At 41.0% G+C, this 144,179-nt stretch overlaps 7 protein-coding genes across 12 annotated transcripts; 4 read left to right on the plus strand and 3 right to left on the minus strand.

The window, feature by feature from the left end:
* Positions 1-2,838: 2,838 nt before the first annotated feature.
* On the plus strand, positions 2,839-24,723 carry rgs17 (regulator of G protein signaling 17). 3 transcript variants are annotated; one of them, XM_058651728.1, is made up of 6 exons: positions 2,839-2,998; positions 6,623-7,005; positions 11,236-11,366; positions 15,685-15,759; positions 15,851-16,082; positions 16,439-24,723. In XM_058651728.1, exons 2-6 carry the CDS (start codon positions 7,003-7,005, stop codon positions 16,625-16,627), a joined length of 630 nt encoding a protein of 209 aa, XP_058507711.1. In that variant the 5' UTR covers positions 2,839-2,998; positions 6,623-7,002; the 3' UTR covers positions 16,628-24,723. The 3 variants fall into 3 exon arrangements, with proteins under 3 accessions (XP_058507711.1, XP_058507712.1, XP_058507713.1); XM_058651729.1 differs by having other exon boundaries at positions 6,623-6,809; XM_058651730.1 differs by having other exon boundaries at positions 6,623-6,732.
* Positions 24,724-25,441: 718 nt separating this feature from the next.
* Positions 25,442-55,555, minus strand: pcnx2 (pecanex 2). The gene is made up of 40 exons (XM_058652081.1): positions 55,182-55,555; positions 53,127-53,329; positions 52,388-52,505; positions 52,250-52,286; positions 50,306-50,784; positions 49,984-50,178; positions 48,409-48,885; positions 47,490-47,664; positions 46,614-46,761; positions 46,392-46,534; positions 46,015-46,093; positions 45,768-45,900; positions 44,012-44,154; positions 42,520-42,673; positions 42,087-42,119; positions 41,654-41,825; positions 41,452-41,562; positions 41,249-41,340; positions 40,080-40,189; positions 39,312-39,423; positions 39,125-39,217; positions 38,859-39,009; positions 37,939-38,080; positions 37,665-37,842; positions 37,288-37,396; positions 36,558-36,687; positions 35,159-35,217; positions 34,856-35,071; positions 34,531-34,784; positions 33,268-33,501; positions 32,967-33,070; positions 32,213-32,357; positions 31,714-31,944; positions 31,300-31,457; positions 31,085-31,201; positions 28,604-28,782; positions 28,043-28,209; positions 27,832-27,906; positions 27,125-27,301; positions 25,442-25,639 (listed from the first exon to the last, which is right to left on the minus strand). The coding sequence occupies exons 1-40, from the start codon at positions 55,332-55,334 to the stop codon at positions 25,466-25,468; spliced, it is 6,360 nt and encodes a 2,119-aa protein (XP_058508064.1). The 5' UTR covers positions 55,335-55,555; the 3' UTR covers positions 25,442-25,465.
* Positions 55,556-57,109: 1,554 nt separating this feature from the next.
* On the plus strand, positions 57,110-78,794 carry map3k21 (mitogen-activated protein kinase kinase kinase 21). 2 transcript variants are annotated; one of them, XM_058650736.1, is made up of 11 exons: positions 57,110-58,828; positions 68,712-68,892; positions 69,025-69,173; positions 69,525-69,700; positions 71,208-71,448; positions 71,971-72,093; positions 72,920-73,015; positions 74,715-74,865; positions 75,063-75,157; positions 76,059-76,886; positions 77,128-78,794. In XM_058650736.1, exons 1-11 carry the CDS (start codon positions 58,036-58,038, stop codon positions 77,496-77,498), a joined length of 3,204 nt encoding a protein of 1,067 aa, XP_058506719.1. In that variant the 5' UTR covers positions 57,110-58,035; the 3' UTR covers positions 77,499-78,794. The 2 variants fall into 2 exon arrangements, with proteins under 2 accessions (XP_058506719.1, XP_058506720.1); XM_058650737.1 differs by lacking the exon at positions 72,920-73,015 and having other exon boundaries at positions 57,112-58,828.
* A 1,590-nt stretch (positions 78,795-80,384) lies between these two features.
* il22ra2 (interleukin 22 receptor, alpha 2) lies at positions 80,385-91,546 on the minus strand. Its single transcript, XM_058650740.1, has 6 exons — positions 91,421-91,546; positions 90,507-90,621; positions 83,728-83,909; positions 83,026-83,168; positions 82,114-82,274; positions 80,385-80,988 (listed from the first exon to the last, which is right to left on the minus strand). Exons 1-5 carry the CDS (start codon positions 91,494-91,496, stop codon positions 82,125-82,127), a joined length of 666 nt encoding a protein of 221 aa, XP_058506723.1. The 5' UTR covers positions 91,497-91,546; the 3' UTR covers positions 80,385-80,988; positions 82,114-82,124.
* Positions 91,547-96,177: 4,631 nt separating this feature from the next.
* ifngr1l (interferon gamma receptor 1-like) lies at positions 96,178-110,290 on the minus strand. Of its 2 annotated transcripts, none has more exons than XM_058650739.1 (7): positions 110,032-110,290; positions 103,005-103,122; positions 101,402-101,583; positions 100,887-101,080; positions 100,530-100,710; positions 99,412-99,524; positions 96,178-99,143 (listed from the first exon to the last, which is right to left on the minus strand). In XM_058650739.1, the coding sequence occupies exons 1-7, from the start codon at positions 110,096-110,098 to the stop codon at positions 98,778-98,780; spliced, it is 1,221 nt and encodes a 406-aa protein (XP_058506722.1). In that variant the 5' UTR covers positions 110,099-110,290; the 3' UTR covers positions 96,178-98,777. The 2 variants fall into 2 exon arrangements, with proteins under 2 accessions (XP_058506722.1, XP_058506721.1); XM_058650738.1 differs by having other exon boundaries at positions 100,530-100,713; positions 110,032-110,289.
* Positions 110,291-112,809: 2,519 nt separating this feature from the next.
* Positions 112,810-120,051, plus strand: si:ch73-52p7.1 (uncharacterized protein LOC100321084 homolog). Of its 2 annotated transcripts, XM_058650751.1 has the most exons (3): positions 112,828-112,862; positions 115,095-115,143; positions 116,671-120,051. In XM_058650751.1, the coding sequence occupies exon 3, from the start codon at positions 116,740-116,742 to the stop codon at positions 117,550-117,552; it is 813 nt and encodes a 270-aa protein (XP_058506734.1). In that variant the 5' UTR covers positions 112,828-112,862; positions 115,095-115,143; positions 116,671-116,739; the 3' UTR covers positions 117,553-120,051. The 2 variants fall into 2 exon arrangements, with proteins under 2 accessions (XP_058506733.1, XP_058506734.1); XM_058650750.1 differs by lacking the exon at positions 115,095-115,143 and having other exon boundaries at positions 112,810-112,862.
* A 14,490-nt stretch (positions 120,052-134,541) lies between these two features.
* On the plus strand, positions 134,542-136,502 carry olig3 (oligodendrocyte transcription factor 3). Its single transcript, XM_058651897.1, has one exon. The coding sequence runs from the start codon at positions 134,859-134,861 to the stop codon at positions 135,741-135,743; it is 885 nt and encodes a 294-aa protein (XP_058507880.1). The 5' UTR covers positions 134,542-134,858; the 3' UTR covers positions 135,744-136,502.
* The last annotated feature ends 7,677 nt before the right edge of the window (positions 136,503-144,179 follow it).

Here is a 144,179-nt window from a genome sequence, read left to right on the forward strand (position 1 = left end):
AGAAAGAGATAAATATAAACATGTTGGCTTAGTTGGCTTTTCAGTGTTAACGCCACAACGATGACTAAAAAAGAGCTGAGGAAGAAGATACACGGCCACCCCCAGCGTCGACCCAGCCCAGTTTGGACACATTAGCTCACAAGAAGACGGCCGGCAGCCCCGGCCACTTGCTCCACGCTGTCGGTGTCCTCTCCCAGTCAGGCTGACGCAGATTTATCTGCAATTGATGAGCAACCATCAAAGTGGATATCCAATGGTACTGAAGCTGCTCTAATGAACGCACAAGCCACAAGGGAGGGATATCCGTCATCCCTCATGCATTTATTACAGCCATTGCAGCTTCAGTACCATCGGACAGCTCATCAATAATGGCTCCTTGCGTGTTTTGTTATTTGTGAGTTGTCCATGCCACTGAAGCTGCAAAGACGCAGGATCGTTGTCTGACGTATCTCATGCAGCATGTTAGTTAAAACATTATCTGCTGTTAGGGTTTAGGTTTATTTGCCGCGTTGTGCAATAAAATATGGCTGTTTTTTCTACTTCTACTTCTACTTTTCTGCAACAAGATGGTCCGCACACTTTTGTACTGGCCCACCCCCACAAGAAAAGTACAAGAAAATACAAATTTGGGTAAACAGGAACAGACCATGAGTGGAATGCAACACTGATGCGGCCCCTTTTTTTAGTGGGAGTGGAGCCACAGATATAAGTGGAAATGTGTGGCGACTCTGCAAACACAGCAAACACAGTGCAAACACAGAATCAGACAGTGTCATTGGGTACTCACACACACAGAACATACACACACTTGTTGTTCTGCTACGTGCTTGAGAGCCATGATGAACCAGAGTCCTGCTTTTGTAGCTCTTGACATTTCCTCATGCAAATCAGTACAGTCCTCGGGAGAAAGGAAACCAGAGCTGATCCGGGCCACTTCAAAGCCCTTTTAATTGGCCACATGTGAAGAAAACGTACTCGTACTCGAACACACACCCCAATGTTCGATCTCCACTTTTCTCTTGTGACCTTTTCATTATCTTTGCAATGGAGAAATGAAAGATCCTCATATTTAAGTATTGAGTGTATCAGATGCACTAAGATGGAGTGTGACCAGAGAGTAAATCAGTAGATAAAATTCATCCACTTCAGTGCCATTTTGCAAGCACTGACACTTCAGGCATTTTAATTCATACCAGAATGATGTGTGAGGCACCGAAAACAAGCTTCTTTGGATGCGCTGACATGCATTGTTCGGAATAAAAAGTGGCATTTGATGAATAAAAGTAATTGTCACTGCAATTGTTTAAATTTGAATCCTTTCACATACTGAGATGTCCCTCTCCCTCTCTCTCTCTCTCTCTCTCTCTCTCTCTCTCTCTGTGTGAAAGAGAGAGAGCAGAGTTTTAGTGCCCTCTTGTGTTAACATTAGGAACATACTGTATAATTGGATGGTTTGAGCAGACATCATTCATGCTGCTGCAGCAGGTGCCTGGTGATTGAACGAGAACAGCCACTACAAAAACTAAGAGACATTAATTCACACAATGCTGTTTGTCACTTTAAAATAGACCTAACAGAACAGCAGCAGACATTACATGATGACACAATAAATAAGACTGAACTCAAACAAACGTGACACCAAACACCTTTAATATGCTGGAACAAAAACGTTCAGAGTGATAAGACAATAGAGCAGGTTATGTGTAAAAAAAACCCTGTGTCTTTAAGACATATATTCATCATTTATCCTCTACGTGATGGTCGTGGGGAGCTGGAGCCAAGGCAGGGGGACACCTGGACAGGTCACCAGTCCATCACAGGGCAAACACACAGTGATGAAGAGCCATTCACTCTCACACTTGCGCCTAGTGTCGAGTTAGAGAATGTTTTTGGACTGTGACTGGAGAACCAAATCCCACGAACATGCAAACTGCACACAGAAAGGCCCTCGGTAAGACAAGCATTTTTATTAGTGGAAGGTCAATTAATAGACAAAACATTAAGAAAATACAGCATCATTTTCCCCACACACACACACTCTTACCCCCATCCTTCACTGACACTTTACCAAGTAAACATAGAAAATAAAAAATGAGATGTTTTGGTAAAAGCAAAGCAGAATTCCCCACAAGGACTGTAATCAAACAAAATAAATTAACAATGACAGAAATAGTAGTAGAAATAATTAACACTATGTAAATAATATTAAAGAAAATACAGATAAGTCAGATATTAATAGAAAATAAGTAATTAAATATAAAAAAAACACAAGAAAATCATTCACAAAATAAAACATTTGCTAATGAAATGATGTTGTGTGTTTATGTTATGGGACATTTCTGGCATAAAATCAGACCTCATGCAGACCAAAACCTGGTCCTAATGTTTCATTTCATCCTATTGCTGAGGAACTGGTTAAGGTTAGTATGAAGATGGGAATACTCGGGACAGGGTTGGGGATTATGGTCATGGTTAACATAAATTAGCTTGAGTAAAGATGTCCAAATTAATTGAAAGTCAATGCAGTGTCTCTCTCCCTCTCTGTGTGTCTTTTTTATCAGTTGTGAGGACATTTTATTAGGTCCTCAAAACTTCACCTCACAACAGGGCTTATTGAGGGTTAAAACTTGGCCGGAGAGTAAAATGAGGCATTTAGTTGACAGAGTAAAGGTTATGGTAATGGAATGGAACAATGAGTGTCCTCACAACTCTAGAGGGACAAGTGAATGTACTGTGTGTGTCTGTGTGTGTGCGTGACTGTACAGTGCATCTTGTCAGTCACCGACTGCAGCCACAGAGCAGCGGTGGTGGTAGCGCGCATGCGCAGTGCATCCAGGGGCTCGGCGGCGTTCGGTGCTGAAGTGGGGCGGATGGCAGAAAAACAGCGGCGATGGACATTACACCGCGGAATTCCCATTTAACATGTCGTCGAATAAACGTCTGAACATCGCGTCTTCTCACCCATCATCCTAGGACACTGACAGCGCGACACAAAGCGGTAAGATGCTGGTTATTCCGCGCTAATGCTCCACACGGAATTGCTAACTGACGTTAGCACAAGGCGCTAGCCGCCGCTGCCACTGCCGTTGCTGCTGCTGCTGCGGCCACCAACCTCCACTCGCTGAGAGAGATAGTGGATCTCAGGTTGTCAGCTAAAGCTAACGCGAAGAAAGTGGGTTGTATTTGATTTCTGCGGGTGGGGAAATGGGTGCAACAGTCAGCACCGTGCAGCGCTCCCCCCCCCCCCCTGTCATGGTGTTATCACTCTGGGGTGTCACCTGGGAGGGGATCTCCCCCCGGCTGCTGCTGAGCTGCTGCTGCTCCGACATGCAGCAGCTGTAGGGCTCTCTGGTGTTCTGACGGCATGCATTTAAACATGCATGCACTACACCAGCAGCCTCATCACCCTGCAGGGCCAGCACACACACACACACACACACACACAGAGGAAGGTCCGATGAGCCAGACCACTCCTGATCTGCAGATATGCACGGGGCCTTCAGGCAGATGCAGCAGATCTACTACTCCTCGAACCTTCCTGTCAACTTCCCCACTTTGCAGTTGACGTTGCCACTGTTTACCCCCCCCCCCCCCCTCCTTTCCACCCATGTCTCACACACCCACACACATACACATACACAAACCCACACCTGCTGCCTCACCTGGGGGAGCCCAGGTTGTGATGCCACTTGTACCCCCGGCTCTGACTCTTCATTCACTCAGTGAGCTCTACTATACTCAAAGACCACTTCATGAGATACAACTGAGGACATTTAATGTAAGACACTGAAGTATAAGGAGTGGCAGCTGGTGTGTGATCTGCTGCTGCTGTAGCCCATCTGCCTCAAGGTTGGACATGTTGTGCATTCAGAGTTGGTCTTCTGCATTCCTTGATTGTCACAAGTGGTTATTTGAGTACCTTACTATCGTCTTGAAGAGAACTGATGCTCACTGGGTATTTTCTCTTTTACTGACCATTCTCTGTAAACCCTAGAGATGGTTGTCCATTAAAATCCCAGTAGATCAGCACTGTCTACAATACCAACAAGCTTACTGTGTTCAAAGTCACTTAAGTCACCTTTCTTCCAAATTATGATGCTGTTTAAGTGTAGCAGGTTGACTTCACCATATCTTAATGCATTGAGTTGCTGCCTTGTGTTTGGCTGATTAGATATTTTGCAGTTGAGCTGGTGTACCGAATCAAGTTGCCGGTGAGAAGAGCCCACTGTCCTATATGCACATTTAGCATCCAGGTCTGTGTTTGTAAGATAGAGATATTTGTACACCACAGGTTAAAACATTTTTCCAAAAATGAATGCCATGAACGGTGTTCACTCACCCACCAATTATCTCCACGAAAGAGTAAGTGAACAGATACTTAGAGCACAACTTAAAGAACCTGCTACAGTTCCTCTGTGGGTGTCATCTGTCTCTGCATGCAAGCCCAGACTGATCCAGGATGTGCGAGTGCCAAGTTTGGTTCAAGTTAGTTTTTCGGTAAAATAAAAAAAAAGCTTTGATCTCAGCATACTCAATGTGAATTTCTTTGTACTTGCTTTGGTCCTGTATGACAATAAACTAAATATGTTTTGTTTGTGGACCAAACGAAGCACTTAAGGTTTAGGACATTGTCGTTTTGGAAACACCCAGCAACATTTTTACATTTCACTGTGCCAATGCAAACGTGCTCAGGCTACTCATCCTGTTGTAAGTCGATGTAGCATTATAATAATCTTGGAGACGTCATTTAAAGGTTGACATCCTACATTGTGTGGCTTTAACAAATTTATGCTAACTAGAGTTGGTTGGTTGGTTTAGTGATAGTGAATTTGCATCTCTTTGCAAATACCCATCCTTTTCACACACACACACACACACACACACACGCACGCAAGTCAGGCATAGGATAATGGGCAGCACTTATCTGTGCCCGGGGGGCATTGGTTCCCTTGCTCAGGGGCACGCCAACCGGTTACAAGCCCAATTCCTTTCCTCTTGGTCATGAGCTGGGCATTGGCCCAACAACAAAACTATTGCATTTATAGAAAACATTTTGGACAGATTAATCAGTAATGAAATTAATAATAACATTGGTGTCTTATCGTCTTGATTCACTGATTTTATTGATTGGGGTTGTCATCGAGCGTGTCATCCTTTGATGAAGATTTTAATATCAGATTGATATGATATATAAAAACAGCTTTTTGTTTTGCATATTTTTTTTCTACTGCTTTGTTTGCTTGCAAAATAGTTCCTGGTGCTCTCACACGTTTACTATGCTATTTCCTATGAAGCTTGTTAATAAACCTACTTTTTCCCCGACTACAGGCAGGTGTAAATGTACCTTAACACACAACTACACAACATTATTCTTTACAGACTTTTAATGTACAATAATAAAGTACAAACTGGCACAAGCAGAGGAGATTAGCTTGTATGATGTGTCATATGGAAACGGTGGTGGCTCCATGTAAAAGCCACCTGGTTGTGATTTAGGCTGTGGAACAAATGAAAGCCTGAATAATGTTTTGTCTTAGACATCATCTATCATGATTTGCAATCATTTACTGCATTTCCTGATCCACTTCCTGATTTTTTTTGTGTGTGACCACATCCTTCAGCTAGTAATGGATGCTTTGCGTCAGTTTACACGTCGACTGATATTCTGCAGAGACGTCTCAGGGGTCGATATGAAAAGTTATGCTTGTGTGCAGTCAGGCTCATTGTCTATGCAAGTTTTTGTGTTTCTTTTTTCTTTTCTTTTATAAAGAATGAATTTGTATGTTCAAGATAAGAAATATACCTTTAAAAAATGATCATTAATCTGTTTGTTTTCAGTGATAAAAAAGAACTTGGAATACAAGTTCACTGTTTCACTGTTTTACATGCAATTTCCCCTATATTTTGCTGCATCTCAGATTATCAAAGATTTAAGTTTTGCTTCTGAGTGAAGCAACTGGTTAATTGCAGTTTTAAGTTTAGGGATGCACAATATTATCAGCACGATAATGGTATTGGCCGATACTGCTATGCTAGCATCCTCACCTGCTGATGTTGCACAATAAAGAAAATGTATAACTGAATCTGCTGTGACATGAGTATGAACAATATCTTAATTTCACTGCAGAAGAAACTAAATTACCTCTGCAGTTAACTTCGATGCAGTGAAATATATATATATATATGTATGTGTATATATATATATATATACTGTATATACATATATATGTATATAGGTATATGTATAGGTATATGTATGTATGTGTATATATATATATATATATATATATGTATATACATATATATATATATATATATATATGTATGTATGTGTATATATATGTATATATACGTATATATATGTATATACATATATACATATAGGTATATGAAGTACAATTCATCCAGAACAGTCAGAGCCAGAGTTTCTTCTGTGTAGTGTGTAGTGTGTAGTGTGTAGTGAGTCTGTGTTGTATTGATATGCAGGCTGTGCTTTCACTGTGTGCACATGTGCCGTTATGTAAGCAGCAGATCTGGTTCTACACTAAAGAAGAATTCTCTTCTGTTCTTATATTTGCTGTAAAATAAAAACCTGTTGTTTTCTGCTTTGTGTCTTTTCCAGATGCTGTACTATAACTGCGCCCTGTACATTCCAGTCCATAAATGACCCTGTCACTTAGATCCAGGGAGGCCTAGAAGGCGACGGCAAGAGAGTCAAAAGGAGCGAGTGAAGTAAGGAGACAAGGGGAGGAACTATTCCACTTCACCTCAGCTTTTGTATTCCTTTCTGTGCCAGTGGGTCAGGGATGGTGAGACCAGTAACTTCTCTTGTCTGTGGTGAAAAGAACCTCCTTGCCTTGCCTTGTGTCTCCAACAAGTCAGTGTTTGAGTCAGACAACTGCTCAGAGAGCCCACCAGTCATTCACCCTGCTATCATCCAGCAACACATTACCTCACGCCATGACTGCTCTGTCTGACCTGTTTTTAGAAACTCACTAATTCATGGTAAGCTTGACTTCTGTCTGATATGATTGTGGTTTCTGTTTGTTAGTCTCCAAGTTGAAGTTAATTGAGAGAGTAAGCCACATCCCCCAGTTTAAAGGGATTCTCAGACCAAGATCCCAATGATCCAGAGCTGGTTGGGGTGGATCACTACCATCACTACCAACACTACTATAAGCATGTTTATTTAACAATGCTTGAAAAGCACCCTGGGACATTATAGTGGTCAGATATATTCAGTTTGGCATGTTCTGTGATACTTTGATGGCTTAAAACCAGCACTGGTGCCGTTCATTGTAGTCATGTGATACATATACAGTAGCTCTGTCACTTTTTCCCCAGCATTCCGCTCAAGTTAATATTACATTTATTTTACTATTACCATGCCATAAAAGATAAACCTACAGCTTTTGCTGGTCGTCTGTGGCCACAGAAAACGGGACTTTTAAAATACATCTATGCATGTTTGTTTCAGTGAAACTGTACAAAAGCACATTTCTCAAAGTCAAACAGTGCAGTTGGTTCATGACCGGCGTGATGGAGTCATTGCTAAGTATGTATCATTGCCTCATACAGTCACACTTTAAAACAAGCATTTGTCTTTTTCCAGTCTTTTAACAGACTCTCAGGGCTCCTATGATTGCTTATTACGTTGGCAATGATTAGTGAAGGCCACAACAAAGAGAATGTGAAGGAGTGAGTGCACTGGATGGTTTTTTGCACACGTCTTGTATTTTAATAGTTTAAAACTGTAGTGCACACATTTTAATCGCAAACACATTCACACCATTGTCTACGGATCACTTCCTGTGTGCAGTGCAGGACTGTCACATGGCGACACAAGATCTAAGAAACATCATGGAGAGTCACGTGGAGCGGATAGGCTTAATTATCATTGTGTGAACTCATTTGACAGTTGTGGAGTGTTAGGGCCAGATGTAAAAAAATGTTTTGAAAGAATTAAAAAAAAAAAAATAAATAGAGCAGCATGAATTCTGAGATTAAAGTCAGAATTCTGAGCAAAAAGCCTATCTGCTCCACATGACTCTCCATGATGTTTCCTAGTACAGCCGTGTTTAGGTCTTGTGTCGCCATGTGACAGTCCCGCACTGCACACAGGAAGTGATCCGTTGAATGTCCAGAAAGACAGAGGCAACAGCAACATTGTGGTTGTCCACAATGGTCCACAATGGTAGCCCGTGAAAAGTGCTAGGGTTAAGATCTTTTTGAACTGTGGAGGACAGTATCACACTTCTCAGTGTACAGTGTGCCAGAAATCATTAGAAAAACAAAAACACGCTGCACTGCTGCTGTATTACACACAAATGCTCCCTCAGTCACATCTGATAGTGTTTCTTAACAGAGCCTGTTTTTTTTTTCTGACAAAGGACACAGCATACAAATAATGTTAGATTATCACTGATAACACCAAAGCAACAATGGCAAAATGATAACAACAAAAAGAACAAATTCATACACTGCTGCTTTGAATTTCTGCCTCCTCAAGCGAACGTAAATAAGATGTAGAAAAAGTGAGGGGGAATTAGAATATCTAAAAAAAACCAATGCATATATGACAGATCTAGCAGCTTTCTTTTTCATCATCTCTTTCCCTGTGCCTTCCCTCTCATCTCGCTCCATTTGTGTTTCCAATCCATATTTGCATGTTGGGCCTCCTTCTCCAGGTTCAGAACAAAGCCGTTCATTCACTGTGGTTTGCATTTAGCAGCCTGTTTTTCCACGAACGTTGCCTGGTCGCTGAATAACTGATGGCCACTCCGCTGGTCAGGCAGCAACATTTGCATATCAGGCAGGTCGCGTCAGCCTTACCTGCCATGTCATCATTGTTGGAGACTGCATGTCTGTCTGCAGAGTAGAACGAGCGAGAAAGAGGAGCAAAGGCTCCCGCAGTGAAGTGCAGTCAGTTTTTATTTGGATTTTTAAGTGTTTAATGAGGCTTTTAATCACAACCATGATGCTACAGGTAAGCATTCACCGACCATACTTTTGTTTCCGGAGACTACGAAACAGAAATGTACGCGTGCGTCGTTCACACAGAATGATTTGGTGAAATGAGTGCTGGGCAGTATGAGGGAAAATTGAAATCACATTATATTTTCGTGATAAACAACACTATTTTTTTTATGCATGAGCATGAGTGAGCGCTCCAGTTAAATGTGTGCGTGTGTGTGCTTACATTGAGCGAGTGGTCGATCAAGAGAGGGAGCGGTGCAGCTGAGTGTGTACGTCTGTTAACGTAACTGTATACAATCTTGGTTCTCTCACATGTGTTGACTGCTAAGGCGGTGGTGTAAATTGATCATTCCTGCAATTACTGCCACATTTTCTACTTCACCTAAGCCAGGGTTGTCCAAGTGTGTGTTTTTTTGTTTGTTTTTTTATAAAGAGGGCCACATTTGATAATGTGAGTAAAAGTGACATACAAATGCACTGTTTTTTTTATTTACAATATCATTTTTAAATGCCATTGTAATCAAATCCATGCCACACAGGAGTGAACGGATGAAAAAACAAATCTTTCTTTCACTTCTGGAGTCAGATAACTTAGTAACATAAGGTCATATTTACGGGTGTATAATATATACAGTTACGTAACACCAACAGGCAAACCTTATTCAAAAGTTTAATACAATAAGGTGTTGGTGGAGGTTCTCAGTCGTCTTCAGTAGTTAGCTGTAGGCGACTGCTTGAGTTAAAGACTTCTCCACCAGCTAGTCAGAACTGAAGAAGTGTCTTGGATGAGAGCGGTGAAATGTCCAGTCTCCTTTTCAACTACTGAAGAATACAATAAGGTGTGTAGTTGGTAAATGTGCGTGCAATTCCTTACCAGCTGATAAATAAATACATTTTAAAACATTTCCAATCTGACTTTGTTTATGCCTAAGCTATGCCCTTTAGCATGTATGGTGTAACAGTAAAAAGGGTCCCCCATAGGGCCTATAGGGTAAATGTTGGCTTCAGGATCGTCTGGCAAAACAAAGCTGTTAGTGTGGGGTAGTGGAGTGTGAATTGCACAGCTGTAGTATGAACTTCAGTCCGTACCTGAGGCCCCCGTACACTTCCCTCTGCAGTGACCCGCGTTTGCGTTTTTAACGAGTCTGATTGTACAGTTGTGTCTGCTATCATCCCTTTTTTCTTTTGTAGGTGTGTGTGGGGGGGTGCATGAGTGAAAGACAAATGGAGTTTGAATCAATGCTCTCCATGTGCTTTAAACCACTAGAAAAAAAGAAATCATATGGCAATCAGAACAATTATTGCGGTGCTGGCTGCAACTAAATTAACTTATGACTGTTAATTAGAGTGAAAAAAGCTGTGAAACTAGTGCTGGTCATAAGACGTTAGCTGAGGAGGCAGCCACTCAATTGTCCTGAGGAGGGACAGTGTTAATTCCGCTCCTCAGTGTGGACAAACCTCTGAATGTGGTTTCTGTCGTCAGATGTGAGAATCCATTCAGCACACTTTGTGCTGTCCACATTAGGTCCGAATGGCGATGCTGTGTTTCCACAGAGTGGAACGGTTCGGTTCAGTTCAGTACGGTACATGTGTGTTTTTGTTTTTGCTGTTCCCATTAGGAGTAATGTTTACCTGTGTCATCGTGCAAACATCAGAAACAAAAACATTAAAGCATCAGCAGAAACCACAACACCGAGTATCTGCGATGGAATGACACACCTTGAGCCAACAGCAGCACATTCATGTGACCACAGTGTCAATAATAGTATAGAAGCACCGCATTATGTCGCTCCCAAGTTTTTGTGGCGTGTTACTGTTTCAGTCCTTCTGTCTTATCTTTGCAGAGGAAGTTTTCACATCCTGAGGCCACATAAAGGATGAATTTAGAGAGAGAGAGAGAGAGAGAGAGAGATGGCTGGGTTATTAATATGAGCATGCATGTGTGTGCACACGTGTGTGTCTTCCCGTGAACGTGATGTGACTGTGTCTGTGCCCATTGAAATGAATGAGTGAAAGACTTGGCGTTAAGCCAGAAACCCTCGTACCGTACAAGGGAGGGAATCCTCTCTCTTCTGCTTAAGTGCTCTCTCTCTCTCTCTCTCTCCCTCTCTCTCACACACACACACACAGATTAAATTTCTCCTCTTTTTACCCTCTAAGAAGATATATTGTGTGGCTCATTGGAGATTGTCGTTTGATCAATATGTGTTGTGAAGTATATTTTACCGTGTTTATTTACCTCTTCCATCTATTGTGAAGCCCCAGAGTGTGAGTGGAGTGGAGATGAGAAAAAGGCAGGCGGCACATATTGAGGCCCCACCCCAGGCCCCCGGACAGCCCCGACCTAACACCTGCTGCCTCTGCTGGTGCGGCTGCTGCAAGTGTCTCTGGTAAGAAAGTAACGATACACACCAAGTTTTTTTCCTGTTCATTTAGCTGTTTATGACAAGAAGAAGACCGGCTTTGTTCAAGAGAAGGCTGCATGGAAAAACACTGCTGTTTTCCCCCCCCTGTTGCCCCTCAGTGATGATTTGCTGTTTACTACAATTTCTTTTAAAAGTCCAATATTCATTCTAAAGTTCTTATATCGGTCCTTTAGTATATGCCATTTCCCATATCCTCTGCATGGGATCCCGAAATCACATGACTACAGATGTGTTCATTACTTACCGTACAGTATATGTTGAAATACTTGGACATGGTGGTTTTTCAGATGCGATGATGCTCAAGGTGGGCGATATATGTCTTTTGCGATAGTATCTTCATTTGTGTTGCAAATTGACAATATGGAGTACGTAAATGCACAATGAAACACGCACATAAAACTCCCACACACTCACTGAATGCATGCAGCAGACGTCCTCGCCGCTGCAGCAGTAAGCACTGAGCAGCAGGACTCGGTGTCACATGACCACTAGTAGACTCGCGAGCGGTTTCCCTGCCGCTCAGGGCAGCTGTGCGGAGAGAACATGGAGACGCCGCGCCAGCCCCCACATCTGAAGAAAAGCCCGGTAAACCTGCAAGACGCACAATTCAACAAACCCTCGCTGTATCGTTCCGAAGAAAAGTGCAAATAGTGTAAATGAAAGAGAGACACAAGTTGACACAACATTAAGCTGTTTGCATAAACAAACGGTGACTGGATGTAACATTATTACATTTGAGCAGCGTGCGCTCGCGGGGGTTCCAATCCAATCCAACTTTATTTGTTAAGCACTTTGAACAAACCACAAGTGCTGTACAGAATAAATAAAAGACATAATAAGTAAAAGGCTCAAAATGAGCTTAAAACAAACAGCTTAACAGCTTAAAATAAATAAAGAATCATAAAAAACACAATAAGAAATAGCCATACAATAAAAAACCAAGTCAAATCAAGTCAAAATAAAATAAAATAAATAAAAATCAATGTCTTATGAAGTATCAAAGGCCAAAGAGAAAAGGTGGGTTAAGGAGGGACGAGGCCTGTCTTATGTGCAGAGGCAGATCATTCCAAAGTTTTGGAGCTGCGACAGCAAAGACACGATCCCCTCTGAGCTTCCGCTTGGTTTTAGGCACACTCAGGAGCAGCTGATCAGCTGACCTGATCAGCCGAGAGAGAGAGGGGGTTTGAATTAATTGAACAAATTACAGGTCATTATAAATGACTACGAACTTAATTTGGGGAAAAACTGACAGTCCTAATAGGTCTATAGAGTATATAGTTATGGTAATGATAATAATCTGGAGAACACTGGGCTTGATTGTTGCTCATTCCTGGACAGAACTTGAAGTTAATCATTTAATATGTTTAATAATAAGATAGATTAAGTCTGTGTGCAATGTTGTGCAGAACATGCATAGAGTACTTTTACTCTATGCATGTTTATTTACTACAATCCTTAAGTTTAAAGACAATAAATGAGAGTTGTTTCCTTCAGTGTTGCATCCATTGATATAATCTGTAAGCATCAACTCATGAGTTATAACTTTTGAGTTAAAAATCACATTTTTTAAAAGAAAATAAAAAAATATACCAAGCTATTAGGAGGACGGTTGATTTTGTTTGTGTCCTCCATTGACAACAAACCCTTGCTGTATGGTCGAGCAATATAGTCATTTATAACAACACGACAACAGGCTTGGTGGAGCCTGCAAGAAGAAGCAGCTTTACCAGGTTTATTTGACCTGGTCAAATCTGTTTGTGCTAATGTTAAAAATGATCTGCTGTGAATAATGATAGATTTTAATTAGATTACAATTATAACTGCATCGTTTATAGTATAACATAGAATAGTTTGCCTTGCATATATGTTTTTGTATTTTATTTTTGTACAAATTCCATTTGTTGTTCTGGATCAGAAATCTGTGCTGAGATACGATTTGCTTGTAAGTCATATTCCAGGTTGGTAACGTTTGCTGAATGAATAGATTTAAAGGGAATTATTTTTAAAAACCTAGTGCTCCACGTTGTCCCCGAGCAAAGCACCAAAACCAGTAGCTGTTGTGAAGCTCTCACAGCTGCCTCACTGTGGTCGCGCTCTTGCCCGGAGAGAGGAGTGAATGAAACATTGTTTTCAGTCAGTGAATGGTGAATGTGCTGCTTCTTTCATACCACTTCATCTGAAGTGGTGGCAGCTTGTGGACTGGGCCTGTAGTGAGTGCTCCGTGACTCCACGATGTGTTTTTCAATCAAACGTCGGTGTCAGCGCCTCTAAAGTGAGCCTGGAAAACGGTCAGTCCCTTATGTTATTAGTGTGAAGGCTGGGAAGGATAATGTGCCTTTTCAGTTCAGCAATGTTTTTGCTACACGTATGAGATGCTTTGGAAGAGAGTTGCATATAAATCCTTGCTTCTTTTCCTTTTCTTTTTTTTCCTCAGCGTTATGATCAGTCAAGTGGTAAAGACATGTGAGTGTATGAATCACAGGAGAGTTGTAGATACTTGTGTATGCAAGTGTTACACACTTCGACCCCTTCTCACCCACCCTCACACAGGGCCCTTATCTGGTTGGGGTGCCATCTATTTCCATCCACAGATCACATGCAAAACAGCTGTGAAGAACAGCCTATATATTTAGCTGTATTGTGAGGGCGCCCGGGGGCTGTGGCTAGCTTAGCCCATTACTGCCGCACAATGGGGACTTTGACAAGAGACAACAAGAGGAAGGAAAGATCTTCCATGGTGGGACAAAAATAGACAGATCAGTGTGTGCATTGTGGACTCAGCAAGTATGACTGAGCTGCGATAGACAGAGAGGCTACCGTGTTCGTTTTCAAAGTTTATATAAAGACTTTCACTGAAGCGTTATTGTTTCACAGACTTTGAATATGCGGCAAAGCTCACTTGGGATTATATTCGTTAGCTGAAAATCATACTGGTGTGATTACCAGTGGAAACCAATGAGCGCTGCAGTAAAATCGGAACTAACCGTCCCTTTCATCATTGATTTATCTGCTTATTGTTGTCTCTATAAATGGATCAACGGATTCAGGCTCAGTTTTAGCAAGAATCTGGAAGTATGATGCGTATCTCAACAGAGGGTTGAGAATATTATACACTGCTAAAAAAAAAAACAATGTTTTATACACAAACAACGGACAGTTTTCTTTGTCTTATGAGAGAAGTGGAAAGACATTTGACATTCTCTCCCAAAGAGTCAAATAGCTGAAGGTCTGCTGCTAACTAGTGGTCAGAGGCTTGAACGCAACACAAAACCACTGTCAAGAAAATGTTCCATTGCTTTCAGGGGCACTTCCAACTATTTACTTAGGGGTGGCTCAATACCACTTTCTTTGTGTATTTCCTGCTCCAACACACCTGATTCAAAGGATCAGCTCGTCAGCAATCACTGCCGAAGCCTGGTAACGACCCATTTATTTGAATCAGGTGTGTTTGGATTGTTTCCCAATCCTGGTCCTAAAGTACCCACTGCATGTTTTAGATGTTTCCGTGCTCCAACACACCTATTTCAAATGGTCAGCTCCTCATCAAGCTCTGCAAAAAGCCTGATAATTAGGGTTAGGGCTAAATTATTCAATTAAATAAAGTATTAAATTCAGGTGTTTCAATCAGGCTTTTGGCTACGCCCCTTATCTCCAGTGAAGGAGATGAAGACATTTTGGACTGGCCCGCACTGAGCCCTGACCTCAACCCCATCCAACACCTTTGGGATGAACTGGAACCGAAATTGCGAGCCAGGTCTTCTCATCCAACATCACTTAGAATAAATGCTCTACAGAACGAATGGGCACAAATCCCCATAGAAACATGAAATCAAAATCTTGAGAAATGATTATAGCTGCACAAGGGGAACCTACTCCATATTAAAGTACCTTATCTATATTTGAATACATCATTACAGTCCCTATTGGTGTAATCATCAGGCGTCCCAATACCTTTGTCCATATAGTGTTTCACTACTGAGAATATCCACCATTACTGATACTGATCATTGTTTTATTTATTTGTCCTGATGCATTTAGTACCTAGCTATAAAAGAATGATCTTACTTCATGGCAGACATTTACAGCCCTCACTCACCTTCTTGTCACATGACATTGGTAGCAGTCATCTCTTTTTGTGATGCTAATACGGGGGATCACATCGGACCATATAAATTTACTTGGGAGACTTCCAAATAACCACTAAAATCAAGTTAATTTAATCATGACTGCTTAGCCATGTCAAGTGTTTTATTTCATCGAGCAAAAATTGTCTGCATTCCAGGAACGAAGACAGGATGGAGAGGAGTGAACGACAGACCTGCACCAAGATGGACAGTATTGAAGCGGCAGAAGAACAGTAAGTCTTGTCAAACTTGTGTGTTTGTGTCAGCGTGGTTGTGTGTTTGTCTACAGTCAGTCTCACACACGCGTTCATGTCCTGACCGTAGACACCCCAGTCTAGAGGAGATGCTGTCATGGGCACGGAGCTTTGAGATGATGCTGCGCTCTTTGGAGGGCCGAGAGGTCTTCAGGGAGTTCCTGCGCTCAGAGTACAGCGAGGACAACCTGCTTTTCTGGATGGCCTGTGAAGAGCTGAAAAAAGAGACAAATCCATCGGTGGTGGACGAGAGGTCCAGGATCATATACGAAGACTACGTGTCCATATTGTCACCCAAAGAGGTATCGACTGAATGTGTGCCCATTTGTCGGAAGTAAGCTACCACAGCAAAACTGTCTGTTTTTCTCAGAAAAGGCTTGTGAAGCTGGTTTCCTCCCACAGTTAAAAGATGCTTTAAAGTCATTTCAAATAAGAATCAACCGCCAACCTTCATTTTATCTCAACGGTATCAGCCTGTTGTTCGGAAATATCTCAACATCTATCATTTGAATCTATCCTAAACACTTGTATGTAGTGCCATTATCAGGGCAAAGTTTGTCTGTGTAATGTCTTAATAACATATGATGCCAAGTACAGCAACCGTGGTTGACTGAATGTTATCAGAATGACTAAATTAATGTTGTTTTTCTCACCCCAGGTGAGTCTGGATTCGCGGGTCAGAGAAGGAATAAACCAGAGCCTCGCTGAGCCCAGCAACCTTATGTACGAGGAGGCCCAGCTCCAGATTTACACCCTGATGCACCGCGACTCCTTTCCGCGTTTCCTTAACTCCTCCACTTACAGAGACCTCCTGGCCAGCAAGAGGCGCACCTGCCTCGACACCTAGACCCCTCCACCCTCCCTCATAGCCATTGTACGCCAACGAGACTACTACTTAAACTTCAAATACTACTATGGTGCCAGAAGTTGGGTTTGGAAAAATCTTTCCCTCTCTTTTGATTGAAAAGACTGAATGACATCCAAGATAGCTGGTTGTTTTTTTTTTTTTTTTATTTATATTTTTTAAGCAATTTATATCCAGTTCTCCACTGGAGCCAGGTCAGCCTTTGCTGGTTAGTTATTGGTCAGTTTAGGACCATTAATGCTGGCCAGTGATTGTTTTGCTAGCGATTTGTGCTGTTAGTTTTGGTTGACTGGCCAACCCATGTGTCAGCTGTTGATGGAAGTGGCCTACCTGTTGGCCGGCTGTTGGTTCCCTGTGGACAAGGACTCCTCAGGTGGTGGTGGTGACAGAAAGAGAGAGACAAAAAGGACAAGCCAACTGTTCCTGTACTGTAATATTTAGACCTCATATTTTCTACCCTCACTTTGATGTTCTCTCTTTCTCTAACTCATTCTCTCCATGTTATTTTTTTTTATTTTTTTTAATTCTGTCCCATTCCTCACATAATATGTTCTCTTCACTGTCCAAACTTGGTGGCGGTTTCTGCCTATTTAACCAGTAGAAGCACTGGCTCTGCTTGTGATTCTCTCGAAACAGAAGGAGCCTGTTCCTCCGTGTGGCTGTTTTTGTACAGTGAAGGGAAAAGGTGCACTTCTGTCAATCTGAAGCCTACTGCAGTTTTTTTTTTTAATGAGGGGGGTTCGATGGCTCCTGCAGCACGTGCAGAAGCAGCATACATTCATCACTCCATCCATCCATCCATCCGTCCGTCCAAGCACTTTCCCTCTTTACGATTCTTTAACTGGGAGATGTAAGGGCTAGAATTGTGGTTGGGCAGCTACATGTACTATTATTACTCATGACAAAAAAAATAATTACAATGCCTTTACACGGAAGAAAAGGCAGCACAAGTGCTGCTGGAGTTTTGCTGGAAAAGCAACCACAGTTTGTCCAACGATCCCTACCTCCCATCTCCCCACCTCTCCCTCCGACTCAGACCATCACAGCCTGACAAGCACAGGTGCCCAAATATGGGGGGAAAAATAACCAGAGGAGAAAAGAAAACCAAACCCTCACTGACTCCAAATGGTCATCTGCATTTAGAAACTCGTGAGCAGGAAAGAGGATGTTTTCTTTCTGAAGTTTCACCATGAATTGAGCATTATGCAGCAGGCACTGATTCAGTTCTAAAGTGGTTATTAAACCCTGACTGTTGTCTAGCTTTAGACACCGTAGGAAACATTACAGTCCTTTAGAGTTGGACGTACAATATCGCGTTGCAGATGCATGAACCAGGTGCCAAACATGTCAGTGACGCTGTGACAAGATTTTCAGTGTGACGTCGCCAGGCTGGAGCGTGCCAGTCGCTGTCGTTGTCCGATTGTCCGGCAGACGTAGTTGACCAACTGTATGGTAGTGTGTTAGTGAACTGCTGCCCTACTGATGTTTGATTTTTTTTTTTTTTTTTACCAGAGCTAATGAAAAGGATTGATATAATAATTAGCCTTTTTTTTTAGAAGAAGAAAAAGGCTAACAATGTTTCAGCATGCGGTAGGTAAGCAGTTAGCATGCTAGTGCTAGCCTTGCTAATCCTCCACCCCCTCTGCCAGCCCTCACACGTTCACACACCGGTTTGTTTTTCTAATCTGATTTTGATAGCATGCGTTGATAACGGCTGTGTGTGTGTGTGTGTGTGGTAAAGTTACACACTGAACCGGTAAATAAAAAAACGGAAAAATATAAACTCTTTGGGGGAGGGGGGTGTGGTCTTGCCAAATGTCCCATCAACATTTTTAGTATATAAAAGGACTTTTTTTATGATGTGAACATTTGAACTTTGTTCCACGTGCAGTAGAAAGTGCATGAGTGCAGTATATGCTATTTTTTTAATTAACCGGCGTGTTCATCACATGGTGAATAGCTGAAGTCCTGGTTCAGCCTTTTTTTTTTAAAGTGCCACACCTCACAAATAAGTGTAGACATCCAAGTTGCCACCTCCTTTAACTACCTGAAGTTCACGTGCCAAATTTGATAGCAACTAAATTGAACTATATGAGAAGATACAGGATGTAGCGATGGCGATAGAGGTGCAATTGGATATATTGGGGTTTATTTAAATCTTATGTTAGGGGTTCCCACCGGCCCTTGAAATCCTTGAAAGTTGAATTTGATAACCCAAACCCATGGGTCGTTGAAAGTATGTGCAAGAAAGAAGTTAAGTTGATATTTAGGTAAATGTCTCCCTTGTTTGAGATTCCATGCAGAACGATGAGTGGGTGACGCTAAGCAAGAGAAAGCAAATTCTAAGACTTCTGACTCACCCAAGAAAGATCCAACAGACAATCACTTACTGTAAATCAATAAAAGTGGACGCCATGGGCGAAGCGGCTCTAACAAGTCGCCCTCCCATCTTAAGCTGCACTTTCGGGTTGTTGAATTTGAAGGAATCGGTTCTGGAAAGTCCTTGAAAAGTACCTTAAATTTGAGGGTGTGGGAACCCTGTATCTTGTACTATGTTAGACTGGTTTTGAATTGTGAGAACACATTTTAATTTGAAGAGTCCATGGGATGATGTGATTTAGAGTTTTTCCCACTCTAGCCAAGCTAACAGAACAGAAGCGTCGTCTTATAAAGTATGGACTACATAAATCCGTCAGATTGACAGTGTAAAGTCAAGAAAGCAAGACTAAACCAATAATAATCCAACCGTTGTACAATGTTACTTGCAGAAAATCTATTATATTTCAACTTTGGCAATACGGTACTCGCATCCGGACGACATTGACATCCTAAGGGCTTGATTGAGGTTGCTTTGCTGCTTTCCTGAATTGCTGTGAATGCATGTGCCCAGTTGTTCAGAAGCAGAGGAATGAAGAGTCGGTCATTTCACTCGTAGGCTACATCCACACCACCCTGTTTTCATTTAAAAAACATGGTTACAGCTGCCATCCACATTACCCTCAGCAGCGTTTTAGAGCCCCGGACAGTTTGACAACTCAAGGGCTGTGTTTTTTTCTTGTGGATGGTCAGAAAAGGAAAAAAAAAAGCTCCATTAACTCTTCCTTTTTAGTTGAACTTTCACCTCATTGAACTGAAATCCATTCTTTTACTTTTCACCATTCCCGTTTATAAGTACTTGAACCTCTGAAACAAAGCAAGCAACTGCAGAGGAGAGGGTCCGCCTGCTGTGCATGCTAGTGTGGAGTGCATCTTATACGGAGCGGATTGCTTTTATCTGGAAATGAAAACCGTAGTATGGATGTAGCCTCAGTCGTGGGAGCAGGTGTTTTTTTATTTCCAGCAAACATCTTTAGACATTTGTGTTTGAGTGTGTAGAGGAAACATGAAGCTCTCCTGCAAACACATCATGTACACCTATGTCGTGTCCTTGTCGCATAACGGGGGAGAATGTCTCACCGAGAACCAGATGATGAACTCGTGGTGCAATTAAACCAAGTTTACATTTATATTGTGAGACGTGTGTACCTTAACAATATACTCGTAACAGTGGGGAGCCGGCAGATTTGAGGCTGGCTCCGGTGGTTCCTGCTCAGTGCTGACATGATGACTGCAGTCATGAGTTTAAAAACTGGAGGAGTTGTTTTACAGGGAGGACAGACACAGTGTGGGAACTCCCGCTTCCCCGCTTATACGTCCTTTCCTCTTAACTTATTGTGACTCGTACACGGCGGGGAGTATCCGGCTGTTTATTTTTTAATAACTGAAGTTCCAATGTGGATTTTACAAGCAATGATGATGATGTGAACTGATGTAGTGTCATCACTGAGGTTTTTTTTTTTTATTATTAGTTTATGTCTTTAAATGTCCATAAGTTTCAAGTGAGCGGGGGTTTTGAAATGTGGTTTTGTTGACTCAAAAAAACAACAACAACAACAACACACAAACAAACAAGTGAGAGCTGAAGTGTCCTGATGGGGATGTAGGAGGTTTGCGAAGCTTTGGCCTTACTGATACGTTTTATTTTTTTTGTTCCTATATGTATAAAAAAAAAAAACAACAACAACAAACGTCTCTGTAGGCTTTTCACTACCTCTCATGTTGGTTAATTTATTTCACATCTAGTTGTCAATGTACAAGTTGTTTTTACATCTACTTGAAGCCTAACACTGTAAACAAAATGTGCACAGAAACGTGACTATGTGTGTGTGACTGTGACCAGAGGGGTTAAAGAGAGCGTGGCCTAGTCAACATTATTCTTATGATGATTATTATTATTATTATTATTATTGTTGCTGTCGTTTGTTTGTACGTATGTCTGTTTTCAATTGTGTTAAAGATGAACTAGATTTTGCATCTCTCTCTAAAGAATTCAGGAATCCACTGTCAAAGGGCTAATCCCATTTTTGCCTATGCAAATCTGTTACTGTGGGTGAGTTGGTTGGGAAAGGGGCGAGCTTAACGCGCCTTTCACCTCTTTTAGATGGATCATGGTTTACATTGCCCTTTGCTGATGTTCTTCAATCCTATTCAGCAAAAATGTACACTTATATACACATAGTATGAATACATACATATATATATGTATATACATATATATATAAATATATGACAAGTAATATACAGAGAAAATAGTATATGCCTTCGTGATGAGAAAAAAAAAACGTGAAAACAAATAAATGTGGTGTTGTCTGACATTACGTGGCTGTGTGCTGGAGTCTTGGTGAGATGATGTAGACGGCTGTGTTTTAAATGAAAAGAAAATCCTATTACTCAGGCTACAACACGAGTAGCTTATCCTGTGCAGTATTTCCTAACTGGGGGGGGGGGAGGTGGGGGGACACTTTTATTTATTTATTCAAGGAGCGACCACATCATGACTTTCTGTGACGGAATATTCCTCTTGGGTCCCAGCCTGTGATCTGAATATTGTATTCGGGTCACCCAGGACTTGTCACTTTCCCACTGAATGAGTCATTTACCAGTTAAATGCAACACCAAAACCCATGTGTGTGTGTTTTATGTATTGCACTGAGCAGAGGTCCACACTGCATTGTGTCGCATGTGAATGCAGCTCCTCAGTTGTTTAGGGTCAGACTTTTGTTGTTGCTCCAAGGGCTGAGTTCAAACAAACTGGGAAAAGAGCGGAGATATAAAATGGAAAAAAAAAAAAAAACTCCACTTGCTATTTAGATAGTTAATTTTTTCTTTTAACACAGCACACAGCTGCACGGCATCCGCCAAGACAAGCAGCAACTTCTTCTTATCCCATTCTTCACCTATAGCCGTTCCTTCTGTAGCCACATCCACTCAGACGATCACTGTGTGAACATACAGTAGCATTGATGTGTGCAACACATCAGTACAAATGGGTTTACCTTTTTTTTTTTAAATTCAATATTACAAAAGTGAATAAGTTGAGACCATTTGGCCACTTCTCGCACTTTTGCAGTTCGTTTGAATGGACTATATTTTATTCTTTCTTTGCACAGAACACGTCGCTCCTGAGGTGGAAAAAAAAAAAAGCAAAAAAATATGACAAAAGATAGTTTCCCACAGTTTGTCACGGTACGGCAAGGTTTGTTCAATCTGGGTTTGTGTGTTGCCTCAGTTGGATCTGGTGCCTCTTTATACTTCACATCAGACCTCAAGATCTTTCTCTGTCTTGCTGTCTGTCTCACTCTCTCTCTCCTGGGCTCTCACCTCCTCTCTGGAACATCACACATGCAGCACTGATAATTTAAGTCGGCGCAGAGTTTCCTCCTACACAAACACTGACACCCTCTCGTCGTCACTCTCGTGCCTCTTGCAGAGGTGTTTGTGCTACTTTGGGAAAAGAGACGACGTTTGTGCAGGTACTGGCTGAAGTCGGCTTTCAACAGTTTTTAGGCAATCACTTTTCTCTTTATTGATTTCGATGCCTAAACCTCTGGGGTTCTTGTCATATACCTGTGTAGATAGATCACAGTTGTTGAGAGATGACTCGCGGGTGAAAATAAAAATACCTTTTTTTTTTTTTTTCACTGTCACTTTGGGCAACTGAAAAAAAAAAAAAAAAATTTTTTCTATTCAGCATGCTTTTTGCTAAGTAAATGAAATAATTCAGTTATTTGCTATAAACGATACTGTATGAGTATGTATTCAAGTACTGCAGTATGCAGACTATTAAAAATATCAGAAACTCTTTTGAGAGGTTCATATTTTTCTTCTAGATTGTTTCACTAATATTGAAGGTGATGGGTACTTCATTATTGTTCTGAGTGTCTCATGAATTATCCGAATGACTTAAAGGACCAACTTTGTATTAAAAATGTAGACCACAGTTGGCTATTTCCACGCGCATGACTTGCAGAGCAACATTTATCAGGACTGTGCCAGTGCAGTGGGCTTTTTAAATCCAGTATTTTGGTCAGTCAAGCTCCAACTGTCATCCTGACTGTTGTCATCGGGGCAGGAGAAATGTTATCCTTGTGGCCGCTCGTGGTCAAAAATGCAGCCTGGAGTGTCCGCTACTTCTCTTGCTGAGCCTTTTAAGGGGCAGATGTGACTTCTAGTGTTCAGGTTAAAAAAAAAAAAAGCTGATTTATTATTTAAAACGAAAGCTGAGCTTCAAACAGCATGTGAGCTCCCGTGCAGCTTCCTCGAACACCTCAGAACACTTTGTCCCGACAGGGTCGTGCTGCTCAAGGATCTGGTTGCTATTCACCATGACCTTTGACCTTGGAAGATGATCAGCAGTCCTCGCATCTGAAGCTCCGTCAGATGCGCGAATCCCTTAATTGTAGCATTGAAAGGACCTTTCATAACTCAACAGTCCAACCTTGATGGAACACCATTGTCTGTTAGCGTAGCACAGGAGGGACTCCTCTTGTCTAACCTCGTCTTCGCAGGCCTGAAAATCTTTAAAGAGCTAATTCAAAGATCAACAGCACTGAGCATCGCATTAGGGATTTTTGTACATTTGTGAGAAGCATTTCATTATGTCAGTATTGTCAATTCTCTGCATGACACGGATACCGTTTTCACTGAAGACTGTAATTCATCCAGATTAAAATCTTATTTACACCCAAGTCTAGTGTAGAAGGAAACGTATGGTTAATAAATTTAAAAAAAACCTAGTTGTGAGATACTGTTGAAAAACTGTGAAAGTGTGGAATAGTTCAATAGTAATTCACGTTTGTTTTGATGCCACTCTGACCAATCCACTGTCAACTGGGACTAGGATTAACTAGGATACTTTTACGTCAGCACAGTCTAACTTTGAGGCTCACATATTTTATCGTATTTAACGCATCCAAAAATATGAACTTGTTATATTATGCTTTCCTTTGTCAGTAGGTGAGTTGGCTGAAGCTAAAACGTCTGCTGCCAGCTTCAATGATTTTCTTAAATCTCTCAGCAAGTGAAGTGAATAAATCTTCTTTCCAAATGTTGCATCTTGACAAAAAATAATTGAGCTTCCTCAAATTTGCGCGACGGTAACTGTCCAAGTGAGCTTTTTTTTTTTGGTGGACACATTGTGCCAAAATTATATAATAAACTCCTTTAGTTTCGTTGTGAAGAGGTCAAAGGAGTTGTTGTAAAACAAAATCACATGTTCTTTGTCACTCGCAATGCAAAATGTTCTGTACGAAACACACTTTGTTTTGTTTATGTTGCTGTTGGATTAGTATCATCCCTGAATCCTCCACATCTTGTATAATCTAATCCACAGAGTTTTGAAACTGACGTTTTTTGAAGCTTGACTGATGTGGACTAGCGACCATATCGGACGATCCATCTGAAGCTGTCACATTTTTTCCATTTTGTACTGGATGTTCATTTTGGTCACTTGTGTATGGTTTTATTTGATCTCAAAAGACACGAAATTGTATTGTTCATCGGCCTCGAAACTTCACGTTAACTGTGTTCACTTGTGCTACATTTTGATCTATGGTTCAGTCTCTGTTTACACAATGACATCTTGCATTAAGAGCAAACTGATCTATAGTAACTGCCCTTGGATATCTGTAATTTAAATAGTGCTGCTAGAGAAAGAAATCTAAATGTAACAACTTACAATAAATAAGTAATAGATTTTTGCCAAATGTTGACGGTGTTGTTCTTTGAGTGAAGGTGTCGGGTGATGAGCAGATAAACCTAGATTCTTCGTTTTGAGTAACATTTTATTGAGAATGTGCTTTTAAAAAAAAAAAGAAAGAAAGAAAAAACAAATCAACAATCAAACCGTTTATCTCAGTATTTTATGAACCAAAAGTGTTATTATGGCAAACACTGTAGATCAGGAGATGGCAATAGTGATTTATTGTCAGGGACAGGGAGGTCTCCTACTTTGGTCCAATCCCAGCTGACATGGGGGTGAAAGGAGGGGGACACCCTTAATTTCGAGTGTCCAATTTCCCTAATTCCCCCCAATCTGCATGTTTTTGGACTGTGGGAGGAAACCGGAGAACCCAGAGAAAAACCCCGAACCCGGGTCTTCTTGCTGCTAACCGCAACACCAACCCTGTGGGTTCTCATGGATTATTGGGTGACTCTGTAGAAAGAGGCAGCATCATTTAAAAATGTCTTTAATTCATCATCTGGAGCCAAGATCACGTTTTCAGACTAGTTTACATTCAGACAACAGGGTGAGACCACATGCTGAGGACAGGAGAGGAGGCAGCTCTGTGTGCATGGATGCTCTCATACAGTCCTCTGTACTCTTCTGTGTATGTGTAACTTTTCATACAGTCCTCTCTGTATAGAAGCATGTGTGAGAGTGCGCGTGTGTGCGTGTTGTCTCTCTCTCTCTCTCTCTCTCTCTCTCTCTCTCTCTCTCTCTCAGACGGTCTTCTGATCAGTTGCCTCCGGAGCCGTTGAAGCAGACGCCGAGTCCTCCTGGGTCTCGTCCAACCCCTGGCTGCAGCATCGGTCACCTGACTGTGTGCCGTCTTTCACTGTGACTGCGACGTGGGAGTGGCTGGCGTCTATGCTCTCGTATGGCTCGGACGTCCACTGAGGAAGACGAGGAGACGGGGAGACGAATTAGAACATGTGCCATTGCTCATCCCAAGCCATGCAAACGTTCATGTTGTGACATGTTCGTAATTGACTGTAAACAGAGAGTGACGACCTCGCCGGCCCCTAACGTCTGCAACACTCACCACACCTCACAAAACAGACATGTTGCTGTCACATTCTTGAAATGAGACGAACAAACACATACCGTATGCCTCCCCGTCCCTTTAAAGCTCATTGATCCACGCACGCCTGCTATAAGAGGATATTGATCATCCTAGTCATCAAGAAAACATACTCCATTTCCTCTTAAATGTCCTAACCTTTACCACCACAAAAGTACATGAAAGTGGTGACGGAATAAAAATGTTAAACATCAGTGGCTCCAGGAGCAGTCGTGAGGGGAGCAAGAAAAGTCAAACTCTGATTCAAATAAATTATCCTTCAAATTATATACTAACAAGATGATTTTTACTATGGTTGTTCAATGTTGTGTACACTGACGGCCCGAGTAAAGACCGTGTTGTAATCCCCTTAGGGCCGCGGTCATACTGCATCGACGTGTGCGCAGAGGTGCACTAGCTTCCGCATGACATCATGAATTTCCTCCTTGGTCCATGTAAACCCTATGCCCAGCCTATTCAAATGGCGGCACGAGGGCCACATGCGGCCCATAGCCGACTTCATAGTGGCCCAGTCTGCGGTTCCACCACAAACACTGAGAAAAAACTGGAGAAACACGTTTCACTTTCCCTCAAAGATTCCTACTTACAGTCCTACAGGTTTGATAGCGTTCTGTTTTTGTATTCTGTTAAAGGCACTGTGAGATGTTAGTGGGCCGTATAGGACATAATGTTTAAATTATTTCAAAGAGAAAGAAATACTGATGTCGTGCACCTTTTTGATTTCATGCACTTTGCGATGCAGCCGAGACGACAAAGGTGTTTTTTTATTTAAAATAGTCACGAAGCACGGGTACGAGCAAAATTATTTCATTGCTCATTCTTTTACCATGCACTTTGTGATGTACCTTTTAAATTTGTCCTGAATTGTAATTGAATAGTCCTGCCCCATGTGGACAAATGTGAACACGCCTTCAGTTTGATTCTCTGTGGACTGAGCGTCTGCACATGCTCTCTGTATCTGTAACACTTTCCCCATCCACTTGGTGGCACGCTCTTATTTTGGTCCAAAGAGACAAGAAGGAACATGGTAACCATGGTAATATACATGAGGACGTCTGCCGGTACATGTGTAGTACTCAAAGAACATAAGGACTTACAAATGAGGGAAATTTCCTGGTGTAATTGCCACAGTGGGAATAGAATGTGAGATTGAGTGCACATGTGTGGAGCATGGACGCTACTTCAGGCCTATGTGTGCAACATAAAGCGTGCAGCGCTTATGTGTGCAACATAGAGCGTGCAGCGCTCAGCGACTGCTGTGCAGAAGGAGGCGGCTACTTGCTGACTTGTTCCCTACCTGCGTGGCCCTGCTGCTCGACCTGTGTGAGGGCCCCATGGCGATGTTGACACTGGACGAGGACTGCGTGTCCGTCGTGTTGCCTCCTTCGGCGGCCGACAGTCCCGAGATCACCAGGCCGCTGGAGAAACTGCGCTTCCCAAACAGCAGGCTGAGCGTGGATGAGGACGAGGACACCTGGGCAAGACGAGGCGAATGTGAGAACTTACAAATCGGCGTCGGGGACACGACTTGTCGTCGACAACACGCAGTAATTCAAGTAATGCTTTTGCTGTCCGCTATGAAAGAGCTTCTTGGTTGATTTTTTAGAAATGTTATGAATCATAAGCACACTTCATTTTAAAGGTCCAGTGTGTAGTATTTTGGAAGGAGTGTCAGAAAATAAATCTACTACCCACACGCATGTTTGTTTGTGTTGTATTGTATTGTATAATCACTACACAGTTTTGTAGCCTTAGAACAAGCCTTTTACATGTATTTAGGCAAGGGCGGCCATTTTGTGCCCTCTGTGAAGGCCACCGTAGTTCCATGATGCACTAGAGAAAGGAGTGAGTGGAGGAGTCGTCTGTTTCTTACAATATACAGTCTCACCACTAGATGTCACTAGTTCTTACACACTGGACCTTTAACAAACAGTTCTTGAACCGGGTTTCCTTCAAAAACTGTTCACAAAGTGTTTGTATAGAAGTGTGAGAAGAAGTTCTTACCTGACTGGAACGCTGCTGATGCTGTGATGTTTGGATCTGTGAGCTGATCCCACCTGCTCCTGAGAGACGGGGGACCTTTAATAAAAAGAAAAAGACAGAAAACCTCTTATTACTTTATTCTCCATGTTAAATCACAATAAATGTGGCTACATTTTACACAATGTACCTTTCATTTTAACTTAATAATGTATATGTGTGTGTGTGTGTGTACCTGGGAGAATATAGAGGCTATGGAGGTGTTAAAGGACAGCTGACTGTTGGACAGACGTTGGACGAGCCCATGGGTGGAGCCTGATTCCAGGATGGGTCCTGATTGGCTGCTGACAGGTGGACGCTGACTCTGGGGCTGCACTGAGCGGCTGCGGTACTCCCTCCTCGCTGCACAATCACAAACACAGTATGTGAAGCTGAAATCGTTTGTGGATTAATGGATGTGTCACAGAAAAATAATTAGCTTTATACAGGCAAGGGCCACAGAATTGAGCAATTTGAGTGTTTTATTTGCTAATAAGTTGATGAAAAATGTGTCAATTGAACTCATAATTATTTCATAATCTCATTTTAATGGTATACAACTATTGAAAAATATTCAAAACTTTGTATTTCCTTTCCTTAACCTCACAGAAACCAGTATTTGCTAACTGGATCACAGCCTTTTATGTTTGTCTTCCATGTGAGTGTATGCACTTGAGTGTTTTTGTCTTATTGCATCAAGGACTACAGGTGTAAAGTGGCGATAATCTGGCATAAATAACCCAGAAGCACAATAAACCTGCGTTGTGGTGTCGGTGGCTGTGTGTCGTCCTGGCTCTGTGCTGGTGGAGGCTCAGGCTGTTGGACGTGACAGAGGACGGGCGGTTGTGGCTCAGCGAGGACGAACCACCGGCACCGCAGTCCACGTCCTCCATGTTGACTCCGCTGTTACAGCTGGTCATGTTGTCCTTACGCACCCTGCAGAACACACACACACACACACACACACACACACACACACAGAGCTCTGATTTATTTATTCATGTTCTCATCAGTCCAGGGGACACACACTGGAAAGGGGCCATCAAAGATTTAGCGAGTCTTGAATATTCCAGCTGGTTACCTAAGAGAGAGATGTTATGTAACTGTAACTACGCGCGGGGCGACGGAGCTCAGTGGTAGAGTGTGTCGTCTTATAACTTGGAGGTTGTGGGTTCGATTCCCGGCTCAGCTAGTCTACGTGCCGTTAAGACACTTAACCCCGCGTTGCTCCTGATGGCTGTGCCGGCAGTGTGTGAATGGGTTTGAAAGATGAATGATAGGAAAACGTGCTGCACATAGATGAAAGTGTGAGTGAATGAGTGTGAATGGGTGAAAAAAAAAGACTATATAAATACAAACCATTTACCATGACATACATAAGTGTAGTGCTACACTGTGTCTCCTTGAATCCTTTGCTATTTAGTGAAAGTGAATCAACTCCTTTCACTGAAACAGGATTAACAATCTAACCTAATCTGAAAGGAAAACTCAGCCACTAAGAAGCTTAGGCGAGAGTGTCACACACACACACACACAGACACACTATTAGCTGAGCTGCACAGAGACTATACTACACTGAGGGACTGAAAAACAATAGATAAGATCAAGGAGTGAGAAAAAGATGTGCAGTGAATCCAGAGGAAGAGAGAGAGAGATTAAGAGGGAAGTGAGAGGTAACTTTTGCTGCAACAGCAGAAAGTCAAAAGGAGTTGGCTGCCTTCCATCGCCACACTCCCGTCGTCCCAGTGTTTGTATTTAAAAGTACATTAACTTAGTCGAGACATCGCTTTTGGTGCAATTGAATATCTGTAAATCTACAGAGAAGCACTCAAGTCGTCAGGCGGCCAGAACATTACACTACAGCTTAAATCTAATCCCGATTGATTGACACAGTGGACATACTGGACTTTATTTTATAAATGTGATTTGGATGAGTGGTCTGCTTTAGGGAAATGATAAGTTATCGCGGCTGGTTGTTGCTCAGACCAAAGCGGTAAATCATGTGGAATTATTGCGCTATACATGGCTGATGAAAATATGTTTTAATTAATCCCTTCTGAATTAAAAGTCAGTCGTGTGGATTTATGTGTCGTGGAGAACAGCTTGTTTTATAAAGCTACCGTAATGTTTCATACTTCATCTTCACTGCACAAGAAAAGAACTCCCGCAGGATTGTGAGGAGTGTGTTACGTTTCTACTTTAAGTGTGTACTCTAACTCAGAGTTTGTTAATGCGGACCCACTTTTTAAAGATTCAAGTTATGGAGACCATGTCTGCTGTTTCTATAACATCTAATATTATCTTTTAAAGCTCCATCTGCTGGAGACAGTGTGGTCTTCTCCAGCAGATGATTGGATTGATAGACTATTATTTATCATATTTTCAAGATGGAAAGAATTACATTCTCAATTCTTAATTAGACCACAGAAAAAGACATTAAATGTGTTTTTAATGTGTTTTTTTGCGAGCCAATTGTTTCCAGGTTGGCTAGCAAACATTGAACCATTGAGACCAAATGTTAGTTATAGTTTGGTAAGTAGTTGATTAAGGTACGACACAAAGCTAACCCTAACCAGGTTTTCATGTTGTACAAACTTATCTTGTATTTGGAGTTTCCTAACATGAACACACATAAAAAAGTGGTCATACATTGCTGCATCAGATTGTGATATTACCCAAGGAAAGATCTAAACCATGTGTTGTTTTTGGACCATGTTTCTTTTCAATAAAATTATATACTGTATGTTATTTAATTTATATATATGTGATAGGTAAATAAGACATTTTCAAAAGATAATGTTTGCTAAATAAATCACAGAGCTGGAATAGTCTCTAGTAATAACAGCTCTAAATGAATCAAATAAAGCACCTTTTTAAGAACCTACGGAAGAGGATTGGGGCCAAAAGTAAAAAAACAAAACAAAAAAAAAGGTTGCTTTTGAAAATGTCTGGTTTTCCTATTCAAAATAATATTATTTATATATATTTTAAATTCTCTTTTTATTGAACATTTATTTTAACCAAATACAAATATATATATATATATATATATATTTGTATATACATATATATATATATATATATATATATATATATATATACATATATATCTATTTATATATCTTATCTATATTCATTCATGCATATGAAGAGAGAAGCCACACAGGAAATTTTGGAGGTGGTTGAACCAGAGGAGGGAGACAACATTCCTAAATGAAACAGGAAAGAATGAACTGACCGTAACCATTTAGAGCAGAGCCACGAGCGGATGGCATCCAGACTCAAAGCTCCTCCTCCGATGCTGCGGAGTGTGCGGTGTGTTCCTGCGTATGACGTCGTCAGCGGCGACACATACCTTAAAAAAAAAAAAAACATACATATAAAGTAAAGACAACAATGACAGCACAGTATTTTTTATGAAAGTGTAAATGTGAAGCTGTGAAGGACACGAACATTGGATATCCCAGTGGCTGGTCGCAGGACGAGTTGACCATGTTCCTCAGTGCTTGCTTTGAGTTCTGGATGCTGCCACGTTCTGGGTTCCGGTTCCGCAAAAACACCAGCTCCTGCTGCTGGCCCGCCCACAAACCTCGCACGCACTCCTTATTGATCTGCAGGGAAGAGGTGAGACATGTTGAGAGACAGAAGGTGTGCAAAGGTTTGATAAAAAAAACTTAAAACTTAAATGAAGCCTTCTTTAAGTGTTGAAATACATGCATTTGGTTCTTATCCTGCAGCATAGAGGTTATTCAAACTAGGAATCTGCTTTAAAATGTTAAAATGCCTGCAAAACTCAACAAATGTTTTTATTTTGGAATTGCAGATTGGATATATATCCTGCAAAGATGCAACCTGTGCACACATTACCTTTATGACCTTAAAGCTGAGGTGGCGTTTGTAGAGCATGATGATCTTATACTCGTCCGTGCCGTCGTCGATCATGTGCCTCAGCGTGAGCAGCGTGTCGCGGCTGGAGAGCACCGCCTTACGCCAAGCCGGGTCGCTCTCGTGGCAGATGACCAGGCTGCTGCGGTAGTTTGTGATGGCCTCGTACAAGATGGACGCCTCCTCAGTCTCCTCCAGACAGGTGAAGTGATCCTGAAAGGGCAAGGACGGAGGAGAGGAGAGGAGAGGAGACATTCACTTTAAATCATGTCATTTTTGACAGTTCATCATATATGATCTTCTGCCTATATTGAATATTGCACACAACCTTATAAACACATTAGAGATGTGTTAGATCAATATGCATTTAGCTGCAGTTAAAAAAAGAATCATTAAATAAGACAAAAGAGAAGTAAAATGACAGGTTACATACACACATAGAGCCATTATGTGGATAATTAAAGGGCCAGTGCACACTTACCTGATGCAGTTTGAGGCTCATTCTGACAGCAGGAGCCACCACCTTCTGCAGGAGGTCCAGGTCAGTGAAAACCCACTCGTCTTTGGTGGCGATGCGGAAGTCGCCTTTAAACAGGGTGTTGAAACCGTACAGGAAAGATTCCAGACTTGAGAGAGAGATAGAGAGAGAAGAGAAAAACGTGGTTTGTCAAACTTGTGAAAAAGTATTTTTAGACTCAAAGTTGTTTCACTGCAGTAGCTGTAACCTGTTTTAATGAAGTTGATGCTTAAACAGTTAGATACTGATGCCCCCCTCTGGTGTTTATGCATCACTGCAGGTAAATATGTATTGTGACGCCATATTTGAACTGAGTTTAATCCATTTTTCCCCCCAGTAACTTTGCAATTTTGTAGTAGCCAGTATCACTACTTTTTCTTGTTTACAATTTATCAACATCTATTTCAAACAAAGGGCCTTTTGTTGTCTCCTGAAAATGGAAATTGTGACGCTTGGAAGAAATTGTAGCACGCACACAAAATTCACTTGATCAGTCTAAATAAAAAAAAACACTTGAATGTACAAAAAAACACTGGTAAAAATATAAATTTCTAATAAAATCCTGCAGGTTCGTTGAATGTTCACTAATATTATAATTATACTTTGCAGCATTATGAGCTCTCCCATGATCTTCACACACAGCGGTTAAATGCATGATTGCAGGTTATTTATTGATCGACATTCGTGTTACTTTGACTTTGACCTGAACAATGTTTACCTGTTGGACATGTTGTGTGACGCAGTGCCGAGGGACCTCCTCCCCAGGACGGACAGAGCGTAGGACAGAGTCACCAGAGGAGAGTCTTCATCACATTCCACAGGCTGGACACAAATACAGAGACACACGACAAACATGAGGATGCTGTGGACCAAGTGTTTCACTGAGTAAAGATTATAGTCATAAATGCAGTTTTTGTCTGATCAGAAAAGCATCACAACTCTCAAAATTGAAACTCACAACTCACTCAGCTGCTCTACCCAATAATAAAGTGGGATAGAAGAGACTTTCAGTGACGTACCGTCTCAATCTTTCCAGCACAGTACTGGATCCACTCCAGGTAGACGTTGCAGAAGCTGGCCCGCGTCACGCCCTGCAGACAGTGCACGTAGTCTTCGTCGATTTTCACGCTGAAGACCTGCGGGTCCCGCTCAATGTGGTGCCACTTAGTGTAAGACTGCAGCGCCTCCTGGATGCTGGAATCCTTGAGCCAGCTGGACAGTTTGGGGCAGTGGACCAGGTAGTAGACAATACTCTGGAAGAACAAGTGGAGGATTCAGTTAGTTAGAATAACTATTGGCGAGCTGCCATTTCTACACATGATTTACGCTTGAGAATATTGGGTTATTAGCCAATTACACTCTAAACCCTTTACCGAGGTAAATATTTAGGAGTCTGTTCGGACAAGTGGCACAGGGGAGAGAGGGTAATTGGATATGTTTACAGCTGATGCATTATTAAAGTGGTACAAGGTTTTCCTCAATACCAGCGACTCCCGATGCCAAAATAAATGAAATTTGAGCATTTACTGTGTACACAGTAGACAGAATACAGTGCACTGAAGTGTTCCCAGAGGCTTCAGAGAGACAGTAAACAGTGACAGTTATCATGTTGAGTTCAGGGTCTCGGGACTAAATCATAAATTGCTGGGGGGGTTTTTTTAGTTTGAAAAGATTTATTTGCATTTGCAGCCATAATAATGTATGTATGAAACTGGTAGATTAATAGATGGAAATGACCATTCATACAGTAAATATGCAAGTCATTCTGTAGTTTTTGCACGATCTGTGGCATTAGTTACAGATATTTGCGTGTGTGTGTGTTGTGTTTTAAATTGGCCAAAGAAAGTGGATTATTACAGAGCTAATTGTAGTTTCACTGTACACACGAGTATGTCAACTAAAGTTTCTTATTGGATGCAATAGGATCAGTAATATGGGAAAATATCAAAACTCAAAAGATTCTATAATATTCTTCTGATATAATTTCTGGCAGAGTAGTTTTAGTTTGTACATCACCTGAATGTATGAATTGTTGTTTTCATTACCACAAAACGAGGCTCCCATGTTGGACCACCATGTTATTACAAGACAATCGAAACACCATTTCACTTTCAATGATATCTGAAGGCCCCCATAGGTTCTGCAACATGACACTTCACCACTAAATCCTACACACTGTATCTTCAATGCTTTCACGATGAAAAGGAAATCAAACAAGTCATATTCAGCTGGTGCTCTGACATGTCATCATAACCTGAGAACATGCCAGGTACTAAATGTACCTTCAGGTAGTACGTGATGAGCAGCTTCCGGAGGTCGTACACCTGCAGCATCGTGGCAGCGTTGTTCTCACTGATGCTGTAACCCTCCAGCAGGTACTTGGTGGCCATCACCTCCCAGGCCAGCCAGCGCAGGTTGAAAGCAGCGTTGCACGACAGCATGTGAGGCAAGTGGCCCGGTTCGCAGCAGCAGCACGCGTCGTCCTCCTCCACGCCCTCTGTGATGGCCTCCACCTCTCGCTGCTGGCAGTACGTACCTGGGATGGAGAGGCATGCTGGTAAACCTGGTGCAGTCCTTTCATTAAATTCAGAAGAAGAAAGGCCGTACCTCTGAACTCCAGACCCCTCAGCTGAAACGTGACCAGCCCGTTGCCGATCTCGATCACGTGGACCAGGGCGTTGAGGTAGTCAGACGCCAGAATGAAACAGTCTCCGGCGCTGTAGTTGCCCCATCGGCCCAGCATGAGGTCACCACAAAGTGAGTGCTGCAGCGAGCGTGTCAGATACTCGTAAAATATGGAGTTCAGGTTGTTATCATCGCACCCTGAAGAGAAGAAACAGAGTGATGGTTTACTGCTTACTCTTAAAAAAGACAACATATTACAGCATGCATTTATAAGATAGGACTTGCCTGTCTCTTTGTCCACTTGGGACACGAGTCTGCTGTTGGAGTTATCGATACGCTTTGTGCTGAAAGTAACAGGAGACAAAAAATTTTAGAGAAATGTACACGGTTTATATACGGTGTGTTAGGGAAGGTGGTAAGGTGGATAGTATTGGTGCCTCACAGCAAGAATATGTGTTCAATTGCACGTTCTCACTATATGGATATAGGTTTTCTTGAGGTACAACCAGCTGCCTCCCACAATCTTAACACATGCACTTTGTGTTAAGTTAATTAGAGATTCTATTTTGCCCATACGTGTGTTAAGCGACTATAAAAACTAAATAAAAGAGCAGTTGTGAGGCTCAGTTGGCCCTTAACTGTGAAAAACAGAGATATATAACATATAATTGTAAAAAAAGTGTAACGTGACAGTCAACAAAAAATGATGGAGCCAAAGTCAACGTCATTGTTTAAATGTCTGTGTGCCCGTGAACACGTGAAGTTATGAAAGAAAACCGCACCCTGTGAAATACAGGAAAAATCTCCGAGCTCCTACAGTGTGAATGGAATCAGATAAATGATCATGGACATTACCTCACTAATGTCCTCATTAATTCATATTCCCACAACCAGAAATGCTTTAAACTAAGTATTTGAATATGAAATCAGACACTCCTCTCTGTTATCCGTGCTAATCCCAGTTGAGACGCTGCCGTCAGTGGTTTTTTAATCTCCTAAATTTCACTTTAAATGCTAACAACACACGGTCTAAATATAATCACAGGAGTCTGAGCCACAAAGGTGCGGTGGAGGAGTATTTTTGGAGCGCATTCAGCAAAGTGAAGCACAAACTGTCTGTCACATCAATAAGTCAAGGGGAACAAAGGGGACGTGTGAGTGAGACGGCGGCGTGAAAGGGAAGGGTAGAGTCTGTCTGTCTGTCTGCCTGCACATCTCAATAACAATAAGAACACATTATTTTGGGCAGGAAGAAATACAGAATCCGATGACTGTCCACTTTCGAAATCTCCTTAAATGATGATTTGAATTACAAATATTAACCTGACAATGCTGTTACTGTTTCAATACTTTTCAGACAATTTCCCCAACCATCTCTGTCAGCTTTATGTCCGTTGCATTGGTTCCTACTTTAAATATACTGTAACACATCTGGAACACTGTGGATTTTGATAAATGTTACTGAAACAGGAGGAAAGAGTGGACATGTTTGGATCTATTTCCAGCAGTGGATTAATGACATATGCTTTAGTGTCCTCTGTTATCGTTTTTGGACTGCATCGTTTCACTTTTCACAGGATTTTGTTGACAGTTTGCACTTGAAACAGCTGCGTTCAAGTTTTCTTTTCTCCCTAAATGTGAGCAAATCATCCGTCACGCCTCACTAACTTTGTCTGAGCCTTACTTGTAGTTTCGCTCCCAGAACCTGATGGGCCGTGGATACGAGGAAATGAAGATGGCGCTGCCGAGGAAGGGAGCCAGCGGTGTGTAGAAGACGGTGGTGAGTAGAGTCTGGAGCAGCAGCATGGCTGAATCTGAACACACACACGTCAGTCAAGGAAAGAACCATGGCTGGATACACAGGACACACGCTGTCATTTTACGTAATGTCCTTTGACTTTCATTCTTTAAGACAGCCTTAACCTAACCAAAGGTGTAAAAAGACGGACTGATATCGGTAGATTCTCAAGTTTGTGATCACGGTATCAGACAGAAAGAAGTGTTATCGTGCCGTCCCTACATCTGTCATCTGCTCATGTCGTGTTTTGTAATTTCAGTGATTATTAATTACCTCCTGTTCTATTTTGGTATCTGGTTTGTTTTCTTGTTTCAGAGCATTTACTCCCCCTGTTTAGTTTCCTGTGCCACTGATGCCTCTTATTGTTTTCACCTGTGTCTAATACCTTTTATCACATTGAAAGCATTCTCTCATATTTGGTGTTTTTCTTGGTATTTTTCAGTTCCATGACTCATGCTGTTGAGATGATTTGACTTTTCAGTGTCCCAGTCTTCTGCATTTTTCCCCAGGTCTCCATCCTTATCCTCGTCCGCTTTTGGGGCTCATAGAATAGAATAGAATGCCTTTATTGTCATTGCATTACAGGCATACTTGTGACTTCTTTACAAAAGGATACGAGGCACCGCAAATGGCTGAGCGAAGGCATGGAACGCGCTGCCCCAGGCAATCTGCCAGGGAGCAATATAAACCAGGATGAAATGGAGCTTCAGCAACAGCTCACGCATCTGGAGAGAGAAAATAGAAATCAGCATCAAAACCATACCGGGACACTATTCCTGTGTGGTCGCCATCTTCAGACTCAAGACCTTTTGACGTTCTTCCACAAATAGAGAGGTCTGAACATCAGTGAAGACATTAAAGAAGTTGAAAATAATACAAGAACAATCTTTCTCCTTTAAAGCCGAGATCTCACAGAAAGGCACAAAGGCTTTTTCCATTACCACATCTACTTGACAATGGCATCTGCTGCCTCGCGGTCCATTTTCCTCTCACCTTGTGGAAAACAATAGACATGATGAAGAAGTCCAGCAGGAAGCTCTCTGAGGCACGTGGACAGTCAAAGTGGAAAAACACAAGTGTGAAGAGCAGCGTGAGGAACTGGAAGCTGGGGTCGCAGAAGGACGAACGCAGGAGTTTCAGCCCAGCGACTGTCGTCAGGAGAACATCACAGCTGCAGGCGGCATGAACAGGAGATCAGATACAGCAGCTGGTTCACCACACACACACACACACACACACTGACAATGCCACTTAGGTGTCCACTCACTGGATTCCCAGCTTCTTGCGGTGACTGAGAGCAAAGCCATCGTTGGTCAGTGCACTCAGCACTATGGCCGGGTAAACGACGTACTTCTCAAAGCACAGAAGCCCAACGTACAGTCGCTCAAACCACATCAGCACAGCGTCCTCTGCCACACGAGAAAACAATAAAGAAGGTACACAAGCGGATAAGAATCGAGGGAAACCTGACATGTTATTTTTTTTGTTATTTTGTTATATATCCGCACCGCAAAATAATTTTAGTTGGCTATTTTTAATTGTTAAATGTAACATACACTGTTCCTACAACAAATCCCATAATGCACTGCAGTAGCTGCCATGTTTGTTTTCTTTGTTTTCTGCATTGTTTGTTCATATTTGATATATTCTCACTTGCTTGAGAGTAATCTAGAAAAGAATATTGTGGTCTGGCTGTTCCAGCATCCATAATTCTAAATTAAAACATAGTCGTTTGTGATTGAGTTTGACAGCCCTGCCATAGACCATAAATGTAGAAGCCTATTCAAATGGAAGTTAACAGGGGATAGGTGGTTTTTATGCATAAAAAACATGTAAAGTTGATCTTTCTCATATTTTTTCAGTGAGACATTTTTATATTCATATGCATGAAGTAGCCTGCAAACATGCTGCTAGTTACTACAATTTTGATAGATTGTCTATAATAAAAGTAGTGACATATGTGACCATATGTTTAGTGGTAAGATAACATGGTAAATTAAAGGTGTTGCTGCAATATAACATAAGCTATAAGATGAATAGTATGGGATACACTGTAAATGTACAGTAATACAGTGTTAAGTGAGATAGACAATAGATAGGTGGTATTCTCTGACTTTTCTACCAGTGTTTTTTACTTCCTAAATACTTGGGATACAACGCCGGACGCTATGTAGCAGACATGCTGACCTCTGGGTTCAAACTGATGGTACTCCTTAGTCTTGAGGACCGGGTGTGAGATCCACAACCAAGGGTGATGCTTCCTCAGCTGCGGGATGAGGTAATGGGTGACAAACCCCACAGTCCCAGCCAGAGCGTACAGCACGATGGTGACAAAGGGCTGGATGCATGATGGTTAACAATGGTAGATGCATTGTTAAAGCAGTTAGACACTTTGATTACACTTGAGTTATTAATCATGCAAAATGCAGCGTGAGAGCGACTGAGAGTCTCACCTTGAGAGACAGAAACACGGTGCTCGCCGTTATAGCGAAGGTGAGGATGTAGGCGATAGAGCAGACGACCACATCAGAGAGCAGGATCTCTTTCTGTGAAGCACAGGAGGAAATGAAACAGGTTTTTTTTATTTCCTCTTATTCATTTATGATCTGCAAACAGTCATTGATGTTAATCCGTTGTTACCACAGAGTTCTGCAGTTTCTCAGGTAAGGGGTCTTTAATCTCTGTAGCTTCCTCCTCCTCCTCTTCCTCACTCTCCACCAGAGCCGGCATCACCTTTGACTTGATCAGAGATCTGTGGTTAAAAATGTGAAAGACAGGGATTTAAGAACACAGTGATCTGACCTGAACCGACTAAAAGGAACAGAGAGAACAATATTTAATGTTTATGTTTGACATATTAATGGATCACGTGATTTATGAAATGACAAATGACAATATAATTGTCTTAGATAACAACATAACAAAAGGATCTAGTTCCATATAAACGATAAAATGTTTATGCACTTTGAGGTGTAACATAATATTGCCTTGAAGTATTTCTTTTTTTTTTTATGGGTGTTTGTTGTTTTCTGACCATAAACAGGTTTAAGGCCACAATTAAACATTTAGCAGTGGTTATTGGCAGGTTTAGAATATAATACTTAATAAGTGTGTTTATATAAGTGTTTAAATGCTTTGAAATAAAAATAAAAAAAGTTTTTGTCGCCTTTGTGGAGGTCTTTAAATATGTACTTTTAGACAAGAGTCCTGCTTTACAGACGCCACCATTTTGTGCCACTATGTTTCTATGGTAGTTTCTATAGTAAACCCGATGCATAAACAAACAAAGGAGGAGGAACCCCCATGAACCGTCTTTCTTTATGTCCTCATGTCAACAAATTCCGCTCTTAAATCTTGTATTTCTGTTTATGTGATATTACAGTTGGAGGCAGCTCTCACGCAACTCACAGCAGAATGGACGGGTCGCTGCTCTGGCGGCTGAGGTGGTAGGAGAAAACCACCAAAAGGCCACAGAAACCAGAGAACAGAGCCGGTGTGTGCTGCTCATCCCACGGCTCCTGTAACCACACACACAACCACACAGAGAGAGACACAGTGTGTTAATCACACCACTATGCCTTATTAACATCTTCACAATTTAAAGCCTCTTCCACCCATTACAATCATGTGTTTTCCATCAGGGAGATCGTATATAAAAGCCAACTGAGGCCAACTTGAAAGTAAGAATATATTGAATAGCCACCAGGGGGCCACTCTCTCTCTCTCTCTCTCTCTCTCTCTCTCTCCCTCTCTGCTGGTTGAAAAACAGAAGTGTGTTTGAATGGGTGTCTGAGGGAAATGAGCCTACTTCTCACTTGATTTACAACCAGTAAACATATTCCAGAGGAGTTGATAGTCTCAGTCACTAGTTTCAAGTCTTCTTTAAAAGAACCACAGACAAACAAAACCTCAGTTTTGTAAATAATGCTCGAATTTAGAGGAAAATAGAAGATAACAAAGCATGTCAGTGTGTCTGACAGCTATCCCACAATAGGTGCCTGGTAGCAGGTGACATTGGTGAACTTTCATTCATCTTCTAATGCTTTATTCTCCACATGAGAATAAAGCATTATTATCACTCATGTCAATCCCAGCTGACACAGGGCAAAAGGTGGGGTACACTCTGGACAAGTCACTAATTTGCCTAAGCCCCAAAATCTGCATGTTTTTGGACTGTGGGAGGAAACTGAAGATCCCCCGAGAAAAAACACACAGATACGGATAGAACATGCAAACTCCATGCAGGAAGGCAAGAGGTCTAACCACTACACCAACCGTGTGGACCTCATATCTAGAATGTTATTTTTATTATGTTGATTGCACACACATAAATGCAGTACAATAAAAAAACAAAACACAAAAGTACGAGTGAGAGTGCAGTCGAAACCTAGAGAGGCTTATATGAAAACCACACTTATAATACTAAGAATATAAAGTATATACACAATAGAATAACTTCTATGAGTGACACTCCCTGACTAATCATATTTGCTATTCTTATTCTAGCCCTTTCACCAAGTTGAATACTATGACCACAAATTCAGTCACTTTCTTTGTGTGTGTTTGTTAACTTCTACCTTGAGCGCTCCGAAGCAGAAGCCGTAGAGCAGAGACAGAGCAGTCAGACTGCGGAGGATGCTGTAGATCGCAGATATGAGACTTGTGGCAGCTGAGACACACACGCACACACACACACACACATTGGAGAGAAGATAAAACAACATTTTTTAACATTGAGTCAAACATGTCAAAACACAGGTAAGGTATTTTCTTTACCAACCTGTCCCTCCAAAAAAATGCATGTCAATCTGCTCCAACAGGTAGATTGTGAACGTGTTGATCTGCGGTAAGAGGCCAACCAGGAAGATGATTGGAAAGCAGTAGGTAAAACCTGTTAAATGTATAAAAGTTGACTTATTTTACGCTATGAAATAAGCAGATGTATAAGCAGCAACGGGACCGGCTGATATATTCCTCCCTACCCACTAACAGGTCTCGTAAGAAGCACAAGACATCGTGGCAGACGATGGTGACCCCGTACAGCGTGGACACAGGCAGGTCCTTCTGCCTCAACAGCAGCTCCAACAGCCAGATCAGAGTGCAGAAGATACAGAAGTAGGCTGCTCGACTGTAGGCCACCAGCTGGTTGTGACCCTGGAGGAAACGCACACATGGAAAAACACACACAAGTTAGGATGATATAAGGTTTCCAGCACAGTATGAGTAATGTGATGGAAAAAGGAGAGCAGCAAAAAAGCTCAGAACCTCAATAACGCAACAAATTCACTCTAAAAGAAAGGAGAATTGTTTGTGAAACTTTACAACCGAGACTGGAAACATGCATATCTGAGGGTAAAATAACTTTTACCAAATGTTGGTAATATTTCTTGAGAGATTCAGTATCAAAATACTCACATGTGTTGGCGAAGCTGCATCTGGCTGAACACTCTGGAAAACAAAACCACAGACGCCAACGTTTAAAATCATTGTTCAGAAATGAACATGTAAACAACAGGAACTGATAAATCTGCCCGTGCATTTACTTAACATCATTGTGCACCTAAAGTTGACATATTGATGTGTCTCATTGTTCATTCTAGCACTTTGATATAGTTATCTACCTTGTTTTATAGCTATTTATTCTCCTTTTATGACTAGGTGATGCATCTGTGCACCTGTGATAATAATATTGCATCTTCTGAGGTTTTGAAATCAATTCAATTAATTAACTACTCAACAATAAATGTTAACTGAGGACTTGACAAGAGCTGAAAATGAGAGACAAAAAAAACATTACAATTCTGAGAATTTGTGAAATAAAAAGCGGGAAATATTCATAATAATTTACCTTAAGTAAGGAATACTGGCAGCTGGCGATGACCAGGCAAAACTGGAAGACCCAGAAGTCTTTGAAGCAGCCGTGGTTGAGAAGCACAAACCCGAGGAAGGAAACCATGAAGGCCATGAAGACTGCAACTAGATTCTCCAAAACATCTTGATTTCTATATAAAAACAGCGCATACACAGACGAGGGTGGGTTACAAGACTGCACTCAGGAGCTATTAAAGAAGAACCTTAGACAACAACATTGTTATTGGATATATAAATGGAGTCTCTGAGAAACACTTTCAACAAACAACACATTCCTGTAGACACGACAAAACCCTGCAGCACTTTAAGACAAAGACTCGCTCACCCAAAGGACAAAACTCTGAGAGAAAAACAGAGCGACGGGGTTTATACCGAGCGACATAATGAGGATTGTCCTGAACTTTCCATTTACAGAAGAACCAGCTCATGTGGACAGGACTCAGCTGTCCACTTACATGTGACTAAGGAAGGCAGATGGTTTGGAAGAGGAGTAAAAGAAGCCGTTTACATTCAAAGTGGAGAAACTATCACTCGACAGAAGAGGTGGACTAAGACACAGTAACTAGAGCAACACAAGTCAACTCCAACAATCAGGTGACCCTAACAAACCCTTTTTCACATCTCAGTTCAGGTGAAACTAACAACCTGAAACCGGGTCAGTGTGTGAATGACCTGTCTTGATTCACATCATGACTCTCTACACAGATATCCAGCCTTCAGAGACTAAATGCCTGGATTTTTGAAGGAAGCCTCTTGAATGAGAGGTGGAACATCTAAGTCTAGTTGCCTACAGTCAACTTTTTGAAGATACAGTGACCTCAAGCAGTTTCGGTGTAACTGAATCATTAGACTTTGTTCAGTACCTACTGCAAGCACAGACTCAGTCTGACACAGTCATTGAACTGAAATGTGGCGGAAGGGGTTGTGATGTGGCTCGCTGAATACACCAGACTCCTCTGTTAGTTTTGTTATTTTAGACATCCCATTGCTAAATGTTGGCGATTAACGCACATTTTTCAGGATTCTTTAAGTCTTTTTTTAACTGATCTACAGTTTAGACTTTGTGCGCCTTGATTCGTGAGTGTGACGCCCAGACGTCACACTCACGACTCATGACAGTCAGTATCAGGTACTATCGCTAATGGAAAAGCAAATCAAAGTGCAGAGTCGAGCCGTGCCGGAAGTGACACTCTGTGGTGTTGTGTGAGTATAGTCATAATATCAGTTATTAAACTATGAAGACATTAGGTTGAACAACTTGAAATAAAATGATACAAAAAGTTTACTAAACTGAGAAAAACAATATAAAGTTACAATATTTCCCCTTTTTCTTGAGCCCAAGAGAGCAAACCTTCAGTGAGTTGCAACCTGCTTGTTTATTAGGTTTTGAAGGACGCAGGAGAAATGAATGTAAAACCCCTGACATTGGCAAAAACCGCTGACAGTCGGTCCGGCATCTTGTGTATTACCTGTCCAAAAGAGCAAGTAGGGTGAGTCTGTCATATAAAATGTTGATCCACTTCCCAGGAAACAGTTCCAGTTTGTAATAAATCTTCCTGGTTGGTTTCTCCTGAGTGGAAGTCTCTGATGACTCATCCAAAGAGTCTTCTTCCTGCACACAAATACAAATCATTTGCAGCCACATACACGAACGCACACACACACACACACACACACACAGTTTGGCTTCCATGACTTGAGAGGACATTACATTGACTTACATTCATTTCCTGAAGAATTTCGCTAACCTTAACCATAACTACTACCTTAACCCAACCCTAACCTCATCCTAACTAATACAACATGTCTTCACCTTAAATGTCCCCACAATGTGACTGTGTAAGCTGATGTAGGTCCCCACAACATGAGTAATACCTGGAACACACACACACATTCAAATGCAACAACACAAGGGAAAGACAGATCTACATTTCAAACGCAGAACCGTTCATTTCAGTCATTAAAGACAATGTAGCCGCATAGTGCAACATCTTTTTCACACACACACACGCCCAAACAGGTTTGCACAGCTATTCTTCATAGGACAAACCTTACCAAAGCCGTTGCCCAAACCATAACCACTGACAAATGCACATCTAAATCTAACTTTAACCCGAGTCAGTGCTTATGCCAGAAAAGCTCCTATAAGCAGGCAACAAAAATGAGCACGCACACACATACAAAGTGGTGCATTAATCATTCAGCAGGAAATCTGTGTTCTGTTGTTTCAACAGCTGATCCAAGCAAACCATGCCTGTGCTGCTGGTCTGCGTCCAGCACTGATGTCGAGCCATTCGTGACGGGTCTGTTTCTGACATCCAAGTCAATGAGTTACGGCTGAACAAAGAGCTTGAAACCAATAACACATAATTATATCCACTGCTACATTTTCTCAGTGAGTTATATCTCTCCACCAACTGATGATTACTGACAGCGCATGAAATCACCTGGAGGACTGGATATCATATCGCACGTGTAATTGCATGCAAGTATTTGTGAGCCGACACATGATACAAACAAAAAGTGAACTTTAGATAATAGGTTATTGGTAGACATTACACTCCATACTTGCATGCATACACTGCAAAGTATATGTTTGGAAGCAGGGCTTGACTGGTAACCTGGTGGGCTGGTAGACAACACAGATTTTTCCCCCCCCTTAAGGCCTGCCGGCCTCTACTACGAGCTGGAATCGAAGTGGATCATTCTTTCATTTCCTATACTGACACTTGGCCGACCCAATCATTTCTCTCACTAGTAGTCTTCCTATCTCTCCCTCGGTCTTTAGAGGTTCTCATTGTTTGGAGCAGATGTAGGGAAAAGAAATGGATAAACCAAAGCACAACGGAGTAGCAGAGAAAAACGTCAGCTGTTACTCATGGATGCCCAAAAGTGCTCAAAAATGACGGACATGTTTACTGCTGCTTCATCAGCAAGGAAACCATAGAAGAGGGACAGGGACACCACGACACGGCCAAGGAGGGATTGGGACACACAGGGATGGAGGGCAGCTGTGTGTGTCTCTGGAATTCCCAATGCTGTGAGGACCTAAATCTGTTTGCACAGTCACATTATGTGGACTTGTCTTCCTTATTGGAGCAAAAATCAAGTCCCCCTAACGTCTGCAGGGAAGTCTGTCTCACCAATGACGATGGCAAAAAACAAAAAGGCAGATTTTTGTGACATTCCAGCACTGGTTTACAGAATAAAGGAGCAGCTAGAAACCTGAAAGATCTCCGGGTGCGTCCTCCGAGGTCGGAGCCTGTGTGCGGGGATGATGCGTCGCTGGAAGGGGCAGTCCGTGTGACCCACTAGTCCGTCCTGGCACTCCGAGTTGGAAGAAGTCGACAGCAGGTCACTGGAGGTGCAAACACACACACGAAGATATTGGTGCTAAAGAAGATAAATGGAACCAGTGGACAAGAGTGAAGAGGAAAATGACAATGCAGAGATTTAAAAAAGACACCAGTACCACATGTTGCCAGTGATGAGCTCAGCTCCTAGTGGCAGGTTAAGGGCTCTCTCTGCATACAGCTTTCGAGGCCTGTCCCCTGGTGAAACAAGCACATACAGCATAACTTGTCAGAACATCTCTATTTGTATAAGTGCAGTCATTTCATCAGCTGCTCCCACACAAACTGCACATTTATGCAAAAGATCAAAACATGATCAAACCATCCTTCCTCCCAGAGAGAGAGACTGCGTTTGCAACATCTCATTGTTCTTTCTCATGAAATGTGACTCAAAACATTTTGTGTATCCCCAGCACAGAGAAGCATTACATCTATCCAGGACACAAGCAAATAAAATCACGCAAACACGGACGACTGGTCAAGGGTAGCTGCTTACTGTGGACAGTATGGAAGGTGTATGCGTCCTCTTTGTTGGTAGCCTCTGGTCTGCAGATGACCTGCAGCATAGAACTCTCTGACTGAGAGGTTTGTGAGGGCAGGGAGTCATAATCTGGGTCCTTCTCTCTGTCTGTTTGTGGACTGGAGAAACCAGAGACCAGAGAAATACAATCAGTCGATGAACAGGATGCTCGATACGTGTGAAATATACAATACGTACCTGTCCGGGGAGACGATTGGGATCTGTGTGAGTGGCATAGCCTGCAGTGTGTCTGTAGGCAGGCTGGTGGGTGGTTTGGGTCTCTCAGTTTTGTCAGTGTCGGTCTTAGATAGTGTATCATCTGGCCTGGAATTCATACTCAGATTCTCTGCAAATAAACCAAAAGGCAGAGTCTTTGGTGAGATCAAGAGAAGCATTAAACACTGTGACGTCAAGCCACTGCCAATTGTTTCATTTCCAGTCAGATGAGGTGGTCACAATGACACAGATATTTATCTCTGCTCTACGGTTCCCCTCAGTTTTAACGTGATTGTCCGGCTTATGTTGGTGTTTACGCCCACAACTTTGCAAAAAAAACAAAAAACTGCCAACATTCCAGACGTAGAACAAAAACAGAGCTTAACACTGACTGTGAAAAGAAATGCCAACATGATCAGCAACTGATTCAATTTTCCCTGCATTTCACTAAATATCTGTGTTGACTTTTTAAAAACCTAATCGTCAAACATTACCAAACGGCATGTTGGTCTGTTGCTTTGTTTTTCTTCACCTAAATCACGTGTATTCATTTAAGCTCAGTCATCACACTGACAAAAGCAATTTCAGGACAAGACTGTTCTTCTGATGCAGGTGCTTGTTGTCAGACAGACATGCAACAGCTGTCTCTAGCCCCAAGCATCAAATATGCCCAACCCAAAGCGTTAAAATGTGTATATGTGTGAGTCAGCGTTAAGTGAGCAGTTGTGTTGTTCTGTTCTGTACAGACTTTTCTTGACTGACAGCTCCCTCGTCTACCACATGAGTGTGCACACTTTCAAACACATGTGAATATAAGAGGTGGCGGTCGATGAAAGAAACCTCCCAGCTGAGATTCACCTTCCTTTGCCTCTCCAACTTCCTGTTTGCCTTCCAGCTTCTCTTCTCCCTGCGCGCTGGCCCCACACCCTCTGGTGCTGAGGGAACCCAACAAGGAAACAAACTCCAAGAAGTTGGATTCATTGGGGATCTGGCCCTCCTTTGCTTCCAGATCTGACTTGGAGGTGGTCATGGTCTAAAAGGGAGACAGAGTTGTTTGTGTGTGTGTGTGTGTGTGTGTGTGTGTGTGCAGGAACACAAGGATGCAGGGGACTAGAATGAAGATAGTGAAACAGAAATGGAAAACTGCCAACATACAGTATAACCCATTCCCAGTGGTCAAAGAAAACAGGGTTGTCAAACTCATTTTAGTTCAGAGGCCACATGCAGTGCAATATGATCTCATGTGGGCCGGACCAGTAACACAACCGCATAATAACCTACAAACAAGAGCTCCAATTTCAATTTCTCTTTTTACAAAACACATGATGTACAGCGGGAAATTTCTTGAGAAAAATACCTGTGATTTCTACAATATTATGCCTAAGTTTACCATGTAAACATTTCACAGTCGATTCATCCCACAGGCCAGATTGGACCCTCTGGTGGGCCGGTTCTGGCCCACAGCTATATGTTTGACACCCCTGGTTTAACCAGTGTTTTATCGTGTTTAATCGGCATTACTCTCAGGTCAAATACGTCTGCAATGCACGTGTGTTTTTTTATCAGCTATTCACAATCAGAATTCCTTCTTCATCTGCTTCATTTTTAACAACAATGCAAATTCTGAAATGATTTCTAAGACTTGTGTTGATCTTCCTGCTGTTACCATAGTCAAACTTGACTTTTTACAACTTTGGATAGTGTATTCACTTCAACTTACTTACATTTTGCGACTTAGAGCCAAAATAAAAGACACAAAATAATGTGAGTTACATACTGTGTTGTGTGAGCGGTCTGAAAGCAGCACTGCATCTTTCCCACTGTCCATGCTCAGTCCTCGGATGTGAGTCCGTCCTCCGGGCCCGTAGCGGCCCAGAGCTGGCGGCAGACGCAGGAACCCTTGTGAATCCACGTTAACATCCAGAGGGTCTGTGTCGTCAGGGTGGGAGTGGACGTCGATACCTGACGAGCTGTTTGTCAACAGCGGGCTCGGTAAGCTGTCGTTGGTCAGCGGCGGGCCGAGACGCTCCTGGTCTGGGTCTGGACAATCGAGTGTGGCAGACTCCGAGCTGGTCGTTTCCTTACAAAGATGAAACTCCTCGCTTTGACTTGTCACCTGTTGCTGTTTCGGTGTCAACTCTTCCTCTGAGACCGTGGCCTCTTCTCCTTCCTCCACCTCCTGCCTCTCGTCCTCGGGGGAGTCAAAGGTGATGACAGGAATCTTGATGTGACATTCTCCTGCGTCCTTCTGAGCCTTGCAGGACACACAGAGAGAGACATGTCTTATACCCACACACACATACACACACACTGTCCTCTAAGTGTAATAACATGACATTGAGAATTTCCACTTTCCATTAAATCACTCATGTCAAGTATGGCTTGTAAAATAAATCACTACATTTCTAAAGATAACAAAGATTTAACATTAAATCCTGAGATGTCTCAATACTACATTTTTCACTACTGTTAATATCACATTTGTGCTGATATTCAAATACCTAATGATCTACAAAACATTTGCCGTCTTCACTCATGTCTCTCTAAAACATACTCCCTGTGCTTATTGAAGCATTTATGTCACATACAGGGTTGAGAGATCAAACTTTTTGCCGTCTATTTTGGCAATTTGCTCCCTAAATAAATGAGTGAACTCGTCCGAGCGCATTTGTCGTACCGACATAAAATACACGCCACTTTGTATTCGACACATCAAAGATGAAATGTTGTTGACAGATTTGGCGACAATGTGGCCAAATCTGTCCTCGAGCTTCAACTCCCACAGAACTATTCCACTAAAAAACTACTCTCAGTGATTTTGAAACTCTTGGTTACCTTCACATCCATTGCTGCTGTTAGCATTCCTCTCCCTCCTCCCTATGTCACCTCATGAACATTTTTATTAGTGGAGGGGGGGGGGGGCATTTATTCAACAAACAGCCAAACCTCTCCAGCAGACAGAATCACCTCTTTGTGGAGTTCCAGCTCCTGATTGGATGAAATGTTGTGGGAAACTCTAATACAGTAGTTTCTCCTAGATTTACAACCAGACCCCTGAGACTGAGAGAGAGAGAGAGAGACCCAGGCCAGTGAGCAAACACTCTAACTCTGTGACAAGTGTCAGAATATAGAGCTGTTTAACACACACGTATCTCACTGAACACAACTTTAACGTGTGGGTTACAGTGTGTGATGTTATTCTGTTTGGCCTCGTTGAACAGAAATGCTGTAAAAAATAATTTGTGTGCTGCATCCTTCATCTAAAAGATCATCTAAACATCGCGATACAGAGAAGCCAGTCCTGTGGCGCTGTCAAAGAGCAGTGTATGAACTCATCCGACAGCCATCTAACCTGTGCGTTCTCCAGAATGCTCTGCTTGACGCTCTCCTCCAGCCGAGCAGCAGTCTGAGGGTCGCAGCTCATGGTGATGATGATCTTGACTGTATCACTGTCATCCAGGTGAATTGAGGCGGGCCCAGGGCCAGAGTTGTCTACCAGAACCACTTCAATCTCGTCAGAGCAGTACGTCTCCTCCAGTGGGCCACCCTGAAGAAGATGAACACAACTTACTAACACATGCATTGTTTTTTTTTATCAAGAAACAATAACAAGCATGAATTGAAGCACATGAATTCAAAAGTTGAAGTCCCAGTATGTCAAATTAAAACAGTACCTGTGCAGGAGGTTCTGAGACGTCAATAAAATCCTCCTGATTCTCCCGGGGAGTCTCCAGGGAGTTGTTGTTGTCATCCGAGAGCTCTTTTTGTCCATCGTTCTCCTCCTCACTCTCCTCTTCACTCCCCTTCGAGGAAGGCAGACCCTCATCAGCTGTTTCCCTGTCTACAGTCTCTTTCTCCCCTGTTGTGTCTTGCTCCGAGACTTTCTCTGCCGTTCGTCCCTGCTCTGATTTCTCTCCGTCTGCACTCTGTAGATCCATTCCTTCTTTTGAATCTCCATTTACACTTATCCCCTCATCCGTCTTTCCTGTCCCTGTCTCTTCTCTTCCCGCACACGATGGAGGCCTCTGCTGCGCCTGCAGCAGCGGGGCGGCCTGGTCAGGATTGGGACTGTACAGGTCATCTGGAGAAGGCTCTGGACTTAAGTGGACTCCTTCCTCCACAGGCTTCTCCTCTGCATTACTCTTACCCTGCTCTAGAATGAAATAATACAAACATTGAATTATATAATTCCTGCAGTTGAAGTGTTCAAGCTGAATTTAGTCCAGTAACTGCAGAAGGTGGATTAATCGCGCTGTTCTGAAAAACTGTAATCGTTGTTACAATTTTGAAATATATGATGCACCTCAAGTCTTATAACCTCATTTTTGAACCACATCACCTGTTCCAAATAATTAGGTCATACTGTGCATTTACGGGAAGACGTCCTGGCTGACAAACTGGTTCGCTTCTAAATCTGTACATTTTCTGAGCACATGCACAGCAAAGGTGATTTGCGGTGAAGGAAGTTGTCCATCAACATTAGTGCACGGGGGGAGGAACAGGGTTGGATTCCGCTGTATACGAAATAGCACACAGAACAGTTTTACAGTAAATAGCAACAATAACAGGCTATGTGAGACACTGTATCCCACTGTTTAATGAAAGATGTCTTCTTATAAATAGTCGTACTGTGTCATGAATGTTTCTGCAGGTTACGAGTACGTCCAGCTGTCTAAGTGACTTGAAAATGTCAATAGTAAAAGTAACCTTTGTGATCCAGTGCTTTCAACTGTGTCCCTCTTTCTGTTGACCGCACTATGCTAATATAAAAATCTGTGCAGATATTTCTCACGTAGTCGGTCAAAGTTCGGTCAAATTTCCAAACACAGTTGTTTCATAAGACAAAGCCGGTTGTATGCAAGATGAAAACAGTGCAGAGAATCCAAAACAGCATCAGCAATCAGAGATAACAGCACTCTGCAAAGTCCCAACATTAGTGTTCTAATAATGACCGTAACAGGAACTTTCTAACACCTCTACCCAAAATCTGCCAACCTTAGGAATGGGGTGTAGTAAGTAAATTAAAACCAATAATAAAATAAAAAAAATGTAGGCCAAAAAAGTCATGTTTTAGAGATGCTAAGAATGTATTCAAAGAAACCGTCATGAGCCAGAGTGATGAACTAGCAGAGATACTGAAGCCCTGCCAGATGAAGAAGCCATTTTTACAGGTTTTGGACTTTTCCCAAAATGTGTTGTTGACGAGTGTTGACTTCAAAAAAGGTTTTCTTCTGAAGTGTAGGCATGAAAAAGCACTTTAAGGGCTCTATATCAAATCAAACCAAACTTAATGGTTCATAAAGTGCTGATCTAAAATTAAAAGAAGCATTTGCAGTAAGTTATGTAGCCTTATTAGGTGACAATGGTGACGCTGCAGTCTCCTGGATTAAGCCAGTCGTATAATTTAAGGTGGTTAATTCAAAACACTGTCATCTCGGGTCCCTTTCAGCTCAGGTCCTACACAATTGCCTGTATTAACTCTATGTCTGTCTGTATTCCTAGTGAAATGGCACATAATGGTGACTGCAGAGGCTCACTCCAGTTCGGCTTACTCTGATTTTTCATTTCACAGTTATCTGAATGTTTTTCAAACCCAAAGAGATTAAAATCAGTATCACCTTCCAACGTCTTCCCCTCTTCAGACTTCGAACAGTCCTGAGTGGAGAGGAAATCAGAAACAGTGCAAAATTAGGAAACAGTGCAGGACAACGCGGAGTTTCCTATCGTGCGTGTTTACATCGGCAGGTGTCACTCACCACCCCAATCAGGCCGGGGTCGGTTTCCGTCTGTTTCACCGTCACCTGGATCACCGGACTGGGGCGCTTGCAGGCCAACATCGTCATGGCAACACTGTCGGGGACCGTGCTGCTCTTCCTGTTAGACAAAGAAAAATGTGGCAAAGTGACAGGGAGTCTACGTGAGTGCAAACATGAAAACTTTTCAAGGAAATAATCCATCTCATTTCATTGTCTCTCTTGTTTGGTGTACAAACCAGAAATCACTTTCACTTCAATTAAAAAAGAAACAGGGACCAGGAAGCAATGGGTTTTCTTTTTAACATTTTCAACTTTAACCTCGTTTGTGCATTTACAGTGACGTGGGCCAATGCGTTGCTGATGAACATAGCATAAACTGTAAAAAATAAATGTCATTCAGAGGAAGAAAAAATATGATTAATTGTAAAAAATGAGGATGCCGTGTATGGTATGCCATATTATAGGATATTTAGAATAACTAATGGCTTTATTCTGAAAGGAACACTCAGGACTGAATGTATAATTTCATGTTAATAATTAAAATTCATCTATGGGGATTTAGCCCTCTAGCCTAGATTTTGTAATGACTAACCTGGCAGAGGATTAGCTGGAGGCACAAGGAGCAAAAATGCTAATTTATTAAATGCATATACACAACAAATTCCTCTGTATTCCCATGCACTAATGCATCTATTAATGTGAGGAATTCGGGGGCTTCGGCTACTTCAGACTGGTTTACCTGATGCTGGTGGGCAAACAGGCCTCCGACGCATTACTTTTCTTCTCCTGGGCCTTGCTGAGGTCAGAGAGGCTGCTGCGGACCACTGCCTCACCCTCATCGAACATCAGATGCAGCCGATAGTTGGCCATCTTGATGAGGATGAAGAAGACAGTGATGGAGGTGCAGTAGATGCTCAGGGCCATGGTTGTAGGCGGCAGGGCCTGCAGAGAGGCGAGGAGAGGAGCTTCATCATTTTTCAAATTAACTTATCTTCTGACTCCATCAGAGTCAGTGTCTGATCCGGAAATTCAAGATGAAGCAGATTTGGAACCCTCTATTCTCGTCAGTTCCGCCAAAGGTAAAGTATTTTCAGTGACTCCGCCATGCTGCTCCTCGTGTATATCACAGACTCAGTGAACAACCAGATTTGATTTGATTACTTAGAAGATGAATGATTGATCCTCGGGAGAGAAATGGCTCATAGCAAGAAACAGGAAGATGAAAAACAAAGCATCTGCCTCATGCTGATCGTACATCTTTCCTGCTGTGTCAGATATCAGACACTGAGTTTATGGTATGTCTATATTGTTCAAGTGAGACTTGTGCTTTTTAACTTTCCCAGCCATCACTTATCTTGTGCTGTGTATATTCTACACTCACTCATCTTCTGCCACTTTATCCTCCACGTGAGGGGGGCACTGGTGCTAATCCCAGCTGACATAGGGCAAAAGGCTATGTACAGGGGTTGACACCTGAACAGGTGGCCAGTCCATCACAGGGGCACAAACAACCATTGGCTCTAACACTCACACCTACAGTCAATTTAGTGAGTGTCCAATCCGTCTAATCCCCAAACCTGTATGTTTGTGGCTGTAGGAGGAAACTGGAGAACCTAAACACACGAGGAGAACATGCAAACTCCATGCATAAAGGACCTTGTTCCGACCGGGTAGCGAACCCGGGTCTTCTGCATATTCTACACATCTGATAAAAATCCAATGTACTTGAAATTTGAAACATCTCAGAGAGCGTGTGTTGTTTACACAGGGGAACTGCTGTTTTCAATCACAAAGTGAAAACTGACAGTGACAACATTTCTGCACAAACTCAGTGGCAAAACACAGAATGTCTGTACTACCTGTACTTTCATGTGCGTCCATGTGTGTAAATGCACCTACGTATGTGTGTAGCCTGTATAGGGATAAACCTAAATGTGCACTCTATTTGGATTATTATCTTCCTTCTAGAACCTGTTTACAGTTACCTCCCTTCACTGATCCAATGTTGCTTTACTCTTTGTCTGACTTGATATAAAACAAATCACTTACCTGGTGACACAGGATGTAAATTCAGCTACACTGAGAAACAAAGAGGAAAGGCATGTGGAGCTGATATGAACTCATCTGACAATGGTTTAAATGTAATTATTTATATTTAAAAAGTTCTTCAACCCTTTCAGCACCATTCAGGTGTTGTTGATGCCCTCACACAATCAATCAGTTTAAAGGGTGGATTTATATGTACACTTTTATTTGTATTCAAGGGTCAATGTGTTTGACCTATAGCTGCAACTCTTCCCTTTATTCTTGTTGTCATCTTTAGGGTGAACACACAAAGGTCTTGATATAAGATATTATTCGGGTGAGCTGGGACAGGAAGAGTAAAGTGAAACACATTTAAAGCATCTTCATAGCCTTCATAACCAAACCCCAGATGAAGGGTCCTCACACTGGGAGTAAAACAGCCCGTGATGCGCCTACTATTCCAAAGGCCGTGACATGAAAATACACTATGAGTGAAGCACTGTTTCCTCCTTGCTCTCACGCTGCCTCATCCAAGGGCAGCCATGCGTTCCATCACTGCATACAGGGAGAAACACTGCGACAGTGCCGTTTTTTTCGACCCTCTTTCCGCCTGTAGCAGCCAGACAATGAAGGATGTCAAAGAGCCGCGGCGTGTTGATCCAGGGATGGAAAAACGAGCGTATGAAATCAAAAAGGTACCTAAAGGAACAACTCACAACACCCTCCGAGGCCTCGGACGTCATGTTCCCTGAATTAAAAAAAAACTCACCAAATGTAGAGACAGGGGCAACATCAGGAGGAATATCCACAGATAGAGGTGGCAGGAGTTGTTGAATTTGTTCTGGTCCGGTTCGTGGTACCAGCCTCCGGTCAGAGATGCCCAGACTCCCTGGCGCAGGGTCTGCACCACCTGGGAGCCCATCTCTCCTCCTCCTCCTCCTGCTCCTCTCTCCTCCTCTCCGCTCAGGCTGGACGGACGGATGGTGATGATGATGACGGTGATGATGCTGCTCGTCTACAATGAAATGGTCTCCTCTCTAACGCATGCTACAGTCGCGATGTACGCCTCCATGTTGGTGTGATGCAGCACAGCACGACTCCTTCTCCTCCTCTTGCATGCCTCGTCGGTTTACCTCGTTGCTGCTGCTGTCGTCCTCTCTGCTGCCTCTTCCCATCCCACTGTCGGTTCATCCATCGCTTTTGCTGCTGCCGCGGTCCTCATCCTGTCCTCTTCTCCTCTCTCTCTCTCTCTCACTGGCTGCATGTACACAGATGCGCTGCTCTGCCCGCCTCCCCCTCCCTCTATCTATAAACTATCTCATGAACATGATGATTATTATTATTATTAGTTGTAGTAGCAGTAGCCTTAGTAGTAGTAGCACTGCTTGCATGCATGTGGAGAAGGCATATTCTATTCTATTCTATTCTATTCTATTATTATATTATATTGAATGGTGCATATTAAAACCTTGCAAGTGCAACATCGATTGAGTAACAGTGTTCAAAGTTAGGATTTTGTGAGGGTGTATGTATTATTATTATGTTGTTATTATTACTGCTATGTTGTTATTAATATTATTAAGACAAGATAAGATTTTTAAGATAAGAAGACAGTGAAGACAAAGATAAATAAATAATAAACTTGCATTTCCATATTATGTGAAAGTACAATAGAAGTATATAAAAAATGTAGGCCAAAAATAGAAGGCTATATTAACAACATACAACCATAAAAAGTTAAACTGAATCTACAATATATACAGTATGAGATTGATATTTACAGTATAAAAAAGGGCTGAACATGAGATATTGTACATGCATATTGCACTAATGTAAAGGGTAATATTTATATTGCACATATTATTATTACTATTATTATTATTGGTAGTAGTAGTAGTAGTAGTACATCCATACATTGGCTATAAGCTAATCAGTATGCATGCATGTGGTGCGCCTCTATTCATATCTATTGAATTCCATTCCATTGTTAAGATCACTATTGTGTGTAGACATGCCCTATATGTTTAAATTGCATGCTGTATATTATAGGCTGTGTGTGTGTGTGTAGCTAGTATTCCTCATGTCGTGGGGACCTAAATCTGTTTGCACAGTCACATTATGAGGAGTTGTCTTCCTTATGGGGACTAAAATCAAGTTCCCATATCGTAAATTGCTACATTTTAAGGTGAAACATGTTTCAGGTTGAGGTTAGAGTCAGGGTTAGGACTAGGATTAGGCCAGTAGTAACTGTGGTTAACTTTAGAGTAAGTCGCCAGGAAATGAAGGTAAAGCCAGTGCAATGTCCTCTGAAGTCATGGAAACCAGTGTGTGTGTGTGTATGTATGTGTTTAGTGTGCTTGGGTTAGGGATTATTAGAGCTAGGTTCAGAATTGGTGTTAGGCATTTACTTGAGATGGTTAAGATTAGGGAAATAAACTAATGGTGAATGCAGTGTCCATGGATGTCCTCACAAGTACAGGGAGACGTGTGTGTGTGTGCGTGCGTGTGTGTGTGTGAGAGAGAGAAAGAGAGAGGGAGATATTATGGACCACTATTCCTATAATTTCTCAGAGGGAGCGCGCTCTCCTCACACATTCCTACAGTGGCTCCTCCTCCTACACCCCACCCCCAAAACACCAGACCCCTCTGACACGCTGACCACGTGTCACTGAAAGCACCAATCAGAGGCCACCACAGGCAACTCCAACAGCAGCGGGGGAGTCCCGCAGAACAGCCACTGCTGCCGCTGGCTCCTACTCCGGTTGGCGACTGTGAGGTTGTTTTGATTGAGGTTGACGGATTTTTTTTTTCTTCGCGTTATTAGTCTCGCATTGTGGCGTTCAAAGATGTTTGTAACACTTTTCTAAGCGCGCAGCCCTGGCCTCTTCCACAGTTCAGCGATGGAGAAATAAACTTGGGAATAACCGAAGTTAAAGCTGAGAGGAGCAACTTTTTCTGACTGCCATAGTAGTCAACGGACTGACCCGTGCTAAGCTAACCAACTAGCCAGACCATCGGGTGATTTTTGTCACGTTTATAAACGAAAAACTGAACTTCATATTCCGATACTCGTTGCTTAGATGAGATTTGCTGTGAGCAGAGAAGCCTGGCCTTCAGAAGCTCACTTTTTTTAGGTCAGAATGGTGCAGGTGCACCTCCTGCGGCACCTGCGAAAACAGCTCCATCTATAGAAAGCTAACTTTTTTTCGTGTTAGCTTCAAGCAGTAAAATAATGTGAATAACTTTATATAATATATCGTCGCTGATATATACGACTTCAGTTGAAGAGTACCAGTGTTATGTTGCTTTTAGGCGTCAGCGGCGGCATTAGCTAAAAAGTATTTCGGCTAACTTAAGCTAACACCCGTTAGCTAGTCTCTGACTCTCGTACATGTACCGGAGTGGCGACGTGGATACAGGTCTGTTGACGCTCTCTCCCACGGGACTTGGGACACGGCGTGACACTGCCGTGGGCTACGCTCGGGATTCCCCTGTGTTCTCATCAGCCAGTCGCTATAGCAATGACAGCATGTGGATTTCAGAAAGTTGCCTCTTAACGTTTTAAAGTTTTCCTTTAGTTCTAAAAGCTCAGCACCCTATGGTGCCGCTACGGCCACCGAGAAATGGATGTCTCGCAGGCCGCTTTCCCAAACGGTGAAGGGCGGCCGGGCGGCGGTGACACCGGGGAGCATGCCTGGACAGATTCACCCACAGTTCGTGCGTGGGCTCATTCTGCCCCGCTCTGCCCGACTCGCTCCCTGTGGACAGCCGCGTACGACTACGAGGCAAGCGGCGAGGATGAGCTCAGTCTGCGGCGAGGGGACGTGGTGGAGGTCCTGTCGAAGGACGCAGCGATTTCTGGGGACGAGGGATGGTGGACGGGTAAAATCAATCACCGGGTGGGCATTTTCCCATCTAACTATGTCACCTATCAGCCCGCTATTTACCGTCTCCCAGCGAGTCATGGATCTGTTGGGACACCAGAGCGAGTCCCGAGCTCGCCCGTGCAGATCCCATTCTCGGAACTGGTGCTTGAGGAGATCATCGGTGTGGGCGGATTTGGTAAAGTTTACCGGGGCACTTGGAACGATCAAGAGGTTGCAGTGAAGGCTGCTCGTCAAGACCCAGACGAGGACATAACAGCCACCGCTGGCAGCGTTAAACAAGAGGCAAAACTTTTCTCCATGCTGCAGCACCCCACCATAATTAAACTGGAAGGAGTTTGTTTAGAGGAGCCCAACCTGTGTCTGGTTATGGAGTATGCTCGAGGTGGGACATTGAACCGTGCTTTGACCGGAAGGCGCATCCCTCCACACATCCTGGTCAACTGGGCCGTGCAGATTGCACGCGGGATGCACTATCTGCACGAGGAGGCGGTGGTACCCATCATCCACCGTGACCTGAAGTCTAGCAACAGTAAGCAAAGATTGGTTTCTGTGTGAGTGTATGAAATAGATTAATATGCTCAGCCTAATTTACGGAGGAGGTCCACGGTGTGGATCAGGGGCCAACCATCCACCTGTTGCTGTTGCATCATTTTTATTCATTTATTCATTGTGTCGTTTAGGCAGTACATAACTCAGTGTCATTGTACAATAATCTATAGTCTCTTCCACCCCAGGCTACAAGCTGCAAAATATTTGAAAGACATATTGCAAGTAAGATATAACAATTAAGTACAGTGTACTTAAGTGTTTTGCTTTGACTTAACTGTTAAAATAGACTTAGTTAGCCCATTGTTTCCCCATATTTTTGCTACTCTAAATATTAACACTGAGCCTAAATTAATTAAGCCCTCAGAGAAAGACTAGTTTTAAATGCATGAAACTTTAAACCTTACTGCAATGTCTGTCAGTGGTTATACAAGTCTAACCAATTCACTTCTAATTTATCTGCACATCAAGCAGTTGTATCAGGGTGTTGTCATATGATAGGGGAGACATGGTGAAACAAAAATAAACAAACAAATGCACAAGAAAACTAACAGCAGACATTTATCAACCTGAGAGAAAAGTTGTTGGGCAAACAAATAAAGCACAATCTATATTTGTTGCAGCTTAAGCTGTCTTTGCAATATGTATGTTGTGAAAGTTGATATTGCTACACTGATTTATTTTTGATATATTATGCAGCCCTAGTGACTCCACGTCAACCATACACACTGATAGTGAGTGTCTTAAAGAAATAAAACACTTATAGTGTTCGTCTTAAACAGAAGTTGCATAAAACTCAGATCCCATACATTTAACAACATCTGAGTTGGAGCGCTGCCATTTACCTAGGGTGGGTTTGAAGAGGTGTATAAGGTCTGCGGTTTCATGAAGTGGTGGGGGATGCCATCAAGAGGATGTGAAATATAGTCGGAGTTTGCTCAGCTGGGCCACCCCCTCCTATCCCCTCCCCCTGCACTCACCCCCTCTCCTTTAACACACACTCACACTCACACACACACCTTCCCAGCCCCCTCTCCACCCCAAAATGAAATACTGTTCAAATAAAGTCAGTGATTTATCATACACATAACCAAACACACTTGTTCCACACTGTTAGATCAACCAGAGCTAATGTCAGAGGTCAAAGGTTGAAAAAGAAAGCAGACAAATCACCTATAAAGGTATAATAATTGATGAAAACATGCACTAATTGGTTTTCAGTTATGCATTCTTTCAACAGTGGATATCTGCTTGTTGTTGTTCATGGTTTGAGAAGTGAATGATGTATATATTTTAATTTAACCAGTATTGTTGTGGTGACTTGGTGGGATCATGTGGTTGAACAGTGAACTCGTCCCTCCACTGACTAGTAATTCACTATCGGCCATTAAACTGTTGAATCCTCTGCCTAAATAATGAATCGACAAGATTCTTTGAGAACGAGTCATATACGAAACACAGGCAAACCCTTTCCACCTAGGTGTGTTTTATATTGGTAACATGACTCTTAACACTGTTTCTCCCTTTGTGACCAGAGAGTCTTATCAACCTGGGGCCATGTGCTGAGCAGCTCTAGCATATGGCTGTCTGTTTGTCTGCAGCTGTAAGAGTCAGTGAATGAATGTTTACCAGATTAAGACACTTAAATTATATTTCAAATCAAATAAACATATGCCCAGTGATCATAATGTTTATATACTTACTACCATGCATGATTTTATCTTCAGGGACATAACTTTAGTGTTGATTTAGTATGACACCGTCAAGTCATGTTCTTGTACTACTGCTAAATTTGAAAATAGTTCTAATACATTATGGTAGATTAATTGCAGTAAAAATGTTTGCACTAGTCTAAAATGTGCGTAGTGCACTATGATGAAGAAGAGTCCTACCCTAAAAGTAGTATTATTTAAGATGGCGATTCATTATTATTAACAAGCAGATGGAGAGAAAGGATTTAACTGCTGTTTAGTCTGAGCTTATCGGATGTTTGGTGATCATACACAAACAAACTCCCCCGAACAGATGCAGAGCTGCTAAAACAAGTGGAAGTGTTTGTCCTGCCACTTCACTGTGACTAAGAGACACTATAAGCCTTAAATAAAGAGTAATTCATTTTAAATTGCACTTTGGAGAGACCTTTCACAATGTTCATCAATGAAATCCTTCTCATCAACAGAAATAATGTTTTTATTTTAAAGATATTTCTAATTTTCCTTGCTCTCAAGCCCTCTGCTAAGATATGAGACCAAATAATTTCTGAATTCTTCTGATTTGTAATAGTAGTGATAGTTGTTGCAGTTAGTTCCTCGTCTTGGGGTCAGAAGTCTGAACATCTGTCAATATATGGTCTTGACAGAAGGGGTTGAAAGAAGTTGTGTGCATTTGCTTTTAGCCAGTGCAGCAAGTTCACAAAAGACTCCTCTAGACACAAACAGCACCCTGTGGTGTGTTGGGTTGTTTTCCCAATAAAAAAAAAAAACTAGAATAATGCAGCTAAGAGAAGTTTTTGCATCTGCTAGTTTGGGCTTGTTGTCTGTCTGTCTTGGCGTGCATAAAGTGGTCAATTTAAAAGTAAAAAAGGAGTAAAATTATCTACACACAGGGTAAACGGAGCATAGATACATTGCAGTAAGTGTTGTTGTTAGATGTAATGCAGTCTGTTGGTGGGTCTATCCTTTTTTTGTATTTCTGGGATATAATATCAGATTGTTTCACTCAAGTGTTTTTCTCTCAGTATTAACCAGAACATAGTCAGGTACGTATGCTATTAAAGAGGCAGAAAAAAAACTGCCTCAACTCATCACCTTCACTCAGCTACTCAGCCTGTCTGTCATTTATCAACTTTCAGTGAACACATGCTCCACGCAGACAAACATACAGCTATTTGATCAATGATTAGCCTGTAAAGTAATATGTTGGAAGTCAGCAAGATTTGTTCTTTCCCTTTTGTGTTTTTCAACCTAATCTGTAAAATCCCAGCCTGTAGGGAGGAATGTTGCTAATGAGGGATAAAAGCTTAACATACGTTTGCACAATGGACTGGTCAAGCAGTGGTTGCTAGGCTACTGTGGCCAGAAGAATGGCTAGGACTCAGAGGGTCTCAAAGCCCTCGTTTTGTTTTGTTCCGTTCATATTTAATCTCCCAGAGAGCAGTGGTACTCTTTTATTGCCACAAACTGAGGGGTTTTTCTTCCTACTTCGTTATTTTTCTCCTTACTTACTTTCCTTCACTTGTTCCTTTCTACTCTAGGAGGGGACAAGTGACCTCAACCCTGCTTATTTTGATGCCTACTTATATGTCAACTTAATTTCTAAACTTTTAAATGCGATTTTGGAGTTAAAATTACTTTGTAATTGTATTTTTATAGACAAACTCCCTAAGCAAGTGTAGTCTGTGTAGTATGTGACTGAGTCACAGATTGAGCTTTATTGTCTAAGACTATGCTAATAGTATTGTATTATTGTCTTCAAAAACCTGTTTTCATTGATCAAATTAAATATTTGCAGTGTACATTCTGAGACCCCATTCTGATTTACTTGAATGGGGATTTCTAAACTATATTCATGTCAGACAAAAAGACATGGATTTTTGATTCATGTGTACAACATGCTTAAAGAAATATAAAACATTTAAAATGATTATTGTAGTAAACACGGATGGATGTCTAAGTTATATTACATTACATTACAAAGCGACTTACAATATATACAGTATATATCATGCTCTTCTTGCGTTATAAATTTCACTTGGATAAGTTATAAATGTATTCGTTGCGTCTTCTTTTTTTTGTCACAGTCTGGCTCATTCCATAACTTTTTATCAGTCTTTACAATGTTGATTTTCTCTTCAGGATAAATTTACATCTTCATGAAGATAAGAATAATAAACCACACTGAAACCTGGCCCTGAGCCAGCATTCATAACCCACTTTAACTTTGGAGTTTCACTTCTCTGTGGACGAGATTGTATGCCAGGAATGTGTGCTTGAACACCGTTGAAACTGAGAGACTTCTGTTTGAAGGATGTGCAACAGCATTCTGTAATCAGTCTTAAGCTGTTACTAGACTTCTGTGTACACTACACATACACTCCCCGTGTAGACCTCCTCCTTAATTTCTCCATACACTCATCATTCTCCTGAGTGCTGCAATAGCACACCAACCAGGTTCCAATCATTAATTAAAAAAAATTGAAAAGAAATTCAAAGTTCACATTGACAGCTATCCCAATAAGGAATTACACTATTATAAGTAGCTGCAGCAACCATAGAAAAGTGCAGTGTGATAAATTACACTGTTATTTCCTTACCTTCATTTGTAGTACACCATTCAAATGCTTCTTCAAAATTCAAATACAAGTAGTATGATGAATCACAGTCTTGTCAATCCTGTGCCAGAAATTGCAACAGTAGCATTTAGATAAGTCAAATGATCGAATAAACAATTGTCAGAAAGCTAGCTGGCGATTCCTGTAAATGCCCAGCCTTTCAAAAAAGTCCTTCTTTTCCTTTCTAATTCAGTTATGGCTTGAGCTACTTTGGATTTTTGCGCAGCACAAAATACGACACCAGAAAACATTACCTTAACTTTGAGAAACTGCAATGGACATTATTAACTTGCAGTTTATAGATTAAAAGATTAACGGAGAGAGTAATGATCAAATTTATGAAGACAATTATTAGGACGTGTAGTTTCTTAATCACTGATGAAGGTGGCTCAGACTGGACTCATAAGGCAACAAAGTAATATTGTTAAATGCATAAAAAAAAGGATGCACCAATCACATCAGCCAGTTTCTGAGTGTTCGTCTATTTCTATCTTCAACTTAATGTTTCTTTTCTCCCACTTCTGCAATGGCAGGCATACAATTATGAAGCAGACATATTTATCCAGTTATCCATTATTATTTTTCATTACTAAGTCATAATGAGTTCACACAGGGAGTTTTCCCTCAGAGGATCCCTCTTTTCCTCCTGTAGTTCTCCTCTTGCCTTGCTCTACTTATAGAGTAAGTATCCTCTAAGAGGAATAGTTACCAAAGTTTTACAAGGTGTTGCAGGGCAACTTTTTTCCTGGCTTCCCACAAATACCCCTGGTGACACACAGACAGTTACTGCCTGTCTTTTCTCTGTTGAGAAAATTGGCAGAGGGGAGAGAGGAGGAGTAGAGATGCTTTCACTGTGTTTTTTATGACCTCTCCCTGACTGCACCTATTGTTGCAGGGCAGAGTGAAAAGGAAAAGGGCCCACAGCTGAGAAGAGCAGCCTTCCGAATCAGCCAATCTCCTCCATAACCCCCAAACACATTGATTGGCACTAATGCAGCAAACAGTACTAGATAAACACATTTAGCTTTGATTATCTTTCAGTTACTCTAGTTATGGGTTCATTTTGCAAACTAGGAGTGGACAGACCAGGACCAAGTGGCCTGGAGAGACATGACCATGATAGATGGATTTAGCTAGTCATTAGCCCTGATCCTTTTTTCATCATCCAGAATGCCTGGGGCACTCTCAATTCAACCAGAGAGACAGACTATTGTTGGGAATGTTTAGCACCCTTGTTTCTGTTAACTACAGGAAGACCCACGCTTTCATACTTGTGAGCAGTTATGAAAATACGGCCATGTCAAGTTTAGAGGTTGCACGCAAACATTTTTACCGCAACTGTGCTATGTCACCTGCGTTATGTTATAAATAAAAAACGCCTTGTCTGGAATGTGCTGAAAATAATGATGGACTAACATTTTCAGGTTCTCTGTATTGTTTTGGTTTATGATTGTTTTTTTTCAAAGTTATAATACATTGTTATCATTAAAACTATGCAAATGTGTTACTCAGGGAAGTTTTAAGGTACAATACAATGGGTATGAATGTTTCCAGATAGATTTTAATTTAGTGAAGGTTCCTTAGTACAAAGATGTAAATTGTGTCCATTAAGACGGTCTATAAACTATTAAGTGTATCTACCAAAACACTTCCACATTTGCTTTATATTGTTATTTTTTTATTTTTGTAGCAAATATAATGCAGGATGTTGCCACATTTTTATTTTTTTTTCATTTACCTTGAGGGGGAGAAGGCAATGGGAAGAAGCGTGGGACCTGCTTTGAAGGCAGCAGTTCTGCTTCTGATCTTCCCACTGTTCCACCATGAAAGATGGGTCTGCCTGGAGATCCACTGTTGGAAAGGGGAATTAAATGGGGGTTGGACTGAGGGTGGGGTCTGCCTTGGGGGCATATCCATCTCCAGTTGCATTGCTCTGTTCTCTGCTTCAAAACCTTTTCTTTTTCTCAGCATGAAAAACAAGGTAGAGTCTGAGTGATAACTAACTTAGGAACAACTTTTATGTGAGAACAGATTGTGCATGTGTTTAAAAGGAAACAATGGTGAGAGTGTCTGATCCATTTAAACATTTCATTACACCAAACAGGTTTTGTAAACTCTGCAGGTGGCAATTGTTGTACTCAAAACATAATGACCTAATTATACCCTGCTTACAGCTGTGTTTATTGTGTTTTTTTTAAATACAGTGTACTATAAACCATTTATTTATACTTAAGCACAAGCACTGGCTCACTTTCGACTATTCTAGAACATTGTGCTACTATATTGACATTGCACGACTGAATAAACAGAAGGATAAAGGCATATGTTGCCTGCACTCAGTAATGACCTAACTATATCTATATATATGTCAATTTTCTGTAATTTGGTATAACCTTGGGCTAATTTATTGGCATGCAATAGTGTGTCACTGTGCACTTCTTACAATTTAATGACATTGCCTGTTTTAAAATGGATGAAAATCACAAGATGCACAAGCAATAATTAGGTTACCATTACTTCACCTTTCTCTGTAAAGCATCCTTCCCAAACCATAACCAGAGTTTATGCACAAGGCTTTACTTGTACTGACTTTTCATTTCATTTGAACACAGGCACAGGAATTATCTTTACAGCTCAAGGTGGGCTTTGGGATGGAGTTTAACTTTTACGGAGACCCTCAATGGAACTCAGCCATATCCAGAACATCTTGAAGTGGACTTAAGCACACCTGGACACAGTTTCAGTCATTTAAATTAAGATTAAACAAATATTAATTTAAACAGACAGCTTTTCCCTGAAGGTTGTGGCTTTGACATTTACTTATAGTTTGTGGACCAGACAACATAAAATGACCAGTTGCTCAGCAGTGGCTATGTAGTGTAACTCTGGTAATATCGTGGCTGCTGATAGACTGCCAGACAAAATGGCTGGCTGGGGTTTTTACGGATATATTAGTGTAACGTCAGCATGGAGTCATGTAGACGGGAGCTCTGTCTTTTATCAGAAATTTCTAGAGGGCTGACACAGAAGTGTCATGGAGCTACAAAGAAAATATTTGGCACGACATTCTATAGGCCAATCCATATAGACGGGTTTATCCTAAAACCACTGTTCTTCTAGGTTGTGTAACTAAGCCATCATAAGTCATTATAAACCTACACAGCCTGCTGGGAGGAATCTATGGAATCACCGAGAGAGGACTTGACAACAGGAAGTCAGAGTATATCATTGGTCTAGTGAAACCAGTTTGTAATGGTATTCCTATTGTTGCAGTGTGGGTAGAGGATCCCCTCTGTGCCCTGGGCTAGTAATGGCACCAATACGCTTGTTATCAGTAGAGACCCATACGAGTCACATGCCTGCTGAAAATCATTTCATGGGTCTTTTAAAATGTTTTTCAAATACAAATTAAACATCACCACAAAATGTTCCACACTGGTTTGTTTCCAAAGTTACCTTGATGTCCATGTATCCTCTGTGAACTTGGTACAACAGATACTTTCCTGTTGTGTCTTTATGCCATTATGTTTGCGCTGCAGTACACGTTGACTGTTTATTTTAAGATATTTTTAGGATATGGTATAAAAAGGTTAACCTATGTGGTACATCATTTGGATGCAGAAATTAGCAATTTTGTATCTATAATTAAAAAACTATAAATGAACCTGTGAATTCCAGCAGCACAATTTAATGAACCAGTACAGTTAAATGTCCATTAGTCTTTACAATCACACTTAAGCCCAGTCGGCCGTTATGCAGTAGCTGACCGTCTTTAGCCCTCATTTCTTCTTGGGGCAGTGTTGACAGGATGGATTTACAGCCGATAACCAAAACATGCTCTTATTTTCATTGGACGGCCCTTAGCTTTGTTTACAACATGCAGTCACGTCGGATCACCGTGTTTAGCTTATGCAGTGTTATTTACATTTACATACAATGTTTATGCTATGCAGATACATTGCATCTAAATTACTGTAATTGAAAATTTTAGAAAATGTCTACAGATACAAGTTGTCAGGTTGTCTTTTAGGTCAGCTCTCTGGGAGCGAGTCCAAGGTCAGTTGGACATGCAGTGCACCGCTGTCTTTCAAGTAATACTTTCAATAGTGGATCTATAGAAAGCCGTTAACAAACAATAACGTTACTGTTGAAGAAACACTTGTTATATATTCAGCACTTTGTGTCATTATCATGACATCCTTTTTCCCCCATGGGATTATTATAAGGGTGTTTATTACATACAATTACACGCATTTAAATCCCAGCAGATTGCCATGAAAACCTTTGCCAGCTAATGGGAACTCACTACCTCTGCAGGACTGAGAATTTACGCAACTGACAGGACATGTTCGAACTGACCTGCATTGGAAGCACTCCGTGTAAATAATGAAATGGGACAGTTTGTAATGTGAGGAGTTCTTGGCAGAGGCAAAAGCAAATGTTGAAAATAATATGGAGAGCATGAAAGGATCAAAGTGTCTGTTTTGGTTTTTGATACACCACTTAATGGAAAAGGCCACTGCTTTTTCAGAGAAAAAAACAAAACAGGAATATTCAGCAGTTTGTATGTCAGCACACAGGTAGTCTATCCAAAAGGAAACACTGGACCCTTCTCATTGTCCTGTAGCTGACTGTTGTAATGATACACGTAAAGCAAGTAATGTTTTGTGTAATCCTGGTTTTGTGGTTTTTTTTTATTTTTTTTATTTAACTTTCACTTAAAGGTCCAGGGTGTAAGAAATAGAGACATGTCCGTCCCTTTCCCGAGCACCTCGGGGAACTGCGGTGGCCTCCGTAAGGGAGGGAAAGTACAAATAAAAGGATAATTCTAGGATTACAAAAACCAAAGGATTTTTTATTTTTAAACAGTTATACACTCAATCACTAATCAATCACAAATTGTATTCATATCAACAATCAAAAAAGATATACACCAGTTCTAGCTTCCTCGACTCCAGTTTTGAGAGTTTGTCATGATATCGTATGTGCATGTAAGACATTACATTATGTTTTTGTTTTTTAGAGAAGACCTTTTTTTTTTTTTAGAGAAGACTTTGACTTCACATGAGGTGGTTGTGTCTTCACAGTGGCTCGGGCTCTCAGGACAGGTGTAGTGTTACACAGAGGTTTGGAGGGTTCTGGCTGTCTTTAATGTGTTAAACAGTTTTAGGACCTGAGGACAGATTCTTTGTTGCACTGTCAGCCCTCTGTTTCTGTAGTAATAAATTACCTACATAGTGCTGTTGGCCCTGTTGAATATCGACTATCATCTCTTCACCTGCACGGATGTCTTTTTCTCTGTCCCCCATTGTCTGTGTCTCCCCTTTCTCCTTCACTCTTCTCTCTCCTTTCACAGCTTCCCCCCCTCATATATGTTCCTTTTATACCCATGCAGTCTTCCCACTCGTCCTTTTCACTCAATCACGTACCACTTATCATGCACTTTCCCGTATGTATGTTGACTTGTCTTCCTTTTTTCCCGCTCTTCCCTGATTCCACTCTAATGTATGCCCCACGCTGTCGTCTCTCTTTGCAGTTTTATTACTTGAAAAGATCGAGAATGACGACATCGGGAGGAAGACCTTGAAGATCACAGATTTCGGCCTGGCCAGGGAGTGGCACAAAACCACAAAAATGTCAGCAGCAGGCACCTACTCCTGGATGGCCCCCGAGGTCATCAAGTCGTCTCTGTTCTCAAAAGGCAGTGACGTCTGGAGGTATGACAATTCACACACACACGTCGCACGCACAGACCCGAGAGGCAAATACCTACTTTTCCCTTTGTTTAATATCCTTTCCTTTTTCCCTCACTTTCTTTTTATTTCCTCTGTTTGCGTGCCATCCACCAGCTATGGTGTCTTGCTGTGGGAACTGTTAACAGGGGAGGTGCCATATCGAGGGATAGACGGCCTGGCTGTAGCCTACGGCGTGGCAGTCAATAAGTTAACGCTACCAATCCCCTCCACCTGTCCGGAACCCTTCGCTAAGCTCATGGAAGGTAAATTACTAGATGCAGGCCTTTTTTTATTTGACCGTTACAATATAATCAAATCTCAGGTTATTCTTATTCTAAAAATATAATATCACATAATGAACAGGAAATCTTACTCCAAGGAAGTAATAGTAGATGTTGTTACAAAAATAATAATAATAATAATACAGTGTAATAAGAACCACTTTGAAAATGATCTGAGACTATTTTAGATCAATATTTCAGAGTATTTGACTATGTCATGTTGTTTCTACATGTGCACAGTGCTCGTCTTATATGTCCATAATATGATTTCATCTCAAATATACTATACATCTATGTGTGTGTAAATCTATGCATTGCAACGTATGTGTCCAGAGTGTTGGGATCAGGACCCACACGTGCGTCCCTCCTTCTCCTGCATCCTGGATCAGCTATCGGCCATCGAGGAGGCTGTGATGGCCACCATGCCCCAGGACTCCTTTCACAGCATGCAGGATGACTGGCGCGTGGAGATTCAGGAGATGTTTGACGAGCTCAGGACCAAAGAGAAGGTAGAGCAGCTTGTCGAGACTTGGATTTCCTCCTTTATCACCTGTTTTTCACTGTGGGTATTGTGCAATTTGAAATACGTCCTATATTTTATGCCACTACATAAATGTTATATATGTTATAAGTTCTCATTTTGCATTACAGTATCGTTGTATCATTACAGTTATTGTGATGGTGTCTCGTGGTAATGCTCCATCTTGTTTTAAATCAGTAAATACGGAACCGAGGCTTGACATAAAAGTTGGATATTTCACAAAATAATGAGTAGATAACAGTAGTAGTTGTAATTGCAGTAATTTATGTGATAATACACGTGGTCTTGTTTTTTTGTTGTTGTTGTTTTTTTTTTATATAAATATTCAGTCTCTGCGTCCCGCCTTCTCCTTCCTGCTTTTAATTGGTTACTTTCAGCAGAGGGGCTAATCGCACATTTAACAGAGAGTAGTTAATGCCGATGTGCTTTGGTGTACTTCCCCCTTGTTAAGACCTTAATCTGCTTCCTGTACAATTCTCTTGTCGCCGGCTTTCAGAGGGGGGTTAATTAGCGCTTGGAGAAATGGCAGGATCAGCACACAGACCTGGGTCAACAAGTGGTGAATTGATTGACATGGGTACTGAAATCCCTACAGGTGGTGGTGGTGTTTATTTTGTTTTGTCTGGTTGTGAGTAGCAAGTAAATCTTAATGAAGTGTTCTGTTGATATAGGTTATGGACCAAGGAGGACATTACAAAAGTGCTTTCTCTAGTTATTATTTTGTATTATAGGTGTAAATGTTCAGTTTTTTTTCTTTGAGCATGCACCGTTGTGTCACATAACTCACAATCATTCAGATAACTCACTCCTATTATAAATTAGAGGAGAAAAAAAGAAGTTCCCATTGCAGATTACATGTAGAATTAGGGCAGCACATCAGCAGATTTCCTGTTAACATCCCACAGTAATCTCGGTCTAGGTGGGTGGCTGAGGGGGCTTGACTGTAAAGCTGCTTTATGGAAGTCATCCAGTAAGGATTATTATTACTCAGCTAAGAGCAATTAAAGGGAAAATAGAGGGAATAACAGAGTAAGCCATGGGAGGAGACACAACTGTTTAACTATGAAACACCGCTTCTTTTTTCTCCTTGCGTTCCTTTTAGGGCTGAACCATTTTGAATAAATATCTAATTGCGATTATTTTGACAGGAATTGCAATTGCGATATGATTCACGATATGAGAGGGAATGGTCATTTTTACATCATTATTCTAAACATATTTAAAATGAATATTGTGTGATATTTGTGCAGATCTGTGAGAAACAAAGATGTTCCCTGCAGCGATTTCGATAAAATTTGTTTTATTGTTCGGCCCTAATTCCTATTCTTTCTTCTTATTCTGACACCTTAATTACCCACAATGCAACTTAGAAAATGAGGAGAAATTACTTCATCTTGTCACTCAGGAGATTATAACAAAAATCTGCCTAATAAATGAATATATACACAACTGATCTTCATACCTGGTTCCTCCAGGAGCTACGTTCGAGGGAGGAGGAGCTGACGCGCTCCGCCCTCCAGCAGAAGTCTCAGGAGGAGCTACTGAAGCGTCGGGAGCAGCAGCTGGCAGAGAGGGAGATCAACGTGCTGGAAAGAGAGCTCAACATCCTCATATTCCAACTCAACAAAGACAAGCCCAACGTGAAGAAGAGGAAGGGCAAATTCAAACGCTCCCGCCTCAAACTCAAGGATGGAAACCGCATCAGCCTTCCCTCAGGTGAACAGACAACAAACACGTTGAACTTATGTCTGATTGTGGCATTTGTTGATATGAAAACTTCAAATGAGTTTAACTTGTAGCTGAACCACGTCACACTCCATAGTGAATGGAGTGTTAATATCTGCTCCACAAGGTGTCGATATGCCATTCAGACTTTCACAGTGTTCATTTCTTTGAGCTGGTAGAGTAACTCTGTCTTCTCTTCAGTCCTAATAGTTGACCGGCCTGAACTCCGTCATGTTTTTCTCGCTATTGTTTCTTCTGTGTACTTCTTTTATTTTCAAAGCCAGGGGGGCGGAAACTGTGGAAAACAGTGGACAATCTTTGTCGTAATAGCCCAGTCATTTTCTGTCATTACATAAACGACTGACAACAGTGGATTCATCTTGTATGAGTACAATAATCACTTTATCTAGTCTGTTCTATTAATCTAATAGTCCACTGTGCCTTCTTTTGAAGCACTGAGATTTTTAATTACAACTGTTGCTCCTGTCTGTACTTCCATGTTGCATCATGCAGACTTCCAGCATAAGATCACCGTGCAGGCATCGCCGTCTATGGACAAGAGGCGGAGTCTTCACAGCACCAGCTCCTCTCCACCCAGCAGCCCCACACTCATCCCCCGCCTAAGAGCCATTCAGCGTAAGATTTTTCCTCCCCCATAATTCATTTTTCCTCAGCACAATGTCTCATCGTCTCCTCTCCCACCTCGTTGTCAGTGTTCTTGGCCTTGTGTTTTATGAATAAAACGATTCCAACAAATTCAAATCAGCTCATGGTTAACCCACACAGAAAACCTATGGGAGCCGTGAGCATGGGCAAAGTGTTCCAACGTGATGAGAGCTGTGTGAACAAAAGCTCCAGAGCCACAAGTAGACAGCCAGTTGTTTGAACAGAATGTTGTTAGTCACACACCAACGCCCCTGCAATAACTGGAACAAATTCCTCCTGGGCATTTATGGTAGACGGTGACATTCAGGCAGAGGGCACAGATAGTTGCTCAGAATCACTTTTTTATTTGTGACGCTTCACCATAATGGAGATGATTGATATGGCACAAGATATTTTACAGAAAATATGTAAAAAAAAATTTCCTTTAAAGGGATTAAAAAAATCTATGTGGTTGGTAAATTTAAGCGTTTAGAAGTTAGGTTTCAAATCATGTACAATTCTCTGCTCTTAGCTGCCAGGGGAGTGTCCACAGAGGCACTGCAAACATGATATACATTAAATATCCACTGACAAACTTTATGAGAAAGGGAACCATTAACATATTTCCTTAATCTCTGATGACAAATCATGGTCATTTTAAGTCTTAATATAATACATTGCCTTCAAAATGTTGTGGCTCCTGTTTGAAATAGAGAAAACTCTGAATAGTATAAAACTACTAAATGTTGCCTTTTGGGGAAGGAATTGTCATATTGCTCATGTCGTTCAGGGGTAACCTGTATGTTTCCTTCCCCAGTGACGTCCCATATGCAGAGGGACAGTTTATATGTTTACCAACAGGATGTTGATCTGACCAGCGAGCTCACAGCCGTCTCTGAGCTCAGAAGGAAAGGCAAGCGATTGTTAGCCACATGCGGCAGCGTGGGTGTGGACGCTTTAACGGCAACGAGTGCTGAGTGTGGTGTTGGCTAACTGTAACAGTCGAAGGTGGTTGTAGCTTAAGTGGGGAAGACTGTACTTGCTCCGTGGGTTTTTCCTGATGTGAGGATTAAAACAAGGTCTCGTTGTTTTTCTGTTGGTTAAAATGTGTCTCACAGGTTTTCTGTCTAACTTGAAAATCATACAAGAGGAGCCCATCATGGCGGGTTTTGATCCTAGTTTGTTGCTCTCACATGTTTGGTGGATCCAGTTTTCTACTTAATCACATTTTCACTAACCCACACACGTCTAAGAAGCTTTTGTAACAACAGCTTTTTTTAAGTGTCTAATCTTGCCTTTTGGTTTTTCGTGTGCTAAAATAAAAGAACATTGATCTTATTTTCTAGTACAGTGTTTCTCACAGACCAGCCAGGGCGCACACACACTGTACATGGTGACAGTGGTTCACTGGTTAGTTAATACTGTGCCTGGGTTACCAATAGAGAATCTACCTAACTTGCAAACCCAGACACTTGGAGAAGAAAAATACCATGAACATCATGCTTTACGTTTAACATTTGCATGGAGAGGGGCGGACGAATCACCCGTCAGACTTTTGCGGGCGTGGAACAAGTGAACAGAACGATAACGTTGTGCTTTTTAAATTACGATTAAAAAAAAGTGTTGGTTCTGTGGTGGCCCAATGGATGGGAAACACTGTAGTATGAAAAGGTTAAATTAGCCCTGTTCAGACTAGGGTTGGGTCACACTCACGTTTGAATCGATAACGGTGTCATAACTAGCGCCTTCACTTTGGTACACATGCAGTACAGTGGTTTCCAAACTTCTCAAACTCTTGTTTTATTTTCACATTTGAATGGACTTGCTCTTATCTGTAATCAGGGAAGCGAGCAGTGACCATGCATGAAAGTCAGTGCAGCTTATATGAACTGCATCAGGCTCCGGGTTCTGATCACATACAAAAACAGGAACCCTGTCAGGGGCCTGTTTTGTTCTCTCAGGCCTGAGCTTTGCTGTAGCTCACAGTTCAGAGGCGGAACAGTACGTGTTTCTCTGTGGCACTACTTTCTCTCTCTCTCTCTCGCTCTCTCTCTCTCTCTCTCTCCTGAGATTCGGCACAGATTGATTTGACGACCAGTGAGTCTATACCATAAAATACCTGCGTTTGATACCCAACCCTAGTTCAGAACTGGCGTAAACATCTGTCTAATGGACTGCTCTAAACACATAATAATAAATATGAATGCAGGACGGATGCAGTGATGACATATTTAAGATTGGATCGCTTATTACCCACATACGGCCACATTCATCAAGTGTGAATTCTATTGCTCAACTGTGGTCCTCTGAAGCTGGGTTTCTCAATCCTGGTCCTCGGGTTGGAGCAGAGAAACATCTAAAACAAGGAGGGCAGTGGGTCCAAGGACCAGGATTGAGAAACACTGCTCTTAAGTCGCTCTGAGTCTCCCTGAATGAAATGTATTGAAATGATTGAGCACTGTTTTAATTAAGTCTTTTTTACTACAGAAAACATAACAAAAATAATATCTCTACTATTCTGGGGGAATGTTAACACATGTGTTAAGACCTTTAGATTCTCCTGAGCAGTAGTATGAGTCTGTAATAACGTGTCTGGTCTCCTGTGTTAACAGTTACTCAAGATGAGAGTAACCGTACGTGGGGCCGCAGCGCCCTCTTCAGGCCAGAGGAGTTTGACGACGTGAAAAGAGGAATCAAGAAGAAAGGGAGAACCTGGGGCCCCAGCTCAATACAGAGCAAAGAAAGACCTGCTGCTGCTGAGAGGTAGAGTCCGTACGCACTGACACACACACAAAGAGGTGAACTCTGTGGGGAAATACAGGTCGATAACGCTGGGTGGTGTACTTAAACAATCATTTCATTCATGACTCGTTTCTATTGTGTACCGGGATTAACAAAAACATAGTCTTTTGAGAGACTCCAGTCTATTCATGTTTGTTTTTTTTGTCCGATGTCCTCAGGGTGCGTCCTCTGTCAGACGGCAGCAACCCCTGGTCCACCAGCCTGGTGAAGTCTCAGAAGTCTGTCCCTCTCTCTGCCCTGTTTGCCGAACAAGGTCAGCTTGTGTTTGCTCTATAATTTAGAAGTTGTTGTGTAATCGTGTTCGGCAGTTTGTGTTGACTTTCTCATGTGTGGTCTGGTTTATAAAACTGCATCGTCTGTCACTTGAACTCACTTTCAGTTTTGGTTTTTGCTACTTGCTGTTTGGTTGTTTATTATTTTGTTTAGACTTGGATCTTTATTACTTAGTATGCATATATTACATATAGATACTTACATGTTTATAGTCTGTACATGCTAGAGTATTCAATATCATTTCTTAATATATCTTTCTTTTATATTTCTTAAAATTCTTGTATGTTTACAGTGTTAGAACGACAGTAGCAGAGATAATTAAAAAGTAAGGAAAATAATAGTAAACATGCATGAAAAAACAATGAAAATACAAATGTTTTAAGACTCTCTCTGCGGACTGCATTTTGGTTCGGATGTCGTCTTTCACACGTGTATACATCATGGGGATAGCGGTTTCAGTCCGACGTTTACGTTGCAGCATAAGGTAGTGTGGTTCGAGCACCTGAACGAGCCGTTGTTTTCCACTACCGAGTACGGGCATAAATCTTTGCATCTTTGCATCAAAAGTTGTTATCTTTATGGCCCGCGGAGAATCGGCTGCTAATGTTAGTGATTCCCTCAGTTTCTGTTGGAAGCTAACGTTAGCGTAGTGTGATACCTTGTCAAGTGGTTTCTGAGGTTTGTAGGATTTTTACAATAACTGACCTCCGCTTGGCAGATCTTGCAAACCACTTTGGTTGTATCCAGCTCTTTGTCCTGTGTTGTTTTAAATCTGAAAGCGTTCCAGGCGTCAGACTTAAATTGGGGCGTAACATGTAGTCACTGCACTGATTATATTTAACAGAACAATTTCGATGTTAATTTCATGTCTGTGTTTGCAGCGGGGGCCGGTAAAGACGAGGCATTCGTGCAGGAAGGTCCCGACAGCAGCTCCAAATCAAAGCAGCTCAAGTTCCCCAACCAGGTTTACATTGATCTACCTCTATGGAGGGACGAGCAGCAGCCTCAGAGCCCCGGTTGGCATTGTGGGCCTGGAGAGTCTGGGGTCGGGGCAGCAGGTCAGGGGGGCCTGGCAGAGACTGCAGACGACCCCTACACCACCACCTCCACCTCGTCCACCTCCACCACCCCACAGCTCACCCCCACCAACAGCCTGAAGCGGACGTCAGCGCGCCGCAAGACTGACTCGGTGTTGTACGGCTGCGGCTCGTTGCTGGCATCGGTTTTGCTCGGCTATGACATCAGGGAGGCTCTCAAAAACTCGGCCCCCGGCGAAGATAGTGAGCCGCCGCGTGATGAGAAAGAGAAGAAGAAGAAGGAGGGCCTGTTTCAGCGCGCCACCCGCTTCCGACGCAGCACCTCGCCGCCAAGCGGCCGCTCTCGCAAAGACGAGGTTTTGACGAACCACACCCCCGCGCAACCTGTTAATCTCATCTCCATGTCAGCCATTATGGAATGCAACTCCACCAAGTGTCTCCTGCCGTCCGAGGCGGACGCGTCAGTGTTGAACACTGGGAAAGTTGAGCCTGTGGTGGACGATAATCACGCAGAACCACCCAGAGCCACTGGCCAAGCGGCATCCACAGAGGGCCAGCTTAACAGGACAGCAGCTAAAACACAGACAGTGCAAACCCAAAGCCAGCCACCAGAGCAGAGCAACCAGAACACGGGGACAAGGCTGCGAAGAAAGAAATACATCAACCACAATAGTGAGTAACATGCAACAGGGAAGTGCAAGTGAATAGAGGTGCTGTTTTTAAATAATCAGCATTTTAGAGGATAGATGTAAGCCGTATTTACCTGAAGAGGTCGACCAAGATGGGTTGTTTTGAAGCCGATAATGGCTGATAGATGATGCAGTTTGTTTGTTTTTTTCTTCTATATGATAAAATGTAACAGTTAAATTAGTTAAATAATAATAATACATCTATCCCCTCTGCCTGCCTCCAGGCAATGGCCCTCCCACTCTGGCTCCTCCCGCCTCACAGAAGAAACAGGAGAAAGAGAAGGAGGGAGCGTCAGAGAAGTCCTCCAGCGGGGAGTCCCACTCCAGACCACGGCCAGTGTCGTTCCGAGCCAAACCTCACGCCTGGGCCCTGCTGCGAGGACGCAACAAGAGCTACTCCCTGGGCCACTACTCTGGCGAGAAGGCGGCGCAGAACCTGAACATGGTGCTGACGTCGGAGGTGGGGGTGGGCTGCTCCCTGCTGGACATGGACACGGAGGGACAGAAACGAGACTGCACCGTGCCGCTCTGCCGCATTCAGAGCTCGCCGGCGCGGCAGACTGTCTTTGAGCTGGAGAAAGAGTTCCTCTCTTAGGAGCGTTGAGAAGTGATCTGCTGTTCTCATCGTTCACCCCATGCAATCCTGAGCTTTCCCAGAACATACAGGTTTATTTGTTTTGGTCTAGAACTCCTGGAGGGTATAGAACCAGGCTGCCTTTGAGGGGAAGAAAAAAAAAAAGAAAGTTCTATAACCTAGAACCCAGCTTTATCTTAGTCCTAGAATGTAGTGATGTCATCGTTCTAGAGCATAACCAAGTGTGAGGTTTCTCGAGCACGTCTGTGTCACAGATGATTCTAGAATGTTGCACCTTTGTCTCAGTTTGAGAACAGTCTTCCCCGTGTGTGTATGTGTGTCTGAGCGTGTGTGCGTCGTCTGACACATTCACTGACATACACACTCGTGTGGTTCTGAAAGCTGAGCAGAACACACCAGAGCTGGATCAGCAGCTCTCTCTTCCTCTCACCCCTCGGTGCTCGACTGTCACCCCTCACTTCTCCTCCTTCCCTCCCTTGTCCTGTCGGTGCAGCTAAACGTTGACCGCCCGCTGCAGCTTTCACAACACAATACCCTCACCTTTTTATTTATATATATATTTTTATAGGTAATTTAATATGGAAAGACTTGACCGTACGTTAGCGACCAGCAGGACATACATTCCATGTGTCAGTTTCACAGTGGTGTCATCACGCTTTTAGATTTTTTTTTTTTTTTTTTACTTGAGAATCATGCATGCATGTACCTTTAATGATGAACAAAAAAAAACAAACTATATTATGTGTTGTTTTGTAAATATTTCTTCTTATCCAGCGTCATGCTGCCAGTTGTTTTTTGTATTTCCTGCACGCTGTCTGATGACGGTTTGTGCTTTTAGGCGACATACTGGAGCGCAGCAGGGATGAAAGTGTGTTTTCCTCCTCAAACGCCCTGAAGATTCTGGGAATTTTCCCCCCACCCTGGAACGTTGAATTTTATTTCTAATGACCTTTTTGGTCATGTGTTGCTAATATTTTTTTTTGTGTGTATTTATAGAAAGTTTTCTTTGTAATATTTCATGTGTTTGGTACACTGCGTCAGAGGGTGAACAACACTTCTGTCAGGAAAAATCTGCCTCAGATTACTGAATTCTCAGCGTAATCCCACCGAGGGCATCTGATTGGCTGGAGCTGTGATGACACAGCGTGATATCAGTTTAAACTGTGGACAGATTACCATAGAGCCTGGGAGCGGCCTCACAGGAGGACGTTTTTTTGCAAAAAAAAGAGAGTTTAATTTTTATCGTCATGTGCTCGCAACTTTCTAATTCATGCAATCAAGTTTTAGTTCTGTTTTTAGTTTGGTCTTTTCTGATGGCAGATATGAAACTGCAGTTAGAAATAATTAGAAAGTGAAACAATAATTAAACAACAAGCAACAAAATTGCCAAATACCAATGTTTTTTTAGGGAAAAAAAAGCTGATAACTGACATGAACTCCCTGAGTCTTTTTTAGTTCTGTTTTTCTTTAATATGTTTTACAGTGTTTTTTTATTACAGTGCTCACATTTTGTATTTGATCAAGTTTAGGAAAAGTTTGATTTCAAAGTTGCGTAAAGGCAGTGGAGACGTGTTTACCTTCATTATTACTCTGTAAACAAAAAGGCTCATGATGGGTTCTTTTAAGACCCTAAAGATTTTGACTAAGCAGAATATTTTAAGGTCCATCGGTCACTCCCGGGCTCTTTTTAAAAAAAAAAAAAAGCTGAACAAATTCACACCCGTTCTCAAACGGGTGATGACTACATTCTCCTAGCTTCTTATTGCTGTCTCACTAGTTCTTTAGAAAATGATATTCCACGTTTGAAGGACAAAAACAAGGGCTCCTTTACGGCAATAGGAATTTCTAAATGGTGTAAATATAAGTGTGATTCCTCGTGTGTTTATCACGTGGCATCGTGTGATGATGTAGAATGTGAAGTACCCCATGTTCTGTACTTTGTGACCACTGATGTTCAAACCAGGTCCAACACTGTAAAGGCCTTAATGATTATGAATAAGCAGCCTGTTAAAGCTGCAGTTTACGAGTCAAGGTATCACTGGATTATTTAGCCTTTTTCTTTTTTCTTTTTTTTTAAGAATTAAGGGCATCTTAAAAAAAAAACTGCACTGGTTCTGTACATTCCCCTTAAGATACTGTATTTCACTTTGAAGCTGAAGCCTGCAACTTGTCCTGTAGTTACAAACCTCTCGTCTGCTGGTGGTGATCAAAAAGGGGGCTGGACAAACCCAAACAAACATTCCACTGCTCTTGACCAAGCGCAGCAATGATATCTGTGAAAACACTCATCGTTATGGTGCATCTCTGGCCATGGGACTAAACTCCACTGTTGCTCTGCCTTCAGGACCAAAACCACTAAAATGAACTTAGCTGCTAGAGAGGAGTCCGTGTATGGAAACAAACAAAAAAAAAAAAAAGTCGCAAACGACCTCAGAGGTGCAGCACACAGATCAAAATCACTAGACTTCCTGTTAAATGCAACACTTCCTTTAAATTTCTGAACACTTCTGCCACACTGACTGTGTCAGATTTAGCTTTGGGTACATCCTGTTTTTTTTTGTTTCATTACAGTATTGGCTGTTTCATGCCTGATTGATCAAGAGTATCAAGTTTTTCAACATTTTGAATAAAGTCTAAATCGATACTAATGTTGCCGTTTGGCCTTTCTTCTGCGGCTAGATCTGCCGCACGTCTAGACCAGTTAAACCTAAGAGGCAATGTTATTGTTTGTCTGGATTACTCAAAATGACTAAACCTGTTTTCTTTACATTTTGTGCAGAATTAGGACACGACCCAAGGAAAAACCCAGTGGCTGCAGATAATTGTCGTTCATTTCTGTCGACTACAGAGGTTCACGTAAACCTAAAGTGAAAGAAGAAACCACTGTGGAGAGTGCGGAAAGTACCCGCGGCTTTTTATTTGTAACGTGGCACACTCAACAACAATAACATTTGGCTAAGATAAAGTCTGAGTAGTGTTATCTCACTTCTTCACAGTAATGCTGGACTCCATTAGCTATAAAGCAGCTTTTTACATAACTGCACTAGAGGGAAAAAATGAACCGTGTAATGCAAACTACATTTGATCGTGTGAAAGAGAGAAAATCTGCAGACATAACAAGGCTCGTGTATCACTTACTGTAGCTTTACAGTGACAATGTAGACGTCAAGCTATAAATATGGAGATGAATGTAGTGTCAGAAGATTGTTACCTTAAATATGAGGACATTGTGTGTGTTTGGAAGTAAAATTGCACAAGCAGGGTTCACTCGTCACTGCAGATAAAAAACTCTACAATAATAATAATAATAATGATAGAACAAAATAAAATAGCAGATCTTGAGTTTCTTAATGCTTGTAAGTAAGTAAAATGCATCACTGTATGTCTGCAGCTGTCGAGGCAGCGATGGACTGAACTGGAAACTGATGGAAGACAAGTCCACTCATTCTGGGATGCTCTCCACAGCGAAGGGAAGAAAATGGAAAAGACACTAAAAAAGAGAAAGAGAGAAAGATTAATGGAGTGAACAAAGAGGTAACTGTTACATTATCACTGTCCTACACATCTGTGTGTTTTACAGGTCTAAAAATAGTGCAATGGGTGGGGTGAGCACAGGTAATTACAGTCATAGAGGAGAAACTCTCCCGCTATGATTTCTCCTCCAGGAGTTTAATTTTCCCTCCCTCTTTCTGTCCGACAGCCTCGGGCGATTGTTCGCGCGACAGCTGATACTTGACTTCTCATTCTTCTGTTACACACGAGAGGTTTTCCTTTCACTCTCCGGCGATTACTGTTCAACTCCTCACACAATCGCACTACACTCGGAACATGCCCGCGCTCATGAATAAAGCAGCTCTGTGCTACATCAGGTTTCTCTCTGGTGACAAAAGCCGAACCATTAGTTAGTTAGGAGTTCAAAAAAACCAAGAGTACTTGTAGACTGTGATTGTGTGATTGTGGTTTTCATCTAGCCTTAAAAAGCCTGTTATATGTACTTTGGGCAAAGGCCTTCCTTGCTTTATGGAGGCCACCATCCTGTGCCGCCATGTGTCTACAGCAGCCTGAATGGACAAACCAGCCAGGGCATTTAAAGCTATGCTAATATGTAAATGAAGATAAACAACTTCTGAACTTATGCCGCTTTTCCACTACGTTACAATACGTCGTTAAATACACCAGACTCCTGTGTTAAATTTTGAGATTTTTAGACGTGTCCTTGCTAAAAGTTGCAGATTAACGCACGTTTTCAGGATTTTGAAATCTTGATTGTTGTGTTGTGTGTTTGGTTCTTGTGTCGGGCGTCTTGCTCACGCCTCTTCCTGTGAAGAAACACTCTGAGAAACACTCTCAGTGCACGGCAGTCTGACAGCGTCACGCAAAGAATCGGCTCAGCTCGCTTGGAACCTCGCCAGAGCACGCACTAAAAAAAGTACCAGGTACCGTCGCCGTATTTCTCTAATGATTCAGTACATCACGGAAATTTCGTGCATCCGTTCTATGATGCCAATGTTGAGGAGGTACTAATGGAGAACAGCAAACCAGTAGTGCTAGAACTGTTTAATGACCATAAGAGGTCAACTGCAGTGTGTGTGCGTGTGTGTGTGTGAGTTCATACCTGCTGTGTGATCAGAGTGTAGTGACACACTCCTGAGTGCTACGAGTGCTACTCTTGGGTGGGAAGGAGATGGTGGTCTGGGCCTGGAGACAGTACTTTGTCTTGTGGCTCAGCTCCTGTAGAGTGAGTTTCTTGGAGCAGCAGTCCATCTCAAACACCTCCTGCAGAGGACAGTAGAGGACATTAGGAGACAGTGAGGACACACGCTCAGGAAGGGTCATGTGCTGGACATGGATGCTCTGAAGCAGTCTGTGAAGCAGACATTACAGTCCGACAGCAAACTCGCAGAGGTCTTAGAGGCTCTTTTTGCCTCAGCCCATAATTGTGGACATCATTTAAATGTACATTTGTTTAAAGATTGTTTTTTTGTTTAGAGCGAAAGTTAAAAAAATCAATTAATTGTGATTATAAAGGTCCAGTGAGGAATAAATGTTAATTTTCATTTGTCAGAAATTGAAGATGAAATAAATACTGTATACTATAGTTTACCTCACCTGAATTGTGTGAATTGTTTGTAAAATTAACCCTAAAACGAGCCCTTTTGATAGATAGATAGATAGATAGATAGATAGATAGATAGATAGATAGATAGATAGATAGATAAAAGATAAGGAAAGAGGAGACAAATGAAACAAAAGAAAAGTGGAAGAAGACATTGTTAAACATTATAGACGATCAATTGATTTCAAATTAAACTTGTCAGGACCAGTAGTCCTCATGGAGACAAAAACCTGGTCCTAATGAGGCAGAATCTCACTTCTGAGGAACTGGTGAAGTTTATGGCTAAGATTTTGGATTGTGATCATGGTTAGGGTTAGTCATTAACTGGTTATAGTTAAGGTTAGGGATAATGCTTTGTTTAGGCTGTACAAATGTCTGTGTGTGTGTGTGTGTGTGTTTGTGTACGTGTACCTCCTCTCCGCTGGTGTGTATGAGGTAGATCTTGTAGAGCAGACTGTTGTGCATCTTGCGGACCAGCAGTCGAGGAGACTTCACACGCACCACAATCCCGTGCTCGGTGACGTTCAGCCTCAGAACAGGAGAACTGATTTTGGCTGCAGAAGAGAGGAATCTTGTTTGTCTTGTTGTCACAACAAAATTTAAATTAAATGCAACACATATGACAAGTAAGACTGGAAGCAGATCAGGTTGTTTTTAGCTTAAATGAAGGAAGGTGAGATTTATTTAAAGCAAAGCAGAAGTGGAGAAAATCATATTACTATCATCTTATCATTCATTTTTTTTCTTTTTATTAAATAGGTCAGAGGTCACACTGGTGCTTACTATGTACTGTACATGTTATCATATTTTAAAACAATCTTTGACTTTGCCTGATAGTTCAGGGCAGAAAGATAAGAGGCTGCCAATAGAATGATCTTTGTGATCTAACCCACAGTTGACAATTACACCCTCTTCCCACAGGGTGGCGCTAAAGGACAATGTTTACAAAGTTCATTTGGACCAAATGCACTTGTATTGCCATACATGTAATATAAAGTGTTGCCCTTTAACCACCCTAAGTTAAAAAGTAGATTTAATGATGAACTATTTTAAATAATTGTCATGTTTCTTTTTTTAGTAAAACAAATAAATAATAATAAAAAAAACACTCACTGTCCCAGCGTGGATTGAATCTGCGGGAGAGAGTCCAGGCTGACTTGGTGGAGGAAAGAGAGTCAGCGTGCACTCTGGCATAGTACCATTCTGTGGGGTCAGAGGTCAGCCCAGTGAGGTTACACTGGTGCTTCTTGATGCCCTGACAGCCGCTTACGTCCAACCACTGAGGCTCCCCGTAACTGAGGAGCACAGAGGGTCAGAGTTCACCTTCTATCAAATATGTTGTCATTCAGTGTCACAGTGTGGAAACTAACTGTGATGTAACACTGTTCATGACATAAACTGACACTGTATCACACCTATGAATGACAGGGACACAATACAGAGAGGGAGGTTAGAGGTTACGCATGACATTGACTGCCATTAGATGGTGCACTAGAGCATCTGAGACCAAAACACAAATCCTCCACTGACAAACCGCGTTACTGCATCCAGGGCGGACATGTTGGTATAATATATTTATTTTTTACATATTCAGTGACCACAGACCACAGACCACCAACCACAGCTACAGCAGCCCTAAATTAACAGCATTTATCAAAATCATTTTATTATGTTTCTGTAATGGTTCATACACCAATAAGTCAAAGCTCTTGGGTCAGAGTACCAAAGTACAGTATAATCCGTATTTCTGACAAAACCAAAATACAAAAATATGGAAACATTTTCCTTTTTTGTATTGAACCAAATACGGAAAAACGGATTTTGCTCTCAGCATCAAGAACAAATTTGTTTTTTGCAAATTCCTTTTTTCGTTTTGTGTTTCTCATTATTTCTCTATATGACGGTGGACAGACCGGAAGCGTAAGTGGCATGTAACAACCTCAAAATAAAAGTAGTGTGCTAACTTATTATCATGCATAATAAAATAAAAAAAAATAAAAAAACTTATTATCATATACTATTACAGGTGGCAGCATTTCCTACAGGTGGTGGGGTTTTTTTTCTTGTGTTTTGAAATAACAACAATTTCAGCTACCATTTTTCTTTTATTTGTCCAGCGAGGACATGAACGTTGATTAATTACAGGTGGAGCTGCTCCTGCACAAAGACACACTGATTTAAAAGCCTTTGTGTACTTTCCATGACTTGGTACATTCAACTCCTCCCCTCTGAGTCGATCTATTTGGAATGTTCCACTTCCTTTGTCGGAGGCGGAGCTTCTTCTACGCAGACTCGCAGAGAGAGAAACGGGGAGCAGCGGGAACAAACATGTGGACAAACGTCTGGTAACTGTTGCTTAAAAATGACCCACACATTTCTTAGATTCTCTGTTGACGCTCTGTTCACACCTGCTCTTCACATCCGACCACAGGTGCTCAGATTACACCTGCTAATGCTAACGTGACGTCACTGCTCCACAGCAAACACACGATCAAATATGAACTTTCCTACTATAGTATGTCATCAAAAACGTTAAAATATAAATTCTCCACATGTCCTCAAAGAACTGTCCAAAATATCAAAGAATGTCCTCAACAAAAAATGTCAATGGACCATTAAAACTGTTCAGAATGACTGTCTAGTTTGGCCAGTAGCAGGTTAGCTGCTGCTAATGTGACGTCACTGCTCCACAGCAAACGGGTGTGTTTTCAACTGACTTGAGTGTCAAATATAGAATAATATAGTATAACAACTGCCTTCATACTGTCAAAAAGTGTCCCAGTACAGTATGTTGTAAAAAAAAAAAAAAGGTATATTATTTAGTAAACTATCTAATTATAAACTTTCAAAAATGTCACTATACCATTAAAACTGTTAAGAATGAGTATCTAGTCTGGCCAGTAGGGGGCAGGTTAAGAAAAAAAAAACTGTTGAGGAGCAGTGGTTTAGTAGAATTTCAAAATAAAAGTGTCCGTGTTGATATGGACCTATATATAGTTGACAGTAAAAAGGTTTTCATGTATTTTCCTCACATTTCTTCACTCATTTACTGCAGTGAGCTCATTTGAACACTTTAAAGTGGACACTGCTTTTTGTCATCATGTCCTCTGACTGAACACCTGCAAACAGCTGCAGTTAAAGGCACAGTTCATGTGTTTTTAAGCATGGTTGAATGAGGTCACTATCGTCACAATTTAGGGCAATAAGAAAAAAAGCACTGTTACTAAATACATCAGAATCCTCTGTTAAATATTGAGATTTTCCAAATGTTTACAGGATTTTTAAAGTCTTTGTAACTGATCTACAGCTTTGTTTGGACCAGGAGCCAGGACCAGGACCAGGATCAGGAGGAGGACGAGGAGCAGCGGGGACAGGTGTGTGGTAACTGCTGCTTAAAAAATGATCTGCACATTTCTGAGATGTTCTGTTGACGCTCTGTTCACACCTGCTGTTAACGTCCGACCTGAGAGATCCGATCACAGGTGTTCAGATTACACCTGCTAATGCTAATGCTAATGTGACATCACTGCTCCACATGTAAACACACACACCTTTCATTTCGTTTCTCTTCACATACAAATGATGTTGTTTTCCGATTGTTACAGAAAGACAAAGAATCCAGGAAATGTTAATGTTATTATTTTCTCCATTAATCGAGTATTTGTTGAAAAATGTTAATTGGTGTTTCTCAAACCTGGAAATGATGATTCTCAAATGTCTTTTTTTAATCCACAAACCAAAAATACTCAGTTTTAATTATTTCTTTGTTATAATAATACGTCCATATATCAGAGTGCAGTCATTAGTCATATCGACAGACCTCGCACATATCCCATAAAACTTTTCAAAGCCAATATCTGCCCATAACGATAACATCGTGCATCCCGACACATTTCCATGTCAGGTGTAAACTGACAACAAACTATTGTTTTTTAAGGAATTAAATCAAGCTTTCTGATTTTACAGCTTCTTAAATGGCAACATGTTCTGTTTTCTTTGCTCCATAAAAACAAAGAAATCATTCAAACTCAATCATTTTTGCTTGTGAACAAAAACAACACGTTTGACATCACTCTATCACCTGTGATTTCATCACCTCACACGGACGTTAACAGCACTTGTCAACAGAGCCTCTGTTTAATGTTTTCACATCGTTTTTACATTGTTAACAGGTGAAAACTGTGGACGAGTCAAAGTGGCAACATTCAATCAATAAATGCACCATTAAATAATGACTCAAATGTGTCTCACATTCATTCACATTGGAATTAAATACATACACATCTTAGTAAATGTGTCATTCATTCAAATACCAAATTAAAAAATGTAAATGTAAAAAAAAGCATATAGAATTACTTAAATACTATTTAATGAATTATTTCATGATTTACTGCAACACAGGATCATTAAATAGTGAAGAAATGATATGGGTTTTTTTTTTTACATCAAATGAATTAGGTATTTTAATGACTGAATGTCACATTTAATAATGAGACATGTATGTATTTAATTCCAATGTGAATGAATGAATGTGAGACACATTTGAGTCATGATTTAATGGTGTATTTATTGATTGAATGTTGCCACTGACTGGTCCAAAGTTTTCACTTGTTAACAATGTAAAATTGATGTGGACACATTAATCACACAGAAGTCTAATTCATGTGCTCATCATTTTTAAGCAGCAGTTACTGGACACCGGGACCCAACTGTGTGGTCAACAGTCCAGGGAGTGAACCCCTATCAATTTTTTTTTGTGTTTTTATGGCTTTTTTTTTTTTTTCTTTTTTTTTTAGGATTTTTTGGTGGGAAAAATATAAAATAAAATGGTATAACCCCCCGTCTGTTACCTTTGTGGGAGGCCGGGGGAGCACAGCCCAGCCCCAACCCCCCACCACTACAATCGCAGTGAGGGCGCGCGTAGTTTGGCCCCGGCGCCGGGGCCAGGTATTCGGAGCGTGCTGGATTTGAACCAGCCACAGCCGGACTGGCACAACCTTGCGGTTGCGAACAAATCCAGCACGCCACGAACCCTTCGGACAATTTGGAGAAGCTCTTGGTGGTTTTCAGTCTTCACTTTGGCTGTGGACCCTTAAACCTTCAAGTATAAAGGAATTGAACCATCAACGTCAGGACTGAAAGGCAGCTCTCTAACCAGCTGAGCTAACTGTCCACACTCTTCCTCAGGTTTTCTCAGACCAATCTACTCTCTGTGTTGAATATTGTGCTTAAAAAGTTGCTTCATCCAAGATTTGAACCCCTGACCTCAAGAACTCCAGTCTTTAACTAAACCACGTGAGCTACTTGTCCTCACATAGAATCTTTTAAATGTTGGACGTCTTTCAATAACAGACGACCCAAAAACGCCAAAAAAACACACACTGATGAAGTATTTAAGAATGTCTATGCAGAACGCAGGGCTACACGGCTGGTGTAAGATTCGAACCCCTGACCATAGGAACTCTAGTCTTTCGTTTAACCACATGAGCTATTTGTCCTTGTATGCTTTTTTGCACAATTTGGAAGTCTTTCAATAATAGAACCCACGACTTCAAAAAATGTCAGACTGACGAATATTTAAGAACGTCTGTCCCATAACGTGGGCAACATGGTTGGTGTAGTGGTTAGTGCTCTTGCCTTTTCAGCGAGAGGACCAGGGTTCGAGACCCAGTTGGAACCAGGATCTTTCTGCATGGAGTTTTTCATGTTCTCCCCCTGTGTGCGTGGCTTTTCTCCGGGTTCTCTGGCTTCCTCCCACAGTCCAAGAACATGCAATATGGGGATTAGGTTAATTGGTCGCTCTAAATTGACCAACTGAGCTGGACTTCTAAAGGTGTGAGAGTGAATGTGTTGAATGGTTGTTTGTCTCTAAAACTCCATGTACTAAAATTCTGGTTTCAAGCAGGGCTTGAACCTGCGTCCTCTCGCTGAAAAGGCAAGAGCACTAACCACTACACCAACCATGTTGCCCACGTTATGGGACAGACGTTCTTAAATATTCGGCAGCTGAAATTGTTGTTATTTCAAAATGTTTTGCTAAAACAGAAAAAAAAAAACACCACCTGTAGGGAATGCTGCCACCTGCTGGACTGACACACACACACACACTGGGCTGCGCTCAGCTGTGTTTTCACTCCAAATAAAGTCTCAACTTAAATTCACTGCGTTTCACTGCTTTTTTTCCCCCAAGGACACTGATATGTTTCATCACTCACACTTGTTTATTAATTAATTAATTGCTATTGGGCCCCCCTGGTGGTCACAGGGCCCTAAGCAGCTGCTTAGTTCGCTTATGCCTTGGGCCGGCTCTGGCTTCATCTCTTGTCATATTTGGCTGTGATCACATTTTTGTATTCCGCACAGCTCTCGATTAAACAACCTGCTCATCTTGGCTGAAATAAGCAGCTCGCGATCGCAGCTCAGGTCTACTCTTTATGTAGTATCTGCGCCACCCTGTGGTTAAACATCAGCACTGAAGTCATAACTTCACAAGTTCTCATTTTCAATGATTATTAACACTATTATTGTGATTTGAAGCCGTGTCAGTCTTGACTGTGTGTGATGGGGACCTCTGTTGGGGACTTTATAGATGCTCTTTATTTAGGCAGGGAATGTAACACAATGTGCATTCACGCACTCAGCTAAAATAATAATAACAATCTCCCAAAACAACCAGCTGTCATAATTTCACTTGACTAAAATAAAGGTGAACCATACATGGCTGTAGAAAGAGAACGGTAGCCTATAATAGTGTATGATAATAAGTTAACACGCTACTTTTATTTTGAGGTCGTTACATGCCACTTCCGCTTCCGGTCTGTCCGCCGTCATATTAATAAATGAGAAACAAAAACCGAAAAAAGGAATTTGCAAAAACCAAATTTGGGCCGTTATTTGATTTTCGGTTTTCCATTTTTTTCGTTTTTCGATGCTGAGAGTAAAATCCGTTTTTCCGTATTTGGTTCAATACAAAAAAGGAAAAGGGGGCGCTATTTCCGTATTTTCGTATTTTGGTTTTGTCAGAAATACGGATTATACTTTGGTACCTTGACCATCGGGAAGGGAAGACAACGAAAAAAACGTAAAACAATGGACATTTATGTTTCCTTTTTAATGGGAATAAGAGGGTTACTCTGAAGATTCTTACTTACTCTTCAGAGTTTTTCGTTGTCCCAACATTAGCCTTTGCTTCCCTTCCCGATCACAGGTAATCTTCTTCTTCTTCGTAGTCTTTTTCTTGTCTTGTCCGGTCACAGGTCACTTCCGGGTCACGTAACTTGCATTTATCAAAATTGGATTAAACGTGAAACGCTCGTTATTCGTTTTTTCCATTTTTAATTTCAGCACAAAATCGGAAATTGGAAAAACGAGTCGTTATCCGTTTTTTCATTTTGATTTTGTAAACGAATATTGCGAAAACAAGTCGTTTTTTTGTTTTTTGTTTTATTTCTGGTTTTATTTTGAAAAACGAATGAACGAATGATACACGGATATTTTAGAGGCTGAATAATATCAATAATGATCATAAATAATAATACATTTTATTTGTAAACGCCTTTCTAACAAGGTCACTTTACATCTTAAATAAGAAGATAAAATTAAACGTTTTGAATGTTAATAAATAAATAAATGAATGTTATGTTTGATTCATTCCTGGCTTTCTGTTTTAAGAAATTCTAAAATATTTATGACAGATGATCTAATACATTTGTGAAGCGCTGTATGTTGAAGTGGGCGACTGTGGTTCAGTGGTATAGATTCAGGATGAGGGTAGCAGAAATACAAATTGTATTACTTTATTTTTATTATCTTATTATCTAACACTCTGTAGAGAGGAAACATAGTGTGTGTATCTGCGCATAATGTGTGTATGTGTGTGTATGATGTCTTACATCTTCCACTGGATGTAGTAACGCAGAGACATGTTACTGGCGGATGGAGTCCAGCGCAGAATATTCATATAGTCCACAGAGTCAAACCTCACCTGGCCAGGTGGAGCGAGCATCACTGGGAAAATGAGCAAGTTATTGATCATGCAATAAATAATTCATGAATAAATGAATTAGTGGGTGTAACATACAATAATCATACGGTTCATTATAAAGCAGCTCCTAAGTGAACATGACAGCAGCCTCCATACTTTCATTTAAATTGAATATACAATATACCTATGCATGTATATATATGTGTGTATGCAGTCTTGTATAAAGTACCTTAAAGGGATACGTGAGAAAAAGTATCTCACCAGAAAATGACTTTGGTAAAAGTTGAAATCACTTTTATATAATCACTTTCACTGTTATAATATATATATATATATATTTAATGACATTTACTGTACTTAAGCATTAAAAATAATTTTCAGATATAAATTGTACTTAAGTTTTAGAAGTAAGAGTAAAAGTGAGGGGTTAGGATTGAGCCATGGTGGCTCAGTGGGTTGTGGATTCAATTCCTTGCTCTGCTAGTCTATTATGTGTCCTCGAGCAAGTCTCGTAACCCCATGTTGCAGTGTGTGAATGGGTGAAAACTCTCATCAAGACGAGAAAAGCTCTATATAAATACAGACCATAATACCAACTCTTCTTCTTCTGATTTTATTTGATAGGAACGACTAACAAAGATAGAGGAAATGTAGTGGAGTAGAAATAAAAGTTGCAAGAAATATAAATAACAAAGTAAAGTACAGATGTGTGAATGTTGTACTCAAGTACAGTAACAAAAGATTTTCCTTCTATTTAGTTTTTTGGCAAAGGCATTCTCTAAATAAATATTAACAGCCTTTTGGGATTAAATGAACATTTACCTGATGTCGTGATGCTCAGATGACACAACAGCAGCAGCAGCAGAGCTCCGTGCAAAAGACCCATCACTGTGTTCATGCTGTCGGTCAACGTTCAGGTCAACACACACAAACACACACACAGACACTGATGCTGCCAGCAGCACCAGCGTTTTTAAACCAGACAACAACGTCCTCTTTTTTAATAACATTTGTGACACAACAACAGACGACTGAGGAATCACCATGACGTAGACTGACCCAGTCATGACAGACGGATTATTGTGAAACTCGGTCATGTGACTGGTGTCACTTTGTTCTGGCCCTTTTCCATGCTATATGATATAGTATGTCTATATATATATACATATATATGTAAATATATACATATATATGTATATATACATATATATGTATATATACATATATATGTGTATATACACATATATATGTATATATACATATATGTGTATATATACATATATATGTATACAACGCAACAATAACAGGTTGTAACAAAATGTTATACTTTAAAAAACAGACAACAAAGGGGGGAAAAGGACTTTTCATTGCAAAACAAAATAGTTAAAGGAATTATTATTTAATTTCCTTTCATTGAAATATGTAATATGGCATGGCGGCATAGTGGTTAGTACTTTGACATTCTGTCAGTTTGGTAAATGAGTGTTTTTATTTGAAATATAAAAGAAGATTATTGCAAAAATTCGAACACTGAGGTTTGAACAAGACAAAGGTTTTTTTTTCTGTCAAAAATGATCTCGTTTCACATTTTATTGCAGAGATTATCGCTATTCTCCACTTCAATGGGACTCAAACAGATTTTTACGTTAGAATAAGAAATTATAATATAAAGAGAAAAAAAATGCAGATTGGAGAGACACATCATACTGTTTTTAACAAATGTTTATTCTAGTTAAAGCTGCAGTGCAAAAGCTTTGGTCATTTCTTATTGTTCTTTGGTCTTCATGAACAGAAATCTCTGTCTCTGTGAAGCAGCAGAGCAGGGACGGAGCTGAACTACTGAACGATTTGAAAAGGTAAAAATTCTCTTCTGGAACCTTTCGTGGACACTTCTTTGTGTTTTCCAGTGATCTCACTTTGCTAGCGCGGTGTTGATGTTGCCTCCATCTGACTTGACATAAAACATCACTTCCTGTGTGCAGTGTAGGAATATAGCTGGACGACCACGATACTGAAAAACAGAGAGAGAGAGAGAGAACTTAATTGACATGAACCACAAAAAATGGTCACACGCTAGATATCTTTTAACAGGAAACACTGCGGCTGTTCCGGTGTCCTGACACTGAGCCAGTAAGTGAAGGTGGACGATATTACTTACATGTGACAGGTCAACATGTCTGCTGTGAAGTCACGTGACTGTTGTTCCCTTCAATGTCTCTTTGTTCTCTGAAGGTTAGACGAGTCACTGTCCCGCTTCACGGTGACACACACTTAACAGGATTTGTTACTGGAACGAGTGAAAGCTGCTGCTCAATTTACTGGAAAGGACCACGGTTTACAGGAAATGTTCTCAGTGACAGTGTGGTATAGAGACAGGAACAGCGCCGTCAGTTTCCTTATATCGTACACCTTATGCTTATACTTAATTGCAGAGGTTATGTTTTGTATAGTTTTCTGCAGAACACTCACATGAACCCTAATGAGTGTTAAATAAATTACAAAATGAATGGTCCACTGAGCATCTAGTCTAAAACAAAATGTATAATTATGTCACATCATGAATATGTCAACAATATTTATGACAATGTTTCAAGGAATTTCAAAATAAAACAGTTTCTTTTTTTATAGAGTTTACAATGAAAACATATTTACGATGCAAAAACTCGCACAAGTAACTTGATATTAAATGACAAGGGGTGCAGGGGGTCCACGCGCCGCGAGTTTGGGACCTCTGCGCTAATGTTTCAGATTCTTCTGAGCTCGGTAGAAACTTAGAGCTAAATTGAATCTGACTTTTATAGTGTCGCATCTTTTTAGGGCTTATTCTACACAGTGTTGTAACAAAGTACAAATACTTTGTTACTGTACTCCAGTACAGAATTCATGTATCTGTACTTTACTTTGAGCAGCTTTTACTTTTATTCCACTACATTTCCTCTAACTATCTCTGTTACTCGTTACTACCAAACAAAACTAGAAGAAGAAGAAGAGTCTGTATTTTGGTCTGTGTTTATATGGAGCTTTTCTCGTCTTGATGAGCTGCTTTACACTTCAGTTTTCACCTATTCACACACACTTCAACATGGGATCAAGTCTTGCTCAAGGACACATATAGACTAGCAGAGCCAGGACAATTCCTGGCTCTAAACCCACAACCTTCCAGTTGAAAGACAACTCCCCCTACCACTGAGCCACCATGGCTCAATACTAACTCCTAACAAACTTTTTTTAACTTCTAAAACTTAAGTACATTTTATATCAGAAAATTACTTTTGATACTTAAGTGCAGTACATGTCATATACTTTAAGACTTTTACTTAAGAAATATTATAAAAAAGTGACTTTAACTTCTAACAACGTCATTTTCTGTGAAGATTTTACTCAAGTATCCCTTGAAGGTACTTTACACAAGACTGATTCTCACGCTATGAAAATGCACTCATACAAACAAACGTATGTGCACTATATTCATTATTATTATATTTCTGCCAATAAATGCTCATTTAATGCCTTTAATGCACAAAATACTAACAAAAATATACGTAAAGACTAATAGATTGAAAATATTACAAATTGATTTTGAACATGAGAGCTGGAGTTTGACTTCCTCCGAGGAGGAAAATCTGTCGGCCGATGACCAGAAACCCTGCAGCTCATGACAGCTCATGGTGAAGTCTGTTATTGACTGTTACTGGAAGCAATAAGGTCTCCCTACACACACACACACACACACACACACACAGGTTCCATGACTTCAGAGGACATTGCACTCTATACTCTAACCTTAACCATACTGACCTAATCCTAACTCTAAAAAATGTTTTCATCTTAAAATGTTGTAATTTACGTCATGGGGGACCCCATAATGTCACTGTGTAAACAGATTTAGGTCCTTACAACATAAGGAATACCAGGTACACACACACACACACACACAGACAGCAAAGAGGAAGGAAGCTTAACTAACAGATATTTATGCAAACTCACACACAGTGAAGGAGGTCGCCCGTATTGCTCATATTACTGGCTTTAGAGGAAGCAACATGGATTACTTAAATGTCATGAAGCATCATGGTATATATGGTTCTTCCCCCATGACACAATCAAATGTAGTGATTTCAATGGTCCTACACAGTCATGACCCTTCTGTAAAGTAGCTGCTCACTGCACTGAAATGCCAACTTCCCTTCCTTAATTTCACAAATGAATCATTTAATATGCAGGACACTGTTTTTGTCCTTTACATTACTAAGTTAATGATATTATGTTTCATTATTTCATTAGTATTAGACCAAGTACCTACTGAGAAATGATCGGACACTGAAAGAACAACTATTACGACCAACTAATAGGCTCCACTGCTCACATGCGGTGGTGTGTAGAAAGTATTCCTGATATTCCTTTAAGTCCACACTGTACTACAATTTGAGACCAGACCAGAATAAGACACAAGGAGAAAAATGTACAGTAGTCTTTATTGACATAATGTAATTGCTGAAAACAATAGCGTAAGAAATGTTCGCGTGAATTTCTGAGGCATTTGCAGTCAACAACGAGGCAGGAAATGAACGAGGACGTGGAATTAGAGAAAAGACTCGTGGTTCGACTGCTTTTCCAAGTCATTTTGCTCACACTCAAACATTTACACGGTTACGCCAACACAATCCCTGAAAAACGTAATCTTTCTTTTTTTCTCTCTCTTTAAAAGCAGACAAACCTACAATCTTATACATAATAATAACAACAAAACAAAACAAAACAGTTGTTGGTTTAGTCACATAAACAGGGATGTGAGGGTCTGACACTGTAACTGTTTTAGACACTTTTTTTGTCCCAAAGTCATAACACAGCAGATTCAGCATGTCTGAATATAATCAGGTTAAGATTATTTTTATTATTATTGTTGTGTCTCGTTTGTGTCTCTTTAAACCAAAGATGTGCACAGCCCTAAATGCTCAGGATGCAGCAAAGATGGTAACATCTGATGGTAACAGCAAAGAGGAAGTGCGCGCTCATTAAAACGGTTCAAGTTCCAGAGTGTAACATTTTACGAGGACTCGCTGGCAAACAATGAGCACAAGCGTGTTTGTACAAGTGTATAATCGCTTTACATACTGTGAATGCCCGGGAGCGCCACCTTGTGGTGCCATGTCTCTACGGCAGCCCAAAAGGACAAAGAAGCCAGAGCGAGCAGCACAAACAAAGAAGAATAATGACATGCTTCCTGGACGGCAGGGTTGAACGATTCAATGTCAGTCAGTCAGTCATCATCTACCGCTTTATCCTCAACCAGAGGGTCGCGGGGGGTGCTGTGCCAATCTCAGCTACATCGGGCGATAGGCGGGGTAAACCCTGGACAGTTCGCCAGTCCATCGCAGGGCCACACACAGATAGAGACAAACAACCATTCACTCTCACACTCACTCCTATGGTCAATTTGGAGTGTCCAATTTACCTATCCCCACATTGCATGTTTTTGGACTGTGGGAGGAAGCCGGAGTACCCGGAGAGAACCCACGCACACACGGGGAGAACATGCAAACTCCATGCAGAAAGGCCCTTGTTCCAACCGGGCCACTACACCACCGTGTGGCCCCGATTCAATGTCATTTTATCGAAATCATATAATTAAATAATTGTCTCGAGCAATACACGTCTTATTCTACAGACGGAAGAGAACATGTTTGATTTCTCACAGATCTGCACAAACGTCACACAGTCATCATTTGAAAATGAGAATGACGATGCAGAAATGAGCATTTCCTCTTCGCAGTTCCTGTCAAAAATCGTTCAGCCCTACTTGTTGGTAAAGGCCACAATAGTTCCTCAAGTGCTACAATCTGCAGTTTCACCATTGGACGTCACCAATTCTTTTTTTTTTTTTTAAACACATTATGCCGATTGTGCAACAACACGACAAAAGGTTATTGTTATTCACCATTGCACAGAGGGATTAATGAATGGCCACACACAGGAAGCAGAGGGTGAGGAAAATAAAATACCACATGCGACGCAAGTCTCACACATCACACACGTCAAACAAATGGATTTGATTGATGGTTTTTTTTGTCCGTTTACTGCAAAAACAAAACATTGTCTAAAATGACATGGTAATGTTGTATGTAGAACGAGCAGATATCATGTTACATCACCTCATTTTAGTCACAATCATACAGAGCATAAAGACACTCAACTAATAATAATAATAATAAGCTCATTCTAAGTTCTAGTACACGTGTCAATGATTCAATGATCTGTTATTATATGGATGCAGTTATTGTCAACATTCTAGAAGTATTAAATTACTTTAAGTGTACACAAAGTACTTCAGTTGGCAAAGACAGGCTTAACCTTTCTTTGCATTGGTTCTCCTGAGTGATAACACCAGGATTCTCAAGAAACGGCACTTTAAGGACGTTCTAATAAACATTGGACTGTATTTTTAAGGTGCTACTAGTGATTCAGCAATTATTTTAAAGTGCAATTAGAAGAAATGTAATTCCACTGGGAATAAACCTCTCTGTAAGTTATGAATATAGTAATGCTAGAGTGAGTGCAGCAGAGTAAGTGTGTTGTGAAAGAGTATGTGTTTGTTTGATACGTTAAGTTTTGTTATTTTTATTAAACGAGACACAGCAACGTCCTTTCGAGTCTGTGTGCAGGATTCATTGCAGTAAAGTCCTGAAAGTTGAAGCATCAGTGAGCCTCATGGACAAAGAAATCACTCTTCTTTACCTTCTTTCACACTCAGTCCAGTCACTGAACTGCACAGTGTTCACGGACTGAATGGTTATAAATCTAATCGGAAACGGGGTCAAGGAACAGGTGACTCCGCAGAATTGAAGTCAAAGTGTGTGTGAATATTTGTGGTGAGAGCAAAGACACTGTTCTCTGATTTTCGCTCTCTCGTGACGGCACAATTAGGTCAAAGTGCTCCAGTGGGAGCAATTTTAGTTCAAACTCTTTCTTTTCCCTCTTTCTGGGAAGAGCTGACTTGATTTTGCTGGTTCCAAATCCCACTTCTAAGGAAGTGGGCGGTGATTTAGGAATTATTAAACAAAAGAGCTATGATCTTTGTCGTCACTATGGAATCATTAGATAAATAAAAGTGTTAGAAAACATGCAGAGATGTTTGTCGAGGACGTGAGGAGGTTTGGCCGTCAGACACATGCCAGTCTGCGTTCTAAAGTCAGTTTTATAATCCAAATTTAAAATCAACATAATTTCATCTTGATTCTCTGTTGATACTTTTTCGACAGAAAGTATCAACAGAATACTTGTCATCTTAAATAAATATTTTTCCTTTGGCGTCTGCTGATAATTATGATAATTATTTATAGATGTTTTAGAAACTTGATAAATGCCACTAAAGTGCATTAAAACTCTACTTTTTCATCCAAATGTTGGACAAAATAGAATTTTTTTTATTTCTTATGACATTTGTTTAATATTTGCTATATATACACATACTGTATACCGGTTTTTTTTCAGATTGTATTGTCATTGCCATTTTATGGACAAATATTTTTCAAATATTTCAATTCCAATTCGGCCTGAATGATACTTTTTTTTTTGCAATTGGCAAACTGCAACCTAAAAAACAACAACCTTTTAACTCATCACCCTTGCATTGCATTAGTAAAAATGAGTATTTTAATGGTACCTCATGTGGTGATGCTCAGTCAAGATGTCAACTTGTAACACAGCAATGGACTAAAATCTTGACTTAAAAAAAACAAAACACAATGTCACTTTGCAGTTTCCCCCAAAAATCATTCAGTCCTAATTCTCACAGTTAAACGCACTTATTTTGGGGTCCCTGCATCACCTGGTGCCGAGTCTGACACAAGGCCATTTCCTGTCGGTCTTCCTCCGTCTCTCGCTCCAGAAAGACGCCAATCTGATCTAAAGTCTCTTTGATGAAGACTTATCGACAATAGCAAGTTGAGAGTTGACACACAAATATGTGTCGAATAAAAAAGTTAAATAAAACAGACCTGCTAATACTCTAAGGATCCACGTAGCTCTTTCTGTCTTGACTTTTTAAGAAACTGTGTAACTGATGAAAAGGTGAAATCAAAATAAACAAAACACCTGAAATGTGTAACCACATATCCCTTTTGCATCCTTTAAGAGTCACCGTCAAATCTAATTTCTCACTCCAGGAAAGTGCATCTTCTCAGGCACGGTAGCCCTCCACCGAGTCATTTGGACCCAACTCGACCAACACTTCTCTCTTCTCGTAGCCAGAAGGAGCCTCGCTGCAGCTCTCCGTCTCCGCTTCATCTAAGTTGCCTCCTGCCCTGTAACCCTCTCCTTCATCATCCGCTCTCTCCGTCTCTACGTGCTCGCGCATGCCTCCATTTGTCGACACCCCGATGGGCAGACGCAGGACATCGGGCTCCGTTGAACCACCGTCGGCGAGTGTGAAACCGCTGTCGTGATAGTGGTGTGACAGTAGAGGTGTGGGAGAGGAAGGCTCCACTCGAACCACAGTGATTTCCTCAACTGCTGCCGTGGTGTTCGGCCTGGTTCTGTGGATCGTCTTAAAAAGACAAAAAGGAGATTTTAGTGTCATTTTTAGAGCACTGGAACGGTCATTTGAGCTACATTCATACCACTCCATTTTTATTGAACTTCCACTCCGGATACAATTTGATCACATCCACATTTACTAACCGATTAGTTTGTAATAGTTCTTACTATTAGTCACAGCTTCACTTAGCTTTGGCAGCGCTAACTCTTTACTGCCGTCGTTTCTCATTAGTTACTTAATCTCTTCCATTCAAATACGATACATGAATTCAACGTACTATAGATGTCGCATTAGCACTTCTGGGGCTGGTCATCTTTTTGTACACCAGGAAAAGGATGAAGGCGACCACACTCACGGACAGCAAGCTGACCACGATGTAGATGACATAATCTAGATGGAAGAGTGAAAACATTATAAGACATCTGAAGACAAACAGCCTTAAACCTTGTTCACATCTTTGTTGTAAGTATGTTTCTTATGCTGTTGGAAAGCCTGTTTATTTCCCTTTTAAATGCGTCTTCTGCCATTGACTCTTGTTTGGTGTTGTTTCTGGGATTGGATGAGTGAAATCTGAAGAAACAAGACTTATTGGCAATTTAACAACTGATTCCTCAAACAGGGGCCTCAGTAGCATGTGGAAGAACCATACACAGCCACAACACGTTGAGGAGAACGCTATGCCGATTGCTGCACCGATAGAGTGACAGTGTTGTGGAGATTCATGCAGAGAGATATTGAGATGAGATTCTGCAACCAGTGGCCATCCCATATCTCCACAGTCTGGGAGCCGATCCCTATCCGCCAAGATGACAACGCTCGCCACCACAGTGCGAGGTTTATCATCATACTATCAGAGAGCGGAGAGGATGGAATGGCCCGCCTGCAGTCCTGACCTCAACCCTATTGAACACCTGTGGGATCAGCTTGGGCGTGCTGTTTGTGTGACCAAGCTGGTGACCAGCATGAGGAGGAGGAGGTGCCAGGCTGTTGTGGCTGTGTATGGTTCTTCCACATGCAACTGAGGCCCCAGTTTGTTAAATGAATCAATTGTTAAACTGCCAGTATGTCTCGTTTCTTCAGACTTCAATCATCCAATCCAATAAACGACACAAAACAATAGCAGAATAAGCTGTTTGGCAATGGCAGGGAAGATTTGGCGAGTTTTTCATGGGCGCAACCCACATACTCAACTCTGCCTTGCCTTGCCTTACAACTGTCTGTGGCACCATTTCAAAGGGAAATACAGAATTATTGTTGCTGATATCCCATGTCACGCACGGTGTGAACTCACAACAGTATTATGACTTTGCGAGGCGTAAACATAACTTTAGATGTTCACACACACACGTGCAAGGCTGCACATGACACGGTGAAACAAACAAAATATTACTCAACTCTTTTGCTCATGTTGCTTTTCTGACGTTTCTGAAAATGGCCCGGTGCAGTACAACTGTGTGGATTTAACAGCGATTTTCTGCATCTCTCCCGTGATGTTCAGACAGTGTTCCTCTCGTGCACGTTCCACTGGGATCTCCTGCTTACACACACTCTTCGCACACCTGAAATGGTGTGGCTGCTTCTGCACGACACATAACAAACCGTGGAGCTCCAAAAAACATGTGCAATGGCAAATACAAACAAACAATTTTTCATTGATGCCATGTGGACATTTAAGTCTATAGCCAAGTTCCTTTTTGATTATTACTATGACAATGTCTTATAACAAACTTCAGATAGAAAAGATAGGCTGACCTGGCTGATGATGACAACACCATAATTAAACAGAGGCAGCTCCCTCTGTGCATAATGGCGTCTCTTATTTCTGGGTCTTGAGATTTGGCTGCTGGGCATCGCCGGGTGGTAAAAAAGCCAAGGATGTGTGAAGCTGAATGCAATAATGTCGTCCGGTCGGGCAGTGATGTTCACTGGTGGGAGGTCCAGATAACCTGGAAAGAACAAGTCGTATGTGACACAAACAAAACAAAGATGTTAAAGTCATTGTAAAGGATTGGTAGTTTTCATAAACCAATCACAGTAAGTAGGAATAGGAAATACTGGTATGAAATGTCCTATTGTTCAGACATCCATCGACCAAATCTGATGCTGTAGTTAGGGGTCAGGGGTTTTTACCCATCTGTTCTGCGGTTTACTTTAGTCTTAGTTCTTGTTTCTTTTAGCCTTAACATTTTTGTGAACTAATTTGTTCTGTTGAATCTTATTTAAACGTTCAATGCATACCTGTGGGAACACTTAGCCGCTCTACTCACATTTCTGAGTTGTGGGAGAATCCATGAAGTAGCTGAAAGTGATTCCGTCGGGAGGCGCCGACACCGACTCATTCTGACCAATGACTGCAGTTACAGTAAGGAAATATTCATTGTCTGGATCAGAGAGAGAAGAGACGTTGGCTTGTAGAGCTGGTGGGTCCACCCAAACTGCATCAGCAGGACTGAAGACAGAGTCAAGGAAGAGTCAGTGTAAATAAAAAAATATTGTTTTAAAACAACTATTTCACTTCACGAAAGGCTGACCACTCTACATCTCCTTAAGTCCATAATATTTCAAGAACATGATCGCCATTATCTCACCATTAGACATTAGCCTTTTCCAGCTGGAAACTGAATTTTGTCAACTGTTTCGCAGAGTTGATCCACTGCTGCCTCCATTGGTAAGTTTAAATGTGTTATCTTGTGACTTTAGGGTTTGAAATCCTTTGTTCAGTGGCTGATGAGCAGCCTCTGTTCCCGCAGGCTAAAAACTTTCTATAAACTTTGGTGCTGGAGAGTAAGTGAGTTTACAGACTTCAGTTTCCAGCAAGAAAGTTCTGTCTAACAGTGAGATAAAGAAGCAAACATATTCTTAAGATATGCATGCAAAGATTTGATTTGAACATTTCATTAAGTGGCTTTAGTCTTATTCCTAGTTATTCCTTTCAATGAGAGCGAGTGTTTGGCTTCCACACAGGTCTAGAGCATGCGTGGTAAAAATCAGTGTTAATGCGTCAAAACCACATTTAAAAACCAAAACTATCCCTTTGTTGTTATTCATATATGATAGGGGCTGAAACAATGGCTTGATTAATCAGATTAATCGATTATGAAAATAATCAGCTGTATATAGGTATTGCAGCTCTATATAGTATTAATCTATAAGGTATAATACAGGTTCAACTCCTTATATGGACATCCAGGGGGTGTGTGTTTATAGGTCACATATTCAGACTTTAAAAAATTGTGGGTTTTCTTTACGTGTTGTTGAGTCAAAAGTTATGATCCATTTAATATCGCATTTTTAGTTGCGATATAAAGTAGCAATAGTTGTGCCGAAGTCACTAAATAGACCGTTTTCCTGTTCTTTTTGGCCATATAAACTAGGCCAAGTGAACTATGAACTGTGACTTTTTTCCAAATTTCCCAAATTCAATCCGATTTTGAACATTTTGAGTACTTTTTGCGCGGGTGTGTTTATACAGTTTGTGAAAATGATTGCCTATAGGTTGTGCTGAAAATAAAGGATATAAGACGCTCTATATTTGCACATTCTTATAGCCTCTGTATATACACTGTACGTTTTTAACAGAGTCACGGAAAAAAAGCAGAAAAAATGCTCTGTGTTCTAAGGGTGGACTATTAACTCAACCAAATTTGAAAATAATTAAAATGTGAGCCGTACATTAAGTGCTTAAGGACACAGTATTATGAAGTGGATAACTATTTTAAAATACAATGTGAGGACACACTCCTGACTCCACTTGGACATCAATTACTTATGGTTTTCAATATAGTGCAACATTGAAGCAAAGATTATCTGTAATAAATGAATATATAAATGGTTTCGCGTGCAAAGAGAAGAACATTGTTTATAGCTGACCCCGAATATGAAAGGATGTCCACTCTGAATCGAAGCCCTGGCAAGAGGCGCGGGTAACTCCACCGCACGATGTTGTGCATATTGTGGCACTGCAGGGTCACGTTGGTCGGCTCCTCCACTGTGGAAATGAGAGACAAATGATGTCAACCAAGAAATGAATGTAACACTGCCAAATTATTACACTGTAGATGAAAACTCCCCCTTTTTTCCCTGCTATCACTAGTAGAAAAATACTGACCAAAAGCTGGGAATATCCCGAGACATTACAGACTCTTATGATAATCACTCTGGCCTGTTCAATAGGGCTCTGTCAGGGGGGCTGGATGTTTAGTACCATAAGCTTTCCACTAGATGGCCCTGCATGTCAACTCATATTTACACTGACACTCATGGCGAGCTGTCATCAGTGGGTCTTTGGGTCATAAACATACTGTCAAGAAACACACAAAATAAACATAATGTATAAACCTCTGCAAATTTGGCAGTAAAATATTAAACCAAAACTAATCCAAGACTGGCGGTGGTTTCCATGTGGCAACACTTTCACTTCATCTCAGCAAAATAAAATGATTCAAAGATGTGATCGAGACTGCACCACACTAGTTGGTTTTGTGTGCCCACATCGTGTTTACACAAGACTGACATTCAACTCTCTTTTACAGGAAACAGGTGCTTCTTAGAATTACAGTAATTGTGTTCACACACCAGTGATTCCGACACACGTTTAACGTTTTCTTCTTTAGAGCCAAGAATACAAAAAAAACCCCAGACAGAGTAGAAGAGGACACAGCAGTAAAAAAAATTAGAATCAACTATTGTCTGTACGACAGTAAACTGGACTTTGGACTAAACAACAAAGGCTTCAAGTGAGCTACTTAATAATCTTTCACATTTATTATCAAAAGGGCCAGAGAGAGAAATCCCCATTCATTTTAGTTTCAGTTCCTCATAGAACGAACATTTGCTTGCACTCACGTGACACAGGCCTCACACAACATACACCCACACGTACACACAGAGGCTAAGACACAAACTGAGGTGTGAGACAAGTGAAAGAGAAATCATCGACACACTGTAGATGTGACAACCACAGCCGTAACAGTGGTTACCGTGGGCTGCCACCACAGGGTGCCTCAAGACGCACACACACTGAAATATTTTAGGTTTGATACATATTTTTTTACATTAAATAATAATCTGTAAATAATTTTACAGATTATTTACACCCGTTAACGCAGGCTAAACGGGTGTAAATAATCCAGTGCAGTGGTACTTTTTTACACAAAGTATCAACTGAGGAAATAATGAGCTCTCGAAGTAACACCATTATCACAAAATACAGTCGCGTGAAAAGGCCGAGCAAAGTCAACTACTTTTCACAGGAGGCAGATTTGTTCTCGCTCATCATCTACAGTTGAACAATTAATAGAAACCTTATCGAAATGTCAATACAGCCTACTGCCATTTTCAGTTACAATATAATTTTAGATAAATTATTTTCTTGATCTATACACATCTTTTTCTACAGACTGAAGGGAACATCTTTGTTTCTCACAGATCTGCACAAATATCACACAGTAATCATTTTAAATGTTTTTCAAATGAAAAGGAGAACAATGACAATCGCGAATCATATCGCAATTGCATTTCCTGTCAAAATAATCTTTCTCACGTACACTTGTTTAGCCAAAGCAGATTAAGATGGAGTATTATTATAATTTTTTTGTTATTTGGTTCATTTTCTACCCAGAAAATTACTCAGCTCCACTCCAATCACATACCCTGGTTTATACAGTTGAACAGTATTTGTTATTTTCCTCAAAGTACGACCTGAGGAAGCTTGTGTACCACTGGTGGTACACTGACCACAGTTTGAGAACCATGCCTCTAGCATATACAGCGAAGTCTATAAATAAGTATATAATAAATACATTCATCTGTGAAAGAATTTGAACAGAATGGGCCAAAACACCAGTTACACAAAGGTCAGACTGTCATGTTTGGGTCAAACCCTCAGCTAAAGGAAATTTACTAAACACTCAGTTACTGGTAAGGTGACACGAGTCAAGGAGAAGGATGTCACCCTGAGATCATTGAAGAAGGAAAAAAAGAAATCAGCTTAAGACGCAGATGAGGTTGACAACAACAAAAGCACTGTTCAAACGCAGCAGGAGACAGCAGGTGCTATCAGACTTCAAAAAGGAGGTCACAGGCAAAAACGCACGTTACTTCACACACATAGACGTGCAACAAAGAACACTTATTCTGCACAGACAACAGAAGACTGAGAAATGCAACAATGCTCTGTGTGTGTGTGTGTGTGTGTGTGTGTGTGGCTACGACACATTAAGGTGCACAAGTGTATTTTGTACATTTAATGTCATTTTAGACAAACGTACAAAACACAAGTATTTGTTTATTTTATTTATTTTAACAAGGTGCTGTTTTACTGTTATTTGACTTTCATTGTAGTGTTACTTTTTTTATTTGTACTTAATTTGTTGTTGCACTTTTTTTCTTATGATAAAAAAAAATCAATAATCATCACAATAACTATTATTTTATTTTGTCACTTTCTATATGAGAAGGAATGGTCACTTTTACATAATTGTTCTCATTTTCATGAGAATGTGATTTCTGTGATTTGATAATTACAGTAGGTCATTTGTGAATTCGATTAAATTCTGATGAATTGTTCAGCCCTGTTTAGTAGTGTGCCATTTTGAATGCTAAGTCAAATTCAACACTAGACACAATTCACACGGACTAGCCAGCCAAAGAGAGGAAGTGAGGATAGCTCGCTGTCTCGCCTGCTGCTCATACTGGGCAGCTTCTTGTGAAAAACAAATGAGGTTTTCTTCTTCCTCAGCCTCAAACCAGCAGCTGTTGTAACTGTGTGACGTTGTCCATGCTCCTCCCAATCAAACTATCCTGGTGCAAAAGTAACTCTTAATCAGGACGATCGTAAACTCATTTTACAATCGTTTGAATCTAACTGACATTTGTTTACATTTGAAAGCTATGCACTCTAGCTTTAAAATCATATCTCCTAACTTGCCATCATCCTATTTTAATGCACATTTGTAATTTGCACATAAAACACCAGCATCAAAAAGTCTTGAAATGTTAGAAAAAGGTTGTTATGCTTGAGGGAGATGGAAACTGCAGCATTTGGTGAAGACCTGATAATGACATTACATCTGAACTAGCCCCCTCTGTTTTGGCTTCTAATGTTGGCACTTGACTGTCGGTGGAACACATTTCCTTCTTCTTAGTTTTTCAATATCCTTCCTTCCAGACTCTGAAGATTGTCCTGGTTCCTGTCTGAATGTAAAAGCCCTCCCTTCCTAGCCTTTGTTTGTCAATTGCTGCTTTGACATTATCTGATCTGTGTTAAAATGCCTCAGTATCGTCTACTCAGGCTCAGTCCACTGGATATCATGAACACCACCATTACTGCAAACTGTGAACAAAGACTTTGAGTGATTTCCTTTCGACTAATTCAGTGAATAAAGGATGACGTTTAGAAATCATGTGGCTGAAACTTCCGCATAGCTTCTGCATTTCACTGCATGTGAAAAACTGTGGAAATGTTGGAAATATTAGCCACGGTTCACTTTCAACTGACTTATCAAATATTTTTGATAATGTTGGTTTAAATTCACAACATCAGCCTCTCCTTTTCTCACTTTTCTCTCTTGACTTGTAACTTGTGCTTATACACAGGCCTACACACACACACACACACGCACACACACGCTGGTTTTGCATTCTTTGTGCGGACATTCCCTAGCCCCCTAAACCTTAACCATTACAACTAAATGCCTAACCCTAAAACCAGGTCTTAATCCTCCAAAAGTCATTTTAAAGTTGTTTGGACCTGCTAAAATGTCCTCACAAGGACAGAAAGATAGGTTTGCTTGACAATTGGTCCACACAGCCTACTAAAGACACGCATGTACACACACACACACAAAATGCATTGACATAAATGTGTCCAAACCAAAAGTGAACAATTTTGCAGTGAAATGGGAAGAGCCACAAGTTTTAGTAACTTGTTGTGTACAGAAACTGTGTACAGTATAGGTTAGCAACAGCAACTAAAAACAGCAACCACACACAAATATCACAGGATTTAATTCTCCACCACAAACTATACAAATGAGAAAAGGAAGTCGTTTCACACCGTGTTTTAAAACACTGTGTGTTAACACTCTTCACATCTGTGAAAACCACAGCCCCAAACACACACACGATCACCTTTTCTACCACAGATGACACATACACATGTTCAAAAACTAAAGTCAATTCCGTTCACAAATGTAACTTCATCTGAGGAAACACATGATGGTGTGATAAACCGGAAGAGATACACTGGTCGAAGTCACTTAGTGATTCATTTCATGTATTATGCAAGATCGATAATGAAGGAGGCTGAATTAGCAGAAGTAAAAGCTTTAACAAATCAATACATGTCTGAAATATTTAAAAACGTTTTTAGATGCCAAGACATTTTTCAAAGAAACCTGGAGATGAAGTAGTGGTGGTGGAGACAATAGTTGAACAAACCAACTGCTTTGGACTGGTCCAGAGATGTTTTATTTCATGCACCCACATATGTCTACACATGCAGTTGGTTGATGATTTAAAAAAAAAGAAAACGTGAGGATGTATTTCACTTTCACTTATGTCAACCAAAACGATTTAACTAACTGACTAATGTAGTATGAAAACAGTCACAGATAAATAAATGAAGTACAAAGGAACGTTTAACACAAAATCAAAGTAGTTGCCGATCCATATTTTCCCAATATTTGCGAATTCATTCATCAATTTCCAAAACCAACAGAGAGAATAAAGTCATGATGAGAGGTTTTCACATTTTTTACATAAATGATAGATCAAATGCTAATTACAAACTAAATGAACAGGATTGATAGATGGTAATCACAAATGTACATCATCAGCAATGGCTCTCAAAGCGAATGCAGGTATTAGCGCACTCACTGACTGTAACACAACACCAGGTCTGGCATATAAATGATGAGTGCTCATTTTCATGAGTACATTTGAGCACAGTACACTCTACACAGCACAGATATGGAATTAGAGTAACACAATTTTCATGAAGCAAGCAACACTTTATACATTGAGCAAACAAAAATGAATAGCAAAATCAAATCACACAAATAGCAAACAAAATATCGATTTAATCATTCAAAATGATTGTATTTTATTTATTTATTTTGCTTATCTTTATGTTAGATGGGAATTTCACTTGCTCCAACTCTTTTGCTTTCGTGCTCCAAACTTGTTCTTTGCACTCCCCGGTTTTTGTTTGTGATTCTGACCATGGGCGGGGCTTATGAAGCTGCCTGTTGATCGGCTACCGAGTTTGAGAGTTTCGGAACCCCAGCTCGATGGAACGGAAGTAGTCAAAGGCTTGGAGTCGCTGTCCGTTTGGAACTCGTTCCCCCACCGACAACTGACAAGCTTCTTGTAACAATTGTAAATGTAATAATTGAAATAATTGAAATAATAAAGTAGCTAGTGTTTTTCAGATTATCTTTGAGGTATTACGAACGAGTTCCAGACGGACAGCAACTCCAAGCCTGTGTCAACTTCAGGTCAATTGAGCTGTCGCTCTAAAACTCAGCAGCCAATCAGCAGGCAGATTCATTAGCCCCGCCCATGGTCAGAATCACAAACAAAAAGCCGGGGAGTGCAAACAAAATTCCCATCATTGCTAACAAAAAGTGTGATTTCAAATAAATAAAATAATTTATTTATTGATTAAATCGATATTTTATTTGCAGTTTGTGTATTTTGATGGTTCATTTTGGTTTTGGTCAATTTTTCTTGCTTCACAAATCTAATTCCATAAACGCCGTTGGGTTGCAAACCTTCTGAAGTCAGCCTGAGAAAAGTGGAATATAGTGCAATGCCCTAGGATATTGAGTAATACTAAAAACTGAAATGAGGAAATAAAAAAAAGTCTTCAGGTCTGGTTTATTGACCCAAGTGTGTGTTTGCCATTATCTTCTGATTTCTTCCATTTACTCACTGTCCACTTTATTAGGTACACCTGTTCAACCACTTGTTCACTCAATATATCTAATCAGCTGAACACAACTCATTTAGACATGGTCTAGATGACCTGCTGAAATGCAAACCCAGCATCAGACATTAGGTGACTTTGAACATGGCATGGCACTTGGTGGCAGATGGGCTAGTCTGACTGTATTTCAGAAACCATTGATTCAGTGGGATTTTCATGTTAATATATATGTTAATATAATATAATATAATGATATATGTTAATATAATAATAAGCAGCAGCAGTAATTTGGGCAAAATGTATTGTTAAAGCCAGAGGTCAGAGGAGAATGGTTTGAGATTATACAAAGAGAAAAGTAACTCTTGTTACAAGCAGATTGGCTACAGTAGCATTGGACCACACTGATTTATGCCACTTCATAGGGTTTGTGAATGGTGAGTGTACAAATGGGAATAGCTTGAAATGAAAACAACACCTGAACAAGAGTAAAACTAAAAGTAACATGAAAGGGAGTATAAAATGAGTGGCCATAGAGAGGAGCAAAATTTATTTTCAATGTCATGCTCAGATTGAGTGTACACTTTCTGTGGTGTGGACAGATGAGTAGGTGGAAAAGGAGGATTGGGGATAGAGAGACCCAGGCCTGCTCACTCACGGGGATGCACGTACACAGACACCTACAACTAGCACAGACTGTCAGTGTCACAGCTGTATTTCAACACCATAAAGTATTTACTGCTGCCCATTACAGGGAAAACCACAAACCAGAACAATGCTACATGTTAGCCAACATGGATTTGTCGTGTTTTCCAGGTGACAATAGACGACAACAGCGACTCTCCAGCCCTTCTCTTCCTAATAACAGCCTTAACATTCACACTACACAGCGTGTAGTGAATCATGTTGTACATGCTGTTATTTACATGTTGACAGAGCTAGTATGTGCACAGAGAGAGAGATGTAGCTTACCGAGAGCCAGTGCGACTGGTAACCAGAGGAAAACGTGGAAAACGGAAGGAGGTTTGAGCGAATCCATGCTCACTTTATAACCAGACACTCGCCGCTTGCTTCTTGTTAATAACAAATGTTGAGTCAACGGGTCAAACACGAGGGAGAGACAATATCAGGTAGTTAAACGACAGTTTTTTTTCTTTCTAACACGGCAAGCAGCTTGCTGTGGTTCACGCAGAGCTCCGCTCAGCTACGCTGCGGGACGCTCCTGAAAGGCGGATACGTCCACGCGCAAATGCTGCCTTCACTTACCCTCGTAAATCCCGTTGCTAACCACGAGAAACCCGTTTTCCCCGGGTTTTCTTAAAACTAAAGCTGAAATGAGTTCCAATTTCTGCCACTTGAAACATTTTATTTATTTCAGTGTCATATTAATGATATGAGATACTATATCATTATTATGACCTATTATCTAATAAATATGACTTGTTGTCTCATAATTATGTCTTGGTGTCTATGAGATATTGTACCCTTTGCAACACAGTATTTGATGCCAACGCAAGTTTAAAAAAGGGTTTCTACTTTATTGTAATTCCCCTTCACGCACAGATTAAACAACTTCTGCAGGAACATGATGTCAGTCTTACTGAAAAAAGTAGATCCTTTGGTGTTTTAACTGACATACAGTCTGGTGGGGAGTATCAAAAAATGTGTGAAAAAAACTGAAACTGTTAATGCTGTCTGGCCTGACATTATTTAAAACAAAATGTGTTCTTGTTGAAACAGATAAGGCTGTGTACATAACACCATTGCCAAACCCTTATGAAAGGGACTAGAACTTGATCAATAAACTCAAGTCAAATGTTTCTCTGTTCTTGTGTATGTTTTTAAGGTACATAAAGATAATGCAATTGAGCACACATACTATTTACTGTAAACCTTTAAAGATGAGCCACGGCCATGTAAATGTAGGGGTCAATGACTTGACCTTATTTCTGTACTTGGATCAAGATATACTAAGTATTAGTACTTTGTGGCAGAAAGAAGTAAAACGTATACTAAAGTACTAGTATAAGCTTTAGTATTAAAGTGTAATTGTAAGTCTTAGTATTAATGTACTTAGTCTTAGACTATTCTTTATACTTTTCAGGATAAGCCAAGTATACTTCACTATACTTTTGTATATATAGTATATAAAAAGTAAACTTCAAGTACACTGCCTCAGTTTTAGTATAAAATAAGTATACTTGTAGTACACTTGAATGATGATGATGACTTACTATCTCATAATTATGACGTAGTATCTTATTGTTATGGCTTAGTATCTGATCGGATTATGGAAGTCATTCATAATTATGACGACCTAATATCTCATAATTATGACTTACTATATACTTATTATGACTTAGTATGTCATTAAAATGACTTAGTATCTACGAGACAGTAGGTCATAATCGTGATGACCTTATATCGCATAATCATAGTCATTATTATGACCTAGTATCTCATAGTTATGAATTACTGTGTCATTATGACTTATTAAAAACGAAATATCTCATAATTATGAGATATGTTTCATGCGGTGGAAATGGGCTTTCATAGTTTCTTCTACTCCAATGTACTCACATTGACAAAATTAACCATTTTAGCTACACAATGAAAAAAGTATAACAATATTTATGAGTTTCTTTGGCTCAAGGAATCGCCTGCATATTTTTGCAACTTGTTTTAGATTAACCAGCATTTATGAACTTGTTGAGCAAATAAGTATATACCTTTCAAATCAGACTTTTCTGAGGTCACCACACATTATGTCAACCCTGTGTGACAGCACCTGTATATTATGTTTACCTTCTACAGCTATTTTGTGGGAAATTTGGAAGTTTACATCACTGGTATGACAAGTAAACTTATTGTTGGCTGTATAAATGCTTCAGATTTTCACAGCTGTATAGGACCGGCCAGTTACTTCAGTTGTAAAGTCATAGCAGCATTTGCACTTCAACTAGAGCAATTATTCAAGTTTATGTTCAAATTTAGAATTGTCCGACGGCAGTTGAATGCAGCGCACGCTGCCTCACAGTGACTTCACTCTGTCGGGAAACCACCAGCTTTTCCTGAGACCTTTGCCAAAAAACACCTTATCCTGTTGGGAAACACTTAATATTTCATAGAAGTGAACCGCTTAATGTATCCTTAACATCCTTAACAATGAAAGTACAGGTATTTTGGCAAGTGTATGAACAGTAACCTACAGAATATGTGATGAAAGCATGTTGATAACATGATAGATAGATAGATAGATAGATAGATAGATAGATACTTTATTCATCTCACAGAGAAATTCACATGTGTACGTACGTATGTGCACATGTGTACCTTTTTTGTAACAATTAATGTATAATTAATGAGATTTTTATTTACTGATGAAAAACAGACAATGTGCATATCATAATTGAAATTAATTTCTACTACTGTTCAAATGACGTAAGACACAGTACTTAGTAGTATAGATATACACAGTATATATACAGTATATGTATATATATATATATAGTCTGTCTACTATATATGTATATGTATACATATATATATATACACACATATGTATATATAAAAATATATATATATATATATATATATATATATATATATATATATATAGACTGTAATTCCTGATCTGTGAGTGAGTTGCAGACAGTGAGTTACTGCCCTTTTTATTGGATGCTTCCTCCATGCTGAACTGTGACGTCAGCTGGACATGATGTGTGAATTATTTTCCCTCTCCATCCCACACTCAAACTGACGCATTTACAAAACTCCAGCCAGCGCTTCAGCAGCAGACTGAGGTGAGTTCCACAAACTGGGATGCTTTCTTTGTGTCGATCACCGTTTAATTGATTGTAAGTGTATGCCTGTGTCTGGCAGTTAAACCCTGTGGTGTGTAGTCTGTGAAAGGAGAGGCAGAAAGCTTTACGTTACTGCTGTATATACATGACATAGTGTGTGTGTGTGTGTGTGTGTGTGTGTGTGTGTGTTCCAGTGTCTGTGCTATGTAATAGACACATTCTTGAACATCTCTTCAGATTAAAAACTGTAAGTTGTGCCACTGTTTATGATGGACAACAGACAGATCCTGAGGTTCCCTGTCACCCTGTCACCTCAGTGTTTTCACAGTTTTCTCCTGAGGGTACGTGAGACACTAGAAGTGTCCGGTCCGGAATGTCATTTGTGAAGCTTAAACGTAAATTTCACTTTACCACTAACCCACCCTGAGGGTTAAGTCACTTCAGGCTGAAGTCCGTGATTCATGCAGCAGATATGTGGTTGGACATTCCTTCAGTTTTATATCGTGGCGAGTGGAAAGTCTGAATGCTTTCACAGCCCGGACACAGAGAGAACGATTCACAAGTCAGTGGGACTCATATTTCTGGACATAAGAGTGGAGTGAACAGTTTTGAGGCCACAGTAAAAAAAAAAAAAAAAAAAGGCATTTTGAATCCTGGAATTCAGTGTTTGTGTATTCCCATGGGCTGTGGTGAAGATGTGTGACAGTAATACTGGGATCTGATGTGTTAGAAGAACCTCTTCAGCTCAACATCAGTGGTGGAAGATTTACTTAGATCCTTTAAGTGAACGGAGTGGTGGTGTTTCTGTATTTGTGTATACTGCATGTTTTGATACGTTCATCCCTTTATAGTTGCCATCGTATATTGTATTTTTTGATTATTACCAGTCTTGTATAAACTATCTAAAGGGGATATTTGAGTCAATATCTCGCCAAAAAATGTAAAAAAAAGTAATTCTGATATCAAATGTACTTAAGTTTTAGAAGTAAAAGTATTAAAAAGGATTGAGCCATGGCAGATCAGTGGTAGGGCGAGTATTCTTTCAACTGGAAGGCTGTGGGTTCACTTCCTGGCTGTGCTAGTCTATATGTGTCCTAGAGCAAGACACTTAACCTCATGTTGCAGCGTGTGAATGGGTGAAAACTGTAGTGTAGGGTTAGGGTTAGCAGCTCATCAAGACTAGAAAAGCTCTATAAATACACACCATTACCAACTCTTCTGATTTTATTTGGTAGTAACGACTAACAAAGGTAGTTAGAGGAAATGTAGTGGCGTAAATGTACACTATTTATTTAGGAAATGTAAACGTTGCTAGAAATATAAATAGTAAAGTACAGAAATGTCAATTTTGATTATTGCATTTTGATTTGTGTGAAGAGTATAGTAACCAAATCTATCATAAATAAAAGTAAAATGTGAAATGTGAGGCATTGAAATCAGAGCTGTCCTGTAAGCTGATCATCATTAACAATGAATTAATCACATATTTCCATCACTGAGAGAGTTCATCTTACTCCACTGGTGGGTGAGTAAGTCGTGTACATTCACAGTTGTTTGAACCCACAGAACTGTGTTTTAAATTCCAGAGATCACAGTGATACACATTATATCTGGGTGTGTTCGGGGAAAATTGTCAGCAACTGTTTCACTCAGAATAAACATTATGCAGCATCAAGCATAAACTGATAATGAGCCAAAATAAAAGGGGGAGGGGGGAGAGGAATGCTAACTACACTATATAAACAATCATTCACTTCTGTATAATTTCCAAAGGAAGAATGTGGTGGTAAACTCTGTCTTAAGTGGGACAGATCGTTATGTTTCTGGTCTGATATTATTGCCAAACCAGAAAATCTGCCCTGACCTTTGAGAAAGCAAAGATTTCAAAACAATGTTTTCCCTGGAATCTCAAAGCACAGTTATAATTTTCTAAGTGTGTGTTTGCTCTTGTCTTTGTTCACTCTTAAGGACCTCTTCTGGCATGAACACTGACCTTGTCAGGACCAGTATAGTACTCATGGAGACCTAAACCTGGTCCTAATTGAGACAGAACCTCATTTCTGAGGAACTGGTTGAGTTGTGGTTATAGGTTAAGGCATTAACTGTTTATGATTAAGGTCAGGGATAACCCTTTGTTAAGGCTGTCCAAATGAGTAGAAGTCAATGCAGTGTCCTTAAACGGATAGCTGCACACATTTATGTGTGTGTGTGTGTGTGTGTGTGTGACTGCAGGAAGGACCCACCCATCGCACAACATCCACTCTCTCCCCAGTCTGAACGGGTGAGAGAACGATCATTCCCGCTCCAAACATCCAATAATAACAACATTCCCATGTATAAAAGCTAACCTGAGCTGAAAAACCACACCGTGACCCGAGTGTACTCTTTTCACATAAACAGTTATTTCACCCTGTGGCGTTGGATTGATCTGGAGCTCATGCTTTTACCACAAAAATGTACCAGAACAGTATTTTGATATACAGCTAATTTTCTTTGCTACACGTGTCCATGTGCAACAACTTAAAGACAAAAAGTTCACAGCCGCTCCCTTTGCTCTCGGTTACATGTTCCTGCTGTAAATCATGAACTGAATTGAAACCAGCTGAGGACGAATGTCTTAACGAAAGAAAAAGTACAGCATTCAGTCACTGGAATATACACTGAATTGTAATGAGAGAGATCAGATTACAGAAACTTTGTTAATCACTAAATGTATTTGCCTCCCAAACAATGCATACATAAAACAAGTGAAATCAAATATATAAACACAGTACATTAGAAACACGATCTACAGCAGAAAAGTGACTCAGCGACCATTGTTTGTTATACAGTGAAGTCTGACTGCTGCTACAACAACAAAAACCTGGTTTTAACAACCAAACTTAATATGATGTAACGTAAACCAGCTGCATCTCTCAGCCACAGCATTCAAATTATGAAAAAAATAATGCCTGAGGCAAAACATATGTATTTCAAATTGTTTGACTCAGTGGCCTTTACAATCTAAACATGGTGTGACATCATCTGTCCTTGGACTGTAAGTAAGTAAGTAAATAAATAAATTGTGTTTGTAAAGCACCTTTCACAGATATAAAATCACTAAGTACTTCACAATAAAAAAATAGAATAAAATAATGAGAATAACCAAAATACAAAACAATAATACAGTACATAAAACAGACAGTTCCCTTGAGTTTTAGTTTTATAGCTTGTTTGGTTAGGGATTATAGAGAAGCCACAGAGCAAAAAATCATTGTGTACAATTCTGACAAAAATTATGAATGATGTTTGTAGTGATGATATATTCAGGGCATGCAATAATAACAATAATGACAGGAACTAAGCTGATAGTGATACAGTCATACAATCACTTTCAGAAAGTCTGCATGCACAAACCGTCAACGTTATACTGCTAACGATTTTGTCTTTGACTTGAATACTTTGTAGCTACGTCTACGGAAGAGAATTAGGGCCACATGTAAAAAAAAAACTATTTGGAAGGAAAAACATTTGGTCAGAATTCTGAGATTGAAGTCAGATATCCGAGATTGAATTCTGAGATTAAAGTCAGAATTCTGTCAGAATTATGAGATTAGTGTCAGAAAATTGGATTTCTGAGAAAAAGAATATTCAAAATATTGCGAATCTCGAAACTTCTGCTGTTTCATTTTTTTTACTTTCTTTAAAATATTTTGTTTACATGTGGCCCTAACATACTCTTCAGCTGATTCATGAGTTGTATTAAGTGTGTCGTTTAGTCCTCGTCTTTTTAATTTTTACTCTTTTAAACATGTTTCTTTCTGTACAGGCTCAGGTAACTGAACACCTGACTCACTCGTCGACTCACCATGCAGCCTGACATTCACCTGCAGTAGTAATGCCCGCCTTCAGGCCTCCTGCTCCTCTCTGCGTGCTGCTGTGTGTGTCTCTGGCTCTGCAGCGCTCTGACCTGCGCCTGGCTTATGTGACCCACAACAGCTTCTTCTACTACTCCTGCAGCCAGGACCCGCAGCCGTGCAGCGTCGCATCACTGACAGACTGCAGATGCAAGGACATCCAGCTCTCCACGCTGCACCACCCTCAGTCGCACTCATCCCCCGTGTTCCGCATGAGACGTCTCACTGTTTGGTTCACGTCGCCGTCGAACACGGCTCGTCTGCTCAACAACTCGGAGGTGAGGCACCTCACACTGATCCACTGTGGCGCAGGGGGATCCAGAGGGACGGCCTCCTCTTCCCTGCAGGGACATTTTGCTGTTCAGCACCTGGAGAGGCTGACAGTGGTGAACATGCCTCAGAGAGCGCCTCACCACTGTCCAGATGCAAACAGAGCCAAGAGTACAGACTCAAACAGTGACACAGACACAGATAACGGCGCTCAACTGGGCACAAATAGCTACAACAGGGACAGAGACCCATACCTGGACCTGATTACAGACATGAAGAGAGATTCCTTGGATTTTCCATCGACCCACATCCAAGACATCTTCCTGGGCCGGGAGCTGGGTGCGGCCTATCACGAACAGGCCAGACTGGGCATCATCCACAGCTCCGTGCTGGAGTGGGGAGCCACAGTGAAAGCCTACACAGTCCAGACACACATAGACACGGATGGTTTGCTGCCATTTCCTGACCTCTACCTGCCAAAATTACCAGCAACGCCTGTCATATATGTGAGCTTTGTGTACTAACACCAAGCTGCTTTTAGATAATGAACAACAACAAAAAAAAAAAAGAGCCAGTGTTTAGGACAAGGATAAACCACTATCTTAAGCTTTCGGGCTTAAGTCAGAATCAGGTCCACACTTCCCATTCATATTTTAAAGGTACAGTGTGTAGGATTAGGCACCATCTATTGGTTGCAATACCTCCATCTTGTCCTCTCCCTTGTGTCCTCTTCTGTTACACCAACTGTCTTCACATCCCCCTTAACAACATCCATGAACCTTCTCTGTGGTCTTCCTCTTTTCCTCCTGCCCAGCACATCCATCTTCAACACCCCTATAGTCACTATACTTTTTTTCCTAAACCATTCAAACTCCACCTGGGTCACTCTGTATCTTCAGCTCTGTTGAAACCAAGTTTCCTTATCCTCGGTCCCCTCTTCAGAGGATACACCGGACACCTTCTTGGCTGTATTTCTCACCAACTCATCTGCACTTTCAGTCATCTGGTAACTCTTCACTACCTCTCAGAGCCTGTTGCAGCTCCTCCCTGAACTCTGCAACATTCTAGGTTCTGCCTTCACTTGCTTTCTCTTCTTTGTTTTCCTTAACTAATCCGTGCCTATCCACGCTCCCCTGGCATCACCTTGCAGTCTTTTATCTCCTTCAGATTGCATCTCCCTGTGAACATCTTCCTCCACTCTTATAGCTCACCCTTAGTTCCTCCCCTCTTTCTGAAGACTGTGTTTACCACAGCCATTCCCATCCTATTTGCAAAATCCCTCAACCATCTGTGCTTCCACATGTCTCTCCTTGACCTCATACCTACCCAAACACCTCCTCGTCACCTCTGTTCCCTTAACCAACATGCTGACAGAAGTCTGCTCCCATCACCACGCTCTCAAAGACAACACTCTCTATACTTCATCCAACTTACTCCTATTCCTCTTCTAACTGACAACCCACTTTTTTGTGGCATAAGCCCTGACAACATTCAACATCACTCCTTGAGTTTTGGCCAACAGTTGCACAGTTTCCATCAGCACTGGAGGCCGTTGTTGTTAACCCGGCCCTCGACACATTCTATGTGGCAGAAGTGATTATATTTGATTTGGCAAAAGGTTTTTCACCAAATTCCTTTCCCTCCCACTTCTTTTTGAGCCTGGCACTAAGAGTACACTGGATGTCGCCCCCCAGTGGCCGGGTTAGTCTCCTGCATGCCTGTGTAGCCTTCAATTATCATTAAAACTCAAAATATGTTTAGTTTGTCCATTGTGGGCCACTATAAAAACTTGGTGGTCCAACATGGCAGCCTCTGTAAAAGGCACCAGCTCCAGATGTTAATATAAAGGGTCTAGGGGTAATGAAAGGATTAAACTCAGGAATCTAGTATAACGAAACACAAACAATAAGTAAATCTTCAAACAATATGTAGTATCAACCAAATGAATCATTAAATGAGCGAACGTCTATAAAACTCACAGCCAGTGTCCCTTTGTTCTTGTGGATTGTTTGGAGGGAAAATAGGGGGGGTCAAAGGGCGGAAGGGGCGGGTTATATAGGATTAGGGGTGTGGTCCAGGTAGGTGTGGCAGTGATGAGGCAGGTGAGGAGGAGACAGGTGAGGTGGAGACTTGGGATTTTAACAGGACCTTTAAGAGATTATCACATCTGTTTATCAGCATGTTATAGCAAACCATGTCAACTAATGAGTGACCTGATGCGGGACTGGAGCCGCCTGCCATCCCCCCACCCCCTCCAGCTGAAGTGCACTTTATTTTCAAATTATATTAACAGTGAATTGATGATTTCATCCCTAAAATAAATGTTTTTTATTCCCCTGGTTTTCTGCTGCACAGAAAAGACAGCGATGTTAGTATCCACCTCCAGGTGTGACTCAAAAACAGCTGTAATTTTAAAATATACTATACCTTACTATACCTACCTAGTGTTGTCATGGATACCTGAGTAATGTGTGAAAAGTGAATAGGTTCAGTGAATGTGTGCTGTTTATTTGATTAATCAGTTTGGGGAAATAATGATACGAAAAATTTGATCCACTGTTTTTTTTTCCAAACTTGGGAACCACTCAGTTCTGTCTTTGTTATATTTCTTCATGTTGTAGAGAGAGGATTTTATTACAAACCTATACATTTCAGCTCTGAGTGAAGACGCTGAGGTCATTTGGAGATCATTTCCTGGGCAAAAGTAACCAGATTTTTTTTAATGTTTTCTTGTGCTTACAATATTGAACCACTAGATGGCAGCAGATACATTTGAGTCAAAGAGACATCGTTTGTTTTGTGTCTTTTAATTTTATTTGAAAGTTATTTGTAACAACACACACACACACACGTGTCATGACACAGCTCAGCACTTTAACTAGGTTGCAAGGAATGTTGTTTTTCTTTTTTCTTAAATGGACAAAGGTGCATTGCTATGTATGGCCTGATATTTATTCTTTTAAAATAAGTATGTACATGTTTACAGCAAAAAAAAAGAGGAAAAATAAATTATTTACACGTCACTTTCCTGTCCTGTAAATGTACTTCATCACATTTTGTTTAATTGGTTTGTTACAATTTGAAAAAACAAACAAACATACAAGATACTTCCAGAGTTCACAGTAAAATAATAACCTTTATATTTAGTTCGATGTGTTTAATTGTTTTTGTGAGACATTGCAAAATGGAGCTGCTATATGGCAAAAATGTGCAGCATTGTGTTTTTTGGACATTTTACTGACAAAAAAAATCTAATCGAACTGATTAAAATAAACAATTAAATGATTAAATAAATGAATACATACATAAACATGCACAATGTTAGTGTTTCGGTCAGTCTGAATTAGTCAGACAGATTTTATATTTGTAATATTTTCTTCATTGTTTTTGAATCCATTTTATTAAACACATTTCAAACAATTTGGAGAAGAAAAGCAATAAGAGAAGATTTGTCAGGTTTAATACAGGTGTGTGTGTGTGTGTGTGTGTGTGTCCACGGTGGATTTGTCTGTTTCAACGCGTGCGCGCACATTTTGCGCATAGGTGCGCGCGGCACACCTGCCGTAGAGCGTGGCATTTTCATGATAAACGTGCAGTTTTGTTCCATCCATCGTCCGTGAATGTCAACTGACGCAGCCTGTTGATCCTGACTCACCTGAGAGTGAGAGAGAGAGAAAGAGAGAGAGAGAGAGAGAGAGAGTGTGTGTGTGTGTGTGTCTGAGAGCGAGAGAGAGAGAGAGAGAGGGTCAGGTGCTGCATCATGATGATGATGATGAGGATTATGGTGATGATGATGACATCAAACTGAACTGTGAACAGTGAAAGGTCAGTGTGAACTGTGACCTGCACGTGAAATAATCTCAATCCGTGTGCACGCACACAGTAAATACTGGAGTCAGTGTTTAAAGGTGGATTACAGGCCGAGACTTAAGTCAATTGATTTGAAGTTTCTCTCTCTCTCTCTCTCTCTCTCTCTCTCTCTCTCTCTCTCTCTCTCTCTCTGTCTTAAACCACGCTGCCGCCGTCTCCTCACCGGCAGTTGAGCAGTAAAGCATTTTTATCCTCAGACGTTATTGTTCGCCGCCTCCTTGTAGGAGATGCGCCCATGTTCATTTTTTAAAAGGGCAAATCAGCCATAATTCAGTTTATAAACTGCGGCGCGCGGGGGAGAAATGCCTGCATGAATATTCATTAGAGTCGGCCGAACTGCCACGCTCGGTGATTCATTAGGCATATGTAAATATCACTCACTTTAATTGCCCCTAAACTGACTCAACATAATGTTGTCATTAGCAAATTATTACTTATTTGTGTTACTAATGGTACGGTATGGCGCATAGTGTCACAGCTCCACATATATGAAGTTCTTTTTTTATTCACAACACAAACACTGATCTGGAAAGTCTATTTATTAAAAAAAAAAGAAAAAGAAAAGAAGTAAATAATGTTTCCTTTAATGCCCTAAATTAAGAGCTCTTTTCCAATCATAGGTTAAATGACCGTAATAGTTAAAAAAAAATAAAAAGTAAAATGTATTTTATAGCTATGTAAATGCCACAAGAAACACAACCCTTAATGGTATTTCTTATATTATTATTATTTATATTTATATACTGGCCCGTGTAAAAGAAACAAAAAAAACAGACAATCAAAAATGCTTAATCCACAACTCTCCATTAATAAACCAGTGTCTGCATCTAAATTATTCAGGCACTGATGTGCAACTGAAGTCCTAAAAGTGCAGTTCAATTAAATTTAACTGGAACCTGCAGTTAAAAAAAAACCCCAAAAAACTTGAGAGTAAAAAAAATTGCAAACACTAAACATTTTAATTATGTAGAGATAAGTGTTTGCCATAGTTTTATATTTACTGTTCAATCTGCAGTAGACTGTGTCTTAAATCTTTTAAAAAAATTGTGACTACAGGTTAGACAGTTAGCAGTGATGAAGTGTTGGGTTGGATTGGCGGTCTGAAATACAGTCGACATATGTTCGGTTTGTGCACAAGTTTCGCTTTTTTCTGAATTCACAGGCACAATTCTCCAGGGATTAATTACATTTTGTGTATTTACAGCTGTGGGATTTATTTCATTGAACACACACACACACACACATAACAAAGCTCAGCATCACATTTTCTTACGCTTAACTAAATCCTCTGACTCCATGCACCCAAACTAAACCAAAACTAGACTTTTCTTATCATTTCTTTTCTCTCTCCCCCCTCTTAAATCCCTCCCCTGCTTGTCTCAGGCTGCACAACACGACTCAGTTTGGAGTTGTTTTATAGAGGCAGCAGCAGTTTGAAACAACAACCATGACAGAACAGGCCCACAAAACAGAGGGAGAGAAAGAAGGGGAGGCAGAGACAAATAACAGTGTGTGTGTGTATATGAGGCACAGAGTGTGAGGGAGCTAATAAAGTAATGTGATGGATGATCTCCTTTCTCCCAGAGGGACCAGCACCATGTAAATTGGCCCACACAATGCATTATGGATAAGGCAGTTGAGATTATAGCTTGTTAATGTGCCCCCACCCTCCCCACCCTCGTTCTTGCATCTTTCTCCCTCTCTCCCTCTCTTTCCATCCCTCTGTTTCGGCTCAGGCAGTGACATGGTCACCTCATTGTTGGGGCACGTGGGTCTTTTAGGTGCAGATGGAGAGGAGCTGCAGCGATCTGATCTGGCAGGTTTAGTATGAGGACGGAGCTCTCTGTGTGTGTGTGTGTGTGTGTGTGTGTGTGTGTGTGTGTTCATTCTTGGATGGCTGTCTTTGTGAGGCCCAAAAAACTTATAAACCTGAGGGAGTGGGGACATTTCTGATGGTCCTCATGTTCTGTCACTGGGTTAGGGTTAGAATTTAGTTTTGGTTAGGGTTAGGTTTAGGGTTAGTTGTGATGGTTTAGGGTTAAGGTTAGGCATTTAGTTGTGGTGGTTAAGGTTAGTGTAAGGGTATAGGGAATGCATTATGTCAATGAATGTCCTCACTATGAATGCTATACAAACGTGTGTGTGTGTTCCTCTGTGTGTATGTGTTACATAGGACAGACCTCCTGTTTGTGGAGAGGAGTTGGTCAAAAACAGGTTGCTCTCCCTTGCTCAGTTTGTGTCTTTGGCCTTGGGAGGACATTTTGGGGAAATTAGCTCATTCTCATTTCCTGACAAACCTTCAAAGATTTTAGGATTTAGTGATTAAGATGAAGTTGAAGTTTGGAGTAAACAATGAGTTGTGGCTAAGCTCAGTCGGGCCTCAGGAATGTCCTCACATCGATAGACAAACAAACGTGTGTGTGTGTGTGTGTGTGTGTGTGACAGCAGCCAGCAGAGACAGTCGGTCAACAGGGGCCAGGGCTGTGGGCATATGTCTCCTCCCTCCCTCCCTCACCCTACACCCCCCCATCAGTCATCCTAGGGTGCCAAGCCCCCCCCCCCCCACAACCTCCCTTCACCCACTCCTCTCATACTTGCCTCCCTCCCTCCACCTTGCAGGCCGTTCCAGGGACCTGACGGACCATCTGCAGAGGAGCTGGTCTGCAGGAAATGTTACAGTGACATCTCTGTGTGTGTGTGTGTGTGTGAGAGAGCGAGAGCCTCTGAGGAGATGGAGCACATATTGCGGTGTGTGTGTGTGTGTGTGTGTGTGTGTTGGGGGTGTCCCTGCAGAAAGACTCTCTCAGCAAAACTGAGCTATTATTTCTGCGTAAGTTCTCATCATTTAAAAATAATTGGTCATAAAGGACCGTGCTATTAAAAACAAGTCTATACATGATATTAATATGTGATACATGTACATATTTACGATGCATTTTTATCATACTCCGTTCTAATTTGTTTTTTTATGCATTTTTAATCTTTTTTTATAAATATTTTCATACATTTTTAGTGTCTTTTTAGTCAACGTCCTTGTTTGATGTTCAATGATTTTTGTTTTACAACTTCTTGTTGTACAACTTAGTGTTACTGTTAAAATGGTTCAGAAACGTGCTATAAATGACTATTTATTATTATTATTGTTATTATCATTATTACTAACTGATTGCATAGTGTATGGTATCTGACCAAAAGTTACACAAATTCAAATCACAGAAAACTAAAGGTGTTTATAGACTGTACTGTAAAGAATCTTTAATAAAGATATAATACAATATTTCTTTGAACAGGGGAACCAAGCTACTTTATATATATATGTTTTTGTGGGATTACTGTGCTGTTCTACAGTAGATATACATAATAAAAGTACCATATTTGCATACAGTATGTACAAGTTTTAGCAGTCAAAACAATTACTTTTTAACTCAATGTTTGACTTTTATTGATGAATCCTACCTGCATCTTTACATATAACTATTTTCTTTTAATTTTATTGTGGAGCTCATTCACCAGGCGCCTGAAACGTTGTTGTGCTCCCTGTTTCATTGAACATTCTTTATGTTTTTTGTTTGCCTCATACCAAAAGCATCACACGCTGTATTGTCAAGACAAAGAACCTTTAAAAAGTATTTTGTGAGTAAGTAAAATCAGTTGCACTAAAAGGGTTTTCCATTTGGCATCTGACTACCAAGTGCAGTGTCCAGTGCAGGCCAAACGTTAACTGAATAATTTTTGCTGTAATGGATCAGTTTACTCAAGAAATCTCATAAATGTGAGGCATACTGTTATAAAGTGGTCAGTCGGGATGTTAAACATTATGTCATCTCTTTGCAGCATCATTCAGCAGCAGCTGCACGGTCCTTTTAGTCATTTAATAAAAAATAAATAAAAATCAGTGTCCAGGACCCTGCAAGAAAACGGCTGAATGCTCAGACATTTGGATTTATATCTGAGAACTCAGTTGTCTGAAGAGGATGTGAATGTTCTTATATATCTAAACATTTGGATGCGTGTATATGTGTGTGCGTGTGTGTGTGTGTGTGTTTGTGTGTGTTAGCTGGACCCTCCACGGCTGTGTGTGTGGGTGGTTGCCTCCACCTATTACAACGGGTCATCTCTCTCTCATGGAGAGTTTTCACGGCTGTGGAGCGGATTAGGAGCAGGGAGGCAGTCTGAGTGAGTGGAGGAGAGAGCGAGAGAGAGAAGGGAGGAGGGGGGAGAGATTACTGGGCAGGGTGAAGGAGGAAGGACAGACTCACAAAAAGGGAGCATGAGCATCTAACTTGAGCATTTGTCAAGGATGTGAGGCTGACACTCATCCGGAGAGTCCGGGTGTACAGTGACATGAAGGCGATGAAGTGAGTGCTGGCATCTCATCACAAGTGGCCTGTTGACAAAGACGTGAGGAAAAGACAGAGAGAGGATAATCTTGGGTTAAAGAGAAACTCTAGAGTTAGAATTATATATTTTTCACCAATCTGGTTAGCCCTTTGTCAGCTGGGATTGGCACCAACGCCGCCCCGTGACCCCCATGTGGAGGATAAAGCGCTAGAAGTTTGATGGATGGATGACATGTCAAGAGAATTAAACATAAAGTTTAACAATAGAGTAAAAAGTTGCTGAAACCTGTTCATTGTGGTTTTAAAATTATTGTTAAACAGAATATTTAATATCAATTATGGGTTGTATCTCAAAGTGGGTTTGCACAGTATATATAAACACTGTATGAATATACACTGAGCCATTGTTATAATGCTGTTGAAGATAATTGTATTGTGATATAAACTGCAACTTTTGCCCATGTTCTTCTGTGCCACCCATTGAAAAATGTTAGATTCAAGGAAAACTTCTTTATGACCCAAGCTCTTTTTTTTTTCTTCACAGTTGCAAAATAAAAATGTTTTTTCCTTATTTCTTCTTCTCCTTCTTTACTTCTCACTTAAAGCGATTGGCAGTCAATCTGTAACTAAACCAGTGGTGTAGAGAAAATGAAGCATTTCCTGTGTTTGAGACGTGAGTTACACATGACTATGCGCATAAACAAATAAGCAAATACATGTTAATTAACCCTGCTATAATGTTAACATGTCTGGCAGTGAGTGGACCTCTTGAGGTCATCTCGTAGGTTATGGTCTGGACTCTGACTGTGCTGATTTCAGTCTGCACATCACTTACGTCCTGGTTCAGTATCACTGTCCTCGGTTCTTGGTGAGCTTCAGCCTCTGCAACCATGCACACATTTACACATGGTAGAGCACAAGACGCAGCACTGCATATTCATGAACAGTCAGAAGGGGTTAAATATATATATATATATACATATATATATATATATATATATATATGTATATATGTATATATACGTTTCCTTATGAACTGTTTACTTCACATTTTAGTGACTTTGTGAACGGAGCCTGAAGGTGATTAAGACTTAAGTGAACCGCACATTAAATGAGACAAACTTTCTCGTTTACAATTAGGGTGTGAACTATGGTCTTAACTGCCGTTACACACACACACACACACACAGGGAGCACTGGCTGCCAGTTGGTCTTAAAGAGGCAAATTCCTCTGCAGCATTTTCTCAACATCGTAAAGCGTCTGCTGTTAAAGCGATGTTTTTTCAATCCGTCTGCTCTCCCTGACATTTCCAGATAATGTTGGCGTTAGGTTGATTTGGGGGAATTTGCACACCATATGCTGCTGTGTCAAACACCTACATTTAAGCCGGCGATAGCTCTGCATTCCCTAATAGGAGCATCATTGCCGCTTGTTTATCTAATGCGCCTGTTAATGTTATTTATTGTGAGTTTGCCCGCTACCCAGCTCCTCCGTGCATGCTAAGGAGACAGACATAAGATATGCAAATGCTAACGTCGGCCCAACTTCACGGCAGTAAAACAAAGCATTTGCATTTGATGTAGCACATAATAAACTGGTTATTAGCATTTTAAATGCGTCAAACAAAGTTGAAAAATGTGGCCTGTGCTGGTGTGGCTTTTATGTTGCTGCATGCTGACAAAAACACACACATACACACATGCGACACATGCCTTGGAACACGTGCAGAAAAAGCATGTATGCGTGCACACACACATAAATATAAAAGTGCAGCGCACAGGAGCAAAGTGGTGTCACGAGGCAGAGAGGAACAGGACAGATGATGTGTTTGATTAAGTTGTTTCTTCTCTCAGTCGCTTTCTCTCCATCATTCATTTCAGTGACGATCCATCCTTCCAAGCACAGGAACCACAGTCTGTTTCAGATTTGAGAAGAGCAGTCGGAGTTTACTACCACTGTGTCTGCTCCACTATCCAGTATATCCAGTGCATGTTGTTTGCAGTGCAAGAAAACACAACAGAGTCAAATATTGAGATATATATATACAGTATATATATATATATACTGCATATTACAAGCGTCATATGTGACAAACTCAGCCCCACCAGCTGTTGTGAAACTACTTGAGTGTATATCAAAGTGAACATAGACACCCAGTTGCAAATAAACGATTTGACCGGTGCTCTGTGAGTCTTTGCTACCGGAAATTATCCAAGCTCCTATTGGATGATACCAGCTGTCAATCACCCTCATTTGCCTTGTGCTTTATCTTCTTTTTTTCATCTAAATGGGAAGATAGATTACAACATTTATATCATGTTCTGTTGACAAAGACCTGATTGAGACCATTCATTCCTCAAGGAAATGATTAGTCTCATTTCCATGCAAAGCATCACTTTCAAACCAGTAGACCAGTGTATCTATTTTTTTTTTTCTGGGCAATGTTTTGGGAATATGTAGTATATTTAAGGATTTATCTATTTTTTTGCCCAATTTACTTAAGGCTAAGGTATGTGAGTCCAAAGAAACACCAGTTTTGTCCTCTCATTGGACCATGTTGGATTACAGTACTGCAGTGGCTACGAACAGCAGTTTCATTTATGTTAACCGTATCCAAAAACACATTACAGACCTCAGTCTCAGTTTCTACTTGTCTGATAATCCACAGCTTTGTCTGAAACGAGCAAAGGGGGCGTTGAAAGGCTTGTGTTTTATTGCCCTCTGTTACCCAGAAAATCTCAGACTGAGTGCAGAAGGAGAACTGTCTGAATTGGGTTTTCATTAACAGATAATGATGTGATAATCTCTCTCACGGTAACCAGGCCTTACAACCTGGCACACACACGCACACACACAGCTATTCTTTTCAGGACGCTGCCTTGTTCCCTAACCTTAACCATAACCATTTAATGCTTTGACCTAACCACAATTAAGGTCCTGGCCATAAACTGAACCAGTTCTTCAGAAATGAGATTCTGCCTTGTTAAGCCCAGGTTTTGGTCTCCATGAGGACTGTTGGTCCTCACAGGGTTTATGCCACAAAAGGTCCAAAAGACACACACACACACACTGCACCAAATTGACTTTGAATTATTTTAGACATCCTAACCAAAACTTTGTCCCATCCTTAACCATGAGAGTTCATATACGACCTCTTTGGGCTACCACAAAAACGAGCACATGTGCGCACACACACACACACACACACACACACACATGCCACCAGCACTTAACCAGCCTCCAGCCCGGCCCACCAGCTCTGGCAACAAGATTCTCCTTTTAAGTGCCCCATTCAGGGCAGGACAATCAAACACCTCCCATCGCCTCCTTTCAGGCCGCAGCTCGAACCTCGCCTCCTCTCCTCCGCCCATTCTCCTCCCTGTGTCACTTTGTGTCCGCTTCCCCCCTCGCAATGGGTGCACATGACCAGAAAATGAAGCAGGGGTCTCTGCAAGCGGAGAATAAAAGCAAGTATGTTTGTGTATTTGAGAGAAAGAGAGAGCGACGGAGGGAGAGATTAACGTGTCGGATTCATGCTGATGTGATGGGGTGATGGTGTGTGAGCAGTGTGTGTGTGTGTGTGCGTGTGTGTGTGTGTGTATTATTTAGCCTCTTTAGGAGTTTTTCTGGCATAGATACTGAACCTTGTCAGGATCAGTAGTCCTCATGGACACCACAACCTGGTCCTAATGAGGTTGAACTTGTTAAGTTTAGAGCTAGAATTTGAATTGTAAATTTAGGGACAATAATGCTTTGTTTAAACTGTAGAAATGAATGGAAGTCAATTCAGTTTCCTAATTGGAAACCTGAGTTTAAACACATTTTTGACCTGTGGGGATGCGCTTCATCAGCATTCACTCTATCCTGGGTTAAATCACTCTGCAATCCACTTTGGATGAGCAGGCAAATGTTTTCTTCATCTGCTTCATTTCTGGCCACGATGCAAATTTCTGCATCATTTTTGGTGCAACACTGTGTAAACCACATTCTTTTCCCAGCCCTTAGCATATAGCTGTTAGCCTAATGAACGTATGTCGATATACTTTACTTACAAATGAACGATTGATTGACAGAGAGAGACCACCATTAAATTGTCACTGAGCTCCATGGATGTGGTGTTTTTCTCTTCATCTCTTCTGTCTCAGGGGTGGGAACAAAACTCACCACAGGCCAGAACAAGCACTGGCAGTGGGAAAGGTGTTAATTGCAGTTCTTTAGCTGGTTCACCCACAGGTTCAAGTACCTTAGGTATACCTGCTAATTTTAGTGTCAGCAGTCATTTCGAGGTCATTTAGCATATGGTAGCAGAGCTTGACACGAAGACTGGAAACATCTGCTGGTCCGTCTCTGACGATGAGGTCAATTATTAGAAAACCATAGGAGAATAAAAATAATTTTAAATTGTTTTCTTACGAATTAAAGGTAACTCCTTACTGACGTTTCTATACTCAATTAAATTACAGTTGTAGACTTAAAGGCAGAGTTAGAACCTATTCCAGTTGCATTTTTGGCATTAAACGACATTATGGAAATGAATGGTTTTATGGACTTAAATTCAGGGCCCGGGGTTTATTTTTTTTATTTTCTTAAAGTGGGAATTCATCCAATAATACACATTGTCAACATTGTCATTAGGTGAGTGGGTATAAAGTCATAAATACCCTTTTCGTTGCCAGTGTTTTCATTCATTTTTCAATTTGGTGTCATGTTTTATATGAGCCATTCCATAAAAAAGCAGTTTCTTAAAAGAAATATAAGATTTATTTTGTTACAAAAAGGTTTAAAACTAATATTGTATTACCCCCACTATAAAGACATGTAAAATTGCTTAGTACAGTGTGAAGAAGTTTGTATTAACATCACGAGATCTGCCCTGCTGCGTGACTTAAGAGATCTGTCAGTCTCAGTCTTAAAGCATGGATTCAAATCAAATTAAATTGTGACTTTTTCCTCACATCAGTAAACATCGCTCTTTTCCAGAAAGACAGTTATGGAACACACGACGTGTGCAGCTGTGCGTCGGGCTGGAAAATGTATGTGAGGAAACGTCCTTGCCTCTGTTTGATAAAACTTTTCATCAACATGCCTCAGAAAGCTTTGAGCTGCCAAATCTCCGTCAGAGCGTGGTTCAGACAAAGAGAAGTAACAACATGAAGGTGTGTTTTTTTTTTTTTTCATTACTGAAATGTTAATTTGACTTGTTTTTGGCTAATTAACGCCAATGTCTTCCAAGAATAAAACAGCCCCACAAATATTAATTAGTACCTCAACATTGACTGTGAGGTCTGTAATTAACGAGCTTTTCATCGTTTGATCATCGCTATAATTAAAGGCTTGCTATATTTCTGAAGGTTTGTTACATTTCTGATAAACAAGTGTGAGAAAAACAGAAATCTTATTGATATTCACTTTTTACCCAGAAGACAAGCAAAGTGAAATAAGGCTTTTAAAAGTTAGAAACATTTCTGAGAGGTGAGGCACAGCATTCGGTTTTCAAATGTTACACTAAAAAAATAATAATCGTTGAAATAGTTTTCTGAAGGAGGCTGGAGCGTGTCACTTCTTGTGTTGCTGTCTTCCATCTGCTGTTTGGATCATTCTGTTTTTGTGAAATCTCTTTCTGAGTGACTTCAAACTGCAGTTTGACGGTGTCTTTAAGGAGCACAGCCTAACACTTACATTTGGTCAGATAATAAAAACTTAACCGTACAAATTTAATTTGATGGGCAAGGATGCAACATTTGTTTCCTCATGAAGTATGACTTTACAAAATGTATTAAGAGGTTAGAAAAAATGAAAAAATCAACGAAATAATGACAAAAAATATGCTCATTTTGTAGTTGGTAAGTCTCTCTAAAGCAAAAATAGTCTGTACATTCTCTTGACTTTGCTGCACATTCTGTAGAATGTGTGAGTGAAAGGATGTGAATGGGTGAACTGTAGTGTAAAGCACTTTGACTGGTCATCAGGACTAAAAAAATGCTGTATACATAGAGACCATTTGCCATATACTTATAATTGAATCAGGATATTTTTCTCATACATCATCCTGGCCTAAAGAAATCCACTGTCATGTAAAATAACAGTTCACTGTTAGTCATCAACAGGACATCATTTACTTAATACTCTCTTTACTTAATCTCTCTCTGCCTGAAGTCAATGTTTTGTACTTTTTCACCCTGATGACTTTGCCTGTGACCTTGACCTTGTGTCTCACTCCAAGTGTCGATTGTCTTGTCACACACTGAGCGTTCAGCTGATCAGCTAAACTCGTCAGTGATAGTGAAACTCTTGCTGTCAACTGTACTGTCTGTCTTCACATGCTGCTCGGGGTGGGGTGGGAGGGGGGGAGACATCTCTATTCACCGTTTACTGCCTCGAGATCATTAGAGGGGACCTTGTTTCCTTGCCCACCCACGAGACAGAGAGAAAACCTTGTAGGTTCTTCTCACTGAAGACTTTATTTTAAAAAGAAAATATCCTTGCCACTCGAGGTCGCTTAGTTTGGGAACTCTTCTTTACATAAACAATTAACAACGTAGCTGCACATACACCATACTGGTGTTCCAATGTTGCGGCTCCGCCTTGAATATCTGTGGTCTGTTTGGGTGGTTTGTTTATTACAGTTAATAAGGTTTATCATTAGCTCCTCATGACATTTTTTATGACACTGTTGTGTTGGACAGAAATCTTATTAGGCGATCATGCTTCAATAACATGTGTTTTACAACTCTGGACTCCATCCATCCAACACTTAAGGGGGGGTGGAAGGATGAGGGCGAGCCGGCTGGCTGAATGGATGGATGGAGGGATGGATGTTTGTAGATTTGTCAGTTCTGGTTGAGATTAATGAACAAAAATAAGGCGAAAAATATGTACAGTTTTTGTATGTGTATTGTGAAAACAAAGCAATTTCTCATACACTTCTAGTCAAGAACATCCCCTACTCTAATTCTAATAAATTCAAAGCATCCTCACTTGAATTTAACACAGACGGTATATTGGATTAACAATGGATTATATCTGTATTGCCATATTATTTACCTGAACCAAAACTTTGAGCCATTACTGCAGGCAACATGTTCAAGTTTCACCATAAATCTGTTGTGATTTTTTGTTGTTGCCCAAAACAATGATCATATCTATTCCTGGATCTATTTTGACCTTGTAGTTTTAAGTGTGTAACTGTTCTTTCGCTGCCCAGAAAACTGGCCTGATATATAGGGCAGAGGGCTACACTTAATAAAGAGAGAAAAGAATAGTGCAAAGAAGGAGTAGAGTCCGAGAGGAGGAGAGAGGGTAAAAAAAGATGCAAACAGAGGTATTAAAGGAAAGTGAAGAGCCTCTGCAGTGAAAAGAGCACATTAGGGGTGACCTGCTGTGACAGTAGTGAGTGGAATGGTGAATAACTGCCTCCATTTAGACCAGTGTCCTGGTGGTGTGGAGCTGGGCGCCTCAGATGGACACACACACACACACACACACACACACACACACACACACACACACACACACACACACACACACACACCTTCTCTGAGCTCTCCTCTGTCCCTCTTATTCACACATTTCTCCACATTGGCCGGATTAGGAACACTTTCTCTTGGGTGTGCGAGGCTGCCCCGCACACAAAGAAACACTTGGGGACAGGATTAGTAGGCTTACAGCGGATTCACATATGTCCAGTTCAAGCAATTGGTATTCAAAGCTTTACACTTTCAAATGCCACCAAGAGAGAGCAAAGCCGACGAGCGCTTTTCTTTGCATTGGCAGCACCTTTATGAGAAGGGCTCTTTTGCTGGGCCAACAATGAGGCAGTGAATACACATTTTTACTGTTCTACCAGGGGGATCTTATTGGAGACGGATAGAAGGCTGAGCAGAGTCTGAGGCAGACTTTATTATCCAGGTTTGAAGTGCTGGCTGACTGGACTGGCCCGGCTGTGTGGGTGTAGATGGACGGAGAGACAGACGGATGGATTGATGGAGGGATGTTGAGGTGGTGGTCAAAGGAGGAGTGCTTCAGTTACTTCCACATGTTATTGTTGTTCCACTCCACCTCCACAAAACAGATCTGGAGGAGACTCTTCAGAGTGGAGAGAGCACGCTCTCAACGGCTCAATGTTAACAATGACTGACTCACTTTAGTGTCACAACATTTAGACATATGTGTGTTCCCCAGTGTTCCCTGATAGAAATATGTACTTGTGTTTATTTTCATGATTTTCTATTTACATGTTGATGCCCATTAATATGCAGTGTCCCCACAGAAATAAATAAATATATCTTCCAAATATGCCATTTTTCACTTGAGTTCCAACACCACTGTTGTATGCATTTTTTTATTTTTTTTTAAAAATGGCAATAAACAAAATAAAATTAAAACAAGTTGCTATTATATTTGAGCCTGTGTGTGTGTGTGTAACCATTATAATAATATGAATGAAATGAGTGATGACCCCTTGAAAAGGCCATGAAAGAACTAGAAGTTTTACGAGGGTCCAGCAGACATGAGGTATCTGGGTAAACTCTGACGCCCACATGGTGCCATATGGCCAGCAGAGTGCCGGAGTGCCGGAGCGGGTGTGTTACCTCTGTCCCAGAGGAGGCCCTGCTCCCCTGCTGCAGCAGGACAGGAGCCGCCGTTGAATGGTAAAACAATTTCCCCCCTTCACCATTCCTCGTCATTCCCTCAGGAAACTGTGATGCAGCGGCTGAAGCGCGCGCGCGGGGACCTCTGGTGTCAGTGGACATACACACCACTGTGTGTGTGTGTGTGTGTGTGTGTGAGGGAGAGAGAGAGAGAGAGATGAAGAGGAGGAATGGAGCATTTTTTTCAAGACCGTTAGATCAAAACTTGTTTTAAAAACAGACATTTTACACTAATGTGTTGCTCTTGTGCGTAATTTACGCACATAATGCGCAGCAGACGGAAGTTTTTTCCCCAGCTGCTGCAAAAATTAAATTGGAGGAAAAAATATTTTATATGACTTTCGAGTAAAAATAAAATCTCGTGAGAGAAAGAAAAGATAGATTTTCTCAACTTGAGCATGCATGCGCACCAGGCTAAATCTAGTTTCTGTTGTTGGGAAAATAAAATGCGTTATTAACATTTTTCAGTGTTACTACAAAAAGAGAAGAGAAGAGAAGAGAAGAGAAGAGAAGAGAAGAAGCTGTGGCCTCCAGCAGTGTTTTGACAATAGCAGTGAATGGTTGCGCACCGTGGTCACCGGGACAGTCAAAGCACACCGCCCCCTTTTTAACGGGCACGTCATCCTCCTAACGAGGCGTTATGAATAGGAAAGCCGCTTTTGTCTGTCCGCGTGTATAAATACCCTCTAACAGCGTCCTCCTCACCGCAGAAACACACACACAAACACACAGAGAGAGAAAGAGCGAGAGAGGCAGGCGCAGAGAAGAAGTGGTCACTGTGATTGAAGGACGGAACTTGGGATACGGACAACATAAGGTGACTCGAGCGACTTACGCGCCAGAAAGTGAGAGAGTGAGGGGAGAGAAGGGAGACGAGACAGAGGAGGAGAGAGAGTGACAGTCAGAGTGAGAGGGAGGAAGCCAGGAAGCGACCTCCTACCCAACAACCTTGGAAGAGAACCCATAAAATGAATTCAGACTCCAGCCCGAGCAGCAGAGCCTCTTCCCCGGGCATGGACGGCATGTTTCTCCGAGACCACCTCCCACACCACCACCATCACCTCCACCACCTCCACGTAGGCTCCTCCGTGTCCTCCTCCTCGCAGAGCGAGCAACTGCGTCAGAAGATGAACAGTGACCTGCTCGCCTTAGACCCCAAGTCAGTAGGAAGCAGCAGCAGCAGCAGCAGTAGCAGCAGCAGCAACAAGTACAAACTGAAGAAACAAGTCACCGAGGAGGAAATGTACCAGCTCCGTCTCAAAATCAACGGCCGGGAACGGAAGCGCATGCATGACCTCAACCTGGCAATGGACGGCCTGCGCGAGGTGATGCCCTACGCGCACGGGCCCTCGGTGCGGAAGTTGTCCAAGATCGCCACGCTGCTTCTCGCCAGGAACTACATCCTGATGCTTACCAGCTCCTTGGACGAGATGAAGCGGCTGGTGGGGGAGATTTACGGCGGCCAACACTCGGCCTTCCACTGCGGCACCGTGGCGCACCCCGCCAGCGCCGGTGGACACTCCGGGGGCCCCGCCGCTGCAGCCGCCGCCGCCGCTGCCGCAGCAGCAGCAGCGCACCAGGTGCATCCTCTCCTCGGGAGCGCGCTGTCCACCTCCACATCCTCCACTCTGTCGAGCGCGCTCCCGGGGCTCACTTCTATCCGGGCACCACACTCCCTGATGAAGGGTTCCCCGGCTGCGCCCCCGGCCTTACAGCTGGGTCCCGGCTTCCAGCACTGGGCCGGACTGCCGTGTCCTTGCACCATCTGTCAGGTTCCCCCTCCCACGCACATCCCCATCACCTCCACCGGCCTCACGAGACTCACGGGGGAGGGCAAGGACGGGATGAAATGATGCCCGGACTGTCTGCTGTGACAGACGCGCATGGACTGACATGTTTGTAAATAGACACCTGACTGAGGGCATGATGATGGGGATTCAGCCTCACTGCTGCATGCTGTAATAGTCTGTTTTCTTGTGTGGCGTAAATGAGAAAAAGACGAAGTGTTATTTTCTACCTTGTAACAAGGACTTCTATGACGACTGATGACTTTGTTTCACCAGTTTATGGTGAAACAAAGTTCTGTGTTTATCGCAACAAGGTTCCACGAGCCTGCTGTGTGTGTGTGTGTGTGTGTGTCACGCGCCACAGTGTGACAGATGACGGAGGCTGTTGCATGAACATTTTCATTTCATTTGACTCTTTCTTTGTATCGTCATTTTGTGAAAACGAAGAATGCTCACTGTGCCTTGTACCAAGGATGTTTTGTTTGTTTTTAAACTTGAGTTCTCTGTATGAAAATAAATGTGTGGGCTAAAAGTTTCTGCCACGGCAAGACATTTGTATTGAAATCTAAGTTTTAGATGTATTTCTTTTATGATTGTTTTATTTCGTAAGTCATTGTTTGTTCACTCGTGCTCTTCTTTTCAGGTTTTAATTCTGTATTTTATTTGTGCATGGTTGTCACAGCATGGTTGTTTTTTGCTGAATTGAATTTGTTATGCTCAGAGACCCCGTGTCTTTATTTTTGTACATTGTTGATGACTAATGAAATATTTATTATCGCCCAGCGTCCCTGGATGGAATTTCAATAAAACTGAAATTATCGATCACACCCGCACTTTTGTCTTTCCTTTAAAAAAAAAAAGAAGCTATATCTGATCACTAAATACATCAGTTTCAGTATCTGCATCACACTTCCTAAGGTCTGCAGGTACATTTAACTCATGGGTTCATTGTTTTTGTTATTACGCAGATGGATATTATAGTTAGTAACGGCACAAACTGTTAAAACAGAAATCAGATTAAGGTCAATCTTTCTTCTGATTTCATTCACAATATTTTTTTCCCCCATAAATGTAATCATATTTTAGAGTTGTGCAACATAAACTATAATAAAAACGTCAATACGTGTTTTTATTTTGTCAATAATTCCCTTTAATCCATTACTTATTATATGGAAATAAAAGAATATGATTAAATTCGTAAAAAAACAAGTTGATTTTAACATGACATTGTCAAATATGTTGTTCACTTTAAAAGTGAGTGAACGAAAATCACTCGGACAACTGACATTTTGTGTAAATAATTAAAATGTATATATCATATAAACTACGTGAGAAATAACATCAAGTATTTACTGATTTAATGGTGTGTTTTTTTATTTTTTAAAACACAGTTAAAATAAGTGGAGAGAAAAGCTGAGGGCTGCAGGTCATTTATTCTGCAACTACAAACCATTTTAAAAACAATCATGAAAATAAAAAAATCAAACCCGATATTTTATGAGCAGGTCATTTCTTTTTTTCCTTTATTTTAGCCTGTGCGTAAAAAGGGCTCCACGTTTCACAACATTGCGATGGTCAGACAACATTTATTTAACATTTCCGAACAGAGAAGAGTCATTTTTTTCTTTTTCTTTTTTGGAAAAAGGGGGAAAGTACGAGGATGAGATGAAATGAAATGAAATGAAGGACTGGGCCGCAGGCTAATGGAGCCCGGCTGAATTGTTTCTCTGTAACAGAGAGAAAGTGAATCCGCTCTGGGGAGCGCAGAGCAGTTTGTCCGCCGCGTCCCTTGGGTGTTTGTGCGTCTCATCTCTGCAGCGACAGAATGTATGTTTGTGGAGATTACAAGTTAATTGTTCATGGGGGACCGCGAGGAGAAAACCCCATCACAGAAAGGCGCCGGGATTACAGGCTACTAAACGCAGAAGATTATACATTCAGAGCTCCCTCCTCGGCCTCAGCGCATGCAAATGAGTGCCTGGATTAAAAAAAAAAAAAAAAAGAAATAAAGAAATGGAGAAGAAGCCCCCTTTTGTAACTTATTTGGGGGAAAGAATCACAAGTTGTGCTGTGGCTCAGTTGAGAGCTGAGTGAAAAGAGTTCATTTTACATTTCTTTTTGTCTTTAGGAATGAGTCTGTCGCTCGCAGGCTGCCAGATGGGATGTAAATAGCTGGGTAGCTGCAATGGCCTTTTAACACACAACACTGAGGAGGATGTTGTCAAGGGAAGCTGGCGGTTTGCGAGTTAATAGTCATGAGTTGGGGTAATTACTTAAGGTTTATTATGCTCTGGTTTCAAAGGAAATGGACTCTTCAATGGGCCGAGAAATACTTCTTAATTCTGGCTAATTAGGAGCCGAGTGAAGCAGAGACAACTGCTGCTGCCGCCACTGACGCTGCTGCTGCTGCTGCCATCAAGCTCTCCTACATTCATGCAGGGGATCATTTGTAAGTAATCCACAAAAAAACAGACAGGAACATGTAAATAATGAGCACAAGACAAATGCAAATCATGCTCTATCATGAATCATTGTTTGCTGCTTTATGCTGGAAGCGTATAATCTTGCATTTGACTCCCATAAAACATATAGGACTCATAAGACAGATGAGATAAGATTGGACAATAAAGATAATAAATAAAAAAACATACATTTCGAGTACAATATAGAAAGATATTAACAATAAAAAGACTACTTTACAGGAAAATAGATAGATAGATAGATAGATAGATAGATAGATAAATAGATAGATAGATAGCAGCACCACCAAGTAAAAAGAGAAAGAGATAAATGTTTGTTTCACATGTAAATGTAAAAACCTTTTATTTCCACTTTTCCTTTCCACAGAGTCTCTTCACTAAAAATCTACAGCAGGCAAAAAAAACAACAACACACAATACAAAGAAAACAAGAGTAGGCTCATGTGTGAACTGAGGAATAAATGAGCCAAAATAAACAAGTTGTCAAATCACTGTAAGGAAACTTGGAGCTCATGCAGTGCAACAGGACAGAAGGGACACCCATTCCGAGCATCATATAACTGTCCTTGCTGTAGAAGAACATATTGAGATCCATAAATTTGCATACATATAAAAGATAAGCCAATAAATGCAAAGGTGCGAAAGTGAGAGTCAAGTAATTATGCATAATTGTGAAGGAAATGTGCAAAGTTGAGAAGCCTCAGGGACTGTGCCTCGATTTAAACAGAATTGTCTACAATGCCTGTTATAATATAACAAAAAGGAACAACACGGATATAAATCCTTCATAAATCTGGAGTAGAGTCACTGAATGAACCCTCTTGAAAAATGTCTGGTCTTCTTTCAGAGCACACACACACACCTGTTACTGGACACACTTGATCAACTCTTCTTCACCCCCTACACACACACACACACACACACTGTGACAGAGCTGCCTTTTTCCAAAACATCACCCCCCAAAATCACCATTGCCTCTAAAGCAGCATCAGTTAAAACACAATAGCAGATGCTTGCCAGCACAGATATGAGTTTACAGCGCCGCAGCTATAAGGCCTTTTAGTCAGATATGTACAAACAGTAGCTGCATTTAAGGCTTTCATAACTCCAGGGTTTGTATAAACACGTCATTTGGCAACTGCTGCAGATGAGATGTCGCATCGAGTCAGAAGAGTCCTGCCTGCCTGTGTGTGTGTGTAGTGAAGTGTTGTGCTGGTTTGTTTACTCTCTCGCTCAGTGTGCTGTTGCGGGGCCGATGCCTGAGGGCAGCAATTGAAAATAAATTTCAGTTGAATAAGGGGCTGCATCAGTGGAGCTGCTACTAGAACAAAAGCAGTTGAGGGGATAAGTTATTGACCAAGCTGACAGACTGAACGAGGCTGATTATAACCGCCTGGTCATGCTCTCGCTCTCTCTCTGTGTGTGTCTCTCTCTCTGTAATAGTCATGTCAGTAAAGCAGGTGCAGAGGCCATTCCCCTTCTGAGTCTACCTCTCTTTATCTCTCTCTCTCTGTGCCCTCAGGGAGGCCCCGGGGCCCTCGGCCCTCCTATCCTCAGCTGATGCCACAGACTAATGTTTAACCCATACTGCCAAAACAGAAAGCATATTTCCATCATAAGAGCGCTTTGCCATTGCCATTAGCGCCGGAGCTCATTTGCATGTTAATTGTGCAGTTAGAGAGGTGCTGTTGACACTTTCCTTTGTCCACGCAGGGTCGCGGTAAGTGAGAGGATGGGGCCGCAGAATGACATCCATGTGTGTTATTGTTTCAGGCTAGTAGTGTCATCTGTTGTCATGAGACAATGGAAACACACAGATTTTGAATGAAGCTCTCATCATCAAAAAAGTTCACTTAAATCAAAGTACATTGGTGAAATACTCAGGAATAAAGACTAAAACACGAGGATATTTATTTTTCTCTTGATTCTTTTTCAATTTGTTTAATCATTACTTCGCATCGCATCGCATCGTATTGTATTGTATGGTATGGTATCGTATAACGTATATCGTATATCGTATATCGTATATCTTATTGTATCGCATCGCATCGTACCGTACCGCATCGTATCGTATATCGATGGATGAATTTTGACATATGCAGCAACACTGAGCCTTCCTTAAATTTGTAATGTGTATCGTATTGTGAGAAGATGGAGCCACAGAATGACTATTTGTTCTTGTTTCAGGCTGATCTTATGATTTTATATCATGAAACAATGGAAACATAGACATTTCTATAACACTAGATTTTAAATAAAAAGTCTCATCATTAAAACAAAAGTTTACTTAAGTGAATGAAATGTTCCTCTTACGTCATCATATCTTATTATCACTGTAATGCATTAACACATGTGTACGTTTGTAGCTTTGTCACAATATTACTCTTATGTTATTAACATAATTATCCTGTAATACAATGATTATTTATCAAGTCACTTGACTTAAATATCCACAATAGTTTTCATAAAATACAAAGGTTTCACTTGTTTCTCTTCTCCTCTGTGTTTTTTTTTAATATATTTTTGTAAATTTTATACGATTGTAATTTGGACTCAAATAAATCAAGACATCTGGCTAATTACAGTGCATTAAATACACGTCATGTACATTTGTCAACCGTGCAGCCCCCTCACAACAACCTTCCTGACAGAACGGACAGGTTTAAAGTGTGCACACAAAGACATCTTTGCACACAGAACACACTTTGATTAGTCCACATTTTGATGTGAGTTTTGTGTAATAAATACAGATTAAGCCACAGAGCAATGCACATGCCTGTGTGTGTGTGTGTGTGTGTGTGTGTGTGTATATCAGCAGTAATATCCTCCTACAGTGACTGACAGATGGCGTTCAGTGTTTGGCCGTAAATGTGCTCTCTGAGTGTTTGTCTGCGTGCCAGTCGCCTGCAGTTTGGAGACTCCCCGTGAGAGTCTAACTGTCCTGACACTGCTCAAAACCAACTGTCCTTGATTGTCCACTATAGATGAACCACAGTGTGTGTGTGTGTGTGGGTCTCCGCGTGTGTGTGTGTCTATATTGTACATGCATACGTACGCTGCGCTGTGTAAGCGGTGGCCTTGTGGAAGTCGAGCAGACCATGGGAGCAGATGTTAGTGAGAATGTATCTGTCTGAATCTCTGGCTACCACATGCTTTAAATATGACTCTCTCTCGTCACGATGCCACAGGGAAAACTGAACAAAAGAGAGGATAATCATATATACATATTCTGGCTATTTGTTACATATAGGAAATGTTGTGTATATGTGTGTGTTGAAGTGTGTGTCAGCGCTGGGTCTGGCACAGTGCTGGGTCACAGTCCCTTCTCAGCAGGAGGAGTCGGTCAACAAAGTGAAACATGGTCGTGCGGAGGCCGCGCCTCGACTGAAGCCAAGAACAGACAACACAAACACAAATAGAGAGATCAGACCACATCTTTGTGTGGTTCGGTCCAATTTTTTTTTGTTTGTTTTTTAAGTGTTTGATTATGTTTCTTCAGTAAAAACTAAATGAAAAGAAGGGACACATTTTTTTGAAATGAAGGGAGTTTGAATGTGGACCAAGTTTTTTTTTTTCTTTTTTTGGACAGGGGCTTTGAAGGCAACATGAATGCCATTAAATGATTTATGGTCATTAAAACAGTAAACTCACTTTCACCGCAGAACAGAGAAGTTTAGTGGATCGTTCTGTGTATCAGGGTAATTATTTATATTATTATAACACATGAATATGTGTATAATTATAACATTAATCATATAAATTACAATATATCTTCTTAGAGTTAGGTGACATCCCTTTGCTCTGTTTTCATCTTTGGTATAAAGATGAAACAAATCAAGACTTTTTATATTCTTTGTATTCTATTTATTTAATTACTAACTGTGATATGTGTATTTATTTATTGATTGTGATGTAAAACAAAGTTTCCCACAGGCACAATAATGTGTATCGCATCATATCATACTGTATCACATCGAATCATGTCATATTGTATCGTGGTGTAGCATTATTGATGCACATACTGTATATTGTGTAGAAGCTCACAGTAAAAGCTGCAAACTGTGTTCACATTGTAGTACAGTAACAGTGCAGTACTGTAGTACAGTACTATCTAATTTCTGTAGTAATAAATTGGTAATAACAGTAGATACATGTGATTAATTTTGATCCCTAAACATTTTCATGTAAAGGTGGTTGCCTTTAAAGTAACATGGTGTTACTGTAAAATGATCTCCTCATAACCACATTGTTATTTTTACATGTTTAGAAATAGGTTAGTACTGTAATATTACCTCCCAATTACAAAGTGTTACCATGTTGTTACTAGACTGTGGTGTTAAGTGTTACCAGATGGAGCATAATAAAAAGAAAGGGGCTGCTTATGTACAGATTTTTGTGTTACATGCGTTGACATCCATTCATCCATTATTTAAAGCATGTATCCTTTGAGGGGCGCTTGGGTGAACTGGAGCCAATCCCCGCTAACACTTGGCGACGGGCTGGATTACACGTTAGAGAGGTCACCGGCCTATCAGAGGGAGGGTCCTAGTTCAACTGGGGATTGAACTTAGAACCAGTGCTTAACCATACTGCCCCGAGTGGTGACACTAAAACAGAACAGAGAGAGAGAGAGAGACAGACGCTGAATTAAAAGTGAGTTTTCTGCAGCTTCTCCCTCTTCTGTAATTGAACACGATAAGATGGATTCAAATGGGCCTTGGGGAATATCACTAAAAGCAGTTAGCAGCAGTGTAAAAACAGACATGACACCCTTCCAACTGGAGGTACGTGGCTTGGCATGAGCCCACAGTTACACCCTGCAGCTCATCTAACCTTTGTCCATCATCCATCAGTTGGCAGCAGAAGCAACACAGACACCAGACCTCTCCACTCTCATTCACTCTGTCCAGATGTTCCTTCACTCTGACAGAACCAGATGATCTGACAGGGACGGATCTAAAAAAAGCTTCCCAACAAAGGAAGTCAGTCACGTTTAAGATTCCTCTGAGGATTTTTAACTTTCTCATTACATCTCCTCAGGTCTGACTCTGAGCATGCGATCTGGCACTGCTCTTAACCCAGGCGTTAGTCTGCGAGCTAACCCTCTTCGTGAGCTGGCGCTGGTGCTCAAGCAGACATTAGCCCCCTCCCTCTGGCCACGATTCAGCTGGCATGTTCGGACCTCATTGATGGCGCTGCCAGGCGGACTCCGTCACAGTTGGTGGTTTTGATCAAAATCTACGGTAACAACACCCAGGCAGCTTGTTGGAGAACAAACAAACGTGTAATAATGCGTAATAACATGTTTTTGATGCTCTGGTTGTGGGTGGCTGCTGGTGGGGAGGGGGCACGGAAAAAGATACACTTTTTATCACCTCAGAGATGGTATGTGTGTGTGTGTGTGTGTGTGTGTGTTGCCTGAATGAAACTCTAAAGCAGGAACTGCCTAAAGTGGGACCCACCAAATGTATATACACCAAACAAATCTGAATATAATCTCTGTTTATGCTGATCTATTTTTGTGAGAAAGAAATGCTCCTTGATTTTTATTTTTTAATGAGTGTAAAGGCAGACCAATGCTACACAGGAGGTCAGTTCCATGTATCACACTCATGGTCACTGATATTAAAATGGGCCATTTGGTGGAAAGTAAGAAATGTGTAATTTGATTTTCCATGCGTAGTTCATATTCTGATTGTTTTAAACTCCTAAATGGCTGATATGTAATGTAACTAAGCTGTATTTAACTACGTTGAAGCTAAAAGGACTTTTAATTGAGGAATCCGGGATCCAAATACATCACCTTATTACAATAAAAATTTTAATAATGATGCTAGTTTGAGCTTTTCCCTCCCTGTCCTCTCTTTCACTCTTTACATGTGTCCTCAGTCTGCAGGTACCTGTGATCCCTGGGCTGCAGGATCCAGATCCAGTTGTGAGGCTATTAGTAGTAGTAGTAGTATTCATGTGAACTGTTGGATTTCTCTTCTCCCTATAAGATTGGAAGGTCTCTGTCTTATTA

The sequence above is a fragment of the Solea solea genome, chromosome 15 (genome assembly GCF_958295425.1).
Source record: "Solea solea chromosome 15, fSolSol10.1, whole genome shotgun sequence".
Lineage (NCBI taxonomy): Eukaryota > Metazoa > Chordata > Actinopteri > Pleuronectiformes > Soleidae > Solea > Solea solea.

Bases quoted from the DNA above. Each gene is read 5' to 3' on its own strand.
- map3k21 (XM_058650736.1), top strand. From the start codon at position 58,036: ATGGATGTCTCGCAGGCCGCTTTCCCAAACGGTGAAGGGCGGCCGGGC. The intron at 71,449-71,970 runs GTGAACAGACAA...TGCATCATGCAG, and splicing joins CCGCATCAGCCTTCCCTCAG to ACTTCCAGCATAAGATCACC. The intron at 75,158-76,058 runs GTCAGCTTGTGT...CTGTGTTTGCAG, and splicing joins TGCCCTGTTTGCCGAACAAG to CGGGGGCCGGTAAAGACGAG.
- ifngr1l (XM_058650738.1), bottom strand. From the start codon at position 110,098: ATGGATTCGCTCAAACCTCCTTCCGTTTTCCACGTTTTCCTCTGGTTA. The intron at 103,123-110,031 runs GTAAGCTACATC...TCATTTCCACAG, and splicing joins ACCAGTCGCACTGGCTCTCG to TGGAGGAGCCGACCAACGTG. The intron at 101,584-103,004 runs GTCAGCTATAAA...CTCTGTCTTCAG, and splicing joins GACATCCTTTCATATTCGGG to TCCTGCTGATGCAGTTTGGG.
- olig3 (XM_058651897.1), top strand. From the start codon at position 134,859: ATGAATTCAGACTCCAGCCCGAGCAGCAGAGCCTCTTCCCCGGGCATG.
- rgs17 (XM_058651728.1), top strand. The intron at 15,760-15,850 runs GTAAGTCTTGTC...TCCTGACCGTAG, and splicing joins ATTGAAGCGGCAGAAGAACA to ACACCCCAGTCTAGAGGAGA. The intron at 16,083-16,438 runs GTATCGACTGAA...TTCTCACCCCAG, and splicing joins CCATATTGTCACCCAAAGAG to GTGAGTCTGGATTCGCGGGT.
- il22ra2 (XM_058650740.1), bottom strand. From the start codon at position 91,496: ATGAACACAGTGATGGGTCTTTTGCACGGAGCTCTGCTGCTGCTGCTG. The intron at 90,622-91,420 runs GTAAATGTTCAT...TCATTTTCCCAG, and splicing joins TCTGAGCATCACGACATCAG to TGATGCTCGCTCCACCTGGC. The intron at 83,910-90,506 runs GTAAGACATCAT...TGTGCTCCTCAG, and splicing joins TACTACATCCAGTGGAAGAT to TTACGGGGAGCCTCAGTGGT.
- si:ch73-52p7.1 (XM_058650750.1), top strand. From the start codon at position 116,740: ATGCCCGCCTTCAGGCCTCCTGCTCCTCTCTGCGTGCTGCTGTGTGTG.
- pcnx2 (XM_058652081.1), bottom strand. From the start codon at position 55,334: ATGGGCTCCCAGGTGGTGCAGACCCTGCGCCAGGGAGTCTGGGCATCT. The intron at 39,424-40,079 runs GTGAGTTGCGTG...TTTTAACCACAG, and splicing joins AGCGACCCGTCCATTCTGCT to ATCTCTGATCAAGTCAAAGG. The intron at 27,907-28,042 runs GTACACACACAC...TTTTTATTAAAG, and splicing joins TAGCCTCTATATTCTCCCAG to GTCCCCCGTCTCTCAGGAGC.